Source organism: Phascolarctos cinereus, unplaced genomic scaffold, assembly GCF_003287225.1.
Source record: "Phascolarctos cinereus isolate Bilbo 61053 unplaced genomic scaffold, phaCin_HiC Scaffold_2;HRSCAF=192, whole genome shotgun sequence".
Taxonomy (NCBI): Eukaryota; Metazoa; Chordata; class Mammalia; order Diprotodontia; family Phascolarctidae; genus Phascolarctos; species Phascolarctos cinereus.
Window position 1 is genome coordinate 226,077,504 of NW_027555625.1, and position 144,179 is coordinate 226,221,682.

Genomic DNA, 144,179 nt, shown 5'->3' on the forward strand with positions numbered 1-144,179 from the left:
GCGCTTCAGGGCCAAGAAGTGGAAGAAGAGCTGGGCAGTCTTGTATCCCTCCAGTCCCAACAGCGTGGCCGACTTGAGTTCTTTGAGCACAAAGGGTCAGGCTCTGGAAGCGGATGGGGAGGCTCTCATCGCCTAGATTGCAGAGTGATTCGCTTGTCCGATTGTGTGAGTGTGGCCCCTGTGGCCTTGGACAGGCCCCTAGGACCTGGCACATCAGTCTTCCGACCGGACACTGCTCAGGGCTCCCACCTCCTGGCAGCTGAGGGTCCTGCCAGTGTCGCCTGGGTGCAAATACTCTGCCAGACTGCTTTTCCGAAAGGCTGCTGGTCTCTGGCTCCAGGAGAAAGCTCCTCTGGGCCCTCTTCAATGGATATGCAGGAGAACTCCCTGTGTAGCCTCCATGGGCAAGGTCCGAGTTCTGGATGACCATCCAGAAAACAGAGGCATCTGAGCATTGTAGATTGCAGGGACACTACCTGCTCAGGGTGGAGGCCGATGATCTGAGTCTCCTGGTGCTGGGGAGGGGCAGGGTCAGAAGAAGGAGCTCCTGCTGTCCTGGCCCTCCACTCTTCTCCGTTGATATGGCCAGGGTCAGGCCATGTTCTTCTTCGAGGCTGGATGGAGGTGTCCCTCAGGCCCTGGAACCTTCCCTTTCCAGACCTCACACGGGAATGACATCTCTCAGGCTGTGGAGGTTGCCATCCAGAGGCAAAAGGCTCAAGCTGGTATTATTGCTGGAGCTGGCCCAAGCCTGGATCAGCAGTGCACTGGTTCATCAGAGATGGGGATGGCAAGGGGCTGCCTTCCACGGCCTTGAAGATCCCCACAAGGATGGCCCTGCCCTCTACTCAGAGACCCTGGATGCCCTTCAGTCACTGCCTGACTCCTCCCCAGACCCCCTGTACTCTGATCCTGTGGACAGTTCAGGCGAGACGACAGGACCTGGGGCTGGTGTAGGCTGCCCCCTCTACTGGGGCTTGTTTGAACAGGTGCAGCAAAAGCTTAAAGATACAAAACTGGGAGAAGCCAAGAAGGAGCCCATTTATGATAAGCCTGAAGGCCAGAGCCCAGCCCCACCTCCAGGCCTTTATGACAAGCTCCAGGAGCCCAGGGATGCCTGGTGCCAGCGAGCTTGGGTGCAAGATGAGGGCTATGAGCTCCCCTATAATCCTGCCACAGACGACCATGCTGTGCCCCCTCCAAGGAACCTTAAGCCCATTCCATCCCCCAAACCCTAAATGCTCCCCAGTTCTAACAGCCCCAGCAGCCTCAGACTCCTGGTGTACAGCCAGGTACAGAAGGGTGCTGCTGCCAAGGGCTGGGGCCAGGGTATACCTGAAGAGGATCTCAAACCAGGACTGGGATGAGATCAGAAGGACCAATGTAAAGACCTGGATGGGGCTCGAAAGGCCTAAATGGGTGCGAAGAGGACATCTGTATGAACTGGGGAGATGGGTGATCCCTTGGGAGAGGGGACACCTATTTGGGACTAGGTGGTTTCAGCAAATCAAGGTCCGGGCCTCAGGATTCCAGGGCATTAGGAAAGAACCAGACCTTGTGACCAAGTAACAGGTCTTGGGTCTAAGGGACAAGACCTGCAACAGGTCAGGGTCCAGGGAAAGGAGTCCTATGTTGAGGCCGAACCCTGGCCAGAACAGGGGACTTTGGGCAACCATGCTGTGACTCCTGACTAGTTGTTGGGTGTGTATGGGGGGTGGTCTAGAAGGAGTATGATTTCCCACCCTGAGCTGCTCTATGCCATGGACACTCAAACTCATTAAAATCATTTGGGGTCAAAGAAAAGAAAAAAAAAAGTCCTTGATGGTCCCAGGCTCCAGTTTGACTGTTTCTAGAGATCCAGTCAATCTCAGATTGGTTATGATTCAAGGAAGCCAGGTGTCATACAAGGTTAGTGATCAAATGGCTTCCTTGGACTGTTGTGGAACTGTGTTTGAATAGTTCTCCTAGTCAATAAGTTAACAGGCTTTTATTAAGTGCCTACTATGTGACAGTCACTGTGCTAAGTGCTGGGGATAAAAAGAAAGGAAAAAACAGTGTCTGTTCTCAAGGAGCTGACATTCCGATTCGGGGAGGAGGGGTTTCCCAGGAGGCTCTCAACTGGTCCTGTAAACACTGAGGTTTATTCATTGGTTGACATAGTTGATACTGTGCTTATAAGATACCATTATTAACATTAGTCAGCTGAGTGAAATCCTGACCTATTAAGTACAGAGCAATTGGTGGGCGGTGGAGTGGTTGTGGTAGCCGTGATGGAATAAAATGTCTGGGTGGAATTCCCCCATTGGCCATGGCTAGGAAAGCCGATTCTCAGGAACTCTAGCCTGTGATCTGTACTCAGAAAAGAGAACATGTTGAAAAGGCAGCAGGAGGCCAGGAATTGGAGGTCTAGGAATCTTGCCTCTTAGGCTTATATGTCACAATTTTCCAATCCTGAGGAAGAAGGAAAAGAGGTAAACTCCTCCATCTCGCTACACACCACCTTAAAAGTTCAAGGCAGTAAAAATGAGGTAAAAAAACCCAATCCTCAGCCTTATTTTATATGGGGTAGGGATCCGATAGGGAGTAGATAGATAATTTCAATGGAATAGGGAACTAACTAGAGAGGAAACTCCCTCTGTGGAGGCAGATTGGTACCTTCTCTAGTCTTAGAGCTTTGAGAGGTTAAGTGACTTGCCCATGCTCACACAGCCAGCATTTATCAGAGGTAGAACTCGGCCACAAATCTTTCTGGCTTTAAGGCTGCCTCTCTAGCCACCTGGCCATGCTGCCTTCTTGATTTGCTATACTATCATGGGTGAAGGGCTACTCTTCTGACAAAAGTCTGTCCCCAGTGACTGACTCTTAAGCCCCAGGCATCAGAAATCAATCAGAGAACATCTTTGTGTTCTTTCAACAAGATGTGAAGATGTTTGTCTGCGTCTAGGGGAGTCATTCTTGACATAAATGTCTGTGTCTTCTAGTTTTATCCAGCCAACTCATCAAATTACTTTTACTTCCTTCCTTTCAAGTTTGCTTTAAGTAAAGTCTTTACGTTCTCGTCTCCACGCTTACTCCTGTTTCCCTACGATCACCAGGGCCTTGCTTATGGCCCAAGTTTTCTTCTGTCACAGCTTTGGCCTTTCTCACGGCCTCTGCCAAAGCTGACCATCTTCACATTGAATTTTCCCCCAGCTTCAGTTTTATGGAAACCATATTATTTTGGTTCTTCTCATCCTTCTTGATTACTGCTGACTCCTTGTCTCCTCCCCATAGGTTCATAAGCTTAGAGCTCAAAGGAATCCTAAAGGTCACCGAGCCCAATTCCTTCTTCTTTTTTTTTTAGGCAATTGGGGTGAAGTGACTTGCCCAGGGTCACACAGCTAGTAAGTGTCAAGTGTTTGGTCTGAGGCCGGATTTGAACTCAGGTCCTCCTGACTTCGGGGCCGGTGCTCTATCCACTGTGCCATCTAGCAGCCCCTCTTCATTTTTTGAATGAAGAAACTGAGGTCTAGACACAAAGTAATTTGTACAAGCTCTCACAGGGAGGGGCAGAGGCAGGACATGTACCCATGTTAGATAGAAAGGTGCTGTAGTGGATTATGCTAGACTTGGAGTCAAGAAGACCTGAGTTAAAATCCTGCCTTAGGCACATATTAGCCATGTGACCCTGGAAAAGTCACTTTACTTTTGTCAGCCTTGGTTTCCTCATTTTGTAATAGGGATTTTATTAGGTATAGCACCTACCTCACAGGGTTATTTTGAAGATCAAATAAGCACTTCATAGACCTTAAAGAACTATATATTACTAGCTATTATGATGTCTTCTATTATCAAATTCAGCCTTATCTTTACACTCCCACAATGTGTCCATAATAATAGCTAGTATTTATATAGCACTATACATATGTTATATCCTTTGATTCTTACAACAAGCCTGTGAGGTATGTGCTATTATCATCCTCATCTTACAGATGAAGATGCTAAGGCTGGGAGATGATAAGTGAATTGTCCAGGATCCCACAGCTAATAAGTAAAGGCAGGATTTGAACTCAGATCTTCTCAAGCCCAAGTCCAGTGTTCTATCCACTATGTCATCTAGCTGCCTCTCCTCTCTCCTTTCCACTCTTATTACTCCCTCTCTCCCTTCCTTTTTCCTTCCCTGAATCTTAGGTCTTTTGCTCTGGTTCCAATGGGAAGTTCATCTGCTCACGTGACTTATATTTTCTTGTAATCTTCATGAAATACTTTCTGAGCAACAAGTACATTAAGTGTAATGAATTTCCAGACATGGTTCTTACCCGTGAGGAGGAGAAAAGACATAACATAACAAGAGCAAACAATGTCAGTGCTTTAAAGGATACGTACATACACACATTATCTAACTTGATTCTCACGACAACTCTGTGAGGTAGATATTATTATCCTTATTTTATAGATAAAGAAACTGAGGCTCATAGAAGTTAAGTTACTTGTCCATGGTCATATTGTTAGTAAATCTGAGAAGATTTGAGCTAAGATCTCTCCTGATTCCACAGCCAACATTCTTCCATTATTTCCATGCGCTGGGGGTACTTACTGCACTTTATTTTAAGTAGCTATCTCAGGGCAATGCTATCCACCTTGAGCATCTTCTTGCCATCTGTCCTGCCCCTGCACCCACCCATATTTCTTTCTATGAGTGAGAAAGCCCTTTAAACTTGGTGCCTCCACTTACTCTCTTCTACTCTCTGCAATCAACTTAGCTTCCAACCTTATCACAATTTCTTCAAGATCATATCAACCAATTGCTAATCAAATGTGAGAATCTGCAGAGTATTTTATTGGCTAATTATTTCAGATAAATAATAATAACTGCATGGTAGGTATGATAAATTTTCCTACCATTTTATCTGCAAGGAAATTGAAGCTCAGATTGGTTAAAAGACTTGTCCAAAGTTATATTATTGCTTAGGCTAGTACTCAAACCCAGAATTCTCTTGACTCCAACCATGTAAACACTTTTCCCATCGTACTCTGTTTCCTTTAATATACACAAACAGATAAATTCATTCATTAAACAAACATTTGTTATACATTTATTGTATGCAGAACACTATGCAGGGTATTGGAAAACAATACAAAACTTCCCAAAGCCTAGCTTATAGTGAGACATATTGATGCTTAATAAATGCTTAAGACACAGTCCCTGTCCTCATTGAATTTACAAGTCAGTAAATAAATCAACAAGCATTAATTAAGCATCTAGTATGTGCCAGACAGTGTGCTAGGCTCTAGGGATACAAATACAGTAAATAAAACAATCTCTACTCACAAGAAGCAAGAGTCTAGTTAAAGGGAATAGAAACAAACTCAGATAACTATAATATACAATGTTACTTGGTGTATTAGAGAGTTAGAAAACAAAGTGCTTCGGGAAATCGGAGGAGGAAAGTTACCAATGACTTGGGAGATCTGAGAGGGCTTCATAGAGGAAGGGCCTTAGATTTGGCAGGAAGTCAATAGGTGAAGAAGAGGGAGGAATTCAATTACAAATAATAATACAATATGCTACCTGATGTAAAACTAAAACATTTCAGATTGTCAACTCAAGCAAGGCTAGATTCACTGGGGATTATTTTTCAGTGGGTTAAGCATTATGCCACCTGTATTTCCAGACAGCTTGTGGGTATATGTAGTAGGCAATATGAAACAGTAGAGAGAGATCTCTAGATTTCAGCTCAGAAGACTCAAGTTTGAATGCCAGCTCTCCTGAGCCTTTCATCCCATCCCAACAACCTGTTTTGATATTGGGCTCATTCCCTCTCTAGACCTCATTTGTAAACTGAGGAGGTTGAATTAGATGATCTCTAAGGTACCTTTTAGCTCTAAGTCTGTGATCCTATGATGAGGTCAGTCTGGGAACTGTGGAGCTTGAAGTCACAGTAGTATATCTATGTGGAAATGCCTAGTAGGCAACTGGAGACAACATGTAACCAAGGCTCATGAGAGAGGTCAGGGCTGGAGATGTAATTTGGGGAGTCATCTGCTAGAGATGATAAATGTAGGCACAAAAGTCAATGAGATTTCTAAAGGAGACAGGACAGAGAAGAACAGAGGGTCAAGGACTGAGCCTTGGGGATATACTCACATTTAGGTGTGAGGAAGAAGAGGAGCCAGTAAAAGAGATAAAGGATGGACAGTGTTCAAACGCCATACATAAGTGTGAAATTAGTTCCAGAGCCAGGACAAGAACTTGGGTCCCCTGACTTCAGGACCAGATTTTTTTCCAATGCTGCATAGAGGTAGTGTGGTATAATGGAACAAACATCAGGTTTGGGAGTCAGAACACCTGAATCACAATGCTGGCTGGCTCTATTACTTAATAGCTATTTGAGTTAACCTTTTTAGATCACAGTCCTCTTATCTGTAAATGGAGGGTGGTGGGTGGATTAGATAATTTCTAAGGTCCTTTCCAACTCTAACATTCTGTAATTCTGTGGGGTCAAGGAGAATGAAGATTGAGAAAAGCTAATGTAATCACCTACGTATACTTATCTGTCTACCTGCGTAATGTGTCACACAGCTCCATCTAGCTCTGATCTCTTATTCTTTTTCTAGTTCATTAAAAAAGATTTTCTAAGACACCTTTACTCAAATCTCCCTTTGGCATCAAAAGATACTTCCAGGCCTTCACTCCTTTCCAGATTTCCCATCACTATCTGTCAACAGTATTTCTCTCCTCCGGGTTCTTTCAGGCTTCTGACCTTGGAGTTACTTTTTATTTCTTTTCAATTCATCTGGATTTCATGACCCCTAAGGCTCCTTCCAGCTCTCAATCTATGATTCTTTTACTCCCTAATCCTAGGCCCTCTGGTGAAGATTTAATCTATTACTAGGTCTGTCCATTTCTCTTCAATACTATTTGTCATCTCTGTCCTTTTGGCATTTCTATATTACCTGCAATAAATGAATACTTCGAACCGTATACTTTAAGACCTTTCTCATCATCTGAACTCCCTCCCTCATCTAATTGCCTTCATCTCCTGTTACATGCCAGTCTGTGCTCTCCGAGCCAGCCAAACAATCTGCTTATTGTTCATTGCATACAAGTCTGCCTCTGAACCATCATTAATGTTATTCCTCCTGCCTAGAATACTTTACCCAAACCATGTCCCTTGCCTCATTTAAAACTATATTAAACATTTACCTCTTCCATAAAGTCTCCTCTAACTCTGCATTTTAGTCACTCTGATATTTCCAGTAATGTCCAGTAATGTCTTTGTGTTTAATGTTCACCCGGTTTTTTTTGCTTACATTATGCACATTATATTATATGTTTGTCTATATTCCTGACTTTTTAAAGATGAGGACTATGCTGTCTCCATTTTATTTAACATCATTGTAGTAGGCACTCAAAAATATTAATAACAGAATAATTCACTTTTAGTTAAGTAGGTTGGTAGCTATTTTTCAACTAACTTCTCATTTACTAAAATTTTACATTCAAATCAAAAGTCTTGATTATATATACAGGGGAATTATATATATATATATATATATATGTAGGGAAATAAATTATTAAGGAGAAAGTTATTTATAAATATTTAGCAGTAACAGTAATAAGTGCAGTTATTGTTCAAGAAACCATTGAATTTAATCAGGTAAAGTCAGTAGGAAACCGAGAACCCATGTTGGTCGACAAAAACTATAGAAGAAAGCCTAATGAGCCAAAATTTCAGCTTCTAAGAAGTATTGATTATTTTAGCCACGTAGTCTGAGAAGTGATAACTTTTAAGAAGTAATACTTGGAGAAAGGGAATTCAGGTAGCCCCTGAAGTAGGGTCACACAGGGTTAGGTAAGACAATGGAAATAGTAGGGTACTTCCAAAATATGTACAAGAATCTGAAAAAAAAAACCAATCCAAAACCAAAAACAAGAATCTGTTGAGCCTTTACTTTATCTTTCACAACTATTTACAGAAATCTCCAGGTCCAGAGATTAAGTACCAAGGATATGATGCTAACTACTGGGATGGATACTCTCAAATGTAACCTTAAAGTGGGCTTAGAAATACCTATGCAAGGCCTTGCATTATCCAGTCTCAGGGGAGTCTTGATATTTGAACTGGAAAGGAAGGATTAAATAGTAATGGGCTGTTGCAAATTCCTCTAGCTGGTTATTAAGATCCTTTTTTTCTCCTCTATTCGGTTCTCTTTTGGTCATTTTTCATTAATCATTAGCAACTCCACCAAAGGGGAAGTAAATTAAGGGAGTTAAAAACAAACCAGTTACTTCTGCTTTTTGTTAGCAACTGTAATAAAATTTTGGTGGGAAAAGAGATAGACTCTATTGGCTAAAATTATATTTGGTTGAATTTATGTACTTCAGTTACTCATGCTATCCCTGTTGCCTGCTATCATGGGAAGTTGGTTGTATAATAACTGAGACTTTTTGCCAACCCTAGCCATGATTTATGCTAGTCTATTTCCCACAAATCCTAATCATAATCTTATTGTGAAATTTAACTCAACGGACGAAAACTATTCACTATATCTGATACCGATTTAAGGTTTGGGCATAGAGGAGTAAGACACACCTTGGAAGAGGGGATCAGAATTAAAAATGAATGGAGTACAATAGAGCCAAGCACAGAACGGTACTTTTGAGAAGGAAAAGCAAATTGTTCTCACTCATAGCTGTAGCCTGTACTTTAGTAGTGACAGGGGCACTCAAGTCACAGTGACCCCTTAGCTTTTATATCCCCTTTTGAGGTGTAGAAGAAAATTATTTTGGATGGCCTTATAGTTCCTAAAGGAAAGATAACAAGGGACTTTTAGTATTATAAGAATCAAAGAATTCTCTGGTCAGAAGGTCCATAGGAACCACTGACTATTAGAGACCATTCTGACCCTCCACCTCCGTAGAGATAGATTTACCTTGGAATAGCCGTCACATTCAAAGAGGCTCATCATCAAGTTAGCTGAAAGGTAAAGACTTTTTCAGTCACAGACACTAAGACCATACAGTGAGTTGTAGAGAGATTGAATAATTCTTACCAACTCACTTAACCTGATACATTGTGCTTTATAGTTAAAGCACGTGGTTCTGAGATCACAAGATCAAAAATTTAGAGCTGGAAGGGATCTTAGAGGTCACCTGCCTCAACCTTCTCCTTTTATTGATGAACTGAGAGAAAGAGAAGTGAAATGGCTTGTCCAGCTTCACAGAGCTAGTAAATCTGGGTGCCAGCATGCAGAAGCAAATTATATAGAGTTGAGGTTAGAGGTAAGTTCATTGGCCACTTGTTGGGACTTCAAGTCTTACTAGAAAGTGGTATATCATTCAAGGATTCCAACTCAAAAGTTAGAGGGAGCACATTTGGAGGAAAGCAGATTATAGCATTAAGAATAGAAATAACATTTCCATTGCAAAGTTCTCTGGGGTACCTTACCAGAGAATGGTGTCAATCATCAATAAGCATTTATTTAATGCCTATTATATGTCAGGCACTTCTATAGGCACTCGTGATACAAATAAAAGTAGTTCCTGCCCTCAATGCACCTACTTTGTTAGGATCATAGTATTATTACTGTAAAAACCATGGAGAGCATTTAGTCCAATCGCCTCATTTTGTGTATGATGAAACTGAAGCCCAAGGAGATTTAGTGACTTGTCCAAGGTCATAAAAGCAAGTATCTGAGGCTGGATTGGAAGCTAGGATCTCTGATTCTAAAGCCAGTGCTCTTTCTATTCTACCAGGGAAAACCATATGTAGGTATTTATTTATGCATACATACAAACATATATATATGTGTGTGTGCACATATATGTATATACAGAGATTTAAAAATAGATACAAAATAGATGCATGGTAATTTTAGTAGGGACAGTAGGTACTGGCAGCCTGGGGGATCAGGAAAGGATTCATGTGGGTGGTACAACTCAGTCTTGAAGGAAATTAGATTCTAAGATACTTATTGGCTATGTGACCCTGGGCAAGTTATTTAACCTCTCTTTGCCTCCATCTCTTCATCAGAAAATGGGGATAACAATAGCATCTACCTCCAGGAAGGTTGTGAAGATAAAATGAGATAATAATTGTAAAGTGCTTAGCACAGTGGTTGGCACATAGTAAATGCTATATAAATGTTAGCTATTAAGAAGAGGTTGGGAATGGGAGATGCCCAATGCAAAGACACAGTGAGTGGAAATAGAATGCCCATGTGTGAGCATGGACAGTGTCACTGGAGTCCCAGTTATAGTATGCTATGGGACTCTTCCCTGGACCTATGTGAGGGGTGGGGCAGAGTTAGTGAGAAAGGAGAGGTTCAATTTTCTTTGAACTCCAGTCTAGTCAGTCTCTTTGGGCTCTGCTGACATTTTAGGTGAATCTGGCTTCCAGCTTCAAAAAAGAAGATGGAAGATGCTGACCCCACTTCAAGTGGCTGAAGGAAAAGACTCTGGGAAGAAGTTGACGTGACAGACACTGGCTATCTGCATCATGTCCCTGTCCCTAGTTTGCTACACTAGAGACTTCTGGGAACTTCCCCTTGGGTAAGATCTAGGATTCTCTCTTGGTTGAGTTGAGTCACCTTGTTCCCAATGGGAGAGCACCTTCATTCTGTATTGTCTGATATAATCTTCTACATAAACTTCCTCTGATTTCTGTTTTATTATAAAATTGGATAAATGGGTTTCCTTTCTACTTCCTATATTAATTCATTGTGAAACTGGTATTTGGTGGGGAAGGTGTCAAGCCTTGGATATGAAGCTTGGAGTCCTGCTTCCCCCATTAATGAAACAGCAATCAAAAGTTAGCTTGAACCTGAAAACTACATCCTCTAGGCTAACAATATTTAAGGGAGCAGATAGACAGAATTCTAGCCCAGTACTCCCTCCCTTTGAGGAGAGCAGAATGTTCAGACATCTAGCCCCAACCTTCTATTTCCCTTGTGACAGGAAATAGTCTCCCTTGGAGAAGGGTAGAGGGAGAAGAGGCTAGAAATGTTTATTTTTGCCTTCCTTTGGGCCACACAGTGACACCCCCATATACATGTGGGAGACAGCCCTTGTTACTTGATTCAGAGGGCCAGACTGACTGGGTCTGGAAGTGGGTGAAAGGCAGTAATGTATAAAAAGGGTATGTAAGGGTAGGTTGGGGTCAGACTGTAAAAGGCTTTAACTCTAATGAATTAATATTTGACCCTATAAGTAACAGGGAATACTGGAATATATTGAGAAGAGCCATGACATTGTCAGACTTGTGCTCTTGGGCAGCTTTGTGGAGGATAGATCAAATCATTGGAATAGTCTAAGCAAGAGGAGATAAGGACCTGAGCCTAGGGGTGATGGCTATGAATAGAGAGAAGGGTGAGAAGGCTACTAGGGAGAAACTCTAAGATTTTGCAGCCCAGTTTGGCTTCTTCAGCTCAAGTCTGAGGGAGTTTCAGAAAAGTTATTCCAAGGATAGTTAGAGAAGCTGGAAAATGAAGGGTTCAGTCAGTCATTCAAAAAGCATTTAAGTGCGTACTATGTGCCAGGACCTGTGCTAAGTGTTGGGGAGACAAAAAAGGGCAAAAAATAGTTTCTGCCCTCAAGTATCCCACACTAATGGAGGAGACAACATTCGAATAACTGTTTACGAACAAGATATATACAGGATAAATAGGAGATAACCTACAGAGGGAAGGTACTAGTATTAAAATGGACTGGAAAGATTTCTTGTAGAAGACTGGATTTTACCTGGGACTTGAAAGGGGCAGAAATAAGGAAAGGAATTCTGTGCACGGGGACAGCCAGTGAAAATGTAGAGTCAGAATGAAGTGTCTTGTTCATGAGGATGAAGAAAGAGGCTAGTGTCACTTGATGGGGGGAGGGGGAAGATTAAAGTGTAAGACTAGAAAGGTAGGAGGGAACTGGGTTGTGAAGGGTTTTGACGGCCAAACAGAGGATTTAATATTTGATCCTGGAAGGGATAGGAAGCCACTGGAGTTTATTGAATAGAGGGGTGACAAAGGCTTTTGGAAGACCACTTTGACAGGTGTGCGGAGGATGGATTGCACTGAAGGAGAGACTTAGGGAAGGCAGACCGACCCGGAGGCTCTGCCAACAGTCTAGGGGCTAAGGGCCTGCACCACGGGGGCAAATAAAGACCTAAAGAATGGGAATAATGTGGGGTTGGAGGCTGGGGCTGACCAACGGCAGGGGCCGGCTCTGCGGTCCAGGAAGGCTTGGCCTTGGCCTCGGGGAGGGCGCCCAGCAGCCCTTCTCCCTCCAGCTCCAGGCCCCCAGAAAGGAATGGCTGGGGCCGCCCAGGGGCTTCTCGGCCCGGGGGTCAGCGGGGTTTGGGGGCGGGGAGACTGCCGGATGTGTGGCTGGGCAGGAAGCAGGCAGGGCTGGGCCCCGGCCCTTCCCCTTCCCTTTCCCCGTGGCCAGGCCGAACCGGGCCGGGCAGGCCTCGGGCCCCGCGAGGGAGCAGGCCCACGCCCGCAGGAAGCAGCCGCGACGACGGGAAGCGGCTTCGGGGAGGGGTGCGGGCCGATGGGATGGGCGCGGCGGGGCCAGGCCCCGGGAGGCGTCCCCCGCTGGCAGCCACCGCCCCCAGTCCGGTTCGGAGGGGCCTGACCCTGATCGGCTGACTGGCGGGCCCACGAGGGCGCGTGGGAGCTGGGGGAGGGGCGTCGGCAAGAGGACGGCGCGGACCCGGCGCGAGCAGCTCGAGGGAAGGGGGAAAGAACACTCTGTCCGAGGTCTCCAGAGCCCCCTTCGCTGACTCCCACGCCCCTCCCCTAGTCAGAGAGTCCGGGGGAGGAGGGCGACGACAGGAAGGAAGGGGTTAACCTCAGGCAAGCATCCAGCCTGCCCTTCCCCCCTCCCGGGACCGGGATCGTGTTTCCATGACAACCACACCCAGGTTGCTCCCCCCGCCTCCTCCGGGCGTGTTGCGCGCGGCCGCAGTCGAGCCCGCCTCCCCCACCCTCTCTGGGGAGCTTGACTCTTAACTCTTGGCTCGCCACGCGGAGTTGCCTGGGCTGGAAGGCGTCGGTCTAGCTAAGGGGGGGTCGAGTCGCTCTTCACCAGCCCTCGTTGACCTTGGACTCAAGTCCAGGCAGGGGCCCCTCTTTCAGGGTCAGGACTTAGGGAACAAAGGGGACACCTGGTGGACACGGAGGAAAGCACAGTTCAGGCTCAGGAACTCCCCAGGGAAAGAGGGAGGATGATACTGTGGGAGACAGCCCTGTCACTTCGTTCTCTGAACGCCCATTATGCATCTTGTTCTGCCCAGCCACCTGAGTGTGCTAGGGCCTTAGGGATCTGCCAATCAAGCTGGACCTGGGGGGCAAGGCTAGCTCTATCCACTATCTGCTTCCTCTCTTAGGTATTATATTTTAAAAGGAACATAAACTGTAATGTGGTCCGAGGAGGGGCAACCCAGATGGAATGTCTGGGAATCATCATATGAGGAACTTAGAGGCTTGTGAAGCCTGGATGAAATTAAGGGGAAGCCAAATACTTTAGAAGGATTTTAGGGCTGAAAGACTCATCAGAGGTCTTTTCATCCAATTCTCTGCCTTCAAAGAATAGGTGAATCGACTTGCCCAATGGTACTAAACTAGTGAAGGGAAAAGCCAGTATTTCAAGGGTTCTAAGGTCGAGAAGGGAGTAGAGTTGGTCCGTGCCGTACCAAGATCAGAACCAGAACCAATGGTCCACTGTTAGCAGAGAGCAGATTGAGAAAGAACCTAACCAGAGCTGTCCAACCTCGAAGACTGCCTTGTTGGAAGCAGTTCGCTTCCCATCAATAGAATTGTTCGAGCAGTGTCTCTTTAGCACTTTGAAGTCTGCAAAACCCTTTTTTCACAACCCTGTGATGCATGAGTAGTGCATCTATGATCCCAATTTTACAGGTGAAGAAAATGTGGTTCAGGGTAGAAGCCATTTGTCCAGCAAGCCTGGAAGTAGGGCCTTGACCTAAAAGGCTAGGAATCTTTCCGTGCTAAATGGAACTACCACTTGTCAGGGATGCTGTAGAGAGGAGTTGGGCATTGGATGGGAAGCTAGACTGGATGACCTCTAAGCCCTCTTCTTGAAGTGTGACTTTACCAAAGGAGAAATTATGATAACTGGCAGGGGAGGTTTCAAAAGGTTCTCTATACAAAAGAGCAGTTCATGCAAGGTGCCAGATCTATGCATCTGGCTCCCTCCACCTTTTTCTTAGCTTGAGTATCTCTATCCCTATTCCCTACTCAGTCAACAATCCATCCCTGGTTTGATCAAAACAGATTATTATTATTATTATTACATCATATAATGTGTACAGGCAGGTCTATACATACAACCTAGGACTGAATTGCCTTTTTTAGCTGCCATATCAAGATACATATTTGAATCAGACTTGGAAAAAATAAAATCTTTATGATTAGTCTCCAAGTCCATTAGACTCCAAAGAAATTGGTTGAAGTTTAGATTCGGATAAACTGGATAAATCACTTTACTTTGCTGAGCCCATTTCTTCAACTATAAAACAGCACCATAATATCTATCTTTGATGAGGATAAAAATTTGATGTATGCAAAGTAATTTACAAACCTTAGAGAGCTGCATAAGTACCAGCTCTTCTTCATAGTCCAATACCATTTTTCAGATGAGAAACATAAGGCCCAGAGTGGTAGCTAGCCCAAGGTCAAACGGCAAGTTATCGGATTCCCATCCTAGTGGCCTTTTCATTGAATTTGTCAATTGAAACCCCAAGAGTATTTTAATGTGAACTCGTACAAAAATCAGGGCTTCTCTATTCTGAATTTCCTTTATCCCTACCTAATTTTACCTCATCAGTTTCAGCTAAGCATTTTTGACTGCTGAGATCATTTTGAATCTTGATTCAGTCACCTCTCATATTTTTGATCCCTCTTGCCTTTGTGACATCTGCATTTTCGATAAGCACGTTTATGTCTTTAAGTCACTGATAATATAACAGGACAGGCCCAAGGACTGAGTTCTGGCTACTAGAGACCTTTCAAGCTGACACAGAAATTAACACTCTTTGGTTATGGTGGCTCAACCAGCTTTAAATCCCCTTAACTGTACAATCATCCAGCCAGGGTCTTACCACCTAACGCACATGACTGTCCTATTACAGGAATTCATCTTAATGCTCTGCTTTGATTTGGATCTAGGGTCCACCTCAGTATTGAGGCACACAGATCATTTCAGTGACTTCTTTTCCTGTGTAGAATTCAAGAAACTGTGAGGTTCTGGTCCCCACTCCAGCAGTTAACTGGTGAGTTACCTTGGGCAATTCTCTTTTGTATTCCGTCTCAGCCTGGCTCAAACTAGTGAAGTCAACATTCAACTACCCCTTCAATAACAGAAAATCTGGGTTGACTTTTTTTCCTCCAAAAACTGTTGTGGAATTCTCAAACAAAAAAACCCTTCTAACATAAATGTGAGAATGTTGAAACTCTTATCAGGCTAGGCCTGTGTCACATTAGGTCTTGGCTTTGCCTGTGACTCATCTTGTGACCTTTGGCAAGTCCCTTTGTTCCCTAGAGACCCCCCCCCTTTCCTAAAATGACAAAAATGTTTGCTACTGTCCTCAACTACACTAAGAGCTGGAACTGTAAGAGGCAACCAGAAGTCTTAGAAAACACTAGGAGTGAATGCTACATGGATACCAGCTTACTGATTTCAGATACCTGGGTAAAATAAGAGAAACAAATGGGTATTTTTAATTTTAAAGATCACAAGCCTTTAATTTTAACTCCATATCTTTCCTAATGTGCCACCTCTTCCTTGTACAAGACTTTTTTTCCCCCCTCCACCAGCATTTGTTTCCCAAGGCTTGGTTTCCTTCTATTTTAGATTAAGTGTTGGGACTTTATTATAACTTCTGTCCAGTTCTTGGCGAGTTTCAACTTTGTCTTAGGTCCAGGACACTTCCATTTAGGACATTTGGGATCAGGTAGAGGAGATTACATAAGAGGCAGTTTTAGAGACCCTTTATATAGGAAAACTGGAGTTCAAGTCCCATCAACGACAAACAGGGTAAGGGATCCTGGGCAAGCCAATAACATCTCAGTAAGGTACACTGCAGAACAGTCTATGGAGGAAAACCCCAGGACATCCATCCCCCAGGAAAAAAAAAAAAGAAACCACTTGCCTCTAGTAATTGGCTTTCTCTGTTAATAGGAAAGGGGGGGAATTCAAAACTGAAAGCACAACACAAACTCTAAAATTAAAAGTATTATGGTCTTTGCACAATGCAGGGTCACATCAGTTGAGAACTTAAAAGTCCTGGAGGGGAAGTCCTGTGTGTCTGGTAGAATGCAAGCATGCTAATATCATTCTCTGAGAATTTTAGCATTTGACATCCGTCTTGGACTACTCTTAGGACAACTAAATTACTATCCAGATCTCTATGGTTTGGGGATGATAATGGGTGAGAGACTTTGCATAGCAAACTGGATTCTAGTTCTAGAAAAAAAAAATTAGGATTTTTCCTAGATCCACAAGGCCAATTTGAAAATGGAGGGTAAGAAAAGGAATGCTGAAATAGCCAACAGCATTAGCTGTCTAAGAGAGAAAAGTTGTTGAATTCCTAATTCAAGCTCAGCCCTACCATCCACTGAAATCCAATCAACAAGTATTAGGCAGATACTCTGTGCACAATTTAGGTGTTACTTTTCCACTAGGCCTTTCTCCATGAAATTACTTTTGTATATACATAGATGTGGACATATTATCTTCTTAGTAGAATTTAATTCTCTGAGGGGACAATTGTCTAGCACAGTGCCTTGTGCACAGTAGGTGCTGGAGACATATTTGTTGATTTGAGGCCTACCAACTATGAGGCTACACCAATAGTGGTGGCCAGTTTGCTTAGGGAGAGCCAACCTTTTTTTCCTCCAAAATTCAATGGGTATCAATTTTGAAATTTTCTTCTGTAATTATCTCCCATTTCTTGAAAAATCACTATAAATTCACTAAACAAACATGCAAAAATAGGCTAGGGGTAGAGGAGTATTCTATAGGTAGGGTAATACTCAGGAAAGAACCCTGAGCATCCCACAGCCAGGAGGCAGTAGGGGTCAGATTCCACTGGCACGCTTTTCTGTAAGCCTTCACACTCTGAGCCTAAATGCTTTTATTGCATTTAATACCAGAAATGCCATTCAGCTTGTCTCAGGGCTCCAATTAGAAGAGCAGCAGTCTTAGCCATTACAACAGGAGCAATTGTTGATAATTACTTCCAAGGTACACTGCAGGTATAGTATTCTGTTTTGCTTATGTGCCTGATATCCCTAAAGAATGTAAGCTTTTTGAAGGCAGAGGCCATTTTTAAAAAAATTCCCAGTGACTGGCACATAGTAGGTACATTGTAGATGATTGATGTTATATAAAAGCTTGTTGAATTTAATTAAATTCTGAGAAATAGGGTTCCTACCAAAAGGAAACAAAGATGACTTTAAGGGGAAGTCACAGGAAAAAGGGGCGAGGATTGTTGGCCATCAGGGAAAGGGTTACAATACAGGTGTGGAAATAATGGCAAATCTCACCCTCTTTCCTTTTTCCATGCACACTTCTGGTAGAGCTTCAGATTCTATTTTCTAGGTTTTTAGGACTTGTGATTACAATGGCTGGTCCCATTAACGTAGTCTTGACAGCTCTTTGGACTTTGGGGTGCAATAATAGTCTAAACAAGGCAAACCATCTTACCTCTACCAGGTCCAAACCTATAATCATTATGAAGAGCAGTAAGATGGTGACTGAGTGCACCAGGATATATATGGAAGACACAAATATATATAATATACACACAACCTCTGTGGACAGGGTGTCAGAGGGCCTCAGATCATGTCATCCTGACTCTATTACTTAATATCTACTTTATCTCTTAGTTTCCTTCTCTGTAAAATGAAGTGAGAGAGTTGGATTCTTACCTTTTGGGTATCTATTCCAAGGTTTCTGCCAGCCCTAAATCTATGATTCTATGAAGGAGGGGGAGGGGAGGCACCTGTCGCATAGCACAACATAGGTAAAGCATCTTGTCCAGCTAGAAGCCCTTTAATGCCCAGGTATTGCCTACTCCCTGTCTTCTAGAGATGCGACTCTTTTTTGGGGTGGGGGTGGGGCTAGGCAATGAGGTTAAGTGACTTGCCCAGGGTCACACAGCTGATAAGTTTCAAGTGTCTGAGGCCGAATTTGAACTCAGGGCCTCCTGACTCCAGGGCTGATGCTTTATCCACCGTGCCACCTAGCTGCCCCTCGAGATGGGACTCTTAACCTGCAGTCCATAGGGAAGTTTGTGAACTTAAATGGGTTAAAAATATCTATCTTTATCTGCACTAAGCTGGAACTAAAATTTAGTATTTCCTTTAGTTGTGATTTAAAAAAGAAAAACATTATTCTGAGAGGGGTCTGTAGGCTTCATAAAACCGCCAGAGGGGTCCATAATACAAACAAGGTTAAGAACCCCTATTCTAGAGCAACAATATCAGGCCCCCACTGTGCTGGGGTTACATGGAGTAAAAGTGATTAAGAGCAAATTCTGGCATGGGAAGTGTGGGGGAAATTAGGGAAGAGCAAGATAAAGGGGCCTTAGGAAATAACACATTGTTACTTAGTGTATGGTTGCATAAATAGTCATCCAAATGAGCACTGTCTCATCTCTCAATTCCAATAAAGAGAAGGAAATGAGAACTATATTTATCTCACTGGAAAGCTATCTTCAAGGTGTGTGACATGGATGTATGTACTTAGGAATGATGGGTCTGGAAAGAAAGATATGTAACAATACCTTATTTCCTATTTTAAATTCTTGATTTTTTGGATCAGAGGAGTCAAGCACAGCTTAGAGTAAAATTTTCCCAAGGCTCCTTGTTACATCTTCCCATGATGCACATAGACTTAGGTCAAGTTACCAAAATTCAGAACAAGGATTTCTTTTCCTTGGCACACTGAAGGGAAATCTAGACAGGCCCAAGGATAATTTCTTATTTTATTGGTGAAGCCAAATACAACAAAAAGCTGTTGTTTGTTTTTTAACCAAAATAAATAAATCAGATCTGTCACCGTGAAGAATCAAAGTGATGATGAGGGGCAGTCACCAGTGTCTGCCCCCGCCCCTCCACCCTTCAGCTCCCACCTCCTGCCACCTTTTGCTTTGGCACAAGGAAGGATGTATCAGAAAGTCTCAATCTTGTTTTTTTATAAAAAAGTTAAAGGGGAAAGGGAAAAAGGAAAAAAGAGGCATCGTGAAGGAGAGAGGTGGTGAGAAAACAAGCAGAAAGGCCATGCCGAGGCTTATCTACCACATCAGGGGTCAGAGCAGCACATACCTTATGGGCTACTGAGAATAGAAGGGAAAATTTTCTGGCCTGGAGACCAAGACCATCTCCAATAGAAAAGTCATTATTCACATGATGTACATGCCCTGTGGCTCTGTGCTCCAGACTCCACCCCTAAAGCAAAGCTGTACATATATGGGACAGGGGCAGCAATATGAAGAGCTTGGGTGCCAGAAAGGGACACTGTTTTGCCAATTCTGTGACATGGAGAAGAGTCAGTGCAGAAGAAGGGGCAGAAGCAGTAGAGGCTGAAGCTGTCCCTGGTCACTAAAGCTTGAGGGATTGGGGCATGCAGACCACATGCAATAAGCCCAGGAGGGATGTCACACAGGAAAATAGGGGACAACTATACCAGAGGAAAGACACTGATAGGACCACCTGCTCTGGATTCTGGGACTGCCTCAACCTGGACTTATCCTCTGTCTCCTTAAGCCTGGCAGCCAAAGGAGTCCATCTCCTCGCTATGGCTGCCTACCATCCGAGTACCACTTGGAGAAGAACATGGCAAAATCCAGTTCGTGGGAACAGATCATTTCTTTCTTTTTCGTATGATTACTCTGGGTTTAGCCCCAGAAAAAGCTAAGTAATCCTAGTCCTAGTCCTGAAGTAAAGAGACCTTTTCAGCATATAGGGAATCCAAAGTTCCTCCTCTGCATTGTGGGGATAAAATTTTACCAGGTGAGGGAGTGGAAAAATCTGACATCACTACACAAGGGCTTTTTGTCTGGTACAGTTATGGGTTCTTATAACTGTGATGTCAGCAGTATCCCCTTCCCCTTCTGTTACCTCCCCTCTGCTCCTTCTGCAGAAGGTGCTATTCCACTAAGCTATTCACCTTCACAGAAAGCCAAGACAGTCAAAATTGGGGATTGTTGAACATTTGGTGGGGGTGAGTGAGGCAGAATACTTGATAAAGAAATGATAACTTCAATTTCTAAGAGAACAGCTTTTTTTTTTTGGGAGGCGGGGAGAGGGAGAACACAGGAAGGGAAGAATGCACAGGACAATAAGAACAAGCAGAGATTTGGGGCAGAAGCTGGGTGCCACACTTTAGTCGATCAAGTCTGGAGTTAAGAGGAGAGGCGAGTGGCAGACATGGATATACTGACAGACAGAAGGCAGGGTCCATGTAGCTGTGGCCCACGCCTAGAATAAGCCCTTGAAAGAGTCCAGATTGAAAGCAGTCTCCAGGAGACGCTGCAGCTCCGTCAGGTGTGTCTTCTTGTTGCCTGTGGCTGGTGCAGCAGCAGGGTCACGCCCAGCATACCTGAGATGGAAATGAGAGTCAGTGGCAGTGAATTCCATCTTGTTCTTTCAATAGGACCGACAGGTTCATTTCCATCAAAGATAACAATGTTAACAGCAACTGATGTTGGTACAGCTATTATAAAGTTTGCAAAGCTCTTTATGTATATTATTTCATTTGATCTTCAAAACAACCCTATGAGGTAGGTGCTATTATTACTCTCCCATTTTACAGATGTAGAAATTGAGGATGAGAGGTGAAGTGACTTGCCTAGAATCACACAACTAATGAAAGTCTGAGATAGGATTCAAATTCATACCTTCCTGACTCTAAGACTGGTACTTTCTATTATGTCACCTACCTCCCTGCTACCTAGGCTTTTCTCTGATATTCACTCATCAGAACTAAAAAGGGGTAGGAGGATGGCGAGAGTCCCCTTTAGGATATCAGAGAACACTTTGGGCTGGAGTGCCTTCTGGACATGGGCCATATGGAGCTTTTGGAGGGCACCCGCAAAGGATGGAATGCAGCCCAGGCAGGGCAGTAGGAATAATTACCAGACAGGCTTGGCTCGGTCTATGGTTGTACGAAGTCTTGGCTTCACGTAGTCATAGTAACCTTGATTTTTATGCTCTTCCTGGCACCAGGCCAGCTCTGCATTAGGGTACTTCAGCACTTCCTTCTGCAGGAGGTCGAAGGGGAATGGGGAAAGCTGGGAAGAAAACAACACTACAGCTTCAAACACAGCACAGTCTGAGGGAGGAGACAGGGCCAACCCAGCTAGCCTCCTTACTGCTTCCAAACTCTCAAAAGATGAACCTCTAATGGTAAAGGGTGGAGGTTAGTCCCTACAAGGTCTCCACTCTCATGACAGGGCATTCCTAGGCTAAGAGGCAACTTCTAATCTCATTCTGCCTGCCTTTGGTGGCCGTGATTCCATCTAGTTTGTATCTATTAAGTGGCCACCATGTGCAAGACATTCTTTGAGCCATTAGAAATATGAAGACAAAAAAATGAAAGACTGCCCTCAAGAAGCTTCAATTCCATTAGGGAAAACAAATGACACATCTACAGAGAAATACGAAATGTACACATAGTCAATATAATTATGTGTATGTGCTGGTGATGGAGGGTGGAGAGAGAACCAGTTAGGGGAGCCTTTCTAGGTTGTAATTTGATTCAAACATTTATTAGGCACCTGCTATATGTGTGCAAGGCACTGTCCTAGAGGATGATGATACAAAGATTAAAAAAAGTTCTTGTCTTTAATAAGTTTCCACTCTATTGTAGGAAACAATAAATACATAAGAGAGTTAAAAAAAAGAGAGCATTACAACTAGGAAGAGGTAGGGAAGAGAGTGAAATCAGGTAATTCAATTCAACAATAATTTTTTAAGTGCCTTCTATATGTCAGGCACTTAGTTGCTAGAGATACAAAGAAAAAAGACCCTGCTCTCAGGGGACTTACACTGTACTGGAGAGAAAGGTGGATGTATAGGAAGGACCACTTCACAAGAGCAAATAGACATGGGGATCATGTTCTTGTTACTACAGGATATGCCAACATACACAGGTAGTAGTTGATCTCTTCCTCCCACCTGCTCGATCCTGGTGATAGCCACATCTGCCTCCATCTTTCTGGCTTGTCGCTCTCGGGTAAGATCATAGTACACCTTGCCGGTACAAAAGAGAAGTCTCTTGGTTTTTTCTGGGTTCTGGGATGCAGGGCCACTGTCTGGGATAACACGTAGGAAGTTGCTTCCTGGAACAGAGCCCATATTGGACAGTGTTATCTCTGGAAATTCAGCCAGCAAGAGCTTCGAATCATCAACCAAGAAGCACTGATACCCTCCAATCCTATTAATTACTAATTAGAAAATTCCCCCAGGAAATGCCACACATGAATGAGGTCAGACCCACAGCCTATCTACGTTGCTATTCTGTCTCTGAGGGGCAGCAAGGGAAACACTAAGGGAGGATAGTTGGTATATGTGAAACATCCCAACAAGGACTCTATCATCCAAGAGTTAACTAAATACCTTCCTTGGAGGCTTATTTCCAGTCTTTCAGGGTAATGGATTATATGAGTTCTAATACCAATTAAGTAATGTTTCCTTTTATTTTTCATAAAAAAAGTGTCCTTTTCAAATTTTAAGAGGTCCTACCTAGTTTTAATATCCTGGGCTTGGATGAACACATCCATATTGAGCTTGGTCTATATCCACTGTGATTTTATGCGCATAATTTTTAGTATAACCACAGCAAAAAAGCAAGCTCTTAGGTCCAAGTTGGTGTCTATCATCCCAATATAGCCTCTGCATAAGGGACAAACATTTAAGACAGTGGTGTCAAACTCAAATAGAAATGAGGCCCACTAGTCTGTACATAAGGATCCCTGAAGGCTGCATATTGACTTAATTTTAAAATGTAATGCTATTTGTGTTTAATGTATTTTTATTTATTTTGTTAAACATTTCTCAGTGACATTTTAATCTGTTTTAGGCCACACTGGGCCAGGGCTGTGATCTAAGAAATCAACCAAAACAAATGCAACTTGCATAAGATTTGTATGATATAGAGAAGACTTGATGAAAGGGCAAAGAATTCTTCCTGACACAGAAAAGCTTGAGGGGAATCCCTTGGTAGTGGGGCAGGCCCTCATAGGTGGCTATGTACCCATTAGGAGGGAGAAGTGCGTGGAAAGTGGAAGAATGGGGATTCCCACCCACTTGTAAGTACAGCTAAGATATTTTACAGCGCAGGTTCTGCATGTCAACATTCTAGCAGGAGAAAGGTTCTATGGATCCTCATGCTGATTCTCACAATTGGAAATCTCTACACTGGAGATGTGCATAGAGGGTTGTTCATTTCCTCACAATCATCAATCTCCCCAATTCAAAAGGGACAACTGTCTATGGGTAAGTTGCCTTAGTCAAAAAGACTCACAATGCCAACAGCCCCTCAAGACATGGGACCTGTTTTTTGTTTTCTCCTATTCTGACAACTGTATTCCACATTCTCCATTCACGAACAAGGGGGAAAGATGCCAGTGGATTCACAAAAAAACTGAGACTGGGACATCAGGACTCAGGGTCCACAAGAAATTGCAGGCCCTTACCAAATTCCAGAGTTTCTGAAACGCTTCAGAGGCTTCAGAAACTGAGGAACAAACAGGACTATTACTCAAATGTATTTAAGACACTTGGACTGATTATGCCTACCTCACCATTGGTATTACTCTATTTCCTGAGGTTAACTGTTTATATTTTTCTCTTCTTAACCCAAATAGCCATCTTCCTTCCCTCAATACTCTATCTCCATGCTGGAAAGGACCTTGGAGATCATCTAGTCTTATCTACTCATTTTATAGATAAGGAAACTAAAGTTCAGAGAGTGTGTCAAGGTCACACAGCTAGCTGGCAGAAGACTCCTGACCCACAGTCCACTGTCCTTTTTACCACATCAGACAATCTTTGCTGATGTCCAATTTTCAGAGCCTGGACTACAGACAGCCCAAACTCCTGGGTTGGTTTCTTGTAGTTGTTTTAATCTGGAGCCCATAAATACCTCTGAGGGAGTCACAGAATCTCTGAATTGTAAGGAAGCTCACAGGTTACCTAATCCAACCCACAAGTAAACAAAAATCCCCTTTACAACATACCTGTTATGTGCTCATCCAGCCTTCCCTTGAAGACCCCTAGTGAGGGGTGAAGACCTCTAGTGAGAAGGAACCTACTACCTCTCAAAGTAGTCCATTCCCATTTCACTTCTGGACAGTTCTAGGAAGCTTTCTTTATACCAAGCCTGTGTTTCTGCAGCCTTCACCAGTGCTCCTAGTTCTGCCCTCAGGGAATAGGCAACTGGACCAACAGTCCTCTGGGACTGATGGTCCTTCCAACACTACATGGCAGCTATCACCCCCCAAGTCTTCTCCAAGCTCAAAGCTTCTAGTTCCTCTAACTACTCTAGAATTCCATGAGGAAAGAAGTTAAGCTCACTCTCCTAGAGTTTGAAGACTCTAGTCTCTTCCCTTTTTGAAAATGAACACCTGCTCTTCTTCAGTCCTATGACATGTTTTCTATTCTTTCCATGATTTTTCAGAGATCAAGGACAGTGGCTTTTGTCTCATTCTTTAAGTAATATGGTACATATTTCACCTGAGTCTGTCACCTTGAATTCAGCAAAGGTAACTCATTTCTCTCTTAAAATTACCTCACTTATCTTTGGAAATAACCCTCTAGCCTACTGAGAAGTGACAAGCCACCACACCCTGGCCCTGGAAACCAAACAAATGACCAGTTAACAAACAGGAAGCAAGGGCAGGTGTTCTCTCCTGGCTTAGTCACCAAGGAAGTACCTGGGCCCGCAGAGTCAGGGAGCCTGCCTTATGCACAAGTGGAAGCTTACCCTCCCTGGAGGTAGGAGAAAGAAAGAGGAATCAACTCTTCTAAGAGAGTGCCAGCGAACCTCTTTCCCTAACTTTCTTACCTGGCAGCATGTCATCAAAGTTGGACCTGGCTTCAGGGTGACGCAGCAGTGACTTTGGAGTGAAGACGATCAACTGAAATACAGTGGGAAAAGACTCACAACAGGCTAGATTCAGTGCTGCAGGTGGGAGCTTGGTAAAGTAATGAGGCTGTTGTTTTTTATTGACAGGATCCTGTACATTGCAAATCACCCTAAGTCTTTGCAACAGGTTCTCCACGGAGAAAGAGGAGGCAGAAAAGGGAAGAAAGGAAAATGCAGTTCTGCCTCCCCTTTCTATCTCCCACACTACCTTAGGTCTCTAGGCACTGACTGAGGGAGAGGTAGATCCCAAGCTAGGCAAAGCACATCTTTGTTTCCCTTAGCTGGCCTAATAAATCCATACTGATTGGAGAAGAGGAGCCGTCTGCTTCTCCCACATCACAGTTATATAAGCAGCCACGTCTGGCTCACTCTTCCAAATGCCAGTTTACCAATGGCACCATTCTGCTCCTCAAACAAGACCCTCCTCAAATCAAGCTAGCAGGGACTTGGTTGCTGGCACCCAGATATAACCAGTGACAAAATGCCCTATGGGAAAGTGGACCACTCAACAGCACCCCCATTTATCAAGGTTGGGAGAACAGAATCCCTTTGGATGATTCTTTTATTTTATTGGTGGGAAATTTGGCTGAAGGAAAAAGAGCCTGGTATAAACAAGCTGTAGAGGCTCATTCCTCATTTCTATATCTTCTCTCTACCCAAACAATTCAAATGAAGACCTTGTAGCACCCATGTAGGTGGAAAGCTGATGCCCTGAACTGTGGTGAGAGCTGAGGCAGTCCTGAATTCTCCAAGGCTATACCATTAAAGAAGAGCAAGCTCTGGCAGGTCTTACCAAACTAGAAGGCTTTGAGTATGGCCCTGGTGACTCGTATGTATGTCATCAGAGGACCATCCTAGCCAAATTCAGAGATGCTTAACATCCTGAGGTTGGTCACCAGGTGATGGGGATTTTTTTGGACCATGAATGAAACCGTTTACTAAGGCATGGACAGATTTCAATATGTATCAGTGGAAGGAACACTCACAGTGATGAAATCACAAATACTCCTGGGGAAGACTGTCTTAGAACCCAAGAATTTGTAGAACAGGTGGAAAGAAAACTAGGGGCTCAGACCCCACCTTTGCCCAGTTTCCTATAAGGGATGCTTTTACTCTGAGATAGTCCATGAGGTCAGCACCACCCACCCTGAACTTTTTCTTTTGGGATACAACAGGGTAATCAATTTGGGTCTGTCCCTTGGATCAGAGCCTTCTTCTGGGCACAGTAGGCTCTGTAACTGACCGGCTTCCGGAAGGGCAGCAGGATCTGTCGTCGTAGGACATGGAAGAAGTTAGCAGGAGTGGAACAATTAACAACAATCCAGTTGCAGTCATAGAGTTGACGCACATCAAAGTCATCAAGTTTCTGCAGTAGAGAGAGCACAGTGAACCGTCAGGGTCCAATGAGTCATTAAATCACCCCTTTTGTAGACCCACTGTATTCAAGCAGTGGTCTGGGTCCTTACAAAAGAGGACAGCAATAATGTTCTCACTACTGAGCTGAAGTCTATCCAGGATGGAAGGCATTTAAACACAGCTGAAAACAGCATCATGGGATGTTCAAGGGCTTTCATCGATAATGCTAAACAATTCTGTCATCTTACAGTCAGAAACGCCATCATGGGTGAGGGCCTTGCATTAGCCAGTCCAGATGCTTCTCTAGACTCAAGTTTTAGGTCCAGTCATTAGATTACCTTGGGCTTCCAATTTCTGAGTCCCATTCTGGAATTCTGCTTTGAGCCCAAGTGCACTTCACTGACCTGTTCTGACTGAGGATCAGAGCGCCCTGACCCCTTGCCCTTTAAAAAAGGGCCATCAATGTCTTTTTATTTCTTTAGTACTTAACATTGTGCAATTTTGCTCTTGGTCATAATACTGTTTAGAGTTGCTCTTTGTTTGTTTTACATTTATACAACTTGTCTCAAAACAGATTATAAACTCTCTGAGGACAGGAGCATTCTTCTTTCTGTGATGAAACAGGGTACACAGTATGGACTTAGAATACTAACTACTTATTAACACAGTTTATTGTTGTTCAGTTGTTTCTTCAGTTATGTACAACTCTTCTTGACCCCATTTGGAGTTTTCTTGGCAAAGATACTGGAGTGATTTGCCATTTCCTTGTCTAGCTCCTTTTACAGATAAGGAAACTGAGGCAAACAGGGTTAAGTGACTTGCCCAAGGTCATACAGCTAGCAAGTGTCTGAGCCTGGATTTGAACCCAGTCAGGTTTTCCTGATTCCAGGCCTGGCACTATCCACTGCACCACCTAGCTGTTCCTATTAACCGAGTTAGTGCTTAGTAAATAACTCTTGATTTGCTTCCTTTTCAGGATAAAGTGTCTTGAAGCTCTTGGATACAGTTGTAACATACTCAGGCTATTCATTCAAGAACAGTCCCTAAACCTTTCCTCTAACAGGCATGGTGGAAAGAACACTAGATTTAGTCACAGTAACTGGGTTAAAAATGCAACTCTGACACCTCTTATTTATGTGACCTTGGACAAATCATGGAACCTCTTCAGGTTACAGTGTCCTCCTCTGCAAAATGAGAGGGTTGGATTAGATGACATCCAAGGTCTCTTCCAGTTAAAATATCTCTGGTCCTCAGTTCCTTTAGTATCCTTCTAAAATAAGTTCTTAAAAAGGATAATTGGAGGGAATTGCCATAGAGTGGTAAATATAATCAACAGCTTTCAAATTCAAGTCCCTCTGTCTTTGGCAAGGGTAGGAAGCTACAGGAAGCAGCCCCAGCACTTCTATTTCCTTCCTACTCTGCTGAGGTCTCTCATTTAGGGGAAAACCAGCAGGCAAAGTGGCCACACCTATCTACCCACTCACACTAATTAGGATAATGAGGCAGTCCTGTCAGCCAGCCTCATTTCTAAATGAAAGGAGGGCACAGAAAACAGAATGTCTGCTGCTGTCAATATCAAGGACCACACAAGTAATTACTCAGATGGAAGCTGCCAAAAACAGGCAGATGACCAGAGGAGTCCAAGTGGGAATTTAAGAAGGGTCAGAGGTTTGGGGAGGAATTTTCTTCCCTCAGCTACCCTCCCCTGGACAGCATGGACTGCCTGCACCAGATTGAGTTACCCACTCAGAGAGTCGCAACCAGGCCAGAGGCAACTTAACTTACAGGGAAGACATCTGGGTCATCATTGCACATCTGCAGAAACCTCTCTGGTCTAGCCGACGAATGCTCTGGACCCTGGAACCAAGCAAGAAATCAGTCTGAGGCCACCCCTCTGCCGAAAATCCCACTCTGTTAACAGATGCTTGTCTATACCATCACTATTAACTTGCTTGTCTTGGGTTTGACAAACGCCAAATTCTGTGTTTTGAGCACTGCTGAATTTAATTCTCCCTTCTCTGACCTCCTGACCCCTTCATCCCCTTTCATTTCCACAAACAGGGCACACAGCATTAAGCATTCTTATCTGAGACTGCTGAACCTGGGGCTCTTTTGACTCTTTTCCCCTTAATGAAGGCCTATACTATAGAGCCTCAGGGTCATTCAACCAGGCTTTCATCTTTTCCAAAACCAGAGATTAAAGATAGTGAGCAGTAGTACAGGTTGAGACAGTACTGGGTGCTCCTAGCACTTGGGGCAGACTGGGGCTTGGAAAGTTAGGGGTAGGAATGAGAGTGCTGAGAGGTCTGAATGTCAGATTAGGTGCTGTCAAGGGAGATGTACTTTCCACAGTGACTCAAAACTAGAAAGTGATGATACAAGTATATACGCATGTCATGACATGAACACATGACAAAGCCAGTTTCCTGTTTTGGTTCAGGAAAGGGGAGTGTGGAGAGGAAGAGGGGAGATCAGGTTTAGGGCAAGGCAGAGAAATGGGGTCTTGGGAGCTACAACTAGAGCAGCTTCCTCTCCCATTCCCCGTTTATACCTCCACAGAATGAACCGGGGAAAAGAGAATGGGAAAGTCGCAGGCACATCTTTTTTGTCATGACCATTATAGGAGACAAGAACTGGCTGGTGTCTCTAGGAATCTTTGGGGGTAGGTAGAGGGATCAGGAGCCAAACCTGAAGGTCATGTGTAAGAGCTAAGGTCCAGAGAGTAGACTCTTTCCTAAGCCATGGGCTTAGGCAGGAGTGGATACCACCAGTGGAGAGAGAAATGCTCACCATTCCTTCCATGCCATGGGGTAGGAGCAGGACAATGCCATTCTGTCGAACCCACTTGGCCTGTCCTGGGCAGATGAATTGGTCAATGATGCACTGAGCAGTGTTGTGGAAGTCACCAAACTGAGCCTCCCAAAGGACAAGGGCATTAGGACTTGCCATAGCAAAGCCCAGCTCAAAGCCTGTGTAGTATAAAGGAGGGATGAAGACAGGGAGGACAGATCATTACCCATGACGTGAAGAAGAACAAAGACGTGTGCTCGAGGACATGCTCCTTCAACACAGACATGATGGGTTATGACTCTCCAGAGGCAAGGGCTCAAGGGCACTCACCTAGGACTCCATATTCAGACAGAGAGCTGTTGCAGACTGTATACGGAGCCTGGTTAGGCCAGAGGTGGTTCATGGGAATGCAGATTTTCTTGTCTACATTCTGGTCATGTAGCACATGATGACGATGGCTGGAAGAGAAGAATGGTTATTAATTCCACTTCATCCCCTTCCCCCTCAAATGACCCTGCACTATGGCTAAACAAGCTCCTGAGTGAGAAGCCATGACAGAGGAAGAGAGCTCCCAAGCATCCGTACAAACACAGTGAAGCACTGTTCTTAATAAAAGCTGACCAAAAAAATCAGTGCAACTGCTCTTTTCTCTCTCCTTTTTTTTTCCCAGAGGCAGTCAAGGTCAAGTGACTTGCCCAGGGTCACACGGTAAGTGTCTAAAGCTGGATTTGAACTCAGGTCCTCCTGACACCAGGGCTAGTGCCCCTTTGACCCCTCTTTTTAAACCAAGGACCCCATGATTGAGTGGACAGTAATGATACGCTTGTGAGAAAGGGCTCAGGCTATCTCCAATTCCCATCCTCATTGAGGTGGTAACCACTAGGTTTTACCTGAAGGTTCCCCTTTCAACATCCTGGCCGCTGAGCCGAATGTGGATCCCGTCTTTCAGGAGTGAGCCGAAGGCCATGTACTCAGCAAGGGCCCAGTCCACTGTTCGGTTCTTTACCATTTCTCCACGGGTTTTTAGAATCCGCCTCAAGCCTACAGAGACACTCAAGCTTGAAATCCCATCCCAGGCTTGACCAGTAGTTTCTGTACAGACAGGCTTTCAATTGCGCATTTTAAGGAGTAGGGAACAGATGCCTCTCTCTACTCTTGGCTTGGAAAATGATGAGACTGCTTCATTAGAGAATGGGGCTTAAAGTTGTAGTGATTTGACTTTTTCTCAATACTTACATATGTTATATGTCTACTAGGACAGCTAGGACTTCATCCAGAGTTTTTCTTTCTTTCTTTTTTTTTAAACCTATTCATTATTCAGAACTACAAATCTCAGATCAGAAACTTTCTCTGCATTTTACCCAATGAGGAATGAGCCTCCTACTGATTAAGAAAATGACCACAGGCCACAAGTAGAAGCTGTCACAGAACTCAGGCATCCTACAACTTAATATTTTTTTTGCATTTGAAAACATTTTTAATATCCATTAAAAAAATTTGGGGCTCCAAATTCTCCCCTCCCTTCTTTCCCCCACCTCTTGAGAAGGCAAGCAATATGACATTGATTATACATGTGAAGCCATGCAAAACATATCTCCATATAAGCTATGTAGCAAAAGAAAACATAAAAAACACTGAGAAAAATAAAGAAAGTTAAAAAAGTATGCTTCATTCTGCACTTGAAGTTGATTAGTTCTTTCTCTGGAGGTGGATGGCATGTTTCACCACGGTTCCTTTGGAACTGGATCATTTCTTGTCCTACAATTCTACAGATCAGTAAAGGTATTAGTTACCCCCATGAATGGTGAAATTCTCCACAGGAACAGAGCTGGCTACATTTCCTATGTGTGCTAGAACCTCTTCAGTTAGACCAGTTGAAGGGCAAGACATACTCCTGGGCTGTCCATCCAGAGTAAAAAAACCTGGAAGAGAAAAGATAAGCCAGAAATGAATTATCACCGTGCCTGCTCTTACAAGCCCTATGATGGAACACTGAAGGACAAAGATTATTCTGTTCTTCCCTGAACTGAATGAGGAAATGTGGGACTTGATGAAAGGAGATTCAGAGTAAAAGGATTCAGGACTCAGATTCATCTGAACTCTTTCAAATTTGGGGGTGGCAACTTCTGTTGCCTTCTCCCCTGTATTAGTTACCTATGTACATGTTTTATCTCTATTAGAATATAAGCTCCTGGGAGGCAGAAACTAGAAACTATTTGTCACAGGAACATGAATCTAGAACTGAAAAGGACCTCAAATGCCATTAAGTCCAATCCTCTTGTTTTAGTGATGAGGAAACTAAGACCCAGGGAGAATGTGTGACTTGCTCAGGGTCACACAGATAGCTAAGCATCACAGGCAGGCTTTGAATCCAGGTTCTGATTCCAGAGGCAGGGTTTGAACTAAGCTCCTCTGCATCAAGAGTCAAGTGTTCTTTCCTCTGTATTGGTGACTCTGTAGGGCTATGAGTTATACAATACCACAGCCTCCAAAGTATGAAGGTTGAGGGTCACCTAATGGGCAATGGAGAGGCACAGTGAGCACAAGTAGGTTGCAACATATCACCAATGAAGAGCAGCATAGGAGAAGTAGAATAAAGGATGTATGACCAGAAAGACGAGCCAGAGAGGGAAAGCTAGACATAATTGATAGACAGACACCCTATGGAATATTTATGGGAAAACAGAAAAAATTCACAAAGGAGAAGAAAAAAACGGATATTTATGGTCTGCACTGCTGGAGGGAATACACTCATGGATAAGGTCACAGATCTCTTGAAGTATAATTTCTACTCTACCTTTAATTGTATGTTCATTATGATGTGATTAATCTTTGGAAAGGGGCCATATTGTCCTGATAAAAAAAAGTGTACTTTCTGAGATTCCCATCAGAAGTTTCTCAATCCAGTTTTTCTAACAGGCAGTTGAAATTTTGAATTTTCTTCTTGTTTATCTATTATATTTGTTGAGTTCTGAAACTGGAATGTTGAAATTTTCTATAATTGTTCCCTTCTTCACCATGCTTTTTACTTTTCAGTTAGCTTTTCCTTAAAGTACTTAGTTGTGATTACCATTTAATGCATATATATATTTAATTTTTATGTGTTTAATTATTATCTATGGTACCTTTAAGCATAATGTAGTTTCCCTGTCTGTCTGTCTGTCTCTCTTTTTTTGTTAGGCAATAGGGTTAAGTGACTTGCTCAGGGTCACACAGCTAGTAAGTGTCAAGTGTCTGAGGTCGGATTTGAACTCAGGTCCTCCTGACTCCAGGGCTAGTGCTCTATCCACTGCCCCCCATTTTTCTCTCTTGACAGTAACTATTTTTTTACTATTGAATTGTCCAAAACTATGATTGCAATTACTACTTATGCAGCAAATTTTAGGTTCTATTCTCTAATTCATTCTGCAATTCTTGTTTTAGGTTTAAATTCAGACAAAGCTGGAAGTTTTCCCTCTTTGTATACCCTTCTTTACTGTATTACTATTAAAAAAAATCAGTATAAGATGCCGCATAGCTTGCTTTGTTTGAACCAATCTAATCTTAAGTCTCCACTCTCACAGAGCGATGCCCTCCCCTGTCCCTTCTCAGCCCAGCCCAGATCTCTAGATACAACTTTTATTGGTACAATCCTTTTTTCACACTATCTTTGCTCAGCCCAGAGAAAAGTGTGGTTCAGGAGTCTTCCTGCTCCCCGTCCTCATTTTCTGTTTGAATGGCTTCCATCTCCCACCTGATTCTAAGAAATACTAATTCATTCTCTCCTTGTCCTTCCACTGGAGTCTTAGGACAACAAAAGCTTTAACAAGTGACCTATTACTACTCACCAGGCCAGGGCGAGTCAAGCCAGTGCTTGATGTGTAAGATCTTCTCATCTTTAGATCTGGCAAAAGCCTCCTCGCAGATCTTATCATACTTGGAAATCTCCTCCTAGAAAGTAGTGACACAGCACATCAGGTACAAGGCCAAACACAGTGAGGGCATCACACTCCAGAGGCTGCTCTCTCATGTTTCAAGGGAGGACAACTTCCACTCATGTTCCAAAACTTCTTACCAAGCCAAGAAATTCAATCTGTGCTAGCTCCCAGGCATCCTGGAGTCAAGGTAACAACAGGCCTTCTTTGGCCCTCAACTCAACCCCACTAGAAGACTACTAGGATTTAGAATTTGTTTTCTATTACCTGGCTACCCACGCTACTGAATAGGAAATTTCAGTATCCCTCAAAGGTTCAGTTCCGACCTCTCAGCAATCTGTGTTACACACACACACTTACCCACCCACCAAAAACATATTTCATATATATATATTTCCTTGTTGTTCAGTTGTTTTTAATTGAGCCTGACTCTTCGTGATCCCATTTGGGGTTTTCTTGGCAAAGATACTGGAGTGATTTGCCATTTCCTTGTCTAGCTCCTTTTACAGATGGGGAAACTAAGGCAAACAAGGTTAAGTGACTTGCCCAAGGGTCACACAGCTAGTAAGTGTCTGAGGCTGGGTTTGAACTCAGGAAGAGCTCCTGACTCCAGGCCTGGTGCTCTGTGCACTATGGCACCATCTAGCCGCCCATATATTTTCTTACAAAGTTCTTAAGTCCCAAGTGATTTTTTTAAAAAATCATGTCCCATATATTGAGGACCCCAAAGCTATACCTGCAGTCCTGATCTGACATTCTCTGGCCCTATGTTTTTTGTTCTTTATCCACACATTCTGCTAGTATTTAAAAACTGAATTCACTGTCTTCCTCCAAACACTACCCACTGTCCATCCTTCCTTCCTTCTTCAAAGCTGTTAATGGCATCATTACTCTCCTTATCCCTCAGTTTCCCAGTCTTGGAGTGACTGTCCTCTTTGTTTTTTCTTTTATTCAGTCTCCTGAGATGCTCTATTTGCTATTTAAAGCCTGTCATTATCTATCTTTCCAGACTTCTTTCACGATTCTTTTTAAAAAAAACTTAATATTTTGTTTTTTCCCCAATTACATGTAAAAACAATTTTAATATTCTTTCCCCCCAATTTTGAGTTCTAAATCCTCTCCCTTCTCCCCTCATTGAGAAGGCAAGCAATTTGACATAGGTTATGCATGTGTAGTCACGCAAAATGCATTTTCCTTTAAGTTATTCTGCGAAAGAAAATACAGACAAAAAACCCCAAGAAAAATAAAGAAAGTAAAGAAAAAGTATCTCTGATCTGCATTCAGGCTCTATCAGTTCTTTCTTTGGAGAAGATAGCACCTATTTCACATGATTCTTCACCTCACACTTGACATTTCCAGCCAAATCATCTTACTTGCAGTTTTCCATACATAATATTCCATGCCTCTGCAAAGCGTGACCACTGTGTTTGGAATGTTCTGTCTTTTCAACCCTATTTCTTGAAATCCTAGCCTCCTTCAAGGTTTATTAGCTCAAATGCCTAAGAAATCTTTTGGGATTCCCCCAGTCTTTAGTCTCCTCCTACTCTGAAGTTATTATTACTTTTTTCCCACTGACTTACATGTGTATATGTTGTTTCTCCCATGTAGAATGTAAGTTCCAAGAGGGCCAGGGTTTGTTTCATTTTTATATCTCTAGCACCTGCCATGTAATGCTTGGAATATAGCAGGTATTTTAAAAGTATTTGTTAAATTGAATACTAATAGAGTTGCTTCTCCTTGCTCTACAACATCCCTTTCTCTCCCTCCCACAGCCTTTTCCCTAATCCAGGGCCCAACAGCAATTTACCTCAGATAATGTAACAAAGTGGCCTCTTGATTTCTAGCCTCTCTCCATCTGCAACCATCCCAAATATTATAACAGATCCCACTGTCCTCAAGCACTATTTACTGCCTGCCCCTGCCCAGAAGTTTTTAGCAACTCCCATTTTCTTCTGGAATGACAGTAAAACTCCAAATAATGGGCCTCCTACTGAAGGGAACCCTTATCTAATTGCTCGTGACTCTTTTTTCTTTGCACATGCAACGGTTCCCTTACCTTATCTCCAAACCACATCCCTCCCCCTCTTTCAAAACAATACTTGTCTCACTTCTTTTGTGAAATGATATCTTTCCTTTGAACTCTTACACTGTTTCTTTTTATGTATCTGTTCAATTCAACATTCATTCATAAGTGCCTACTATGTGCCAGGCATCATACTAGGGCAGTGGGAACACAAAGACAAAAAACTGAATTGTTCCTATGCTCAAGGAGCTTACATTCATCTGGGGGCAAATAACATGTGAATAAAAATAAACAGAAGGGATTTTTTTTGGGGGGAGGGGGGATGGGAAGGGAAGGTACAGTACGGAGAAAGGGTCCACTAACAACTAGGAGAAATCTGGAAAGGCCTCTTGTAGGAAGAAGCACTTAAGTTAGGCCTTGAGGAGAGCTAGGGTTTCCAGAGGAAGAGGTCAAGCCAAGAACATTCCTGGCATAGGGGGAAGCCTGTGAAAAGGAATAGGGATGGGAATGTCATGTATGTGGAGTATCAAGTAGGCCAACTGGTCAAAGCCTAGGGTGCTGGAGGCTAGCAAGGTGTTATCAGGCCTTAAAGTCACACTGTGGTTAGATGGTCAAGGGCTATAAAATTCCAAACAGACAGAAAGGTTTACATTTTATCCTCCAGGCAAAAGGGAATCATGGAAAGCTTCTTAAGCAAAGGAGTGACAGTTTAGAATTACATTTTGGCTTGTTTTAAAGGAATTTTGTGTACATTTTCTATCTCCCAACTAGAAGGTAAACTCCTTGAGGACACAGACTGTCTTTAAAAAAAAAATCTCTCTCTTAACACTTACCATAATGCCTAGGTGCCTGATAAGTGGTTGCTGAATGAAGAGATGTCCCATACTAGCATAAGCAATTCAATAAACCACACTGGTAATCCTAGCACTTCAGACACAAGTACAAAGAACTGATACATGCCTCAGCTAAATCTGTCTCCTCTACTGTTATTTCATTTGTGTTTGAGCAGGATCCCCCCACTGATTCGTTCTTCAAGACAAGTACCGTGGCTGCAACCTCCTTTTTTTTGTCCCGTCCAGAATTTAGGCACTTGATAAATGTAGCTGGCTGACTAACTCTGACAGAGTTTGATGGGGTAAATGGGATAGCCGAAGTGACTGCACCTCATATTCAGGCTGATTGACCACTCCCTGTGACACCAGGGTCTCGGCATATTTCTGCAACACAGGTTTCTGTTTTCTGATCTGCTTGTACATGAGGGGCTGAGTGAACATAGGTTCATCCATTTCATTGTGACCATTGCGTCGGTAACATACCTATATAGCAAAGGAAAGAAGTATTAGAAAACTAAATTCTCTAGTTCTGTGTGGGAAATAGTAAAGTCTCAGCAAAAAACACATTGGGCTGGAACTCAGGAGATCCTAGTTTTAGTCCCAATATTACAAAGTAACCTTTCATGTATCATTCAACTTTCTGGTTCATTCCTCTCAATCAGGATGTCTCTGCCTTCTTAATTCTTAGGGATGCTTTGTGAGCTTAAAAAAAAAAGGAAATGCTTTAAAAACATAAGCGTCTTCTTAAAGAGAACAAAAAGAAGAGACAAAAAAACAAGTCAACATTGGAGGGGTTGTAGAAAGATAGGTATACTAATACATTGTTGGTGGAGCTGTGAAATGATATAACCATTATGGAAAGCAACTTGGAATTATGCAAATAAAGTGACTACAATGTCCATGCCCTTTGAACTAGAAACTCCGTTGCTGGGCTTATACAAATTACTAAGAAAAAAGTCCCCATATGCAGTATTCCAAAATATTTATAGCAGCACTTTTTATGTAGCTAAGAATTGGAAACAAAGTAGATGCTATCAACTAGGGAATGGTTAAACAAATTATGATACAAGAATGTAATGGAATATTACTGTACTGTAAGAAATGATGTGTGTGATGAATATAGAGAAGCATGGAGAGATCTATATGAAGTGATGCAGACTGAAGTAAACAGAGGGAAGAAAACAACATAAACAGTAACTACACCAATGTAAATGGAAAGATACCAAAAATCAAAAGTAAATGTAATACAATTATAGAGATCAAGTGAGACTCTAATGAAGACATATGGGAAGGCACCTCCAACACACCCCTTCATGGAGATGGGAGGTCTACAAGTGTTACACATTGCACCTGTTTTTGGACTTGATTTTTTTTCCTCTCTAAAATACCCTTTCTCATATGGGACAGCTTTCAGGGAAGGGGAAAAGAAGGGACACGTGGGATACCATGGTGATGTAAGAAACAGAAAATATCAGTAAAAACTTATTTTAAAAAAGAGAAGGTAACATGCTTAGTAAGAAATAAGTTAATTGAGAGAAAAAGGACAATCTCATAATTAGCAATTTTCTTATCACTTCAATGCTCCTGTCAGCCAGAAATAATAAGATGACTTGGCATTTATCTGTGCTAGAAAAGAGCAGAAAAGAGTCTCTAAACTGGAGGCCAGTGAGCCTGACTGATTCCTGGAAAAATCATAGAACGGTTGAGGTAACCTGAGGATACTTAACTCAAAGAAATGGTGTTTGGGGCAGGGAAGCTGAGATGAACATGACAGTTTTAAGTATATTTGAAGGGCTAACATATGGAAGTTTTACTTGGGTCCAAAAGGCAGAAGCAAGAGCAGTGAATAGAGGTTGCATAAAGACAAATTTAGGCTTAATGTAAAGCAAAATTTCCTAATAACCGTTTGGACTATCAAAGTGGAATGAATGCCTTGGGTGATTTCCCCACATTAGAAGTCTTCAAGGGAAGGCTAGACGACCATGTTAAATATAAGTAAAAGGGATTCTTATTTAGGTTGGACCAGATGATCTTTGAGTCTCTTCTAACTCTGAAATGCAATGACTTTTGAACTGGATGAATATTTACAAGGATTAAATAATGGGGAAAATTCTGAGTTGACAAGACAAGCTAAGATTCTCTCCTTCTTTCCTCTTAAATCCCCACAAAAACCCAAAAGCAATGAGAAGCAAGTTAAGGAGATAAGGCATTAATGCCCATGGCGCTGATATACAGAGTCCCAGAGCATCAACGACTGAATCCCATTGGTTACTTACCAAATCCACAACCACATCCTTATGAAAAGTGCTCCTCCACTCAGCAGCCACATTGCATACATACATAACTGCTTCAGGGTCATCGGCATTCACATGGAAAATTGGTGCATTGACCACCCGGGCCACATCAGTAGGGTATGGAGAAGAACGGGCCATTCGGGGGTCTGTAGTAAAACCAATCTGCATGGAAAACGTCCTGAGTCAATGAGGATTCTCCTGTAATCACTTAAGGCAGCCTCCTACTAGCTCCATCAGTATCATTCATCATCATCACCACCACCACCACAATAATCTAATCCCGAGATTACAAAAGCGTGAACGACGCTAAGAAGACCTACATACATTCGACCTAAAAACTATTTACAGACATAGCAACTACAAGGGGTTACCTCAACCCAAGTAATTTCTTCTTCTTTTTTTTTTTTGGCTAGGCAATGGGGTTAAGTGACTTGCCCAGGGTCACACGGCTAGTGTTATATGTCTGAGGCTGGATTTGAACTCAGGTCCTCCTGAATCCAGGGCCGGTGCTCTATCCACTGTGCCACCTAGCTGCCCCTTCAACCCAAGTAATTTCAAACTAACATTGTGATTGTCTTATAACTAACCCCCACTGTAAAGTCTAGAAACCCTGCTGTTCCCATGGAACTGTTTTTGTTTCTCAAATACTGCATTTTGCAACATCAGTGAATGTCATCAAGCACAGCATGTCTTTCTGTAGCAGAGAGAAAAAGGCCCAGGCTTGCCACAGCTGTCACCTGAGATGCCAGGAGAAGCTATGGAGAAGGGAGGGAGGGAGGGAGATGGAAGGGTAGGAGAGTTTTCTAAATACCGCCTCTGCTCATCCTCATTCTTATGTACATAGACAGATTCTCAGACAACTTTCACCCATGTGGCTAAACAAAGCACAGGGCTTTATAAAATGACATTCCCAGGAACAACACACACACACACACACCCACACACACACACACACACACACACACACACACACCCCAGAAGAGAAGACAGAACAAGGCTCTTCAGGGTCACAAAAGAAAGTCTACTATCTGTAGCAGGAGAACAACAGTCCCAAATCACCTTCTAGCTCTTCCCTTAGGCACAGTAACACATTCACTGTAAAGGAGGTCCATCTGCTCCTGCCACAGTTCTTAAACAATCAACTGGTATCCAAAGGCCATAGAAAAGTTTATTTTGTTTTTATTGAAAGACCAGGATAAATGCCTACCACTTAAAATAGGGAGGTTTTTACAAAAGACTGGGAATTATAAAATATCTAAAGTTGCTTTTTAAACAATTTTCTCTTTCATTATCCTCCTACAGAGATAGTACATACAGTTGGGCAGCAATTGATCAGATCTAAGCACATAGAGAAGAATTGCAGGTACTATCTGTGTACCTCGGGGAAAGTAATTTACCCTCTTTGGGACTGTTTCCTCATCTAAAAGGAGGGAGCTGGTCTAGATGACCTCCAAGTTTCCTTGTAGCTCTAAACCTAGGGTCCTGTGAAATGTCTGTAGAGTTGAATATTCAAATGGCTTGGTGAGCTCCATCATGGTGGGAACTAAAGCCAATGAATGAATATTAAAAATCAAAGGAGTATGGCACAGTAGCAAGACCTGGGTTCAAATACTGTCTCTCACACTTATTAGCTGGGTCACCAAGGGGAAGTCCCTTTACCCTTCCTTAAGCTTCAGGCAAGTCTATAATAATAATAATAGTAATAATAATAATGATGATAGCAGCTAACATTTATATAGTGCTTACTATGTGTCAGGTACTGTGTTAAGTGCTTTGCAATTATTATCTCATTTGGTCCTCACAACAACTTGGGGAGGTGGGTGCTATTAGTATCCCCATTTTACAGTTAACAGAGAGTAAGTGACTTGTCCATGCACACATAGCTAGTAAATGTCTAAGGACAGATTTGCCCTTGGGTCATCCTGACTCCAGGCCTAGTGCTCTATTCATCGAGCCACCTAGTTGCCCCTTGAAGACGATTGCAATCTGCATTAGTAGGAGTTCCCATACTGACAAAACCACAAGTCTTTGATATAATGATATTTCTGACATTTTTAAAAGTAGCTTTTGTATTTATTCTCCTACAGAAGAAGAACTGACAAGGTTGGCCAATCATGGATATAGCACTTCCTGTTTGGTTGTCATTCCGCTAGGACACAAGACACTCCATGGAGCACAATGTTCTTGCTACATCCTGAAAATGGCCAGGATGGGCTACCATGGATAAAAACAATTTAAAAAAGATTTAATTTTATCTGTAAAGCAGATGAGAAACTCTTCAATGAGAGGAAAAGTCAGCTCTGGATGAGAATGCAGCCACCACAAATCAACCAGAAGAGAAGTTCAGGAGCGTAGTCCAACCATTTTGTATTGCCACACCCACTTGTAACAACAGTAGGTGAGGATGTAACACCATTGGGAAGGCAGGACTAGAGCCTCTCTGCTCTCTCATACCTGCTAGATGAGAGATTTAATCACCCAAGACTTTGTTTTTTTACTTAAGAGTATTTTATTTTTTTCTAATTACACGTAAAGATAGTTTTTAATATTCAACTTTATAAGATTTTGAGCTCCAAATTTTTCTCCCTCCCTTCCCTCCCCAAGACAGCAAGCAATCTGATACAGTTTATACATGTACAATCATGTTAAACATATTTTCACGTTAGTCATGTTGATCACCAAAGCCTTTTACAACAGTGAAGGCTGCAACCACCCCAATTCAACCAGGAGAAAAATTCAAATGGAGTAGTCTAGCCATTCTGGATTCTTTACACCCATATTCCATCCTGTCCTGATTTTGTGATGGCTCATGAGGTTCCTTACATCTTCAATGACCCCGCTTCCCCTTATCCACCCCTAGCCTATTGAAATCCTATTCCTGCTCTAAAGACAAACTCAGATACCACTGCTTCCATGAAGCCTTCCTTGACATCCTTGAACAGCTTCCCTGTAGAGGACTCATCCAATATTCCAGATGACTTCCTCAAGGTTTTAACATTACCCGAATACTAGTACAACAGTGAAGGTGTCTCTTGACTTTACTCCTGCCAAATGACCAGCTCACCTCCTCTTCTAATCACTGATGACACCTTTTATGCCACTTCTTGTCTATAAGTCATGGTTGGCAACATGCTGCAGCCTCCTTACGTCTACCATACTTCCCTCCATTGCTTTCAGATCAACTGTAATTTTGATTCTTCTTCTTCTTTTTTTTTTTTTTTGCTTTTAGGCAATTGGGGTTAAGTGACTTGCCCAGTGTCACACAGCTAGTAAGTGTCAAGTGTTTGGTGTAAGGCCGAATTTGAACTCAGGTCCTCCTGACTTCAGAGCCAGTGCTCTATCCACTGCGCCACCTAGCTGCCCCTGTAATTTTGATTCTTAAGAGATTGTGGTATTTCATGATTTACAGCCACATAACATCACTGGTGCTGGTATAAAAAGAATGAGTTTTTGTTGCAGGGAGCAGCTCAGGGTCATTGAAAATGCTTCACCATTTCCCAAATTGTGGCCCACTCTTTTTCTTACACTCAAGAGTCCATTTGCAGTATCTGACTAAGATATATGCACTGATGGACCAGTTCAAAAGCCTATCCATCCAAAAGCATACTGGAGTTTAGACAAGACGTATTCTTCAACCACCTATTTTTCCCTGTGTGTATAGTTAGACTGAACTCAAATGTCTACTGATTTCATTTAGGAGGTTCTGTAACACTCTGAGCTTGATGTTATCAACACAATGTCTTCTGAAAAAAGAATTGCCAGGGAAGACTTCAGCATTATAGGAAAAACTCTCTTCCAATGATTTTTTTGCCAAACATCCTGACAGTACCAAATACTTTTCGTGAGCATGTGTTAGAGTATTAAGCAAATTTATATCCATTGCATCCATCAAAGACTGTGAGTTATCTTAGGTAGGAAGCTAGGTGGCACAATGGATAGAATGCTGGACACAGGATCAGGAAAATCTGAGTTCAAATCTGGTCTCAGACACTACTTAGCTGTATAACCCTGGGCAAGTCACTTAACCTATCTGCCTCCGTTTCCTCTTCTGTAAACTGGGAATAATAATAGCAACAGCCTTCTAGGGTTGTTGTGAGGATAAAATGAAATAATATTTGTGAAATTACATAAATGCTAACTGTTGTTTTCATTATCATATGCCTGGGAGACACCTTAGTGGACAGCCTCTGAGGCCATATTTTGTTCAACTGAACCCAATGCTTCTTTATAATTAACCAAGAAAGAACAGGAGAATCTTGTCTTCTCTGCACCTGAAGCATAATACATCATTTGTGAAAGCCTGCTTGTTCTCATGTTTTCTATCAAGGATGCCTTTGACAGATGTGTAGATTATTTTATAAAGATTTCAGAAAAATGAGAAAGTAGGCATACGAGACTAAACAATGAGTTTTTTAGGTCCTGTTGATAGCCTTTTTTGGGGAGTGAGTGCATGTGTAATTCTTTTACCCCAGTCACTCAGTATTTTCCCCTCTTCAAGCTATCTTGAGAATCCCTCAGTGCCCTCAAAATCATGGCACCTCCAGCAAAGCTTTCCAGATGATTTTCCTGTCTTTGTCTTCTTTGCTGCTATTTTCATTTCCCTATACAATACTTCTCATGCAGTTATCAAGGACTATTTTGTAATAGTTCCCAGTGTTTGCATCATGTCCCCCTCTTAGACGATTAAGGACATAAGCGCAGGAACCCGTCATATCTCATCTATGAATTCTGTCTCTCCGACAGCTCCTAGCATTGGGCACTCTTTGTGTGGTAGGCAGTGTTTTTTGAACTGAAATAAATCTGCAGAAATTTCCTTTACTAATACTGATTATAAGATGATCTTTGATCAGATACTGCAAAATGCCTATGCTAAGGAATATAGCTAATGTTTCAGTAAGGTTTATGAACTTTAAGGGTTAGATAGGAAAAATCCATGTTACCTGATTGTTAACAACCACATGCACAGTGCCGTGTGTCGTATAGGAAGGAAGGTCACTCAAATGGAATGTCTCATACACAATACCCTGCCCGGCAAATGCAGCATCTCCATGTATAAGGATGGACATCACCTAAAAGATATAGGAGAATAGGTAGACAGTGAATTCAGAGACACTAAGAATCCAGATGGAAAATTCTTCCCTCTAGATCCTCAAACTCTACAAGGTAGTGAAGACTGATGTGGAATTTTTTTGGTAGTAAATTTAGAAAGAACCAAATTTGATGGGTGGAAGATCCAGAGAAGTTAACCAAGTTGACAAAAGGCAAGCTGACAAAAGTGTAGTGTAAGGCTAAAGACCTGGGTTTGAATCCTGCCTCTGACACATACTAGCTGGACAATCACATTTAACCTTTTAGTGTCCCAGACTCTAAGACAATAAGTTAAGACAGAGTTGCTGATTTACACTGGCGAAAGGAGTTTTCACGTAGAGAGTTCCTACTACTGATGAAATCATAGATTTGGTCTGTGGGTCTGAACTAAAAACAAGTGTCACACTCAAACGCAAAAAAAGGTTAACCCGGGAAGGTGACCAATGAGTAAAAGTATCAACAGTGACACGCAAAGGCCTTGCTTTTTCACTGACTCCAGAGACTTTGACAGGCTTTGGGACATGATGCCTCAAACTGTATTTACTTTGTAGATGGTTAAAATCAGTATAAAAAGGTCATTAGTGTGAATTTTTACCTTTTAAGTTTTCATTTTTATTTCTTCCCCCCCAGAGATCCTCAGCTCTATTTTTCTAGGCTAGTCATTGACTTTGTTTTCAGCTGTAATCTCACTTCCCAATAACACCTTACTGCTAGATCTCATCATTCCTTGTGACCTCTTCTTGGTTCTCTGGCCATGCTTCAGTGCTCAAACATCAGTAACTCATTTGTCATTACCATGGCTCCCCACACAGTTAAGTGGCTGTAATTGCAGTCTCAGGGACATGATAAACAGGATGAAAAGATGTAATTACATACCACACATGTAAATCTGATGGTAACTGTCCATTCTCAAAGGATTTATTTAGCACTGAGTCTCAAAATTGTGGTCCACTGGGCATGAGCTGTGTCTGTGTTTGCTACATTCTGGCATTTGAGAAATGCCTTCAGATAATAAAAATCCCCAAGGCTGCATAAACACTGAGCCAAATTTGGTCAGGACTCACAAATCCTGTACAAGGTTACGTAATCTTTCATGTGTACTGGGTGCCATTATGTAATAGACATACCCCAGGTTTCAGATTTCTTAACTGTAAAAAACACTGAATTCCCTGGTAGATACAGAGCAGCAGCTACTGGTGCCTTGAGGGGGAAGAGCAGGTAACTCAATTATGGGGGGTGGTGGAAAGAATGGGGAATATAAGAACAGAGCTGCTGGGAAAGAGGACAGTGGCAGAGAGAAGGGAATGGAAGGATGGGAGAACAGCTGCTGTCAACATACATGATTCAAACTCAGACTCTCCAAGGTGGTCTCCTCTAAAGTTTCAGCCTTTTGTTTTCACACAACAGTCATTTCCTGGCATGTTCCCCCAAGCCCACATCCTGGACAGCCCCCTGTGCAGTGGAGGGTGCTGGATGTGGATCCAGGCAGCGTGGCTCAGATCGTGGCTCTGCCTCTCATCATGCCTCTGTGACATTTGGCAGGTCAGCTGACTTTTAAAGTTCTGCCTCCTCTTCTGGAAAGTGAGGAGTTTAGATCAGATGACCCTTGAGGGTCCTTCTAACTCTAAATTTATGAGCTAGGAATAACACCAACAGACAGAGTGATCTCCTGTCTGGGTGAGCATCGTTTTACTCTTGTGTCCTCTACAATTTCATAAAAGAGAAAACCATGGGGTCTCCATCAGCAAAACACAGTATCATTTGACTGGGCCCCAAATCTCCAACCAAAATCAGGAAAATGTAGGTTCCCTGGCAGTGAAGGGTGGGGGAGGGGGAAACAGACTGATGGACAATAGTTTCCTTTTTGTCTTTCTATACCCAGTGCCTGGTACACAGTAGGTACTTAATAAGTGCTTGCTGATTGAAAGTTAAAAACATTTGCTAGGGTTCCAATGGCAGCTTATTTTTGGTTTAGAAAAGATAAACGATTTTAAAGTGCTCATTTTTGTTCATCTTCTATTTTGTGTTGCTCATAATCTCATTATTTTTCAGGGATACAGGAATGGATTGAGGAGAATTTCCTGATTCTAAGAAAGACAAGGCAATCCAATTCACTTTTTCTTCTTTTCAAAGAAAATTTTATATAACATCTTGCCTCCCTGTGCTGCTCAGCCCCAAACACGATGTGCAGAATATCTGTGCCTGTGTTTCTGTGGCTTTCTAGCCTGATACTGCTAAGCACCGAGCCTTGCCATTATAGATAGTAAAATATTTGTTAATAAATGAATCCTAAAAACCTATAATAACTCCCTGTGAACTGTCAGGTAAAGTCTCAGATCCTTAACGTGGCATTTGAGGTTCTTCATAAGCTGAGTCCACCTTCTCAGACTCATCTTATCTCCTGCTTCCTAAGGTGAATCTTCTGTTTTAGGTCGCCTGGCTTCCTTGTTCTGCCCACACATCACCTCTGTTCATGCTCTCTCCAATCTTTCCCCTGAAAAGTCCTTTCGTATCCAACTATTAAAAACCTATTCATTCTTTAAGGCCCAGCACAAACTCACTTTTAAAAAATTCATAACAAGAAAATTTATTCTCTTCTGACACAACAGACCTGAATAACTTTTTATTTCCTTGTCAGACTCCTTTAGCTGCTACTAACTTCTTTTGAGTTTTCTCCTTCCAGTAAAGGTAGTTATTCTTCAGGGGTGTGTGTGTGTAAGGAGAGAAGGGAAAGCAGAGGAAGAAAAAAAGGGAAAGAGAAAAGGAGACAGAGAGAGAGAGAGAGAGAGAGAGAGAGAGAGAGAGAGAGACAAAAGAAGGGGAGATGGAGAGGGTGTACCCATATGAATGAGTCTTCCTCTCTTAGCCTCGCCTTTCCCATCTGTAAAATAGGGATGTCACACCTGTACTATCTACCTTAAGGAGTTGTGATGAAGCTCAAATTAAGTAAAGGGTGTTACACACTTTAAAGTGCTACCTGTTGTTATTCCCTATAGCGATACAAAAGAGGAGAGAAACAACATGTGTTTTTGGAGGGCTGTTACTTTGGGATGAAGCATCTAATCTTGAGATGGTTATTCTCATACGGATTTTGGTTGGGATCTGGGAATTCTTGCAATCCAAAATTTTTCAAGTGTGAAGATATGCTTGACGTGCTTCAAGTCATTTCTAAGGAGAAAAAAACACCACCTAGAGGTTTCGTGTCCTGTGAGACATGGAGGTGATGGCATGCCGAGCCTGACTACGTGGTTCTGTCAATCACATTCACAGCTGTCACCCTCTAAGGAACATTACCTTCTTTCCTTCAGTATCCCCACAATAAAACTGCTCAGCTTTGGTTTTCCCCATAACCACTGGATCAGCAGCCTCCAGGTGAGAAGGGTTTGCCACCAATGACAGTGTGATGTTTCTGTCTGTTACTCGGTTAATCCTCCGGTGATACATGCCCAAGTGATACTTCACATCTCCAGAACCCTAGAAACACCAATACGTCAACATATTTGGCAGAATAAAGTCATATTTTTGTTGCTGGAAAGGTAAAATTGTTTTAGTGTCCAAAAAAGTAGCTGTTCTAAGCCCCTTTTCCCCCCTTTCTTACTCAGTCTCCTATTCCTCTCCAGCAGTGGTGTCAAACTGAAACCGAAATGAGAAACCGAGGCAAAATATTTTGCCAAAGAGCATTCTTTAGTGTGTGGCTAGGCAAGATGAGAATGGAAAACTTCTCCTTGTCACTCTAGAATACAGATCCTCCATGTTGGAGGTGTCAAACTGATGGTTTTGGTGAGTATGGCTGAATTAGATTAAAACAGTTGGGAAATATTTGGGGCAACTAGGTGGCACAGTGGATAGAGCAGTGGGCTTGGGATTAGGAAGATATCTTCCTGAGTTCAAATCTGTCTTGAGACACTTCCTAGCTGTGTGACCTTGGGCAAGTCACTTAACCCCATTTACCTCATTTCCTCATCTGTAAAATGATCTGGAGAAGGAAATGGCAAACCATTTCAGTATCTTTGCCAAGAAAACCCCAAAATGGGGTGACATGAAGAGCTGGGACATGACTGAACATGATGAGAAATGTTTAACGACCACAAAAAATAGCGAAATACAACATAAATATTAATTGGTGGCTTTTTTCAGGGATCTGTTTCTATTTGACTTTGACACCACTGCTCCATGCCAACGCCTAAGGATTTGGCTGCAAGGCTGGCAACCCGCGCTATTGGTATCAAAGGGCAGCATATCAAGGTGCTTAACCTGGTAATCTAGCCCTGCTTATCATTTGGCTACTTTGCCATTGAGGGACAGTCCTTTGCTGTTGTCCTTTTTATTCTCCATTCTCTAACATCACAAAAGGTATCCTGGTCTTCAGGAGCTCATCACTAGTGATAGGTTAATAGATATGACACTAAAGACTGGCCAAACCAGTCCCAAGGGAAAGGTGGGCAGTAGTGTTTCATGACTAAGCCACGTTCACTACCAGCAAACCAGAATACCCATGCACACTTTCCTCTAGGGAAACCTTAGCAAACCAAATAAGCTGATGACCCAGCCTCAGTAGACAGGAGTAACTCCACAAACTAGGCCCCAAGAAACCTCTTCAGCAGTCCTGAGTAGTGAGTGCTACCAAGTTTAGTGGATGCCAAGCTGCAGTGAAAGCAAGACAAGTGACTCACCTCATCAGCCGCCTCCAATTTTGAATCAAATTGACAGAAAATCTGCTCCAGTTCCTTCCTGATCACATTTGCAAGCACATTCAGGCGCCCTCTGCGTCACACACACAAACAAGGTGGGATCAGCAGACCTGCACTAACAGCAGTCCCTGAATCCAGTGACAAAAGTCACTGCATTCAATTTCTAGTCAGCCTGCAGGTCTTTTCATCTTCCTTTGCTCCCACTGAGCAATCATGGCACACAACCACTCCTCTCTTGGTGGCACAGGTATAATGACTATTGGGGGGGCTGACACAGCACCAACTCACTATGTCCTGGAAGCCTAAATTTCTACTTTGTTCAGGGGTGGCTGTGAAGAGACCTGTCTCAGGCTGTGGTTTTCTACTACCCACCCATACAGGTGTTATTCTTCTCCATGTTCTCTTTTTTGTCCTCTCCCAACATGGTTCTTGATGATTTCTGATCATCCCCTATAATGCATGAATGCCCCAAACTCCACTCCAAGGAGATATTAACTACTAATCTCAGTCTTTACGATACAGTGGAATTGAGAGTCAGAGGCCCTGCTGGCTCTGCCACTAGTGACTTTGGGAAAGCTTTGGATCTTTGAACTCCAAAGTCCTAATCCCAGGACTCTAGGAATTGTTCCACACAGAAACATCCTTAATATAAGTCATAACAGGAAGGGCTCTTTCTTCTAACACAAAGTTATGCAAAATTAGTGGTATACGATAATAACCTCCAAATTGAGAGGGCATTTTCCTGCAAGCACAAAAATGGTAGTCCTGTGATGAAAATTAAAATAGAAAAGGACCATTATTTTATGAGGTGCTGGATCATCTAGTACCCAATGGTACTGAGGAACAGGTGATGGACTTGAAAACTAAATGCTACTTAAAACAAATAGATCTTAAGGTATCTGTTAGTTTATTTTAACAATAGTTAATGTTACCAAAAAGAGACTTCCTATCTTCCTATAGATACCATTCACACCCTTTTACTCCCATCACAGGTATCTTTAAGTGGGACAGACATGGCTTATAAAGAGCCCACCTGGTCCAACAGCATCCTTTCTGCTCAGTTTACCTGTGTGGCATTCCCATGATCACATAATCCACTCCATTTTCACTTGATTTGTCAATTATAGTCTTCAGGGCTGGTATTAGCACTTCACAACCTTCCAAGCCAAAACGTTTCTCAGATGACCACTTTCGCTGCAGGAATTCTTCAAACCTGGGAGACAAGGGTCCACGTAAACTTGCAGTTAGCTTCTTAAGAATGGTATAGACCTTGTACCCAGTTACAGCCATGCTGTGTGATGACTAATACTGATAGATTTAACCCTTTTCAGCAATACAAGGATCTAAGACATCTCCAAAGGCCTCATGATGGAAAATGCTATCCATATCCAAAGAAAGAACTATGGAGTTTGATTGCAGATTGAAGCACACTATTTGCTATTTTTTTCTTCTGTTGTGTTTTGTTTCTTTTTTCTGGTGGTTCGTCCTGTTGGTTCTAATTCTTACTTACAACATCATTAATGTGAAAATATGTTTAATAGGAATGTATATGTATAGCCTATATCAGATTATGCACCGTGTTGGGGAGGGAGGTAGAGAAAAATTTAAAACTCAAAAGCTTATGGAAGTGATTGTTGATAAATCAAAATAAATTAATTAAAATTTAAAAAAAAAGAGAGAGAGAATGGTATAGACTAACACATGAGAATTTTCTGATTATCCGGAAATAAGATCCAAACAATTAGAGAATGCCGGAGCTGGATGACTTAAGCACAAGAATAACTCTTCTTTCACACCAATGTTTCTATAATTCTGTTCACTGAGAGCCTGAAATTCTACTTTGTAAGGTAGTAGATGAATGTAGAAACTGGGCAGCTGAGGTGTGGAGGCAGTCTGTCTCAGACTACCTTCCACCCAGGCAAGTGGTATTATCCCTTCTACATCCTTCATTTTGTTTTTCCCCACTATTAACTACTCCAGATTTCTAGCCATTCCTTTTAACTCATGAACACCTCAACTCTACTTCTGTGGGATTTTAACTATTAATCTCTATCTTGCAGCATATTCAAGTCTAAGTTTGAAGGAATACTCCTGTCCTAACAGTAATTTCAAGTAAAGTTATGGATTCTATGTCTTCAATGACTGAAAGTTGGATTGTGAGGCTTTAGAATATGCATTTGTGTGGAAATGTATTTCTTTGAAAGGCTTGCATTCTGGGGACACATGCTATAAAAGGTCTTTGGAGCTTCAGCCTGTAATATTATACCAGACATGTTTACCTGGTTGACCGAACCAGCCTTGCTAGTAAAGTGCGCTTCTCCTCACTTGTGAACTGCATGATGCCTGGAGTCTCAAATTTCCGTCTGATCCACTGGCACTGCTCCAGGTCATTGATAAACATGAATTCCACTCCAATGTGCTGGCAATAAGCCATCTATTTTACAAACACATAAGGAAAGCAAAGTACTTAAAAAGGGGTTTTGGCTGAGGACAAAGTGTCACGACTGTTCAATTGGACAAAAGCATGGTAGTCAACTCTCTAAAATGCATCCTCCTTTCACTGGCATGAAGAGAATGAGTGACCTAAGGGGTAGTACCAAAGATAGGGCCAGCTCCCTTTCCCTAAACTTGGTAATAAAATATTATCTGCTGGGACTCAAATAAATGTTGTGAGATTCAAATGGGCAGTGAAAAGAGGCAACCAGAACCTTTAATTTCCATCCTGTGGCTTACTACTTTCATGCCAAGACCACTTATGTGCAATAGTTAGCATCTTCCAAAAATCTTCCTCATCAGTTACATTTATGGTAGCAAGAACAGATTATGTTAACTTCATGTACTAGGTAATCCTCCAAGGAGGATTTCCATCCCTAGGAAGGTGGCTTCTTTGGCATCATAACGTTAAAGCAAAAAAAAAAAAAAAAACCACTTAGCCACTGAATATGTTGTGCTGGTTAGAAATGGCAAGAGGATCGTTATAGAATATATGTTAGGGATGGAATTGACTTTAAAGATGGTAAAATTCAACCCCTTCATTTTTACAGATGCAGAAACTGATGCCTAGAGGGATGAAGTGACTTGTCTAGTGTCAAGAGTCAGTAAACAGCCAGGGCTAAGATTTAAACCTAGGACCTCTGACTCCATTTCTGTTAGTCCTGGGTTACCTCTCTTCAGGAGAACCTTCATAGTTTCTCTTCTTTAGTTTTCATAGGACTACAGATCTAGGGTTAGAAAATTCCAGAAAGCTCATCTAGTCCAAAACTTTCATTTTATTCATGAGGAATCTAAGGCCTAGGGAAAATGAAGTGACTTGTCCAAGATTTGTCTAAGACAGGAAGTATCACAAGTGAGATTTGAACCCAAGTGCTCTGGCTCCAGAGCCATGCAATGCTCTTTCCACTGTATCATGCTGCCTCCTTGTATAAATAAACACGTAACTACTTAGGTAGGATTCCCTCCTTCCATTATTTCTTCCTCCATAAATTTCCAATAGCTCTGGATTTTAGCTTACTTTACCAACTGGGTTAAATACCTTTAAATTTCCACATCATGGTTTCATAGCTCATATTCTTGCCTCTCATCATTTACCATTCCTCATAACTTTGCTGCAGAATTGAATTACCTTATGGATTTCATTCCTTCTTAAAATGCAGTAAGCTGAATAAAAGGCGTATGTGCAGTTCTTAAGCATACTAATGCATCTAACATTGTTTATACACTGTAATCTAAAAATCTGTGTTCTATATTTCCCTACAAAAAATTTTCAGGATGCATGAAACATGCTGCTTTAGACATAAGGACAGAAAGATCCACACAGACATTTTGGGTACAACAAGGTAGGGTGTAAGGAAAGGGAATGAAGAGGGGAAAAAAAAACAGTAAGAGAGAGTGTAAAGAGATCTCATTTACACGACAGAAGCATAAACACTAGAGAAGGGGAGAGAACATGTGGAAGAGAACTGAAACAATGCTGAAACTTCACCTGGGTGGCACAATGCCTTCTTCAGCATACTTTTGCAGGGCTGTGAGGGGTCTGGGGTATGCCCCTGTCTGTCATCCTTAGGGATTCAAAGCTTATATTAATTGCAGTTTCCCAGAACACATGCTGGACAGTGAAGAGAGAGAAAGCAGTGGTAACAAGCCAATCTCTCCTTCTTTCTCTACTTTCCTATGCTCTAGAGACTTTTTAAAGTCAAAATGAGCATTTTGCTAGTCCTTGATCCATTATGTGTTGAATGAATCCAGTTCAAAAAGCATTTATTAAGCACTTAGTATTTGTAAGGCAATGAGGAAATGAGCTCTTGAAACCAAAGATAATCAAAACTCAAGAGACTTCTTCAACACATAAGTTTTAAGCATCTCAGTACAATTTCTTAGAATCATAGACATTTAGAGTTGGAAGAGACCATAAAAATCATCAAGTCCAACCCTTTGATTTTTCAGATGAAATAACAGGCCTAGAGCATTGAAGGAAGCCATCAAATGCCTCCCATTCATTAGGATCAGAACCCACACCTCACTTGTGGCATAAGAGAACCTTGCCTAAGCATCACAGTCATGATAGAGGAGGGAAGAATGCTTACTGGCCTAATTTTGGGAAGGATATCTCTTAGCCCCCCAAAGTGATTCTACAAGTCCTTGAGCAAGATAACTATTACCTTCATATGAAATCTATGATAATAAGATGATGACACCTAAACTGGGTTTAGAAGGTTACCCCAGGAGCAATGGACATTAATAATACTTTTATAGAATTTATAGCTAATTTGATCTCATAGAGTTTTAGTCTCCTACTGTGCTTGTTCTCTCAAGCCAATCTGAATGACAGATCTCAGGGTACCTACCCACCATAGCTACTGATGATGACAGAAAATGTACCTACCGGCACATGTCTGAGAATAATAGGAGTGATTAGCGATGTACAAGAATCAAAATCACTGCTGACCTGAAGGGAAGGGGAATTCTTGTCAAGTCTTATTAAAAGCTCCCTTCAGTCATCTTAAGAGTTCATTTTTTCCCCAGGCTCATCAACATGAGCTGTAATTTACAGCACAGTGAATTTTTAGTTCTTTGATCTAGCACTTATCATTTGATACTGAGCCCCCCTAAGACTCAAAGGTTTAGCCAAGAAGTAAGTGACTTAGTTTAGATTCTTGACATCCTCCTCTTATGTGTGAGTGTTTCTGTTAGAGACTTACAGGGAGATCTAGAACCAGGTCAAGCCTGAGGTTTCTCTTGCCCTCCTTAGAATTTTGGTGACAAAAATCTGAATTCTATCACTGAATAAGTCAAAGTGCAAAGGGAACTGACAGGTCAAATATTCCTGAAACGATTTGCTACTCTTATCCTTAGTTATGGAAATGGAATAATTTGGGAGAGACCCTGAATTACCCAATTTCTTTCAATTCTTGTTTCAATCCCTGGTCTAAAAAAGGCAGGACATTCTCCAGAGTTGGTTCTTAGCTTTTTAGGTTGATGTAGCAAAACCCAGCAAATCATGTGGCAATACTACCTTTAATTTTTTAAAGTTGTGAGTAGAAGAACACATTACACATACAGAAGATAGTACACAGAAAATTTAGCATTGTAATCAAGTAAAATTTACAATGAAAAATCTGAAACACAGAAAGGCATACACTAAGAGATTTAGAGAGCAGTTAGAAGAGGACCTCCATAACTATAAAAAACAAGCACTTTCTCTCTCTCTCACACACACATACACACACACACCCCTTTAGTCTAGACCTGTGATTTCATTAGTGTTAAGGAATTCCCAATGTAGAAACTTCCTCCATTGATGCATTTTAGCAACCTGTACCTTGGAATGTTGGGAGTTTGCCCATACACTCACACATACACACAGCTACACAGACACAAACTTCTTTAGTCTAGATCTGTGATTCTATTAGTGTTAAGGAATTCCCAATGTCGAAACCTCCTCCACTGATGCATTTTAGCAACATGTACCTTGGAATCTTGGGAGTTTGCCCAGGACACTGAGGTTTGCTCATGGGCCACACAGCGACTATGTGTCAGAGGAAGTACCGGAATCCAGTTCTTCCTGACTCTAAGGTCATTCATTTACTAGGCCATAATGCAGTTCTATGTCTAAGTCACTTAGTCTGGCTGAGCCTCAGTTTCTTCATCCATAAAATGGGGATTATAACAGAATCTACCTCAGAAGGCTGCTGTGAGGATCAAATGAGATGATGTCTATAAAGTTTCTTGCAAATCTTAAAGCAATGTATAAAATGTGAGCTGCTAAATTATTATGTGGATATATCACGTATATATTATTTTAATCAATAGGTAAATAGCTTAGAGTTTATGATTTTATGTTATTTATTTATATATTATTTTGTTCCTCATTTTAAAAATAATTCTTATAAACTTAATGATATTTTTAACAAAAAAAAAAATCTATGATCTTATGATCTCAAACAAGCCCCTACTTGTGTGAAGTGTTTCTACTAGCTTACAGAAGGAAAACAGAACTCTACCTATAGGTTAGGAAGGGCCAAAAGGGGTTTCCATGCTTTTTTTTTTTAAGAGATCCAAGAATAACTCTATGACTTATTGTGCTGCTGACACACATCACATAAGAGGTCTCTTACCTCTAGCCGGCGGATGATCTCTCGGAGTGGTAGGGCAGACTCCTTTCCCCCAATGAAAGTAGTAGTGGGCAAATGGAAGACCTTGTCCAGGTCCGATTCATGCAATCCATAAAACCCTGCAGGATTATTGTAGGTGGGACAAGCCAGAAGAGAGATGTATTTGCAGAATACGGGACAGCCACACAGGAACCAATTATTTATGGAAAGGGGGGAAAGGACTCCCCCCGGGAGAAAAAAATGAGAAAAAAAATCATACCAGACCAAACACATAATTAGGGAACAAATTTGCATGAAAATAAGTAATAAAATTATTCAGAGCCAGGAATGTAAAATTCAGCGGGAAACAAAAACAAGGAACAAAAATTAATGGGCAAGGTTAAGAGAGACAATCTAGTAAAACAATAAATACATGATTTGTGTACAAATGCTCCTAGTAGGGAAGCCATTTGTAACTATTTTAATCCCATATCCACAAACATTTCCAGGTTCCCCAAATCATTTGGGGGGGGTATTATGGGTGTGGAAAGGAAAAGATCACAAATGGCTTTTGAACAAGTTAGCCACAAATGGTTCAAAAATAGTTAGGGGAGAGAGTAAAAAACAAGGGATTAGTAATTCTAGTTAGACAACAAAAAGGGTTATATGAAGAATAAGGAATGAAATAGGAAAACAACCAGAAAGAAACAGGCATTAAAGCTGTGCATCAGAAAATCTGAATAGAAACCATGGGCCCTAAAGAAACTGGAGATAAGTAACAGGAACAATGCAGTGGGGAATACTTTAAAACAAAACTAAAACTAAAACAAACCCCCTAAATTCCTGCTTTCCTTAGCTCATTCTAAAATGTCTCAAATTAGAAAAAACAAAATGAACTTGACTGGCAGATTTTTTTCCCTTCCCAATTAATCAAATATTTATTGAATACTTATTGAGTGTACCACCAGGCACTTTCCTCATGTAAAATTTGGTGTACCACTTACTAGCAAATGTCTTTAAAATAACTCCTTCTCTACACTACTCAACCCCTCAGGATAACTCTCAAAGGAACTGACTGGCAAGATTCAGTAATGAACAAACTGACACTGAGAGTAAATTCGTAGTTCACATCATCACCCTGAAATAAAATTGTGGCTGGTTTTCAAATGGGCCCATCCTCTCAGGTTTGTAGAATAATTTACTTCCTCATCTTAGTGTATTCTCAGTCTCCATGAGATAAAAAGGGGCAAAAGAACACTGTAACTATTGGGTTGGAGAGGTACTTGGAAATTTGTACAATGATTGCATATGATAAGACTATCTTTACTACAAAGGCTATGCTCACATTCCTCAAACAACCGATATTCAGAACTACTCTGCCCTGCTCGTCCACGAAGACAAGTTTTGAGTTACTAGCTAGGAAAATTGGAATCTTGACACTGTACCTCCAACCCCACCCCCTCAAGGACTTGCTTCTTCCAGAGCAGTTCCTCTGTGCTTATTTATTTTTCCCATTTGTTAAGAGACTCATTAGATATTGCATTTATTTAGATCTGACCTTGTCAGAGGGTTTAAAGAAGCCTAGCCTAGCTAGAAATGAAGCATTCTGCCCTAAGACACAGTTTTTCAGCAATATCCAAACCTCAGGGCAAATTCAAAAACACAGAATTCACAATTTACCTTGCCAATAGCAGACAAAGTAGGCTTGGTGAAGGCTGTGGTAGCAAAAACAATGGAGGGCAACAGATACTCTAGGTCACCTATTCTCCTCATCCCCCCCTTTTTTCTGAGGGAATACTGAGGGGAGAAGTAAGGATCCTCTTCATGGAGGCAGTCCAGATAGGTAGGTAGATACGATGCAGGACTCCCCCAGTAAAGCAAAAGAGAAGAGGAATAGGATTAGCAGTGGCCTTTCAGAATACCAGGAGGAGTTTGGTTTCTTCAACTACCCTGGGTTACCACTGTAGGGCTCATACCATTCTTAGGCACATTACCCCAGGCTATCTTCCATTTCAGTGCCTCTTTCTGGGCATGAATTTTTCTTCTTCCTTCTTCAAAGAAATACTAGAGCCAGGGGGGATATATTACAGGTGGGAAGCAGAATGACAGTCTCCAGGTGGTTGGCCTCATTCTGCTCGGCTTGAATCCCCAGGGGAATGAAAGGGAGGGGCTTGCTAAGCTGGAGAAGTAGCGGTGAAAAGGAGTGGGTTTGGGATAAAGTGATGGAGAGGAACATCTGTCAGGGACAGGACTTTGAATAGCAGGCTGTTTTCTCCCACAGCAGCAAAGAGAGAAAAGGCAGGGAGTTGGGGAGTAGAGTTGCAGGAGTGCAGAAAAAATGGTAGCTGAGGCAAAAGCAGTTCCAAGTGGCCTCTAGGCATGCAGGTTCATTTCCATCACACTACTGCCACCTACCTGGCTGCAAACTAAGGAAGCCAGTTAGAATTCCTGGATAGGAAACTTATGCTCACTACTATTAGTGTCTGGAATGAACTGAGTCAGGCTGCTAAGAAAGAATGCTAGGGGCACTGATTCCTCCCAGGCATATACAACAGCTATCATCGCATCAGTATGAAAAGTCATGGCTATGGACACTGAGACCTTCACTGTATTTGCCAAGTAAAGAGAATTTGATTAAGAATTCTGCCTTAAAATACAATAATTTTGGCCCTGACTCTGGAGCATTTGATATGGAAACCTTGATGATATTGCTCAGGTTCAAAAGGAATCATACCTACCAGACTTTGTTGAAATAATTGGGTACCTTTCTCCTAAGAAAATATATATGTGTGTACACATGCACACACATACGTGATTTCCCTGGCCAACAGGGAAAATCTGAGAGGTCAGGAAGAAAACTTAGGGCTCAGAGGAAAGCTGACCTTCCTTATGGCTTCCCCACCTAATGCAGATGGCCAGGGAGCAGGAAAGAAAAGATCTTCCTGCATAGCATGGTGTGCACCACATCAGCAGGGAGCCTGGAACTAGTTATAGCTTAAAACCTGGACATTCAAGAGTCCCCCAATAAGGACAAGGACTTGAAGGCCTTGTCATCTTGGAGTTTAATACAGTAACCTGCTTCTACCAAAGCAGTCTCTCTGTTCTGACCTTGTTAGACTCTAAAAATCCAAACTGATTTCACCAGAAGGCTTTGGTTATAGTCTTTGTGATGACTCTAGCAATGTCAAAAGCTTCCTTTTTTCAATTCAGCAGTTTTACAAAACACAGGGGGTCAACTGAATGATTCTTAACCTCAGGACCTGCATAAACATATCTACAACAACTGCATGCGTTAATGATAAGAACTAGGTTGAAAAGCACTGTGATACAGGTGGACAGGGAGAGCTGGTCTCTGAATCAAACAAACAAAAAGTAATTTGGTTCAAATTCCACCTCTGACATGTAGTCTGTATGAACCTGAGCAAGTCACTCAGACTCTCCTGGCCTCAGGCAACTCTCTGAGCCTATAAATTGCAGACTGTTTTGTTAGGGGGAGTTTTCTTAGTAGGAGTCCCTAGCCTAATGAAATCACAGGTCCTCAATAAAAACAAGAAAAAGAAAAACATCCCAAAACCCTAGATGGCAACTTACAGCTTTGGGAGTGAGTGTGAGCTGGGCTTGGAGACTTGCCTTCCTCAGTTCAAATCCTGCCTCAGACACTTACTAGTTGTGAGCCCCTAGGGAAGTCACCAAACCCTGTCTGCCTCAGTTTCCTTACCTGTAAAATGAGTTGGAGAGGGAAATAGCAAACCACTGCAGTACCTTTGCTAAGAAAACCCCAAATGGGATCATGAAGCATCAAACAACTGAAAAATGACTAAACAACAACATGACAATATGCCATGCTATTCTCATCTCCTTCTCATTTTTATCATGGGCTAGCTATCCGAAAATGAAGAAAACCATCCCATTATCATGTGATCTCTCTTATCTAACCACTAAGTTCCCTCTCTTTCTTAATATGAAATCAAAAAGGTCATAGATTATAGGTTCATTAATTTAGGGCTAAAAGGGACCTTAGAGGCTATTTAATCCAACATTTTACAGGTGGAGAAACTGAGGCTCAAATAGGTTAAATGAATTCCCTGAGGTCACACAGGTAGTAACAGAGGCAGGATTCAAACCTGGGTCATGAAACTCTAAATCAAATGTTCTTTCCACTATAATAAAGTGATAGAACTTTAACCAAAAAGAGTCACAATTTTGCAGCAAATATTTAGAGGGAATAAAAGGTTGTAACTTAAAAAAATCATATGCCATATTGAATTCTTTCACTCAGAAGAGCTTGCTCTCTTTCACTCACACACACACACACACACACACACACACACACACACACACACACACACACTCTCTCTCTCTCTCTCTCTCATTCAGCCTTGTTGGAAGGCAGGTTGTACTATAGGATAAAATTTTAAACTCTAAAGCAAACTGTACCTTTCTCAAGCCCTTTTTGTTAAGAAATAGTCCAGTTCTGGCCCCCCATCCCTCTGGCATTTCCTTTAGAAAGAGAGGGACTGGAAGAGACTCTTCACTCTAATGGTCTGCTCTACTGTTAATGGGTCGTGGGGAAGAAACAGTTTTATTTATTATTGGGGAAATTTTTACTTGTTTTTGACAAAGCTCATTCCTGAGGAGAGCTCATTGTGATCCAAAATAAACTGGCCCAAGGATAATAGTGTGCTTATGGAATTAAAAAACCAAGTATCTATCCCTTGAAAATCTCTTTCGGGAAGAGGACAACCTGAACACAGATGCTGAAGATTCAAGCTTCCCTGAGATCCCTGGGAAAGGTTTTTTAGATGTGTAATTCTCTTGGTTGCCTCTGACTTTTACCTAGGGCTGTGGCTAAATCACAGGACTGGCCTCTGCTTTTTAGTCCTTCAGTCAAATTTTAAACTCTGGTACTTACATAGATCAAATTCTTACTGATGTGATGACCACGATAAAGAATAGATGGGGAATTTACTAGAGATTACCTATATAGGAATTTGGAGAAGGCCAAGGTTCAGGAGGAGACTGACAGGTTTAAGCAGGATGGCAGGTGAAGGCAGGCCAAGATTATCTTAAAAGCCGAGCTAAATTCTATATCCATTGCTCCTTTCCATTCTCTGTAAATGAAGAGAACCTCAGGAACCAAAGTTGTTCAGTCAGGAAGAGATGGATACTGCCCATTCCAATGAACTCTTATTACCAGTTTGGTTGTCCTTCACATTAAGGGCAACACCAAGAAAAGAATCTTTTCCAAACACTGAGGTACCAGAACAACAGAAGTTGGAAGAGTCCCAGGCTGAGAAGGAGCCACAGAACAGAACACAGAGAAAAGAATCCACTAACATGCAGAACTTAACATAACCACTGCTTGGCTCTTGGCTAGTGGCACCAAGAGGCCTAGACACTACGCCAAAGACCAGAAGCTCAAGATGAAGCAATGAGGATGTTTACATGAAGATGGAAAATGCTTTTGCAAAAACACAAAGGATGGGAAAATAAAAAATGAGGTCACATGTGACAGATGAAGGGATGGGAAAAACAAGTTTTTAAGCAATTTGCAAACAAAGCACTTGACCAATGACTGGGAAGCTGTGCCAACTTTCCCCAAACTGTGCATGCCCAGAAAAGTTGAACATTCGATTTGAATAAAGTCCTCAGCTCCAGAAGGGTGAGAGACTTGTTCTTTGCATACCTCCTACAGTTAGCATTCGGAGTCGCTCCTGGAAAACTGCGAGATCTGGGAGATGAGGGGAGAAGGAGGGAGGTGAGTGCAGAGGGAAAAAGACAGTAAGAGTTAGTTAAAAACACTACACCATGAAAGCAGTCAGGGAAAGCACAATTAAAATAACTTTAAACATAATCACACCAAAGGAAAAAGGATTAGTGGTTTGCTCTGTGAAATGGAAGATGACTACTCTGGGAAACAGAGATGGAAAATCCGTTGTAGAACAGCTGGAAATTCGATCGATAAAAATGAGAGGGGGTAAGGGGAGGCAGTTCTCACTGATGCACAGAAGCAATCAGGCAGCCTGGTTTGAGAAACCCTCATCTTTCTACACTTCCAAGCATGTTAAAGCAATTTTCTTAATTAGTCAAATATATCCATCTAGGTTGCTTTGAATAAACATTAGGGAAAATTAAAATACAAAAATTTGGGTTTTTTGATGTACCCTTTCCCCTTCAGGGTCAGTTTAACAGATGATGTAAATCATTCTTTAAATCCTAAGACTCTGAAAGAGAGGAAGATTATTGGCTTCCAAAGAAAGATTACTTGCTCACTGATACTCCTAAAATGGTGCCATGACCAGCATAGACAGAAATTTACTGGCAAGGAATTTTCAAAAATGAAATTAAAAAGAATGTTGTAGCAACAGATGGGTAGCTGCATGTTTCCTCCCCAAGGGGCTTTTGGCTGAGCATTCTATAGTACCTGTATTTTCCTCAATAACTTTTATCTGTCAAGGGAGAAAATTAGAATATTATCTTTAGCTGTACAAAGTATTCCATACTTCAGTTCAAGCTGCCTGGATATCAGAAAGCCTGGTGAGACATGTTAATGATAAGCCAAAGAGAGAAAGAGAAAGAGAAACAGAGAGAAAGAGAAAGAGAGAGAGAGAGAGAGAGAGAGAGAGAGAGAGAGAGAGAGAGAGAGAGAAGAAAAGCTGTGTAGTGCGGTACAAGAAGCTGGAGGCAGCCCGAGATCCACTCTTCAGAGGTCATCAAAGCTCCATCTCCAAGGATGCTAAAAACTGGGCATTTTTGGTTAAAATAGACTGGTAAGGGGCAGCTGAATGCTCTTTTGGATGTCAAAGGTGAGTCTTACAATTTTAGGGAAAGACCTTAGACTATAGAATATGGAATACAGAATATGGCGAGATTCTTCACTACCATCTTAGATTGATTTTAATGGCACTGAGAAAATAAAGGACAATAAAGGTATGCAACTCTGAACCAAATGAAGTCATGAGAAAGTCAGTAGGGGGACCCTAAAGAAATGAAATCAGTGTTCCTGATTTTTATTTGGGCTCTCAAAAGCCCAATATGACTTGGGAAAGAGGCCTAATCTTGCCTCTATTCCATAGAATCTGAAATCCAAAGGCTTCTTAAAGTATCAGTGTCTTACCTAACTTTCATTCTCTCTTTTCTAAGGATGGAGAACCCTGAGATTTCTTTCTATCCAATCCAAAGCATCAGATCTCATGACCATGCCATTACATACATTACAAAATTCCCCTGAGCTTATGCTACATCACTAACACTGCAAAAACCAATGAAGAAAATGAACCCAGAGAACATTGGAAGATACAACTCTAAGTCATTTACAGAAAATACTCGTATTTTCCTGGACTTGAATTCAGCAACATTTTCTTCCTTTAAAAAAAATGCCAAAAGAATACGTCTTTTCTAGATGAGTAGTCATGCGATGCTATGGACTACAATACAGTCTTCAATGACTCAAGGAGGATTCCACTCAAGTTTTTTTTTTGCTAGAAAAAGCAGAAGTCCCTATTGATCAAGTTGGTTCCTGCTCATATGCTTTGTGAGGAAAGAGGACAAAATCAGGAAGCCAAGAAATCGTGGCAAAAGCTTTCAAGGATTCAAGAATGATGAAAGTTTGTTATAGAGAAGTCTGTGCTAAGGCAACAAGTGATAAAGAAATGATTTGGTTTTGTCTGTGCCAGAGGAGAGCAAATTCATGGGAGACTGAGCAATACTGTACATGTCTAAGCAGTGGCCAAATGATAACACTGTCCCTTGTCTTTGCACAGTGACAAGAAGAGAAGGATGCGAGTGCAGGAGATTTTGCAAATGCCTAATCTAGAACAGAGTCTGAAGAAAAATGAACTTGTCTTCCTCTCCTTCCCCCCAGCTCTTATGCTTTAAGTATCTTGCTATACCTCCATTAATTACTAACTAGCTAAGGTTGATTTTCCTCTAGTTCTAATACAGGGTTTTACTTCTCTACATACTCTCCATTTTCTCTACCTCAACCTCTCACCCCAGCATTAGGGTAACTAAGCTCTGTTAATCACCTAGGGAACATACAGAAATCAACTAGTTACGAGGTAATAAGATTTCTAGTTGAAACAGAGGGCTAAGGAAAGTTTCTGGTGCTTTGATGTTGTTTAGTGAAGTAAAAGGGTTCATGTCATAACCCAGAGAAGCTATGGGAGCCAACTCACCTGAGATGGCATGGGAATTAGCTAGATTCAACACTTACAACATAAAGAGGTTACTCTTTCAAATTTTTAACTTTCTAAGAGGCTATTTTCATGGATCTGAACAAATAACAACTTTGCCCCTATCAAGTACTTTTCTACAAAAAAGTTCAAGTACCACATCCAGCACTTTCAACAACAAAATTTTGTGATGAGACCTGTGATTTCATTGGTATGAGGAAATCCCTTTGAAGAATTTTCTTCTACTCCTTCAGATTAGCACCTGCTCCACAGCCATACTTATAGACTAAATTTTAGAGAGTTCTCTGTTGCACTAAGAGGTTAAGGGTCACACAACCATGCCCACAACACTATTTAATTTAATTTTTTTTAATGTGAGGCAATTGGGGTTAAGTCACTTGACCAGAGTCACACAGCTAATAAGTGTTATGTGTCTGAGGCAGCATTTGATTTCAGGTTCTCCTGACTCCAGGGCCAGTGCTCTATCTATCTGGCTACCTAGCTGCACCCCCCACCCTGCCCCATTTTATTTAATTAAGAATGAGTTCTCTCCCAGGCTAATCTGGTTCCTGTTAAACCATATTACCCTACTGGTTCAAAAAGACACCCAAACTTATAACTGCCTTAGCAGAAAATTTTCTACAAACCAAGAGATGATGAGGATGCTCTGCAAAAGAGGTCTTTCCTTGATAAAAAAAAAACTGCATGACCCTCCCAATTTTCTAAACCTGAAAAATGAAGTTTTATGAATTGTAAACAGAGAGAGGGGAAGGAAGGTTTAAAATGGCTAGTGCTATGTAGCTTCTGTTTATAATCAAAGAAATACCTGTAATGAATTTTCAGTTTATCCTTAAAAAACAAAAACAAAAACAAACTATAGAAAGTATAGATCTTCAAAGAAGGGCAATTAGCCAAGCTGGTGAAAACTTGACTCTTCTGGTACCTAATTTCACACATACAGGTGTCAGACTCTTATACTGACAGGAAGAATCTATTGCCTTAAAAAACAAACCAAAAAACCCCAACACAGCTATAGAAGTTTTGGTTTGTACTTTCTTTCTCTTGAGAAGTTATGAACTGAAATTGCAGCAAAGACCCTCGAAGCAGGCTGTTACTCACATCATAACTAAATCAAGACTGAGCTATATCTAATGTGTAAAAATGTCATGAGGAGGAATTAGGCAGAAAAAAATTCTAGTTTACAAGACCCATAGAAACAAGGTTATACACAGTGGTTAGTTTTTCTGGTTTACTTTGGTAAAAAGTCTGGTTTCAATTTAGAATTATAGGAACGAATATATCTTCTTCTCACACTTCCAGCCTTGAAAAGCAGTGGAAATGAATATTTAAGTCAATAGTGGTAGGGCTTGGGGCATGAGATAAGGTGTTGATTGGGCAGGAAGGTACCTTCTGCCTTTGTGAACCCCTATTTATTCCCTTTCAAGGACAAATGTGGAAAAAAATGCAATCTTGTAGCTTGTAAGAAACTATTCTTAGTTTCATGTCTGTCACTAATTGGATGTGTTCTCAACTGTCAATTCCATTCCTGTCTGCTCTGATAGCTTGCCCTCCTATCATCTCTCTTGATATCCAACTTTTCCATATCTACTGGCTTCTTCACTGCTACTTCCTACAAATATTTCCAAATCTGCCCCACACTTAAAAAAAAAATCTCCTCAATCATCTAGATTCAGAAGACCTGAGTTCAAATTAGGTCTCAGACACTTACTAGCTGTGTGACTCTGTGCAAGTAATTTAACCTTTTTCCTCAGTTTCCTCAACTGCAAAATGGGGATAATAACAGCACCTACCTCCCAGGGTTGTCGTGAGGATCAGATGAGATACTATCTTTATAAAGCACTTATTAGCACAGTGTCTAGCACATAGCAGGTACTATATGAATGCTAATCCCCCTTTCCTCTTTAAACTATCATTCCATTCACCTTTCTCTCCCTTTTACTGTCAAAATCCTAGATAAAGCTGGCTATACGCTGCCTCTATTTCCTCTCTGCTTACTGACCCCATTTTCTCCTGGTTTTCTGGGCCTACCTAACCCAGCTGCTTCTTCACATTCCCTTCATCTGAGTGGACCCCAGGGTTCTGTCCTGGGCCTTCTTCTCTTTCTCTCCTCTCTTCTAGTGAACTCATTAGCTCCTGTGAATTCAACTGCCTTCTCTATACAACTGATAAGCAGTTCTAGGTTATCAATGCAGGCCTTAACTCTCCCGAGCTCCAGTTCTGAACCTTCAACCATCTGCCCCAACTGCCGTGTCCCGTAAGCAGCTCAAATTCAACATGTTCCAAACAGAATGTTTTCCCCCAAAGGTGGAACTCTTCTTAACTTCCCTATTTCTGCTGAAGGTACCATCACTCTTCCAGCAACCGTGGAGTCATCGCCAGCTTTTCCCTCTCTTCATCCTCATTTTTAATCAGCTGCCAAGTCTACTTTGACATCTCTTTCACCCTTCTCCTTCTGTCTACTCACAAGGTTACCACCCCAGTTCAGGTCCTTATCACCTCCCAAATGGTCTATGGCACCCTAACTGGTATCCCTACCTTCATTCCATCCTCTCTAAACTGACATTGCCAAAGCCCAGCTTTGACATGTCCCTCCCCATCTTAAGAAGCTCTAATGATTTCCCCCTTGCCTCTAGGACAAAACACAGACTACTGCTAGGCATTTAAAACCACATATAAACTAAACGTAGCCTTGTCTTTCTAGATTTATTACCCATTATTCTCTTTCGCATACCTACATTCAGCCAAGGCCTACTTTTCCTTCAATCTCCCATCTCCATGCTCTTGCACATGTCCACAATATACTTTCCCTTCCTAACCTTGGCCTCACAGAATCCCTAGTTAACCCCAAGGTTCAGCTCAAGCATCACCTTTACTGATCCCCAAGTATTAGGACTTGCTCCCCATTACTTTGCATATATTTTATATTTATTTAATTATACACATTCTCTCTCCCTGACAGACATTCCAATGTAAGTTTCCTGAGAGTAAGGATTGTTTCCATCTTACCTAGCACAGTGCCTGTCACATAGTAGGTGGCTTAGTAAACACATGAATGAATTGGAGTTTCAGTTTCCTTATCTAGAAAATGAGAAGACTGTACTAGGTGACCCTCAGCCATCCCTTTAAGTTCTAAAATTATGATCTGAAGTAAAATTTACTCATATTTTAGAAGCAAAAGCAAATTAAATCTATCCTGAATGTTTCATTAGGAGAATTCAGTTCTAGTCTGGACTGGCACTAACTGGCTATGTATTCTTAATTAAGTACCTTAAAAAATCTCTGGGCCCCTGTTCTTTCATCTGTAAAGCAAAAGGGCTGGCTCTAAAATTCTCTGTTTTATGATTCCTTGTTCTGTATTCACTCTGTATTATGATGCTCTTCAGTTACAGTAATATCTTCAGTGGGACAACAAAGAAATGACCCACAATTCTCCAGCTAAATGAATGTATTAAACATTCCCTGAAGCTCACTACCTACTGCTGCCAGCTTCAGAGTTCCTTATTCCACAGCCTACAATGGCTCCAGAGTCTTTAATTTACCCAAAGATTTGAACTTGGATCACTGGTCTGAAAAACAATTACTCAGCCCATATTCTAAGAAAATAGGCTCTGAATGTGGTCAAATATGCCACCTAACAGAGGTGGCAAGGGTTGTATTAGTTACATCAAGAACTCCTCCATGGATTCTGCATGGGTCACTATTCCCTGTTCTACCCAAGATCCATTGCCTCTTGAGGACTTCCCAAATTTTAAAAAGTATACTCTGCAATGGCCTCATGGGCCTGCAAAATCACCAAAGGTTTAGAGGGAGCAGACTGGGAGTGTTTAGTAGCTTAATGCTAGTTAACCAGGAAACCAACCATCACTTAAGATAATTAGTGGGTGGCAGGGTAGGTTCCAAAGATCCCTGCACTGACAGAATCATTACGTCTTGGATCATGAGGATTCCATCATGGTACAGAAATAGCTACAGGGCTTCTTCAAGCCCTTTATCATCAATGACATGCCTGGGTCTACCACAGACGACAGGAATCAGACCCATTCCAAAGCCGCTAGGCTAAATGGAACAAAGGTGATAAACAAAGGTGTACTGGGAATGTCTATGAGGACACTGGATAAAATGACATTCAGAAAATTTCCTCTAAACTTTTTTTTTTTTGCTATGACTAAGGTACGACTATGACAGAGGTAAAGTGAAAAGGAAAACTTATATCATGCTCAGAGAGTCAAGAAAAAGAAACATAATGACAAACAGATAACGTCAGTCCTAGAAACAAAGATCTCACAAGCTTAGATGCACGAGACATTTCTGGCATTCCACATCTACAATGCACTTGTGTTTGTAAGGTCCACAAATTTCAAAAGGATGAGGTAGAAGATTTTTCTTCTGTATTCCCTCCCCTCCCCAAAATGTCAATTTCCACAGTAGGACTGTGAGTAAACTAATGCCTTTGTTGTAGCTGTAGCTAGATAATCATCAAACTGTTAGCATGCACAATGCTTTTCTTGTGGGGCACCTCAGCCATTTTTGTTAGTGATAATTATGATTGCTCTAGCTCAGGTTAGCATGCCACTTGGGACATTTATGGATTAACCCTTGGAAAGCACCTGTGGTTAAGAGAGTTCAGCAGTTATTATCCTGCACTGAACTAATCAAACGCCAGCCTTCTGATTCGACTGAAATAAAGAGGAAGGGGTAAGGGATGCAGTGAGGATTCACTCAGATGCCTCTGCAGCCTTTTAATTCTAGCAGGATTCCATTTGTGTGGTGCACATGCATGTCTCCCAAATGGCTTGCTGATTCCAGCCTCTCTGTACTCCGTGGGAATGCATTCCAAAGTTTCCTCATTGTGATCACTGACATTTAGGAATTCAAAGACTCAAGCTGCACATTCAACTTGTAATGAAATTGATACCTACTGTAAGTAAGGGATGTGAAAGGCCTCCAGCCCAGTAAGAACTGTGACATGCTTCAGGCTCAAAGGGAACAGGAAGAGAAGGTTCTTGGGCAAAGCCCGAACTCTATCAAAGTCCCTACTTCTGCTATTCATCAAGCTTTTGCTCCAGGCCAAATACGGAACTGCATTTTATGGCCTAGAAAAGGGAAAACTGAAGGCAAAGGAGCTAGTCTTTGAAATACTCAGCTATTACATGTTGAAAATTTCTTCCCCTAGCACAACTAGGCTTTTTTTAGAACAGAAAAATTCATTTTAATTTTAGAGACTATTACTTATCCTCTTCTCCTACAATTAAAAAATTAAGCCACTAATTTATAAGGAGCTTAATGTTAAAGAATAAAACCAATTAAGTTTTTATTTAAACTAAATACATGCCAAAGGCACCAAAATTGGACTGAGGAAGCTCTAAAAGTCTCACCTATAAATTTAGAGTGATCAGTACAAAGGAAACTTAAGACTCTTCCCTACTTATCAGTTAAGCATTCTGGCTCCCATCAGCTGTGAAAGGGAGAGAGGAGCTCAAGCAGTGCGGCACTAACTGCTCTAGGAACCCTCACCAAGTTTGTCTGTGGATGAGATAATATCAGCTGGAACGGAGGAGTCCAGATCAGCATCCAAAATTCCCAGGGGATCCAGCTGTGCTACATGGTGCCCTCGAATCTATGAAATGGGCCAAGAATGGAAAGGAAAGGACACATACAAAAGGACAAGAGAAAAAAAAAGAGGGAAGGGGGTAAAAAAAGTAAAATTACATTAAAATTAGTTTGCAGAGTAATTCTCACCAACGTTTGAAGAAACAGTTACTGGTGCATCATCAAAATTTACACAACTAATGCCGAGGGGATCAAGTTTTGCAATGTGGTGACCCCTGACCTGGAAGCAACAACACAAGTCAGTCAATAAACCAAATTTTTAAAAAGGCATGCATTTCAGATAAACCTTTCTGGAGGAGGACTAAAGCCTTAACTGGGACCTATACCATCAGTAATTTCACACAATAAATATTACCTTTACCCAAGAGGCTCCCAGAATTTGTCAATCAGCAAAAAGAACTACCAAGCACATTTATGTATTTATGGAGATAAGGGGACATAAACTTCCCACTAATAATCAACTATTCCCAAATCAACACTGGGAATCAACATTCCCAAAGGTTCTATCCTTTAAGCCCCAAACTTGGCCTTCTTATCCTGTTGGCCAAGATCAACCAGAAAGCAAACATGTGACATAACTCAGCTGTTTAGCAACTTACCTTGGTTTGGAACAGGAACACTCTACTTTGGCTAGCTAGGCAGAATTAAGGGAGGCTCATAAAAAGCCAATCATTGATTCTTCTCATGGACTGAAGGCTTCCACAGAGGGCACCAATATTCCTTGATGGGACAAGGAAGTCCTTTGGTTTTAAGGCTATTGTGATAATGTGCCCTGAGTTCTTTTTCCATGGCTGTAAAGAGTAGCCTATAGTAAGTACAGCCAGGTGCACTCAGAACTAAGTAAAAATCAAAGCAGGTACAAAACAACTTCTGATCTAGAGTGTAGAATTTGAATGTCTTAAAAAAAATTCTTTCAAAATTTTAAAAGTTCCTTTAGGCCTAGGACATTTCATGTATAATTTCTTACTGGTGATTTGTGAAGGGGGATTGTTGATTCTTCCTGGAAAAGACCAAATTTAAACTCTCCCCAAGGGCACCTGATAATGTGGGCAATAGGCAAGATGTCAAGGCACACCTACCATCTCTTTAACATTTGCATAATGAGAAGAATTTCGGAACGTATATCTATCACTGGCTGAGCCATACAGGTTATATACAATGAGGGTATGGCAAAGACCTGTTCACAGGTTTTTTTCTTTTCTGAGAAGGATAATTGGAAGATCTCAATCCCCAGGGTGTCCTATATTCTACCAGTACCTAAAGAATCTTGGAGTTAGAAGGGACCTCACAATCATAGTTATTAGGCAAGAAGATACTCTAAAACATACTGGACAAATGGTCATCCTATACTGCTTAAAGAGCTGCTGGGAGACAGAACCCACTACTTTCTGAGGCAGCTCTTTACTTGCAATTTTGGACAGTTCTTACTGATGAGAAGTTTTTTCTTATACTAAGCCTAAATCAGACTCTTTTTAACTTCTAGCCATTGCTCCTAACTGTGCCCTGTGAGGTCAAGTAGAAAAAATGTCATTTTCCACATGGCAGTAAATTAAAGGTGTAGTTTCCTACACCTGCACCAACACCTACACCTGCTCAAACTCCCTTATTAATAAGTTACATCAGGAAGGGGTTCCTTAATATTTTTTGTGTCATGAAACCCTTAGGCAATTTAGTGAACTTTACGAACAGACCTGTTCTCAGAATAATTTTTCAAGGAATAAAATAAAAGGCATGATATTACAAAGGAAACCAATTACACTGAAATAGTTACCAAATATTTTATAAACCAAGTTCATGGACTTCAGGTTAAGAAGCTCTGATCTAGAAGAACACGGAGGAGAAAGGGTCAACAGTGTCATAGATTCAGAGCTGGGAGGGACCTTAGCAGTCATTGAGTCTGAGAGCAGTGATGTCATTCAGCTAAGGTCACACAGGTTGTAAGTAGCCCTGTGAGTCCAAATTCAATGCCCTTTCCATTTTTAACAGTCTTTGATTTAAAGGTGATGGCTTTAGACCTTAGCTGTAGAATTTTACTTCAATTAGGCCAAAAGAATATCCTAAGCAAAACCTGTTAGGTATGCTGTAGCCTGAAGAAAAGAAAGGCACACTCCCCACAAAAAATACACAGACTTGGACATATATACAGATGTAGTCAAGTATTTTCCCCTTGCATCTCTGCCACCCAACCTAGTCCTATACTCTCTTTGCTTCTCCTACATGTTTCTCCCCATTTGCCTAGTCTTTCCTGGCTTTCCTTAGGGAGCCTCCCTGTGCCCCATTTATGTTTTCTCTAACCCTTTTACTCCACCCTAGTTTAACATGGCAGCCACCTGGCTATGACTATAGGAGGCAAAGACTGGTCCATGCTCCCCAGGGTCTTAGCAACCTGGCCTTGGCAACAGAAGATGGCTGATAGGTGGCAACAGCCTTTGTGCCGTGTTACAACAGGTCATTCTATCCTTTCTCCTCTTTTCTTTAATGTAAAACCATGTCTTAAGGTAATATTGGGCTCATTCTTCTACATGATCTCATCATTGCCAAATTACGAAAGAAAAAAGGATGGAAAAGGGAGCTATCTGTACATCACATATCAGAGCCAACAAAGGAAGGTCTGCTTCTTGGGCCTGTAGCTATTCTCTAAGGTTCTGTGACAAGCAATTAAAAAAAATCAATGTTAAACTAGAGTACGGGATTATATTACATAAGAACTAGTGGATCCCCCCCGCCCACTACCACCACCAAAAAAGAAAGAAAAAAAAAGGAATATTGATAACCATATTCACTATTTTAAAAGCAGAGAAGGGTCAGTTTAACCACCCTCCTTTTCTGCCTACTATTTGTTGGAGAATCCTAAAGCCACTTACCTGATATGCCCTGATAAGAGACTGAACTGCAAGATGGTCTTCCACAAGCTTATCTACATTCGGCTGGGCATGAACCAAGGACTGGGCTTGGGTCAGGGCTGACAGGGCGCCACTCAGGGGAGGGGGGCTTTGGTAGGCAGTGCCAGGTGGGGCTCCAGCATTGGCATTTCGAAAGAATATGTCCCATGACTAAAAACAAGAAGACAAAGAAAGATTAGGTCAAAGTTTGCACCTGGTAGGGGAAGTTCACATTTATAATTACTTAGACAGAGATAGTCATCACAGGTGGAGCTTTTCTTCTGAGATGTGGGAATGTTTAAGCTGTTCTATTATAGGGTCACAAATTTAGAGCTGGAAGGTACCTTCAAGGCTACCTGGTTCAATCTCCCCCAACCTCTCTATTTTACAGATGAGAAAAACAAGACTCAGGGAGGCTAAGTGACTACTGCCCTGACTCAAAATTCAGCATTTTCTACAATGATAATGTGCCACTCTTCCTAGTTCTTCTCCGAGACCATTCTTAACTGTTTTGTTGCTCTTAATGCCTCTTTTTCTGATCCTTCTCTCCCCTCGGTCTATGTTTAGGTAAGCAGCAGTGTGGTCTAACAGAGCAGTAGACTTGGAATTAGTAAAACCTGGGTCTGAGTCCTTCCTCAAAGGAGATAACACACACACAGCACTTGGCAAACCTTAAATGGCTCTACGTAAACGACAGCTCCTATGATAATAATTACTATACTTAGTTGAGGCACCTAGATAGTACAGTAGAGGGAGTGCTGGGCCTGGAGTCAAGAAGACCCGAATATAACCACAGCCTTAAAACCTCAGACATTTACTCTTGACCAAGTGCCCTTGTCTCGACTTCCTCTTTGGTAAAATAAGGCTAGCAATAACACCTATCTTCAAAGGTCATTGTGAGGATTAAATAATTGTAAAGCACTTAGCACAGTGCCTTGCACCTGGTAAGCACTATATAAGTGTTAGCTATTATTATCTTTATCATTATCATAATATGGTGTGTGTGATTCAGGATTGTTCTTCAGCACTTCTTTGGGAGTTATATTTCATTACCTAGTGTTTTAATCCCAAAATGAATCGGCAGCTGGGTGGTGCAGTACATGGAAAACTAGGCCTGGAGTTAGGAGGCCTAAATTCAAATCTAGCCTAATACTTACTAGTTGTGAGACCCCAAGCAAGTCACATCCTCTCTCTCTGCCTCAGTTTCCTCATCTGTAAAATGGAGATAATAATACTACCTACATCCCAGAATTGTTGTGAGAATGGAGTTTTACACATATACAGACACATACATACATCTGTGTGTATAAGTAAATAAAACAGATAAAGCTTGGTACATAGAATACACTGAAATGCTTATTCCCTTCCCTCCCTCCTCCCAATAGCTGTGTGGCCCCGGGCACCTCTCTAGTTCTCAATTTCCTTATCTGTAAAATAAAAGGGGGTGGTCTCAAGGAGCTATAATTTATGATCCTATGGGTGACTGTCCCCAAAGTTCAATCCTTGGCTCTCTGCTTATAATATCTTGTCTTTTCCTTAAATGTCTAGTGCAATGCTGGGCAGAGTGAAGCTCAACAAATGTCCTTTGAACTCCATAGAGGCTTATGTACCTAAAAAAAGTTGAAGTGTTTTTTTTTCCCAATTAAAAATCCCAGAGTTGAAGGGGCCCCAGAATCTAGTCCAACCTTTACCTAAGGCCTAAAACCCTTCTATAACTAACTACCTTGATAAATATCATTAGAAGTACTAGAATCATTTCTCTAGGAATTTACAAAATTCAAACATGTCTAGAAAATTTTTGAAGACTACTGCATTCTAAGTTTTTCTTTCCTAGTAGTAATTAGCCAATTCCTAGGTATTCTCTATAGTCTGCTCACCCATGACTCACAAATGTGGACCCAAGTCTTTTTTTTGAGTAATTTAAGTAATTTATTTATTTTCAGTTTTCAACATTCACTTCCAAAAGATTTTGAGTTTCAAATTTTCTCCCCACCTCTCTCCTCCACCCACCCCAAGATGGCATGTATTCTTTTTTTTTTAATATAAATTTATTTTTAGCTTTCAATATTCACTTCCACAAGTTTTTGAGTTCCAAATTTCTCCCCCCTCCCCCCCACCCCAAGATGGCATGCATTCTGAATACCCCTTCCCCTGGTCTGCCTTCTCTTCTATCTCTCCCCCCTCCCTTCTCTTATCCCCTTCCCCTTCTATTTTCCTGTAGAGCAGGATAGATTTCTGTACCCCATTTCCTGTATTTCTAATTTGATGGCGTGTATTCTGAATACCCCTTGGACCTAAGTCTTTAGGAGAGTGGTGAAGCCAGCTACCAATAAACAATTCTTCATTACATCATGAGTTTACAGTTGAATGGTACGTTACAATAATTGAACAGTCAATCATAGAATTATGGAGTTATAACTTGAAGGTCATATGGTCCAACTCCTTCATTTAACAGGTGAGGAAACTGAAGCCCAGGGTGGCTAAATGATTACAGAGGGTTACACAGGGAGCTGGCAGGGCCGAGGTTTAAATTCAAGGTTTTCTGGCTCCATATGATGTATTAGAAAAAAAATGATTTTCTTGTGGAAGAGAGGAAATTACCAAGAATGAGATGAAAGAGAATAGAGAAGCCTGTAAGAGTTCAATTTGTATATGAACATGAAGAAGAGAACCAACATTTTAAAACTATATGAAACGGTGAGTCACTGATAGCAAACAGGTCAGACGTGGGCTCTGAAACTTTAAGCTAATCTTTAATTATATTAATCACAGTCCCAAAGGAGGAATTTGATATCTGAAACTAGGAGACATATCTACATAATTCAAAGGTGATGTTGTCCCCAAGGAAAGAACTTTTGAATATTCTTTATAAAAATTAATTAATCTTTTTTTTATTTCATTTTGATTTCCAAATATATCCCTCTATCTTCCCCTATCCAAGGAGCCATCCCTTGTAAAAGAAAATAAAAACAGGAAAAAAACAAGTTCAACAAAACTAACCAACACAATATTGACTTCAGTTATCTCTTGATGTTGGCTCAATAATTGAGTCTCTTTTGTTTTTTGGCCATCTACCTTGAATTAAAAATCAGAGAATTTTTCAGCTGGAAGAAGGCCTAGAAATGTAGCTGCACCTACCTGTCCAGGCCAGTGAGGACACAATTTGCCCAATGAGCTAGCCTCTATAGGACAATGGCTCTTAGCTTACAAATGATTTTCCCCATTGAGAAACCTTATGAAGGATAGCCTAGAAGTTTCTCACACTTTCCATTCTGTGACTCTTCTTTGCACAACTGTAAGATGCATTTGTCCACTGTAAACTGTACTTGTATGGGAAACAGCTAATGGGGCAAGGAAGCATATCTGCTTTGAGCTATATGGGCAGATTTTAATTTAATAATAGCTAACCTTTACATAGTGCTTTAAAGTCTGCAGAGCCCCTTTAGGTATATTATTTCATTTGATCATAATAATAACACCCTGAGAGGGAGGTGCTATTATTGTACCCATCTCACAGATAAATAATCTGAGGATGATGAAAATGCAGTGCTCAGAGCCTTAGATGTCAACAACTTTTGGAAAAGTTCATGTTTATTCTAGAGGCAGTGGCTCTACTAAATTTAAGCACTGCAGTCTTAATGGATAGTGCTGAACCTGGAAGTCAGGAAGACCCGAGTTCAAACACCACATCAAATATTTATTAGCTGCATGACAGGGCAAGTCATAACTTCTCTGAACCTCAGCTTTCTTATCTATAAATAAGATACCAGTAGCTGTAGCACCTATTTCACAGGGCCATTATAGAAGTTCAAAATGAGATCATATACATATAAAGTGCTTTTCCAATCTTAAAGCACTATACAAAATCCAAATAGTAATAAAAAATGGTTATCCATATGGTTGCCAAGAGATATAAACCCCACCCCTTGCAAAAAAAAATGAAAGGGTCTAGATTTTTAATTCTTCATGCCAAACAATATTTCATAAGGAAGTCATATTAGCACCTCCAACTTTAGCCCTGTAAAAACAGACTTCTAAAGGGTTAAGATGAGCGGCTGATCACAGGCCAGGAACACTATGAAACAGGCAAAGGCTTTATCAAACTTTCTGCTTATCCTTGGGTTTCCTCTAAGTCTTCCTATTAGTGCAACGAGACAAATGACCTAAATCCTTCAAGGATATATGGTCTCATTAGTATAGGGAGCCCCTTCCCCTGGTAAAGTTCCCAACATTTCTGTCTTTGTAAACAGTCTTCATGAGCACAGGGGCTGAAAACTTCCTAAAGCTACGTTCAGCCTCAAGTGGCTGAGCTGGTCTGCAGATGACAGTTTCTACGATCATGGTCACACTAGAAGCTTTGGGAGCTTGGTAGATTCTGCTCAAGCTTCTGCCTAGTTGGCACAGCTCCTGAGAACCCAGAACACCTAAGAGCCACAGGAGACATCTGGCTCATTATTGCAGTGAAGGAATGAGACCACTATTAGAGGGAAACAGTGACAGCATTCTTTTATGCTTATGGCATTACAAACACAAGTTATCTACTAGATTTTCTGTAAAAAGTTGTGACTGTGACTGCTGGAGTAATCTTGATTTTTAAGTACAATTAATAATCTTAATTTACTCTATCAGCCCAAAATGTTGGACCTGAATGAACATTTTATTTTCTTGGCTTTACAGACTTTTTAAGCAAAAGGGGCCTTACTTATCATAGCTCCTTTTTTCTGAAATTGCTTATAATTCAGTCTACAAAGTCAATGAAGCAAATGTCAGTGAAGCAAAACCAACTTTCCCATAACTCTGGCCCTGAGATTTTACTGGTGCCTGGAAAGGGAAACTTTCCCTGTCAATGGAGATGAGCCTCTTCTCAGTGACTGAACTGCCCTGGCCACAGAGAATTTAAATGGTTTGCTTAACACAAGCAGCAGGTAGGTCAGAGGTGGGACCTGAGTCTTCCTGACTCTTGAGGCCAGCTTTCTCTAGCCACACCATTATAAAATTAGATATTCTAATGCATTAATTACATGAGTACAAATATATTCTAAAATCAGAACCAATGCATTTACTTGCATAATTCTCTCCTCCACTCAATCTACTTTTATTATAAAATGATACAGCAGAAAAGCACTAAATTTAGAGCCAGAGGGTCTGGCTTTAAAAATCCTGCCTCTCATTTACTATCTCCAGTAAATCACCTTTCTATTGTCCTCTAGTTTTCTCATCTATAAAATGAGAAGCTGCACTAGATCGCCTCTAACTCATCCTTCTCTAAATCTACAATTCTATGCATTCTCAGCAATCTTCATTAACCTTGGTACAGTAATATGGGGGGAATGACTGCCACGTGAGAGAAACAGTCATAGGAAATAGGAGGTCTCATCATCAGCCTCCTGCTCCCCAAATCTTTGTTAATTTCCAAATCCAACCTTCAATGTGAACAGAAACATGTCATTCATTGCCTGAATATACTTTTACAGGATGTATTTTTCTTTTGTAGGGAGAAAGGGAATGTATATGCAATAAGGCTGTCAGAATGGGGTCAGGCTTATGCATGTTAATGTATAATGTATCTAGGACAGGATGGCAAAACCATGATCCACAAGCAACACTTAGTAACTTAAGAAGCTATGTACAAACAAGGCCATGTTGTACAATGGTGAGAGCACTTACTCTGGAAACAAGAAGAACTAGGTTCCAATTTCAAGGCTTTGTGATCATGGGAAAGTCATCCTCTCTGAGCCTCAATTTTATCATCTATATAATAGTCAATAATACCCATAGTACCTAACTAAGGCACAGAGGCTCAATTGGGATCATGCATGTGAAGAGCCTTACAAACTTTAAAGCACTATATTCAAAAAATATGTTTATGGTAATTACTTCTACAAATAGGGGAGATAAAGGAGTTAAGTTTCCTTAAGGTACTAGACTTCTGGGTTGGTTTTGCCCATTTGCTACCCAAGTCTACCCTCACACCTCAGATGTTCTCACAGTCTGTATACACACTTTTGAGGAATCTGCCTTGGATGGCCTGTCAGGGAGGGCAGAAAACCCCTAAAAGAGTCTGAATACTGAGAAGGTCAGAGGAAAAATGAGTACTCTCCAAGGTGCTATTTCATCTGCTGAGATGCGACTTGTATATCGCTCCTCCCCCTTAAATCTCAGGACTACATCTCCAGGTTGCCGTCAAGTCTGCAAGTGGAGATATAAAAGCCCATGCCCTAAAGTCTCACTGGCCACTTGGATGCTCACATAACCTAGCAGTTTGGTGAAGAAGTCAGCAGTGAAGAGAATGGAGTGAATTTTAGGCATGGGGGTAGCCCCTGTAAAGGCAGAGAGAGGCAGCAGATAGAACATCGTGTATGAAGAGTAAAAAGGTCAGTTTAGTCAGACCATAACTGAATGAAGGGGAATAACAAAGGTAAGATGATATATATCCCATGTTACATAAAGAAATGGCAAACCATTCCTACAACCATGAGCAATTCACTAAGGTCTCTTCTTCTATCTTCAGGCAGTACAACCCTAGTGGCAAGAATGATGACTTGGAGGCAGAGGACCTGGTTTAAAATGTCACCTTTGCAGGGGCAGCTAGGTGGCGCAGTGGATAGAGCACCATCCTGAATTCAGAAGGACCTGAGTTCAAATACAGCCTCAGACACATAACACTTACTAGCTGTGACCCTGGGCAAGTCACTTAACCCCATTGCCTAGCCAGACAAACAAACAGACAAAAAAAATGTCACCTTTGCAAGTTAGCCTCTAGGGTGATCTTGAGCAAGTCATTTAAACTATTAGGAACCTCCATTTTTTCATCTGTAAAATACTGGTGGTAGACTACTTAACTTCTAAGGTCTCTTTCCAGCCATAAATCTATGTTCTCACTTTTTCCCAATCTCTCAAAAAATATTTGGCATATGACTACCTGATTAACCAAACATCCCAATCTTTCTTCCTTGTCTTTTTGTCCCTGAAGAACAAACATTCAGAATCATAATGGCACATCTGCTAGCTGGCATCACCATTAGTCAAGAAAAAGGCCTCTGCCTCAGGATGGACAATGCTGTCCACATCCAAAGAAAGAACTATGGAAGTCGAATCGCTCTCACTTATTTTTACCTTCTGGTGAGTTTTGTTTCATCTTTCTGATGGTTCCGCCTATTGGTTTTAATTTTTACTTACAACTTCACTAATGTGAAAATATGTTTAATGGGTATGTAAATGTAAAGCCTATGTCAGATTGTGAGCCATCTTGGGGAGGGTGGGGGGGAGGAAAAGGGAGAAAAATTTTCAACTCAAAAGCATGTGGAAAAAAAAAAAAGAAAAAAAAAAAAAGAAAAAGGCCTCTGTTCCACACCAAACTCGGGCCTTTCCTGCCCTTCACCAAATTCTTAGTGTTGCCCCATCCCATCCCCATTTCTAACTACTATGAATTTGCTTTTCTGTGTATGGGCTGTTTCTCTCCAGTAAAATGGAAGCTTCCTAAAGACAGAATACTCTGCTTTTGCACTCCCAGTATTACTTGCAAAGCAGGTGCTTAACAAACACTACTGAATTAAACTCCCTTGCTCTGACCTCAGACAGCTGTTTGAGGGCAGACATGCATGTAAAGAGTCCAATTTAAGCAAAAGCTTTAACTCACACTGGAAGAATTTATCATGTCTGGGGGCAGCTAGGTGGCGCAGTAGATAGAGCAACAGACCTGAGTTCAAATCCTGCCTCAGACCAAACACTTGACACTTATTAGCTGTGTGACCCTGAAGTCACTTAACCCTAATTGCCCCTCCCCCCAAAAAAAGAATTTATCATGTCTGAAGTGACATCTACTGGGCCAGCTTTGGGACTTGGCAGAATTTGAGTAGACTCAACAGCACAAGGGTCTTGTACTAACACAGTCCAACTGTTGCTAGCAGTTCTGAGAATGATTTTCTGTCAAAGCTCGTTTCTGAGGTTATGTCCTTCATGAAACCTTCCTTGATTTCCTGTTCTACCCCACTCTCCTTCCCCAATTGTTAGTGCTTTCTAACATAAATTTACTTTAGGTTGTATCTTCCTTGGTAAGGTTCCGCAAGAGGAAGAACTGTCATTTCAGTCTCCCATACCTCAGCACCTTAAGTATCACATTTAATATCTGATTACGTGCATCAAAAAGAGGAGCTGCTCCATTAGTATCTGTAAATCAAACAGAGTCCTGTTAACAACAAATTTGGTGCACTATCCTAACCTTATCTTACCCTCACGGGAGTGTGAGAACATAGTTATGCATTTTACGAGGCTCTGAAAGCTATCACCTTCCTTCACACAAGGAAAGGCATTTCCTCATTAATATTATCCTCAAGTTAAAAGGCTGCACCTTTGAGCTTGTAAACCCTAAGCCAGAAGGTAAACTTTTCAGGACTCAGTTTCCTTTTCTGTAAAATGAGAGGGTTGGAATTCATGGCCTCTAAGGCCTTCCAGCTCTATATCTATAATTTTATATATGACCCAGAAGGAGGATTCCAGCTCAAGCTCTCTCCCTGGGCTTCTGTCTAGTCAGCTCTATAAGGAAACTTCTGTCTCAGAGGCTGGGACAAGCACCTTATTTCTTTAAACTCCTAAGGTGGTGCTGTGGGTTTCAGAAAACAACAGATTTATATCCAAGGCAGGAGCAAGCAGCCTCTTGCAGAGAATCCTACCTCCTCCTTAAAGGAAGACAGGCCCAATCCCTGTGATCAGGCTTCTTCTCTCTGACCTTCCTTTGTACTCTGGATGGAACCCCAGGTGCTTTTCAATTGGCTGAGCACAAATGTAATGACGAAAGTTTTGCTCCTGCAGGAGGCTGTCAGAAAAAACTGGTTTATACCAGTATCTTCAGGCTGCTGGGAACCTCCTAGAAGGGAAAGGCAGTTTTACACAGAGCACTGTAGCTTTGCCAAAGACGGATGCTGCCTTTTCCTTTAAATCTGCCCCTCCCCCACACTCCCTTTTCCTTACTCAGTTTATGCAGCTAACCTAAATAAAACCAAAAATGAAAACACAAACACAAAACAAGAAAATCTGGCTTTCATGTTTTATCCTGAGCATCCTGGCTCATTTCACTGCAGGTAAATACCAATGGCACAGGAAAGCCATATTTTCATCCTGACCTGAAATTACATTTTGAAGGTTAGAAACTGAAGGTCCTATGATCATAGAGCTGGAGACCCTGGGGAAAGCTTCTTAACTCTTTCTGTGTCATGAACCTCTTCTGGCAATCTACTAACGCCCAGGGACCCTTTCTCAGAATGTTTTTAATGCATAAAATAAAATGCAAAGGAAACCAATAATATGGAAATAACAATAATATGGAAACATTTTAAAAAACATTTTAAAAACCATTCTTGGATCCAGGTTAAAAAACCCCTACCTTAGAGATTGTCCAGCCTCAACCCTTCATTTTACATTTGGGGAAACTGAGGATCACAGGAGTGAGGTAAGATACAAACAATATTATCTCTAAAGCACGATCCTATAGCAAGAACAGGATTATAGAACTGGGGCTAGAAGGCACCTTAGAGAGTTACAATCCAACTACATCATTTTACAAATGAGGAAACTTAAGGTGAAATGATTTGTCCAAGGTGATATATGTAGCAAGAAGAAGAGTTGGGATTAAATCCAAGACTCCAAAACCAGAATGTTTTAGTCAAAAGTCTTGGGTTAACATCCCAGCTCTGGCACTTACTAGTTGTATTACCATGAGCATGTCACAACTTTTTCTTCATATTCAATATTCTCATCTCCAAAAAACATAAATAAAATAAAACCCAGGTACCCTTATCTACCTAACAATGCTGCTTCAAGAAAAGCATTATACAAACTATGAAATGTTACAAAACCATGAGTCCTTAGGATCAGCCTAATAAAATTCCACTTCTGGCTAATCCAGGCCATCACTTCTCATTTATTCTTCTATCAAGGCGACTGCAGCTGCAGACATTCTCTGAAATGGCCCCACAGTCAAGAGTTCCTTACAAAGAGATGTCCCTTTTGGGTAGGGTCAAATGTCACAGTTAGGCCTCCCAACAATTCAAATTAGTTAAATTCTTCCCATTGTAAGCCTCATGAATGTGATGCCAAGACCAGAGCTTGTTTTCACTTGTTTTCACAAGCTATTTCAAAACTCAAGTAAAACTGAGGTTTTTAAGTATAAACAGTTTCATGGGATAATTTCCAAAACTTTATGTAATCTGATCTTTCCAGTTTTCCAAACTGGCTTTCAGTTAAGAAGTGAATTAAGTGGACTATACAACAGTTTATTAATTAGCTCCCTGCACAACTTAAGAGGGACTCAGAGTATACAGCAGGCTCTAGGGCCCATAGAGCTGACAAAGATCACCAAGAACAGGGAATAGAGCTGAGTGGCCCCAGTCTTCTTCCACAGAAGAGTTCACTTATTTGCTCAATTACTCAATGGATGACAGAGCACGGTTCTGTCACATCAATTGTGAAGTTCAAGGACACTCATATATATATTTGCCCCTACCTCTTACATCAACAGAGTTGAAGAGTCCAAAGGGAACTACATCTTCCTTTGAGATAACCAGGTCATAAAATTCACAACGGACAATAAAGCAGCAGATCTATCTTTTGGTGAAGGACGGTAGAAAATGACCCCACAGCAGCCCCAAACGTTTGTGGAGCAGAATGGATGATATCTCTCATCTTTACTGCAGCTTGTTCCCTTCCACTTACCTCAGCAATCCTGTGCCAAATCTACTCAGCCCACTCCTGCCCTACAAGAGTGCCCTTGTGCAAAGCAGCACTGGCTGACAGTAACTTCCACCCCAATGCTACCACACTAGCCTCTGCTTACAAAGTCATAATTCAATCAGGATTTAGAACAGTTCCTAAAATTTGACCAACAACTTCCTCCAACAAATCCTCCAGGATTTGGAGAAGGGCTAATTACTATTTCCCTCTGTCCCCATCTAGCCTAGAATTAAAATTCTTCCATCAAAGTCCTCTCTCTACCTCAAATATGTATTTGTGCCTCTTCTTACCCCCAAAGATACTGGTAAGAGACAAAAGTGGTATTAAGGATCTCAACTTTTCCTCCTTGGCAAGACAGACTAGTTCAGATATCTATCTGATTTCTCAACTGGATTATGCAAAATTTCCCCCCCCCCCACTACTTGTATTGTTCAATCAATCAACAAACATTAAGTACCTATTGTGCACCAGACTAAGTGTTAGGTGTGGAGGATACAAGGACAAATAGAGTAAAATCAATAAGTCAAAAGAACAGGAAGAAGGATATGAAACCTTACCCTGGACCAGTAAAGAATAGAAGTCACTAAGCTGCTACAGAGAAAAGTTTTAATTTAATTATCAGCCCTATATGCCACACTACTTGCCTAACACTCTAAGCTCCTGGTAATAGGAACTAGGTCTGTGCAGCTCTTGAACACTGCAAGGTATAAGCAGACTTATTCTGACATATTCTTGTATATCTGACAAACTCTGATATTGATGATGATTGTTTTTAAGCCATTCCTCAGGAAACCAGGGCCAACAAATTAATGACAGAAACATGAACAGCAGTTTCTGAAAATCACAGGAATGGCTGATTCACATTAATTCTGTTGAGCTGGAAGGTTATCTCAAGCTGGGAGAAGGCAAAGCTGATTCAAACTGCTAAGAGAATATGGTTCCCTGAGAATGTTCAGTTCCCCTGGGTGGCTCTTTCTACCCAATGGAAGAAAGGCAATGAAGTTTTGAAAGAGGCCTGATTCTGCCACTGCCTATGGCCAGTTTTCCTCCAAGACCAGGAAAAACACCAGAAAAATAAAATCTATCAGATCCACTGGGCTGGAAAGAAGCAATAGAGACTATCTCCTAGCTCCAGATAGGTTTCATACCTGCTACCCCAAAATAGGAGATAGCCCTTCATTTTCTGACTAACCTCCTAAGGGCATATTATATAGCCATCTGCTTCCAAGTGACAGCACTAATCCTTCTCAAATTTGCCAGCCCCTGCCACATAATAGGCCCTTAATAAATGCCTACTGACTCATTACAACATTCCAATCAACAAAAGGACACTTCCTTCAAGTCTCTAAAAGAAGGACATGTTAGTGTTAAATCTTTGTTACAATACTAATTTTGTGGTGGTATAAAAACACTAACAACACGAGAAACCTGCCTTAGGTCACTAGGAAGAAATTCAACATATTTTTAAGTAAAATAAAGTTTATGCTCTTAAGAAGGAAAAAAAAATAAAGTCATCCTTAATTATGATGGCATAGTCTAGTCCATATTTCAAAAGTCCAACAGAAAAAGTACTTGAAAAATAAACTGAAGAGTTACCTCCTCATACTCACAAAAGTGAAAGGTCAGTAAGCACACAGCAGCATAAACTAGATAAAAATAAGCTGCCCCAGCCCCACCTTCTGAAAGGTGCTGACTTCAGAAATAGACATAGCAAACCTCAGGAATTTTGTTTTAGACCAAAGGTAGACCTAATACACTATCCAGTTTTAATTAGGATTATTACAATTGCATAAAGATTAGTGGTCAACACCTACAATGAATTCTTCAAACTGTCCTTTTAACACAAGCCGCAATAAATTAAAGTATAGGGTCCTGTGTATTCCAGCCACTGAGTTCCCCCCCCAACATTCATTTTACCTAGTTTTGTAATTATGGACTTAGCTGAAAAGGAAATCAAGAGATTAATTTAATCTAGCTCTCTCTCCAGGCCTCCACCCCTTTCAGGTGGGTAAGGTAGTCTCTGGTTCTACTCTAGTGGTTCCCCAAGTGTGGTCTGAAGAGTCCTGGGGATCCCTGAGACCCTTTCAGGAAGTCAAAATTATTGTCATAATAATTTTGTTTTTCAGTTGTTTCAGTCATGTTCTCTGAATCTAAGATCCTAGGACAATTATTATTTTTTTTAAGCACTCTCTGAAACACTGATTACTAGAAGAACACTAAATTTCTCAGGGACAAGAATTGTCTTATTTTCTTTTATCTCCAATGCCTAGTAGGCATGTGTTGCACAATTTTTTTTTTTGGGAGGGAACATAAATTAAAGATCTGGAACTATAATTCACTAGTTAGCACATTAGCATAGTGCCTGGAACCTAGGAGGTGATTAATAAATGTCTGTTGAATGACTTTTGGGTAACTCCTAGCATAAAAACTCTCTGAAATTTATGGTCTTTAAGAGTTGCCTAGGGAAATGAGAAGCTGATTGACATGCCTATGGGCACACAGTCTTTCAGAATCTAAGGCTGGCCCTCTATTAGCTATATTTAGGCTGCCTCTCTTCTCTGCATAGAGTAGGTACTTAATCAATGTTTGATGAATTGAATTCATTCCTAACCTCTGGACTTGAGGGTCTACAAAGTATGGTTCAAAAGCCTCAACCTCCCGGTCAAACATAGAGCTGATGGAGAGGTCTATTTTGGTGGAGAAGAGTCAGGTAAGAAAGGCAGTCAGTCACCTTTAAGATGAACTCTTAACCATATAGAATAGCAACGCTCCCCATCAGCAGTAAAACTAAAGATGTATTAGATCTGCCTGGGTAACTAATGCTATTCTTGTTTCCTGGGGAATAAGGTTTGTGGCAAAAGGTTGGTATTTGGCAAAAAGCCTAAGGCAGCTCTTTACCTGAGGTCCATGAACTTGTTTTTTTTTTTAAATAAAAAAAATTTTAAAAAATTAGGCGATGACTAATATTGATAAACTTAACACTTCTCAGCAATACAAGGATCTAAGACATCCCCAGAGGCCTCATGATGGAAAATGCTATCCACATCCAAAGAAAGAACTATGGAAATTGAATTGCTATCATTTTTTTTTTCTCTTCTGTTGAGTTTTGTTTCCTCTTTCTAATGGTTCCTCCTATTGGTTTTAATTTTTACTTACAACTTCACTAATGTGAAAATATATTTAATAGGAATGTAAATGTATAGCCTATATGAGATTGTGCGCCGTCTTGGGGAGGGTGGTGGGGAGGAAGGGGGAGAAAAATTTTAAACTCAAAAGCATATGGAAGTGATTGCTGATAAATCAAAATAAATTAATAAAATTTAAAAAAAATAAAAAGATTATGAACTTTTGGTCTAAAGGTTAAGCTACTGTGCTAACTACTGACACATGTTAATTTCATCTATTCTGTTTTTTAAAATTGGTATTGTCTACTTGTGTTTTTTTTTTAGGGTTGCAAAACTGAACTTGGAACCACAAGACTTACTAGCTGTGTTACTATGGACATGTCAACCTCTATGTGCTGGTTCCTCATCTGCAAAATGGGAATGTTAATTACATTAGGTTACCTACCTCCTAAGGTTGTTGTGAATAAACTGCTTTGTAAACCTGAAAGTGCTGCAATCATAGACATGTGAGTGGTTATTACTGGCCCCAATTTAATGTTAAAAGTCAAGAGCCACCATTCTAGAATTTAAAAAGTACAAAATATAGCTTCTATCTCCTCCATCCTCTAAAGGGAAAGAGAAAAAAAACCACATCAAGAAATTCATATATATTATGTATAATTCAGAATTATTCTTTCAGGATTTCTCTTAGGTGTCAATTTCATTACCTATATTTCAATCCCAAATCAGCAATGAGGTGCAGTGTTTTTGGCTCTCTGCCTCAGTCTCCTCAACTGTAAAATGGGGGTAATAGTAGCACCTACCTCACAGGCTTGTTGTGAGGATCAGATGAGCTCACATCTATAAAGTGCTTGGCACAGAATAGGTTCTTAATAAATGCTTGTCCCCTTCCATTCCTTATTCTTGTCCACTGGCCCTATCCTATGCTGAATTATCTCAATTCCCTTCTATACAATCTATTTTCATACCTTTACATATGCTAAAGAAAACAATTAAATTTTTACCATCTAAAATACAAACTTGAAAAACGATCCAGAAAGATCCAGAGAGTATATAGCATAGTAGTTAGAGGGCTGGACTCAGTCAGGAACACCTATGCCTGTTGACACACCCTTGGCTGGGTGACCTTTAGCAAGTCACCACCTCTCAGGACCCAGGCAACTCCCTAGAGAGAAAATCAGCTGTAGCTCTACACTGGTAGAGGGAGTTTCCTTATATGGATGAATTCACAGTTCCAGACCAAAAAAACCCCAAATCAAGCAAAATACCAGAAAGAAAAAAAATCTTTACTCAGGGTCTGATGATTCAGTTAAAAGGGACAGGACCTCTGGTTCTTTTCCTTCCACTTGTTGTCTTACTTCTCACTATTTAAATGTTTATGAACCCCTTCATAAGAGGATGTTAAAGGGACCCTTCCACCTGTTCTTGGAATTATTCTTTCCCACTTGCTGAAGAACCTTGCTCCCACAATTACTTCCTCCCCCTCTATGGGCATCCTCAATCACTCCTCCATGGACTTCTTTTCTTCTACTTTCAAACATGCTCAGTTCCATTATTTTTAAAACAAAATAAATATATAACTTTATTTGACCCTAACAGCTAACATTTATATAGTACTTTAAAGTTTGTAAAGCATTTTACATTATTATCTCATTTGATATTTGTAACATCTCTGAGAAATAAGTGCTATCATTATCCAGCTCCTATAGATTAGGAAACTGAGGCCCAGAAAGTTTAAGTAATGTGTCCATGGTTACACAGTCAGTATGTCAGAGGTGGGGTTCAAACGCAGGTGTCCTAACTATTCAGCAATCTCTCCACTGTACCACACTTTCTACTACTTTCCCCAACAAAATCCTTAAACAAGTGTTCTATACCCACTGACTCTGCTCCTGTCTCTATTCACCTCTTGATAGGCCACAATCTGGTCTCTCCCTTCCCCTCTCCTCAAAAGTGTTCGACTAGTAACCAGTACCCACCTCCAAGACAAATATAATGGTCTTTACTCAACTGTCCTCTGCATTCTCTGTATCATTAAGCATGCCTCGAAATTCTTACCTCTTCCTTCTCTGACACTGCAACTTCTTAATGATTCTCCAACATTTCTAACTACCCTCCTCTGCCTGTTCTTTTTAATAACTTCCCAAACTGTTGGTGTCCCCTAAGTTGTTTCCTCTGTTCATGACCCTCTGCACTTTTATCTCACTCTCTGAGCCCGTCTACTCTTTTTTTTTTTTAAGTGAGGCAATGTGGGTTAAGTGACTTGCCCAGAGTCACACAGCTAGGAAGTATTATGTGTCTGAGGCCAAATTTGAACTCAGGTCCTCCTGACTCCAGGGCTGGTGCTCTATCCATTGCACCACCTAGCTGCCCCCAGTCCACTCTTAAGACTTCAACCTCTGATGTCCTCTCTGTCCCTAGAGTGGCCTGAATTCTAGACTCATATCTCTAACTGCCTGGAAGATATCTCTAATAAAATGTCTTTTAACCCCAAACTTATGTTCAATATGAAACCCCATAGTCAACCCCAATGCCCCTTAAAGCAAAAAGTCCCCTTTTCTTGCCTTTGAAGGGTCTCTGGGATTCCCTTCTGACCCTATATTCTCAACGCTAGTTTCATATCTCCTCACACTTAGATAATTCAGATTCCTAGCTAGACTTTCTTAACACTAGACTCCTTATTACTCTATTTCATCCTCCATATTTTTGCCTTATTAATCTCTCTTATGCTCTATTTTTGTCATGCTCAAGAGCCCCAAATCAATCTCTTACACTTGACTTTTAAGCCCTCTATAATCAGTCCCAACCCTACTCCCCCCAGCCAATTTTATTTCCCACCAATTCTCAAAATGGGCATTTCATTTCATTCAAGTCTCCTCACTGTCCCCCCAAATATTTCATCATATTTCTCCTCTACATTTTTGCTCATTCTATTGTGCTAGCCATAAATGCTTTCTTTTCAGTGCTTTCTGGCCAAAATTCACATATCATTCAACGTCTAGGACAAGTTGCAGCTCAGTAAGCATTTCCTATGTCCTGTAACATTTACAAGCTTGAAAATACCATATTGTTCCCTATTTCACATCTGTACATTTTTATCTCCTCCATTAGGCTCTAAGCTCAAGAATAAAGGCCATACATTCTTCCCAGTGCTGGTGTCTGATAAATACTTAATCATCAAAGAATTTAACTGTCAGCAGGTCTTACAAGGTGAGGAGGTTGAAATGAGTGGTTAATATGAGGTTCATGGAATTACATTATTGTGGTCTCTTTCCTCAAACATGATGCTACTGAAGCTACTCATTAAGCCTGACCTGTTGTCTATTTCTGTCTCTTCATCTAGCTCTAACACACAAACAGAGACACACACACACTCATGTAACTAATACCTTGCACATTTAGATCAATATGCTTTTATTCCTTATCATGGATCATCAAAAGTTGGTTTTAATTACAAAGATACAAATTTTAAAGAATTTCAGGAAACCGAAAATGTTCTAGTTTTTTCAAAGTATTAAATCAATATATCATGTATGAGAAATATGTCATTCCCCCCCCCACCTATGACACTCCAGTCACCTAGATTGGAAAACATCAAGTCATTAAGTAAAATCTCTTAGATATGTTTTCTAGTCATCATTTTAGTAGCCAATTTATTCCCTATGCTTATATTACTGTACCAGCCTTTTAGTTGGAGACTGATTCCAGTCTCTTTCTTCCAATCCATACTGCATCATTTTCTTCATTTAATTCCCCTCATGAGAAACTTTCTGTAGTTCTCTTATTTCCTACCAAATCAAATTTAAATGCCTCTACTTGTCTTACAAGACTCTCCACAATATGGTTCCATTTTTTCAATTGATTTCCCATAATTTTCCCCACAAGTATATGCTCTAGTCAAATTTCCTAACTGACCCACAAATATGACCCATTCATTCCCAATGCCCTGTCTTCCATTCTCTCCTTCCTCTGATTCCTCTCTACCCATTCAAATTCTGCTCATCTTTGCTCCAGCTTAAACTCCACCTCTTCTCGTGAAGCCTTCTTGGCCTACTCCATCAGTCAGTGCTCTCTCTTCTGTAACTTATAGCCATCCTATAACATACAATCTAGTACTTAATGTTTTATTGTCCCACAGTTTGCTGCTTAACGTGTGTTAGATTTATCTCTTTAACCACACTGGTAAGCTCTTTGAAGGTATTCATTTCCCCAAAGAGTTCTTCCCATGTGCTGAGGACAGGGTAAGTACCTGCACACACATTTTACTGATTAAAAACAGAAATTCTTTAGATTTTTTCCCTTCCCAAAGATGAAGACTGCCAAGGCATAGCTTCAAAAATGTAGTAAGAGTTGGAATTAAGGGAAATCTCAATTAAAGGAACCACATCTCCTATTTTAGAAAAAAACCTCTAATTTAAAACTATTCCTAAGGAATCTCATAAATCACATATTTACTAAAAGGCAATTAAAAGTACTCAGTTAAAGGCCAAAGAAAAGTACCCTTATTTACTATAGGCTTCCAAAATCAAGCACAATACAAACAGGAGATTAAAAAACCCTGCTACTTTGCAAATACCTATTTATTTTTTCTGCTGATGACAAGTCTCTGCACTTTGACACAGGACTAGATTATAATACAAGCCTACAGCAAATCGGATATTTCAAGAATAATAATACTAGTAGCTAGCATTTACAAAGCATCTATTACTTGCCAGTGCTGTGCTAAGCCTATTACAAATATCATCTCATTTGATCCTCACAACTTTGGGAAGTGCGTGCTATTATTATCCCCATTTTACAAATAAGGAAACTGAAGGAAACAGGGATTAAGTGACTTGCCCAGGGTAACACAGCTACTAAGTTATGTGAAGTTGGATTGGAATTTCCTGACTCCAGGCGCGGCTATCTATCTACTGCACCACCTAGCTGCTTTTAAATCATACTCAGAGATAGGTCAGCCTTCCTTTTAACAAACACATCAGTGCAAATCAGCATCTTCTCCCTGTTCTGGGAAACTGGTGCCTTCGATTTCCCATTGGCTGCTTTCCTTGGTTTGGACTCCCCAAATATCAGCCTTCCCCCAGGAGAAGCTGATCACCAGAAATCTCATCATCTTGGAGACTGCTTCAGCTGTGGTACTCAACACTTCCTCAACACCCTCAGTTGCCTCTTCCCACTGATTGGAGGGCAGAGCAAAAAGCTCCTTCTAAAGCCTCCCTTTATGGAGGGCTCTGAATTTCCAGTCAATTGTTCCTCTTCCATGCAAAATGCAAATCAAAACAACTCTGAGGTATTACATCACACCTATCTGATTGGCTAACACGCCAAAAATAGGACAATGATAAATGCTGGAGAAGATGTGGGAAAATTGGAATACTAATGCATTGTTGGTGGAGTTGTGAACTGACCCAACCATTCTGGAGAATAATTTGGAAATATGCTCAACTGGCTATAAAACCGTGCATACCCTTTGATCCAGCAATACCACTACTAGGTCTGTATCTCAAAGAGATCATAAAAAAGGGAAAAGGACCCACATGTACAAAAATATTTATAGCAGCTCTTTTTGTGGTGGCAAAGAATTGAAACTGAAGGAACGCCCATCAACTGGAGAATGGCTGGACAAGTTGTGGTATATGAATGTAATGGAATACTGTTGTTCCATAAATCATGAGCAGATAGATTTCAGAAAAACCTGGAAAGACTTACATGAACTGATGCTGAGTGAAGTCAGGAGAACACTGTACACAGTGACAGCAACATTGTGTGATGAACAGCTTTGATAGACTTAGGTCTTCTCAGCAATGCAATGATCTAAGATAGGCCTTGAGGCCAAGGTTCCCCACACCTGATAATTCCAAAAGACTCATGAAGGAAAACGCTATCCACAGCCAGAGAAAGAACTATGGAATCTGAATGCAGATCAAAGCATACTGTTTTCTCTCTTTCACTCTCTTTTTTTAAATTTTCTCTTGGTTTTCCCCTTTTGTTCTGATTCTTCTTTCACAACATGACTAACGTGGAAATATGTGTAATATAACTGTACACGTATAGCCTATATCAGACTGCAGGCCGTCTTGGGGAGGGGTGAGGAGGAAAATTTTAGAACTAAAAATCCTATAAAAGTGAAGTCTGAAGACTAAAACAAACAAATAAGAAAGATCTTTTAAAAAAAGTAATAAAATAAAAACTCCTTATCCTGGTATAGTTGAGGCCCTCTACAATTTGCCTCTATCTATCCAGGATAATTTCACTGTGGTCCTCCTCTGGTATACAACGTTTCACCAATTCTGGATTATTAGAAATCCTCTCCTCTCCTACCCACCATGTCCTCCTTCATCATTTCCATCTTTCAGAATTCCTCTTGTTTCAGCTCAGGTGTCATCTTTTCCATGAAACCTTAATTCCCTATTTGAAAGCATTCTTCTTTGCCTCTATTTTTCCTAGAGCACTTTATCTGGATCTCTTTCTATTTTGCTCCCATCACACATTATTTTGCATAACCTTTATTTGCCTATTACAGAATAAAATGCTTGAGGGTAAGGACTGTCATTTTTTTAAATCTTCATAGCTCTAATACCTAGCACTTTGCCTTGAAAGAACTTGATAACATCAATGACAGCATTCCCTCCATTATAGTATTGACTGTATTTTTTTTTTTTGGTATCAAGTCATAGAACCAACCCTCTGGAACTGGAAGGGACCACAAATGATCTGGATCAATCCCCTCTTGAGGAACGTGGAAGTACAGTAACCTGCTATGGCTACCTAGGATGATCTAGCCCAGGACTTCTGGTTCCCAAGCCAGGACTGTTCACATTGTACTGAGCTGTTTCCCCTCCACATCATCCAGTGCAACTATTCAGGTGTGATTTTATTTACTGACTCTTAAACACCTTTGGTCTCTGAGACTTTAAGGTGCTACTTCACCAAAGGGTTTCAGTCTCATTGGCCCATAACTCTGTTGCAAAGTGGAAGCAGGGGGAAGCAAAGTAAGGTAAAGAGTGGGACAAAACCTGGACCTGGTGATTAAAATATCCTTTTTTCTTTGAAGAGAAAACAGAAAACTCATTTGACTGTTTAATACCATAGCACTTCTGTCCTTCCTTACAACTCCCCACAAAACTGCAGGGCAAGCCCAAAATAAGAATTCTTAAAAAGAAAAAACCAAACCAAACCAAACCAAACCAGGCAGTTCAATTTTATACCAAGAAGCTTCACTGGGCAGCTTCCATTCCCAGGTTAGTGAAAGCCAGATGGACATGAAGAATATCTACATATTTAAATAGCATCATGTTTACAAACAGAACTATGAACTTATGATGCTCATGAAGAGATGTGCTTTCAAAATAAACATGACACACTGAAAGCTGGGACATAACATTAGTCATACAGTTTCAAAACAAAGCTGTTTGCTTCCTTCAAAAAAAAAAAGTAAAATTCATTTAATAAATCATTCACAACATCTGGCTCTCAATCAAGTGCTCATTTTGGCTCATGGTGGAGGGAAAAAAATCACATCAAGTTTAAATTCCGATTATCTGTTCTACATAGGGTTATTTGCTTGTGCACCCTCATGTGAGCACATATCTTTATTCTTTTTAAACTGAGGACAGGAATGGCTTATCTCTAGATGTGCTTTACACACTGCACCTTAAGTATCTTGAAATTTTATCAATACTCGATGCTGCCAAATATTTGTGTTTGCTGAATACCTGACTCCATTAGCAATGCTGTGCTGTAGCCCTTTCCTTGTTTAATAATTCATATACATCTCCTTCCAGAGCCCAGTTTTGCTTTTCAGAGACATCAAGAACAGCTGTCCTGTTTATTTCCATAAACTGAAGCTCTATGATACACACAATTAAGACTTTTGCTGAACTCTTTTCTCTTTCTTTTTTATTCTTTGTTATAAGGGATGGCTCTCTTAGAAGAGAGAGGAAAGATTACTGGAAAATATAAATGATATAAAAAAGGTATCAATAAAAATGTGAAATGTTTAAAAATGTCAGTTATGGTTCTAAAAATTTTTACATGAATAGAGCATTATTACACTGAAAATTACTCCAAAATCAATGCATGGCTCTTAAGAGGTCATAAGTGTTCTAATTTCATTCCTTCTCCTCCAATGAAAATGTTTACGACCAAGGGAAACTATGCAGACCCTAAAATGGATATTCTCTCAACCTAAAATACCTATATCAAATTTCACAATACAGAAAATCTCAAAATAATCTGCTTCCAAAAAAAAAATTTCCAACTTATTCGTACAAGGTGTTTCTGGGCAGCCAATTTATAGACTGAACAAAACTTCAAATGTGGTGCCATAAAAAAAAAAAGACCTCATCTTACATATAAATCAGAGCACAAGGGTAACATGACAATTTCCTCTCGCTTCAAGGGAGCCTCAAAGCTATAGGCAGTTTTTTGCCTACTACTCTTACTTTAAAATCCTAGCCAAGTTATCATTTAAGACTGTTCTTTATGATCTTCAAATTGCAAAACAGCACATTATGAGCATAAATGTGCTATTTTTGTGAGGCCATTTCTGGCCATTTGAAACATTTAACAGATTCTCAAGCAGACTAGATTATCTTAAGGCACTCTGAATTCTAGACCTTTGAAAAAAGTAGAAACCCTAACAGATCAGATTATATTATCACATTGCTGCTATAAACTATTTCCTAAGCATTCTGGCAGATCCATTTTTAAAGAGCAGGAAAACTTTAATCTGTAGAATATGCCTACTGGCCCACTGTGAAGGTGAGACTAAGGAAGGAAAAGCATCTTCTTTGTAACTTCTAGGTAAAAAGCTGCCTAAGGCTACAAGAGGTTAAGTGACTTGCCAAAAGAGTCATACAAACGATATGTGTCAGAGGCAGAATTTGAATCTAGGTTTTCCTTACCCCAAGGCAGGTTCTCCATCCACTACACAATGCTGCCTCTTTAATTTGCATTATCAAAAATACACACATATAAATACATATTGTAAATTACAAATATTATAAATATATGTAATTGTACTCATTTAATTCCATTATAAAATCAGAAATACTGTTTACTTTCATGATTTTCCCTTTTTATCCTTTCTACAAATTTACATTCACTTAAAACCTAAGAAATGGTCATTAAATCTGAATTTAAAATCCCACCCTTTGGAAGGGAACTTAAAATGTAAGCTTCAGATTTCTATTAGAAGAATGTACACATACTGGAATGCACAAACATTAGATCCTCCCACCAACATGTTAGTGCTTCCTCTTGAAATTATCTTATATTTGTTTTGCACATAGTTATATGTATACATGTTATCTCCCATTAGAATGTAAATTCCATTAAGGGAAGAACTGTTCCATTCATTTTTGTCTTTGTGTATCTAACAGTTGGCACATAATAATTACTTAATAAATACTTATTGATTGATTATAAGATTCTTAAAAACATGAAAATATACATGTTCACAGTATTAGTAAAAAAAAAAAAAGCCCTCCATGAACACTCCATCCCAAGTGCCTTCTTTTTGTCACACTCCACCCCAACAGCAAATGCTGAGTGAGATCCTTGGTGAAGGTAGAAGCACTTTCTTGTATTCTTCGTAGACAAATTTGAATTTTGAAAGGTGAGGTGCTTAGTGCTTCCAAAGCTTTTCAGACTTTTCAGCCAGGCCTCCAGAGAATGCTGTTTTTGTTCATCCAGATGCTGCAGGATCCAAATTTGTTGTCGGATGTACAAGAACTGAATGGTGCGGGCCTTCTATGCTGCCTTCTATTTGGTGACTCCTTCAGATAAATGCACTTACCTGAAACCAATCACTGAATTGCTCAAATCAAAAGATATGATGAAGAAAAGTTGATGCCAGGGAGCTCTTTCTTACCTTATGTACACTTTTGGGGTTTTCCAACCAAGCATAGTACATTTCCTCCACATAATTTGAACTAGTCCCACTCAAAAAAGGCTCAGCAGCCACAGGTGCACCATAGCACCTAATTTGTTGAAACGTCCTAGCTGCTGGCCTGTTCTGTGCAAGTGTCTTAACAGTCTGTGAGGCCGTCAATGGCCTCAATTTAGCAGCACAAGTCCGTAAGTGAAACATTTTTGTCCTGAAGCCTCACACGAGCTCCTGTTGAAAGAGGAATAAACAAAACAATACTTAAGAAGTAAGACAACTGGAGTAAAGGGAAAAATTCATCTTTTTAGACATTACGTTCAACTAACTTGGTCCCTTCAGAGGTCCTACTCTAATCTTCACTCCCAAGTTGTAGAGGTGAGCCTGGGTCCTTGAAGGCTATGCCAAGGGTGCACAATATTAATTGCTAACATTTATATAGTGTTTTATGGTTTGCAAAAAGCTTCACATACATATATTTTCTCATTTGATCCTCATAAACCTGTGAGGATTCTCATTTTACAGATAAAGAAACTGAGGCTGATAGAAGTTAAGTAAGCTGCCCTGGGTCACACAGCTGGTAAATGTCTGAAGCCAGATTTGAACACAGGTCTTCCTGACTTCAAATCCAGTGCTCCATTTACTATATTACTTAACTGTCAAACTCTGATAACTCCTACCCTCACAGAATGAATCTCTTAAGGGCAGAGACCATTTCAATTTTGTCTTTGTATCCCCTGGGTTTGGCACATGGTAGTTATTTAATAAATACTGATTAATGACAGATAAGTATGGGTCTAGTGACACACAGACTATTTGTCTGCTATTCAAGGACCAGCAAAGGTAAGCTCAGAAAAGTCTATCACCAGGCTAGCCACACAAATCTCAAAAACCACCTATTAAACCACAGACAGGGTGTCATCAGGAAATTACACTTCCTTTAAGTACTACTTTGGTTATTCAGGAGAAAAATCATGGTCACCAAAATTGCCTGCATAGATGTGGTGCCAAAAAAGGGAAAACAATCCAAATTTATAGTGCTATTAGGAAATGGCTGAACATAATGTGGTATATAAATATAATGGAATACTTTTGTACATGAAAAAATACAAATATGAAGACTATAAAGGAATATGGAAAGACAAGAGATAGAGAATAATTTGAAATTTATAGCTTTACATATAATCATTTTAAAAATTGTTTCAGTGAATATTTTATAGATACCCAAGGTTGATAAAAAATGACAGAAATAAAACCTTAAACCCAGAATTACCTTCAGTAGCAGTGTATAATCAGCATTTGGCACACTGGACAAGATGAGGAGCAAAATAAGTGATTAAGTCAAATCAAAGTAACACATTTTGAGAGTCTACTGTGTACAATGCACCATACTAATCTTTCAGGGAGATAAAAGATTAAGACAGTTCCTACCCTCAGAGGCTTACAAAATGATTGGGAAAATAAGAGGTCAACTTAAGGGAAATTAAGTAAAAATAAACAACTTAAAAGTTCAAGATGCCATGCAGCAGCATATAATTAATAAATGAATGTAACATAAATAGGATAAGTAGTATGAAACTCACAGAAGGGAGAAGTTGAAATGTTTATTTGTCTTTGTACTCTTTACTAACACTTTACTAAATTTATTTTTTAATTCATTTTAGTAAAAAAAAAGAATTTATGTTTGTATATGTAGATTTCAAATAGATGACAGCCATCACATTTTAAGAAGCAAGCCCCTCACTCATACACAAAAGATCAGCATTGCATATAATTACAAAGGAAGGGGGGAAACTTGGGGCTTGGGTCCCTGGGTGAGGTATATAGGACAGAATAAATTTTAAAAGGCAGAGAAGTTCCAGATGAGGAAAGCTGAGCTTTGGTAGCACCAAAGGTTCTCAAGAGAGTTCACCAAGGGACTTGGCAGATTGGATTATAGCAGCAATTACTTCACTGGTTAGTGTGGGAGAATATTAAAAACCTTTTTAGTTTCTTTAGAATATTTTCCTCTAATGCCTTTTTCAAAATCCTAGAAAAGCCACTGGACCAAAAGGCTTTTCTCAGGGAAATGGAATTAGGATAGTACCAAGCCTTTTAATAAAGAATAACTCGTTTATGTCATTGCCTTCCCCGATGAGGGCATGTGGTTCTCAACCCATCTAAAAGGTCTACCAGAAGTAACTGGTAGGTTAGCACTCACTCTTCTCCATTGGGAAAGGATTAAAGGATCAGTAGAAAGGAGAAAGTCCCTTCATTTGACTCCGGGAGTAAGAAGAGTTGTCCTGGAGGAATGGGATAATGACTTGGTTGCTCAGTTCCAAAATGTTAACCCAGATTGTCAGTCAGTCAATAAACATTTATTAAGCACCCACCATAGGTCAAATATTGTGCCAAGCATTGGGGGATACAAAGAAAACCAGAGTCCATGCCCTCAAGAAGCTGATAATCTAACAGGGCAGAAAACATGCAAACAACTATATACTAACAAGATAAACTGGAAATAATCAATAGAAGACACTAGAATTAAGGATTGGGAAAGGCTTCCTTTTGGGAAGCTGGGATTTGAGTTGGGACTTGAAGGAAGCCAGGAGGCTTAGATAAAGAGAGAGAAAATGCTTGGACAAGACACAGACAGAAGAAAACAGTTACATGACAATGGAAGGAACAAACATCAAGCTTTACCCTTTTACAAGATGTATCATTTTTGCCGGAGACAATCTTAAAAGCCCTTAATGGAAGAGACAGAAATTAAGCTACAATAGCTAGACTTTGTAGAGTGGAAGGGCATTTCAGGTAAGACTAGTGTTGCAAAGGTTCTGAATCATCACAGTAAGTAAAGGGTGGCACTGCAACTGAAGTCTAGAGATCTGCATTTAACTCCAGTGTACAACACTAACTAATTGTAAGATGATATTAAACTACTTACTCTTTTCTGGCCTCAGGGTTCTCATCTATAAAATGAGGATAATATTTATAATTACTTCAACACTCTGTCGTACAGAAAGGACTTTGTAAACTTTCTAAGTGCGATGTAAATTTAAGCTTATTAATAAACATGGTAGTAATAATAATAATTATAATAGCTACCATTCAAGGTTGGCAAATTTGCTTTACAAATATCTTATTTTAAACTTATAATAATCTTACAACAATAGGTGCTATTATTATCCTTATTTTATGAATGAGGAAATTGAGACTCAAAGAGGGTCATGGGGCACCTAGGTGGAGCAGTGGATAGAGCACCAGCTCTGGATTCAGAAGGACTTGAGTTCAAATCTGCCCTGAGACACATAACACTTACTAGCTGCTGTGTGACCCTGGGCAAATCACTTAACCCCATTGCCTAGCCAAAAAAAAAAAAAAGCTAGGCATCATCTTATACACAAATCAGAGCACAAGGCCAACATGACTACTTCCTCATCTCACTTGAACGATATAAAACCCCCTCTTCAAGGGAGACCAATAGTTACAGATAGTTTTCTACCCACTAGTACAAAGCTCTTACTTTAAAATCCTAGCCAAGCTGTCATTTATAAGACTATTCTTTATGATCTTCAAATTGCAAGATAGTACATTAAAAGAACAAAGGTTTAAAATTTCTAGTCATGAAGGAAAGATAGTATCTGTGAGAGCTAATGATACAAAATAATCATGAATTATTAGTATCATGTGAAACTATGTGAAAACTTAGTTATTCATAGAGATACATATGTCACAACTTCATTTACAAGTGCGCAAACAAGGGATAAATCTCAAAACTGAACATTCTTACATAGGTGACCATTAATTTATAAAATGATACTATTAATGAATCATTCATTTCAGGTGCAAATTACAAAGCTACTATGTAATTATAGTGACCAAGCTTGGCACTAGAGAAAATCCCTTCTTTGAAGAGAGGTGGAGGACTGTAAATATGGTACGTAGCAGATACTCTTAGACTTGACTGGTATTGGTTAGTTTTACCGAACTGCCTTTTTTCTGTTTGTTTTTATTCTTTGTTAGAAAAGATGGCTCAGTGAATAGAAAAGGAGGGAGAGAATATAGGAAATGAAGGTGAAATGGAAGCAAAAGATATCAATAAAATAATTTTTTTTAAAGTTACAAAGCTAAGCATTTAATCAAACAGGAACAACTCTGAGTATTTTTCCAAACTTATGTTTTCAACTGATATTTAAAATGCTCTCCAATAAGGAAAGGTTGACTGAAAAGGCAATTTAGTATTACTATCTGTAGGCCTTGAAATATAGATTTGTCTAACAGAATTTTTAAAATATGTGCCTTTAATGCATAATGCCCACAGCTGACTACCTGCAGCCTGTGCAAAGTATATAGGCTCCTTCTAAATACCATGATGTTAATGATATATCAAGGAATGTCCACAAAAGCTATTCAGAATATGAATTCTTAGCAGATGTGCTGTTGAGAAAAACACTAACCCAAAATTTACATCCTCTAGGAACACCAGCTGAGCATATCACCACAGTGCCACCTAACAAATCACTTCACTAAAGTGGAGAGCTTCATTTTCCATTTAGTAGTCATCAATGAGGCTCTCTTCTTGTATGGTTCAACATTTTCATCAAGAAAATGCTTTTTCAAAAATTGCTATTCTTTCTAAAAAATAATTGATTTTTAGTTTTCAACATTCACTTCCACAAGATTTTGAGTTCCAATTTTTCTCCATCTCTCCCCTCCCCCACCCAAGACTACATGCATTCTGCATACCCCTCCCCACAACCTGCCCTCCCTTCTATCCCCTGCCCCCACCCACTTCCCTTTCTATTTTCCTGTAGGGCAGGATAGATTTAAGAAAATCCTTAATACATGATTGGGAACCACAAAAGTTATCCTAGTTCTTGCAAAATTATACAGAACTTTCTATGACGTTAAAATGAAAATACTCCCTCACTTCTTCCCTAAATATCTCACTTGACACCTTTAAAGATGCAAGAAATATAGGCTGAAAGTTGGGATTGGTGAGAATTTCTTAGCCTAAGTTACTAGCATGATGGAGTAAAGCAAGTAGGACCTTGAATCACATGACCTTCCTTAAAGTTCAGCTTTACTACCTGAGCATAAATGCAGGCTAGTTACTTAACTTCACTGGCCCTCGGCTGCCCTACATGCAAAATGAAGGGACTGGACTAGACAACTTCAAAGCGGCCTTTTCTATTCTAAATGTATGATTTTATGATGAAACCCCAAACCTAGTGCACCTCCACCCACATCCTTAATAGGTATAATCCGGCTTCTCTCCATTAATAAATACCTCTATCAGTGGAAACTCACTACTTAAAAAGGCAGTCTAAACCTTTCTCTTCCTGTTCTAGTTACTAAAAAGTACCTTTCTTATTCTGAGCTATTCTTTTGACTCCCTACAAATTCTACTGATTAGCCTTAGTTTTTCCTTTCTTGTGAACTTCCTTTATAAATAGCTGTGATGCTTCTCTATAGTTCTTAGTCTCAGTTCTGTCCTTTGAAGATATAGGGGGTAAGTATACTTCCATTTGCAAATACTTTAAGAGAGCTATCCCCTCCCCTTCACCAAATCTCTAAATTAAACAGCTAAAATTCCTCAAATGGCAAGGTTTTCAGAACTCTCCCCACCTCATCCTAGTTGTCTTGTCTTCTTGGACATAGCCTGTAAATGTCTCATTTTATACAGCTCCAGAATTAGACACAATTCTCCAACCACAGTCTGACTAGTGGAGAGTCTGGATCTAAAGTCTACTTTTATTTCCACCAATCTGGACAAGAGATTCCTAGTGAGAAAGGCAGTGTGACAGAGTGGAAAAAGTACCTGTGGGGGAACCAGGAAGACTCCTACCTCAGATACCTCCTACTTGTGTGATTACAGACAAGCTCAGAATCTTGGTTTCCTCATGTGTAATGGAGTAAGGGTCTTAACATCTCTCTTTCACAATCATGGATTCAGAACCAGAAGGAGCCTCAGTGGCCTTCAAGTCCAGCGTCCTCAGATAAAAGAATTGAGGCCCATTAAGTTTGTGCAAAAGATCACACAGGGAGGGAAACAGGGTTTAGATCACAAAGTCCTCTGACTCCAAAGCCAGCTCTCTGCACTGCCCTATTCTGTGGGTGATTGTGCAGGAGCTTGGCTAAGCTTCATGTGTTGTGTAAATGTGACTCAGTAATTAATATAAAGTAAGTCTCCCATTGCTTGATCTATAAACTTGGGCTGTTTAGCCTGGAGAGAGGAGACATCACCTACTAAAGAGTTGGCCGGCCTCAGAGTCAGAAAGCTCACAGTTCAAGTACTACCTATATGATAAATCCCAGCTGCATGACCCTGAGCAAGTCACTGAAACCTCTCAAGACTCAAAAGCAACTCTCTAAGACTATAAAATTAAGAAAAGCTGCTAATATGCATTGATTCAAGGAGTTTCTTTACCACACCTCTTAAATTACTAGTCTTCTCCAAAAAAAAAAGGGGGGGGCAGCCTAAGAGTATATTAATAGGTCATAATGAATTCATGGTCAATGAAAATCCTGAACTGCTTTCAAACCAGGTTTGCTTCATCTTGTTCTGAAAGAATTTATTAAACTTAAGGTGGAATTTACATTTATATTAGCTGAATTTCATTTTGTTGTTTCTGGCCCATCATTCTAACTTACATGGTCACTGTGGGTGGTTTTTTTTTTCCTGGTATTCAACATTTTATCCATGTTAACTATGAGGCATCTGCAATGACTAGAATGTTTTCAACCAATGCCTTAAGAAAAATGTTGGATACAACAAGGTAGGACAGATTGGCAGCAATGCATTCATCAACAGTCTTAGGATATAGTGATGCAACTAGCTGTCAATCTACCTAATTATACTACTGACCTGGTGACATGTCTCTACTTTGTTCATAGGAATATCATGAAACTTCATCAATTGCCTTGCTGAAATCTTATTTTGCCATAACTTGTATTTCATGAATCCATGCCATAATTGTCCTAGTAATAATCACTTTGTCTTCTAGGAGTTTACAATATAAGAAAAAATGAAGTATCTGTGATCTCAACTAGGGAACTCCCTGCAGTGTACCAGGTTATATGGAAAGTTACTCCACTAACAGTCAAGGTCTTAAGGAGCTGCCTAAAAATCGAGTACAAGTTAGGAGTCATATAGCTAGAAAGTGTTGACAGCAGCATTTGAACTCATATTTTCCTGATTACAGGCCCAATATTCTATTCATGAACTAGTACTGCTACATTGCTTCTAGAAGTATTTTATAGAACATCAGTCATCTATTCTAGTTTACCTCTCTGTAATTTGTGAAATCTACTTTTTCATTTGAAAATTTGAATAAATCTTGTCTGCCTCCAGCATTCATATATCTTTCTTCTACCTCCTTTATTCCAACATTATTTTCATTTTTCTCCAGAATCCTGGGATATCATTATCCTAATGCTTTTACATTTACAGTTTCAAAGTAATTTTCTTTGGTGGAAGATAAACAGAAATAAAACGGGAGCTGAGTAGTTTTGCCTTCTCTCTGTGCCTGTTGAGCCAGGGAGTCAAGTGAAATGTGGCTGGCCTTGAGTTAGTGGGAGACTGAAACAAGCACCAGAGAGTACAGCAGGCCCTGAACCAAGGCAGGAGCTTCTATAGACTGACTCCCTAGTTCTACAACAACATATTGCTATTACAGTCCAGGGAAATTATCAGTGTACTCTCTAAATTATTTAACTCAAGTCTCTTTTGATTCAAGACATCTCCTGCTTTTATATTTTCACACAGGCCAACCTCCATGCCTTCAACGTATGGCTAAGCATGTATCTGAATTTGTAACATTTGAAGTTATAATTTATATAAATTAGGTTATCAGTTCCAGCCCAATGGGAAATGCAGTTGGAAATCAAATAGTGTTACCACTTGGGACCATCTCCCACTTCCTTAATATCTGCCTTAGAAATCCTAATATTCTTTCAAAGTTCAGCTCAGGTGCCACTCCTTTTGAAGCCTTCCCTAATCTCCTCCCCTCTCTGTGTGCTGTTTTCTCCCCATTCAAATTACCTTGTATTTTCTTATCTGTGTAAATGTTATATTCCCTCCCAACCCCATCCCCAACTCTGAGAGCAGGAACAATTTCATTTTTGGCTTTGTAATCCCAGCTCCTTATACAAAGATGTTTAATAAATGTTTTTTGAATTGATTACATTATTATTTGTGTCTCATTGCAACTCTGGGGTAGAGTAGATAGAGGCGGGATCTATAATCTAGAAGCCTTTCGTCTGCCTTAATATAAAATGGGGATGACAAATAATAACACCTACCTGATTGGGTTGTTGTGAGGATCAAATGAGAAAATAATTGGAAAGTGCTAAATACAGTGACTATCACGTAGTAGGTGCTTAATAAATGCTTCTCTTCCCTTCTTTGGTCATACATAGACTAATATACAATTCAGATTTGACCGTCCAAGTCAATAGAAATGGGGGCGTGGGGTGGAGAAATGCCTCTGTTGTAGATTTTGTGTTTGTTATTATAACTTAACAATCCAACTTGGGTCTGGAATCATGAAAAAAAGATTAAGACATTTGGATTTTTTAAAATTCTGCCCCAATTATAAGTCAGATTACAAGAGTTTTTGCAATAATAGAGTCCAAAGCATGTGTATATATACACACACACACACACACACACACACACACACACACACACAGAGGCCACAACAAATACCTCTCATTAAACTAGTTAAGTAATTTCTAGTCCTCCCATAAGGTGTTAACTAGCCAGTTTAACTTAAAAAGCTAAATTCTTTGTAGGAAAAGCCTAACCTACACATTTATAATGCCTGCTGCAGAAGAGACTGATGTCCACTACCCTACTAGTAACACTAAAGTAGATTATCAAAAAAGTGACAGATAAATGGAAAGCAGAAGCCTGATGCACAGGAACCCAGAACTATGCCAATTACACTTCCAAGGGAGATTTCAATATTAATTTACCAAGTTTTAGCTTCTTTGTGGTTACGTTTCTTAGGTTTGAACAGGTAAGGCTTCTACTTGGATAGTCTTGGAGGTATTCTGCACAAGCTCAAAGTTTTCCCAGTTTTTACTACCTGGTTTCATGCTCCCAACTGAGATTCCAACTTCTAACTGTAGTCTGAGGATCTGGGTTCAAATTCCATCTCTAATAGTTGCTATGTGGCCCAGGGTTTCTTAACCTCTCTGAGCCTCAGTTTCCTCATCTGTCACATGATGGGATTGGATTAGATGATGGTCAGAGGTACCCTGTAGCTCCAAAAATCTGTGTGTCCAAGCTCAAACAAGCCCAAATCACAGATCACAGAATTTTAGATCTGGAACATTAGAGATGACCTAAATGCTCCCCCATGCCACCATTTTACAGATGTACACACTGAGACCCCAAAAGATAAAATTACTTTCCCAATGTCAAAATTAATAGCAGAGTCAATTAACTGACTGAGCCAAGTGGCATTTTACTACAGTTCTCTGTCTCTAGTCCTTCACAGAAATCCTGTAGTCTACAAACCTAAACTGACAGGTGATTCCGATATCAACAAAGAATTTTTTAAAGCATGAGCTAATACTTCATCTATTCAAAGAAATTAGTACTTGCCTTTCTAACCACTAAGCCTGAAGAGATAGCTCCTTATGCAATTCATCTTTGAGATGTCTGCATCTTATCTTAAAACACCATATTTCTCCTTCTTATGGCAGTCAAAATATGAAGTTGTTATTATACAAAGATTTTCTAGGTTATCTAATTAACAGGAATACTGTGTGGCTCATGGTATTAGTCTCTCACATTTTGGAAACTATGTTTACCCTAGTGCTGTAACAACAGGCTATCAAATGATTTTTAAGCCATCAAAATTCAAATTACTTTTTATATAATAATAAACCTAAAACCCCCCCCCACAAATCTTCTCTTACCCTCTTTACTACAGTTATACATGAAATTCATGGCATCTTCCAGAGTTGAGAAATGATTTTTATCATGTGATAAAAGACGATGTGGAATGCCTTTTTTTTTAAATTTGGTTAGGCAATGTGGTTAAGTGACTTGCCCAGGGTCACACAGCTAGTAAGTGTTATGTGTCTGAGGCCACATTTGAACTCGGGTCCTCCTGAATCCAGGGCCGGTGCTCTATCCACTGCACCACCTAGCTACCCCCAACAAAAGACAATATGGGAAAAAAAGACTCAGAGAAAGGAGAGGGGGAAGATAAATTGTCAAACAAAATTTTAATATTAAGGGGAAAAATTGGCTTATATTTATACTACATCTAAAAATGGGAAAAAATGTTATGAGAAAACAGATGTTGTTCCTGCTTTCTTAGAGGGGTGTTTACTATACCAAATATATTCCTTTAATTAACTATTGAATTTAACAAAAACCATTAGTCAACAATGATAACGTGGTGTGGTAAAATTTTTATTCTATATTTCCAGGAGTAGTTAGGACTCCCAGAACCACATTGATAGTATAGAACAACAGACTATAGAAGAGGAGGAAGTAGAGAAGGAGAATCTGAAGCCAAATATAAAAAGCAGTAAAAGTTTACGTTATGTATTTTGTCCTTATTTCCCCAGGGATCCTCATGTCTCTAGAGAAAACACAGGTTGAGTGAATCACCAGCTAAATCTTCTGCCATTCAAGATGGCCCACCACAGGAGTCTAAACAGCAGTCCAAAAACTTCCTCTCAGATCTACATTCAACAGAAGAGACATGACAGAGGCTAACACCAAATGGAAAAAGGGGGTGGCGACGAGGGGGAGGGAACCATTCCTTAGGGTACATGAGGATGAAATGCCTAAATTTCATTGGCTATAAGATCCTAAGGAATAGCATGCTTTTTTCAATGCACCAATTTAAATCTGGCATTATACTGAGCCAACGTGCTCAAGAAGCAGTGTCAAAGGCAAACGGAAAAGGATCCCTGCTGTCTGCATACTGACCTAGAAAACCACAAATTATCATTGTCTCTGCCATATTATATTTTTGCTTATTTTGTTAAACATTTTTCAAAGTTTTTTTTTTTGCTTTTAGGCAATTGGGGTTAAGTGACTTGCCCAGGGTCACACAGCTAGTAAGTGTCAAGTATTTGGTCTGAGGCCGGATTTGAACTCAGGTCCTCCTGACTTCAGGGCCAGTGCTCTATCCACTGCACCACCTAGCTGCCCCTTTTTCAAAGATATTTTAATCTAGCTTGGGGTACTTTTGTAGACAGGCTGTGAGTATAACACTTCTGAACTAAAGGACTAAACCAGGCCTAGAGAGAAGGCCAAGAAAGCAGAATCAAGAGTTATTAAAAGAAAAAAAAAAGCATTTACTGTGATTCACCTCGAGAAAGAGACTTCGCTCCTCAATACTCTATGTACTACCTTGGTATGGAAAATATACATCAAAAAATCATCCTGGAGCAGCTAGGTGGTGAGGTAGATAGAGTACCGGCCCTGAAGTCAGGAGGACCTGAGTTCAAATCCGGCCTCAGACTAAACACTTGACACTTACTAGCTGTGTGACCCTGGGCAAGTCACTTAACCCCAATTGCCTTAAAAAAGAAAAAAAAGAAAAAATCATCCTGACTAAGCCTGAGCTCAGGGCTTCAACAAATACCAAACATATACCACATTATAAGATACTGATGCTATAGAAGATAATAAACTGTAGCTTTAAATAAAAGCTACACCAAGTAACATATAATTGAGCAGGACTACATAAATGAAAGATTTCAACAACATACACAAAGCCCTCTGCTGAGATCTGTGGTAGAAGCAAAGAAGTGAGACAGTCTCTGCTCTCCCCCGAGAGGACATATCTGGCAAGCAAGTTGGTCAACTCCAATTCCAACACCAACCTAGCTACCTTTCCAGTCTTACCTCACACTAGTTCCATTGTTACCCAAACTCCAGTAAACAAGACTATTTGCCCTTCCCTGTATAGGTGCCTCAATTTTTTATCTCAATTTTGTTTATGCTTACCTACTTATGCTCTCCTCTTCCATTGCCACCTGTTACCATCCTACCCATCCCTTTATGGCCCAGCCCAAATGCCAACTAATCTAGCCAGAAGGAATCTCTCCCTTCCCTGAAACACTAGAGCTTACAAATCAAATTCTACTTTGTACTTTACTGATGCATACCAACTTTGTTTCTTCCTAGATGCACCTGGCATGTTGGCTTATAGATGTCCACACAAATGTTTGTTGAATTAAAATAAGCCCATACTAACACTTAAAAATGAACAAAAGGCAGTGTGAGTGTGTGTATGTGTGTACGTATATTGCAGTGTTCTGTAGTGGACTGAGAGCTTAGAGAGCTGGCCTCAGAAACAAGACGGCCTGGGTTTAAATGTTACTTCTAACATATTCTGGCTGTGACCCTGGGCAAGTCACTTAATCAGACTCTAAGTTATAGAAAAGATTCTGACTTGCATTGGTGTAGGCAGCTTCCTCTTCTAGGAGGTCCTGATATCAATAAAATACCAATGCAATCACAGGTCTGGTATATAGATTAGATAGATCTTTTGACAAAACCATCAATTTTGTTAATATAGGGAGCTCCCCCCAAAATCCCTCTACCAATGTATATGTGCAACTTATGGCCTATATGCTGGGGGCACAGAGAGATCTTTTCAGGACAACAAAGTGGCAATGATTATATATCAGTATGTGTCTGAGGCAGGACTTGAACCCAGAACTTTCTGACTCCAAGACCAGCTCTCTATCCACTAGACTACATGGTGCACCTTCCCACTGATGTGATAATGTGTGGCATATATAATAAAAGTTCAGTTCAGCACTTTTAGGAAACCTCCTGTTTATAATCTCAAAGATTAGCAGGATTTGAGGCTTTGACAGTTTTCAGTCTGTAATCAAAATGAAAACCAAGTTCAAGGGAATTTTTGTCTTTATGCAAGCGGGGAAATAACAAAGGGTCGAATCTTCCCTGTGGGAACAGGGAAGGCTTCATGGCAGATGTAGGTCTTGAGCTAGGCCCTGAAGAAACGGTAGGAACAGGCTAGGTGAAAAGGAAGTAGGATGATATTTCATGAAGGGAGAAACACTGTGATCAAAAGTATAAAGAGGGTGCAGTGGATAGAGAACCGGTCCTGAAGTCAGGAGGACCTGAGTTCAAATCTGGCCTCAGACCAACCACTTGACATGTACTAGCTATGTGACCCTGGGCAAGTCACTTAACCCCAACTGCCTCGCAAAAAAAAAAAAAAAGTATAAAGAAAGAAATGCCAAGATATGTTCTCAAGGAAGTGAGAAGTATAGCCTGACTATAACAGAAAGTTCATATTGGAGAAGAGTAGGGCAAAAGATAGTTAATCTAGCAGGTCTAGGAGATACATTGTAGAGTCTCAAATGACAAACCAAGATAAAAATCTTAGGAGAATGCACCAAAGGTTCCAGAGCAGAGGATGTAAATGACAAATCTGGCATTTTAGTGTATTTTGATGGCAATGTATTAGACTCAATGGAAGGGGAAGGGACTGCGGACAGGCAGGTTTCCCTTATTACCAATAGTGATACACAACAAAGAGCTTTGGATTTGGATTAAAAAACCTGTGTGGTTTTGGAAAAGAGAGGCTTAAAACCTCTGGGCCTCAAGTTCCTTTTTTATAAAATTAAGGGGTGGTACCGAATGATTTCTTAAGGTTCCTTCTAGCTTCGAATCTTATGATCTATGTATGATCCAGGCAGAGCAGCCAAGAAGCTATTACGATAGTCTACATATAAAGGAAATGAGGCCCAAACTCAAATGGTGACAATGAAAAAATAAAAGAGAGATATAAAAATAATAATCAGGAAAAATTCAACAGGATTTAATAACTTAATGGCTATCAGGGACAAGGGAATGATAATATCAATAGCTCACATTTAAATAGCACTTAAAGATCTGAAAAGCATTTTACAAATATTATCTTCATTTTATCTACACAACGACTCTGGGAGATAAGTGTTATTATTATTATTGTTCCCATTATATGGATGAGGAAACCAAAGTAGAAGTGAAGTGACTTGACCAGGAGCATACACGTAGTAAATGTCCAAAGCTGGATTTGAACTCATGTCCACCTGACCCTAGGTTCAGAGCTCTACCCAGAATACCATATGGCTGCTTCAGAGAAGGAAGAATGAAAATGACTCAGGTTTTGCTCCTAGGTGACTCTAAGAATCATCCCATCTCTAATGAGAATAAAGAAGTAGAGCTGGTATGAGAGAAAAATAAGGAATGCTATTTCACACACATTGAATACTGGTGAAGAGACAATGGCACATCCACATGGAAATGTCTAGTAAGCAGCTTACTGAAGACTAGAAATATAAATCTAGGAGTCATTTGCATTTGTTCATTTATTCAATGACCAACTACTTACTATGTATGGAAATGCTGGAGATGTGGGGATATACAGGACAATTAGACTTGTTCCCTAACCTCAAAATGTTTATAAATTAATAGAAGAGACAATACAATGTAGTATGTGAGAAGTGTCAGGGGCAGGTAGGTGGCACAGTGGATAGAGCACTAGCCCTGGAGTCAGGAGGACATGAGTTCAAATCCGACCTCATGCACATAACACTCACTAGCCATGTGACTCTGGGCAAGTCACTTAACCCCAATTGCCTCACCAAAAAAAAAAGTGTCTTAAGATGCAAAGAGCTTTAGGAATTCAGAAGAGGCCACTATTTCAAATAGGGTTCACTGGGAGATCGTGTGTTACAGAGTTGGGAGTCAAAGAATTGCAAGTTTAATTTCTGCCCCTGTCACTCACTAGCTAGACGTCAGCGGGCTAGTCCAAGGTCACACAGGTCCTAAGTAATAGAACCTGGATTTGAATTCAGTTTCTATGAGTTGAAATCTAGTACTATTTTCCACTACACATCATGCTGGAAAATCATAAAAGTCATCTTGAAAGAAGACACATTAAACTTGGGCCACCAAGAATGGCTAAGATTTCAACAGGCAAGTATTGGGGGGGGGGGGCGCGCCTCCAGGAGAAGAAAATGGAAGTATGTAGAGCAAAGGTCAGTAACCTACACATATACCAAAGATAGCCTACAGGCCAGTCCCTGATAACTCTTATGCACACTCCCATCTCCCCATGAAAACCTGACCATTAATGTCTGCCTTTTTTCTCTCCCCTACTCCCTCCCTCCACATTCAAAGAAAAGATAATCAATGACCTCTCTTCCTGCCTGAACCATCATATTATATATCTTATCCTCTGCACTCTCCCCTCCCTCACTGAGTAGGCCAGCAGAAGCCCAAACATACTCCTTTTGCAAGACTATTGGATCCCTAGCAAAGAGCTAGAAAACACAAGGTGAGATACCGAACCTTTAAGAGTGGGGGAAGGAGTAAAGGAATAAGCAAAAAAGTCAATCAAGCAGTCAATAGCCATTCATTAAGTTCTATTAGGTGCTAGGCACTGTGTTAAGCACTGGTGATACAAAGAAAGGCAAAATACAATCCCTGTCCTTGAGGAGCTCACAGTCTAATGAAGGACACAACTAAATAACTACATATAAACAAGCTATATACAAGATAAAAAGGAAATAATCAACAGAGGGAAGGCACTAGAATTAAGGGGGATTAGGAAAGCCTTCTTACAGGTGGGATTTTAGCAACTTCAAAGAAGTCAGGGAAGCTAGGAGGTGAACTGGAGGAGAGCATTGTAGGCATGGGGAATAGCCAGATAAAATCAGAATTAGTGAGGACAGGGATATAATATCTAGACAAAACTATATCAGCAGAAACAAAAGAAGAAAACAACAGGCAATTGAGCCAAAACAAAAATACCAAATTTAGATCTACCAACAGTGCCTTTTAATACAATTTAAATGCTTAAAAGGTAAGGATTAACAATTAAGAGTAATGACCAAAGATATACCAAATTACCTTCACAAGAATGAATGTAAGTGGAAATGAAGGGGAAAAAGAAATGAGCATGTTTTTAAAATACCTACCTGTCAGGCACTTCACAAATATTATTTTACATGATCCTCACAACCCCTGGAAGTAGGTTCTATTATTATCCTCATTTTACAATTGGGGAAACTGAGCGAGAGGTTAAATGATTTGCCCAGAGTCACACAGTTAGTGTCTGAGGCTGAATTTGAACTCAGTTCTCGAAATATTCTCAGCCTGTTGTCTTCCCTGGCTTCCTTTAAGGTTCAACTAAAATCAGAAAGCTTCTCCCAACTTCTCTTAATTCTAGTGCAGTTGCTTTGTTAACTATTTCCTATTTATCCGGTATATAGTCTATTTGTATATATTTGTTTGTTTGCTGTATTCCTCATTAGATTGTAAGCTCTTCGATGGCTAGGTCTGTCATTTGCCTCTTTGTATCTCTAGGCCTTAGCATAAAGCCTGGCACAAGATAGGCATTTAATAAATGTTTATTGACTGATTTTTTGATTTCTGCCTCCAGGCCTATGTTCTTCTGGCTAGGAAAGCACAAATACAAATAATTTATAAATGTTTGTAACAGAGATTTCTTTTTTCAATGAAGACTGGGATGTGAGAGGAAGAGGAGGTGGATTTTCACTGATTTAAAAATTAATTTAAAAATAAAAAATTAAGCTACAAGGGAAAAGATGGACTTTCAAAATAGAGTACTTCCAAACATTCCTGATGAAAATACTAGAGTTGAACAGAAACTTTGAAATGTATGTAGTAGAGATTTGTGGTTTCACTTATAATTCCCTTTCTCTGTTCCATTTTTTATATGGTAATGTTCATTTTGCAGGGTGTTTCTTAAGTTCAGAATTTTAAAATTTTTAAAAAAATAATGTGACAGTTACCTGATAAATCAAAACAGGTACCTAAAATAAATAGTATCCAAGCAACTGGACAACCAACTGGGTTGACAAAAGGCAAAGGGCATCCTGGGGTATGCAGGGATAACCCCACCAATGGGAAGACAGTCTGTGATCCTGGAGAAGCTAAGGAAGTTCTCTGTAGTTCCCAGCTGATTTGCAGAGATCAAGCAACTTTAAATAGACTCATGTGGCCTAAGACCAAGATACTCACTTTTACTTAAGGCTACTCTGGCTGCTGAGGTCAAAGAAAGCCTAGTCAGTGAACTGGAAAAGTGGCCACAGTTACTGAAGGTACAGATGAGGTCAGCACCAAAGAAGTTCTTTCCTGAGATATCACCTCTTGTGGCCTAGTGCAGTAGATGAAGTTTGTCATCTCTCCCTTTCTCAGTTCTAGATAGGAAGCTGGCAAAAGGCAATGGAGAGAAAGTGGGGTCAGAAAAGATGGAATGGAGTAGCAAACAGATGAGTTTGGCAAAACCGTTCTCCTTTAAAAGAAAAAAAGTTTCATTAATAAGACCCTGAGGCCTTGGTTAGCCTTCCTGTAGATTCTTTAATTGTGACCTTTGACAATTCACTTCACTTCCCTATTACTTATTTTAAATGCTTTATTAAACTTCTGGAAAGTGGGAATTAATGGGACTCACAAGTGAGGAACAGGGAGTTAGGAGAACTGCCAAAGGTCATGGATTAGAGAGTCTAGAAAAGGCCTCCTTCCCTTCCTCCTTTAGGATCAGAGACACTGGGTAGGAAGGGACCTTAGTTACAGGCCATCTGGTCCGCCACCTAACCTTTCAAGAAAATGAGGAAGACCAAAAGACATCCAAAAAAAGGGAAAAGAATCTATTTGTTTGAAAACATTTACAGCAGCTCTTTTTGTGGAAATCAAAGGGATGTCCATCAATTGGAGAATGGCTAAACAAGCTGTGACATACAATTGCAATGGAATATTATTGTGCTGTAAGAAATGAGAAGCAGGATGATTTCAGAAAAACCTGGACTTACAGAACTGATGCACAGTGAAGTGAACAGAACCAGGAGAAAGTTATAGAAAGTAACAGTAACATGTTCCATGAAGAACTATGAATGACTTAGCTATTCTCAGCAATACAATGATTCAAGACAATCCCAAAGGACTAATGATGATGCATACTATCCACCTCCTGAGAAAGAACTGATATTGATTGAATACGGACTGAAGCATGCTATTTTTCACTTTCTTTCATTTTTTTCTTAATGTTTTGCATAATTGCACATGTATAACCTATATCTGCTTACTGTCTCAGGAAGGGGGGAGGGGAAGGAAGGAAGGAGGGATAGATTCTGGAACTCAAAAGTTTAAGTAAAAATGTTAAAAAACTGGGGGGGAAAAGCAAATGTTACCTCCATGGGGAAAAAAAAAGAAAATGAGGAAGTGCGAAATTATTTTTTCCAAGGTCACACATAGGTAGCAGGTAGAAGAGCAGGGATTCAAACCTAGAACCATCCTCTTCTTTCAAAATCAAGTCTTTCCATTTCATCTCAGGCCTTATCTGAAAGGTCATCAGCTGGCCAACCTCATAACATTTTAAGTGTTACTTTGTCACAAAGATATTCTTGCTAGAACACACAGGCTCTATGAAAAGGTGCCACTCAGCTTAGGTCTGTTAAACTTCATACCCTAGTTCAAAAGTACTTTGTAACTACTATTTTTCTCATTCCCAGAGGCTTGGAAAGAGAGGCAGGTATCTTAATATTCTCTTAAGGAAAGAAAATTGAGGAGCAATATGATTAGGGGCAAGGTCGGAGATGGGAGGCCAAGAAATAAAGTCCTCGATGAGTCTGACCTTTCAAGGACCCTGCCCCTTCCTTAGCTTTTAAAGAAAACTAACGAGCTTTTAAAAGAGTAACTGTGTGGTTGTAAAAACCTGACTCCAGTCTCCTCCAGACCTCCCTTAGCTCCGAAATCTAAGGAACCGAGAGTCCAAGCGGAAACGCATATCCAATGACTCGTGCTTTGCCAGACCCAGGCACAAACAAGCCCCGAAAGCGGCTACAACTTCCCAAGCCTGTCCGCCGGCCGCTCTCGGCTGGACAGTCAGGTGGGCGGGACTCCCAGACGGGACGGGGCGGGCCTCCCGGTAGTAGGAAGGGCGAGTTCTATCCCCAAGGCTGCGGCGCATTCGAAAGAGCTGTAGGGCGTGCCCGGGACCGGAGGGGTGGGGGTGGGAGTGGCCCGGACTCGAAGCTTAGAAAAGGAAGGGACAAACGGGACGAAGTGTCCGGACAAGATCACCTCCTCTCCTCGGCCCACGTGACGCTCTCCCCTCGACCTTGTGGGTCACGGGAGAGGAGGCAGCAACTGGTTCCCTCACATCCGCCCGCCGAAGTAACCCCGCCCCCTCATCCCAGGCGACCAATAAGAAGCCTCGCCGCGCCCGCGCGGGACCCGCAGCGCGCGCCGGCAGCCGCCAATCTCCGCCTGCAAATCGCTCCGGCCTTGCCCATTGGCTCTAATGGTAGTCTTTCAGAATTCTCCCATTCCCCACCCGTCCCCCCTCCGCCTCATCCTGGTTCTGACTCTCCTCCCTACCCCGTTCTCTCTTCGCCCCCCTCAATTCCAAACCCCCTCCCCCTCCAGCCTGCAGGCCAAGTCACCCGGGCGGTGGCTGCAAGGACACATTGTCCGTGCTTCTTGCTCGCGGCTGTCCTGCCTCTGTAGTCCATGGGACAAAAGCCCCAGTCATGACCCCAGTCCCAGTCCCTGGCAAACAGTAAGAGTAGAGGAGGTACCTGTCTCCGACTCCGGCTCCACCCGGGAATGAGGTACCGACTCCCCCACTCTCGGCAACACCAGCGCCTTCGCCCCGCCCCCTCCCGCCCCGGCGTGTTACGTCACCACGCAGTCTGTCCCGCCCCCTCCGAGCCCGGAGATGCCGAAGCACCGCCTTTGGGCTTTCAATTTCCCACCTCCTCTCGGTCACCCACTTGCCCCACCCCCGAGTTCTAGACTCCCGGGGCGTGAAACCTGACAGCTGCCTCTCGAGAGGGCCTTCCTTCCCAGGGCTAGCTGTCGCTTGCGAGGCCTAAGGCGGGATGTACACTCTAGGGATGGAGAGGGTTCTGCCCGGGTTGTGACGTCACAGTGTTCAGTGACTCTGCTACGTCTAGGGCCCTTGGAATGTTGTGACAGTGGAAGGGCGCGCGTGCTGGACTCGAGCTCGCAGACCCTGGAACGCAGCAGGGAGCAGGTGGTAGAAAAGATGGGGTGAACTAGGGAGGCAACTGGGACCCCCGCCCTCACGTCGGTTCTCAACTCTTTCCGCACGGGTCATACAGCGCTTAGTCATAGTTCCTAGTGCCCTACCCAGCCCTGCCCTGCCCGATTGGCTTCTACTTAGATGTTGACAGCAAGGGCTGGATGATTGCACGGAACCTCCTTAGGGAGGGAATATATTTCTTAGTCAGTTCAATTCAAGTGTTTATCAGTCTCTTGATTGGATTAGTAAAACATTAATTTTGTCATGAGATAATAGGAATAACTACATATAGGTTATAGAGCAGCTACCTCTTTAACATAGGGATTCTGAATTTTTTTTAATATGGCATATACTATTTCAGTGTAACTGCTTTCCTTTGTAATTCTTTGTATTTTATTTTATGCATTTAAGGTGTCTATAGGCTTCACCATAATGCCAAAGGGATCCATGACACATAAACAAGAAAAACTTTTATAGAAGTGTCCTAGTATAGTGGCTAGACACTGGACTTTATTCAGGAAGTCCTAGATTCAAATTATTCTTGGGGTACTCAATAGTTATATGACCCTAGATCATTTAATTTGTTTGTGCTAGGTTAAAAAAAAACAGGAAAAAAACTTTTTGTTGTTCAGTCATGTCCAACTCTTCCTACCCCCATTTAGGATTTTCATGACAAAGATACTGAAGTGGTTTGCCCTTTCCTTCCCCAGCTCATTTTAAAGATGAGGAAACTAAGGCAAACAGGATTAAGTAACTTCAAGCAGTTAGAAAGTGTCTGAGGTCACATTTGAACTCGGGTCTTCCTGACTTCAAGCCCTGCACTCTAGCAGCTGTGCCTCCTAGCTGCCCTGGGTTAAAAAAAAATAGCCAAGGAAGAATGTCTGACAGGGGAGCATTATGTGTATTTTGAATCATAAGCTACACCCTCTACACAAAGCCTCAATAACTAGTCAGTATTACAGACTATAGTCAATAGTCAATAAACGTTTATTAAGTTCTTGCTATGTGCCAGACACTGTGCTAAGCTCTGGGGATACAAATGCAAAAAAACCCCCAAACAATCCCTGCCCTCAAAGAGCTGTCTACTGAGGAAGACAACACAAAAAAGTTGAAGAGGGTTTGGGAGGGAAAAGAAGTGAAAGAAGCCTGAAATGAGTGCTGCTGGAGAAGTCAAAGAAGCTGGAAATGAATGCAGTCAAAAAAATTCAAGAATCATAAAATTTTAGAGGTGGAAAAGACCTTTAAAGGTCTTTTATTTAACTCTGTTACTTTGTGAATGAGGAACTGAATCTCCGAGGCTTGAAGTAGTAGAAGTAGAGACAGCAGACAGGAAGCTGGTTAAAGGAAATCAAAGAGGATGGGATAGAAAAGAGGGACTAGAGTAGCATATAGGTTAGCTGGACTTTTTTTTAAGACTCAGAAAATCAATAACTTTGCTTTTAAAAAAAAAACTTCATTGCAATACAAATAAACACAGGCTGATAAATGACAGACAGAATTTGATTTCAGATCTCCAGTCTTCAAGACTAGCCCTCTCTTTCCATACCACTGTAACTGGCTCCATCATATATGTTGGCAACTGATTCTTTGTTGCCTTATACTAACTAAAAGAAGCATGTTTCATCAATGAAAAGATCTATGTTCAGGTTAAGATCTGAAATCAAAGGAGATGAGTTCAAATTCCAACTGTACTATTTACTTACTACCTTGTGACCTTGGGGAGGTCAATTAATCTCTCTGGGCCTCAGTTTCATCTGAAAAAATTACTGATTCATTCATTCAACAAGGACATATTACTCAGCTACTATGTGCTAGGTGCAGGAGATAGAAAGAAAAAAAGGAAAGAAAGGGAAAAAAAAAGATTGTCCTCTAGGAGCATACATTCAGCTGGGAGTAAATATCAACCCAAGAAAAACAAAAACAAAAGAGATTAAAAACAATTAGAGTGAATAGGGTAATGGCAACTAATGGAGAGAAGTGTACTGATAAATGTTTAACAACTGGCTCTCCAAAAGGTCATATTAATATTATTAACATTTTCTCCTTAGCTTTAAGTCTAAACAATCAACAGAATAATAAATTAAGGCCTCATTTGTAGAATTTGCTGACTGAAAATTTAACAATTGACTCTTCTGCCAATCTGGCTCCAGGAAAGGGAGTGAGGAATATTTAGATGACCACTGAGGTCCCTTTGCCACTCTTAATATACAATCTTATTTTTTTTCTAATTGTTTCAAATGAATTTGCCTACCAGTAAGTTTCTTAAGGGCCTATGAGACTTGCCCTCATTTTATGTATGTCCCCCACCCCTACATAAAAAAAAGATAAAAACAAAGACATAAGTGCTTTACTGCCTTATGAAAGAATCACTGAGACTGCAGGAGAATGACTACAAGGCATTTAGAGACCATTAAACTAAATACTTATTTTACAAATGAGGAAAGTATCGCCCAGAGACAAGTGATTTGTCTAAAGTCATACAGGTTGTAATTCCCCTGGGGCCAACAGCATAGCACCTTAGTCCCTCCATCAGATTTGCATAAAATAGTCTTGTTGAGTACTACTGGGGTATAACAAGATATTAGATAAGCATCCCCTGAGCCTGAGCAATCACTAAATTTTTGTGCCTCAGGCAGCTCTATAGGACTTAACTAATAAATCATAGATGGATGATTGTCCTACATTGTACCATTTGAAGCCTCAAGATGTGCAAATCTAGAGAACCCACTCTAAATGTTCATATGGATTATTTGTGTCCAACCTGTGGTAGAGTACTCCGAGCTCAAATTGGTCTGTTCAGCCATATTCAACATACTGTAACTTAACTCTTAAAATAGTGATGTCATTTTGGTCCTCTTCAAGAATGAAGGACAACAACTAACCAGCCAACCACTTAAAGTATATAGAATATTAAAAACATTAAAAGAAGGGCAGCTAGGTGGCGCAGTGGATAGAGCACTGGCCCTAAAGTCAGGAAGACTTGAGTTCAAATCTAGCCTCAGACCAAACACTTGACACTTACTAGCTGTGTGAGCCTGGGCAAGTCACTTAACCCCAATTGCCTAAAAGCAAAAAAACCCAAACAAACAACAAAATATTAAAAGAGCAAAAGAATGTTTGCATATTGCTTCATGGTTTTCAAAGGGCTTCCACATTATCTTATTTGATCCTCCATAACCTTTTGAAGTAGGTGGTTGCATCAGTCTATTAAAGTTTGATGACACTATCCATTACTATCCAACTCTCTTTACTCATGTTCTATGTACCAAGAAACTTTTTTTTTAATTGCGCTTTCAATTTGACTTTCTGACTGGAGAGAAGAGGCATTGGCCAGCCATACTTTGGTTCATTCATTAGTTTATTTCTTCAGTGTACATTAATATATGAGCATTTTAGTTTCATCACTCAATCTCTTGAGTTGTTAGCATGTATTAGTCCTGCATAGCTTGGTTAGCCTTTAAGTAAGGAATAAAATGGAGTTTCTATCCCTGCAAATTTGAGGACCAGTCACTGGACCTTTGATATCTCCACCAAAGTGCAGAAAGATAACTCAAGAGGCTATGTCTGAAGGAGCCTATAAACTACACTCTTTCCACCATCTTAACTACAACTCCTACAAAGAATGGGATATTACTTTGGTGTATCATCACCCACTTCTCCCTTTGGTCATTTTCATACCAATTTTACTAATAATTCCACCACAAACTACTGTGATCTTGGACCTAGAGAAGAGACACCTTAAAAGTTTAAAGGAGTTTAAAGTTTAAAGGCATGGTCAGAGTAACAAGCATCTAAATTAATTTAGAGGCATCAGAAGAATTGGGTATGCTGGTGGTGCTGAAAGTAGAGTGTGACTAGAACATCAGTCATTTTCCCCCAAGGCTTCTTCATGATGTTATAGCATAATATATTGGGATGAATATGTTGAACATAAGAAGACAGTGAAACCAGTTCAGTATTGAGTTGTTTGCCAGAAAAATTTTGTTCTGGCCCAGTGCAATAGGATCTTGCAATATTAGGAAAAAGCCTAAAGTGGAAAGTTCCATTTTTAGCATACTAATGAAGAGAAAGATATGTATGTCATTTTTCATTGAGCAAATTGGTAATTATATTTTTATAAAATTCCAAGTTAAAAGAGTAGTATTTTTCAGGTATATCATAAGATGGTTTTAAGAACCAAAACATTTACAAATGATATAGTCACCTAAAATACGATTACAAATTGAAATAAAACTTCGGTTCAGGGTTGGATAAAAATGTTTTTGCTAAACTCTAACATTAGGAATATTTTTCTCACTTTAATAATAGTTTTAATAGTGAATCAACAATAAGGCTGATGGGAGTACTGGTAAATCAATAAATTATCAAGCATTTATTAAGTAGCTATTATGTGCCTGTCATTATGCTATGCACTAAAGGTACTGGAACAAAAATGAAACAATCCTTGCCCTCAGGGTTTACATTCTATTAGGAGAGAAAAAGTGTAAATGTAAAAGTACATATAAGAAATGTTTAATATAAATGCAAGGTTATTTTTGAAGGAAGAAGGTACTAGTAGAAGGAGGGACTAAGAAAAACTCTAGGTTGAAGGGTGGCCTTTGAACTGAGTTTTGGGAAAAACTAGGTGGATATGAAGAGACAATGTATTCCAGTCAGAAGAGGGGTAGGATTGGGGGGAAAGATAATGAGTTTTATTTGGACATGTTGAGTTTGAAATATCTGTAAGACATCCTATTCTAAATGGCTTAATGGCAGTTGGTACTCTCAGGGAGAGACACTATGTGTGTGTGTGTGTGTGTGTGTGTGTGTATGTGTATGTGTGTGTGTGTATATATATGTGTGTGTGTATATATATATACATATATGTGTGTGTGTGTGTGTGTGTGTATATACATATATACACACAATTTTTTTGTTGACATTTTTATAGAGATGATATTTGAACCTATGGATGGGAACTGATGAAATCATGAGAGAGGGGAGGGGAGGTAAGGTGAGGAGAAGCCCAAGTCAGAAATATTGAAGAAAAGGTAGCAGGGTAAGGCAGTTTGGTGAAAAGAATACTAGTATTTGAGTTAGAGAAGCTGGATTTGAATCTTGGCTGTTATTCTTACTACTTGTGGGATCTTGGGCAAGTTGCTGAACAATCAACCCATAAACATTTATAAAGCACTTCCTATGTGCTGGCTTCTAAGAGTTGGATATTGAAAGAAAAATTGAAAACATACCCTTCCCTCAAGGAGCTTACATTCTAAAGGGAGTGGGGGGTAGTGCACTATCTTTACAAAAGTAGACATATATTCTAGATAGATATAAACTATATAAAAGTAGATAAAAGGTAGCCTTAGGGAGGAAGGCAGTAGCAGATGGGGAAAGTGGGAAAGGCCTCCTGCAGAAGACAGCACATAAATTGAGTGTCAATGGAAGTGAGGAATTCTGAGGATCACAGGTGGGAAGGGGAGCATTCAAAGTATGGCAGATAACCAAGGAAAAGGAAAGAGATGGAGTCCCGATTGTAAGGCTGGATTGGCTGGACTCCAGAAAGCACAGACTGCATCTGTTTTCTACCTACCTGTCCAGGTATATGTTGTCTCCCCTGACTAGATTGTAATATCCTTCACATAGTAGGCACTTAATTAATGTTGGTTGATTGATTAATGTGTAAAAGGACTAAAAAGTTAGGAAGCAGCCAGGTGATGAAAAGCTTTAAATGCATAACATAGGAGTTTATATTTGATCTTAAAGATAATAGGGAATCACTGTAGTTGATAGAGAAGGTGGGATGAGATGGTCACACCTGAACTTTAGGAAAATCACTTTGGATAGAGGGGAGAGACTTTAGGGAAGGAGACCAACTAGGAAGTTATTAAAATAGTCTACATATGAGACAACGAAGGCTTGAACTAAGGTGGTAGGTGACCATGTATGTGAAGAAAGAAATGACAAGAAACACCAAGAGTTGATAATTTAACGCATACATAGGGTGAATGGGAGTAAGAACTAGAGAATGACATCTAGGTTATAAACCTGGATGACTGGATAGATGATGGTGGAAAAAATTGAGGCCATTCACTGAGAGCTCTCTCTTCTCACCTATTTCTTACATTACTCAGAAGCCTTCTGCCCTTCCTCCTTTCACCCCTATCTCACTTTAAGAGGGCCATTCTCCTTGCCAAGGCAAACTCTTTATATGCACAAGTGAGCCCATTCCAGTTTGTCCTCTCTAGCAGAGAAGCTTGCCCCCTCCCTCTATGATCCCCACTCTCTTTTATCTTAAATCTCTCCCTGTCTACTGGCTACTTCTCTAGTGTCTACAAATGTGCTCACATTCCCTTTATCCTAAAAAAACAAAAACCAAACTGTCACTTGATCATCCCAGCTAGCTGTCATCCAAGATCTCTCTTTCCCTTTTGTGAAAACTCCTTGAGAAGACCTACAATAGGTGCTTCTACTTCCTTTTATCTCATTCTCTTCTTAATTCTCACATATAGCTTCTGACCTCAAAATTCAACTAAAATTATTCCCTCCGAAGTTACCAATCTCTTAATTGCCAATGTAATGGCCTTTTCTCAGTCCTCATCTTTTTTGACTTCTCTGCAGATTGTAGGGATTAGGGAAGGAACAAGTAAAGAGGGAGGGATTCAGGGATGATAATGCAGTCAATCTACTGGAGAAGACAGGAGGGGATGCTATCAAGAATATGTGTAGAAGGATGCTGAATTGATCATTAATTTATTTTTTAAATTAATTTTTAGTTTTCAGCAATCACTTCCATAAACTTTTGAGTTTTAAATCCCCTCCCTTCCTAAGATGGTGTGCAATCTGATATAGGCTCTACATATACATTCCTATTAAACATATTTTCACATTAGTCATGTTGTAAAGAAGAATTAGAACCAATAGGAGGAACCACAAGAAAGAAGAAACGAAACAAAACAGCACAAGGGAAAAAATGAGCAAATAGTGTGCTTCAATCTGCATTCAAACTCCATGGTTCTTTCTCTGGATGTGGATAGCATTTTCCATCATGAGACTTTTGGAGATGTCTTAGATCCTTGCATTTCTGGGAAGAGCTAAGCCTGTCAAAAGTAATCATCACACATGTGGCTGTTACCGTGTACAACATTCTCCTGGTTCTGCTCACTTTACTCAGCATCAGTCCATACAAGTCTTTCCAGGTTTTTCTGAAGTCAGCCTGTTCATCATTTCTTATAGCACAATAGTATTCTATTACATTCATATACCACAACTTGTTCAGCCATTCCCCAATTGATGGGCATCTCCTCAATTTCCAATTCTTTGCCACCACAGAAAGAGCTGCTATAAATATTTTTGTACGTGGGGGTCTTTTTCCATTTTTGTGATCTCTTTGGGATACAGCCCTAGAAGTGGTATTGCTGGGTTAAAGCAGGGCTAGTGTTCTATCCACTGTACCACCTAGCTGCCCCTCTCAGCTCAACCTAGAGAGAGAGTTCTGGCCCACTGAAGTCTCTAGTGTAGTTAGCTAGGATCAGGGACATGATGGAGACTGTCATCCCTTACCAGGTCTTCCCAGAGTCTTTTCCTTCAGTAACCTGGAGTTAGCATCGTTCATCTTTCCTCTGGAAAGGAAGACTAGCCAAGGACTGAACCTGGAAGGCTCTCATCAGTTCTGCCCAACCTCCCAATCCCTCATATCTCTCACCAAAGTTAGAGTATTCAATTCCACCAATAAGAAAAGAGTCCCATGGCAATGGGCTTTGGGACAGGGGTTACATAGGCAAAGTAGGAGGACAGATCCTCAGATGAGAGCACTGGGAAAGTACAGTGGGAGACCTGAGGAGATAAGAGATAAGGTAAGGTCTGAACCACTGCTGTGGTGTGGAGAATCATTTGGAAAGGGGTAGGATTGGAGATCAGACGACACAGATTCTGTCAGCATTGTTTCCTGATTTCTTCCAGGTCCAATTGACAGCATTTGACTTCTGCTTTTTTATCTTCGAAATGAGGGGGCTGGACTAGCTGGCCTCTGATTTTCTTTCTAGTTCTATGATCCTATGAAATTTAACTGGTAATACAATGTAGCAAGCAGACTTCAGAAAAACCTGATGACCTTAGCAATTTTGTGTGCTGGTAAATGTTTAACAACTGACTCTCCCAAAAAATCAGTATTGCAGGACACACCTTTAAGTTCAATTGGTACTATTAACATTTTAAAAATCATTCTTATGTCTAGATATTCAACAAAATAATAAAGTAAGTGTTTGAGGATTTTGGCTGACACAAAATTTCAATTCTGGTGAGCCTGTTTGAGCTAGCTCTAGGACGGCCCCAGACCTTGGACAAATCACTCACCCATCTGGGCTTTAATTTCCTTCTCTGCAAAGCAGGGAGATTGGACTAAATCGGTGCTTATTATAATTGTTTTAAGTTAAAATAACATCTAATATTTGTGTGGCTATTACTATGCACCAGCAACTGTGCTAAACATCTGAGAATTACGTCCTTTGACCCTTACAACAACCCTGGGAGGTAGGTGCTATTATTTTTATTCCCATTTTACAGAAGAAGGAACTAAGGCAAACAGAGGTTGTCAATTGCCCAGTATCACACAGGTAATAAGTGTCTGAGTTTGGATTTGAACTCATGTCTTCCAGACTCCAGGCCTGCAGTGCTCTATCCACGGCTCCTAGATTTATGTGCCGGGCACATAATAAATTTAACAAATGCTTGTTGATTGACTACAAGTTTCCTCTCTGACAGTCCGCCCGTTGCCGTGGCACCGTTGCTCGGGTCAGGCTGCCCAACCAATTCTAACACTACGTGGTAACTCAATACTCCACTGCGTATCAAGCCAGTAATGAGAACTGCCCACTCTACGTACACGTAAATTTCTTCCCTGCTGTGGAGGGCGGAAGATTCTGCGCAGGCTCAGTCGTTTCTGAGAAGGGCGACTGGGAAGGGTGAGGAGGGCAGAGCAAAAGTGCGCATGTCGTGCTGTCTCCGGCAGTAGCTGTGTGAGGAGTTGCCTTGGAGCGGTCCTGGGCTGGAAGCGCCTGCGCGATGGTTGGTTGCGCAGGCGCGCTGCGCGGCTGGGCCGTCAGCTATGGCAGGTGTTTGGGCCAGGCGGCTGCGGGCTGCGATGTGGCACCGGGCGCTGCTGCTCCTGCTCTGGCTGACTTTGGCTTCAGTGCAGGGGCTTTACTTCCACATCGGAGAGACGGAGAAACGCTGCTTTATCGAGGAAATCCCCGACGAGACCATGGTTATCGGTTAGCAATGGGGTGGGAGGCAGCCCCTCACTTCTTATCCCGGCGCCGGCCCAGACTCTGATCCCGACTCTGACCTCTGACCTTCCGCCTCCAAAAGACACCACCTCTTGGCACTGGCCCCTTCCCCGGACTGGATCGCCTAAATCTCCCCCTACTCCCTGTCTCCAGCCCAGAACTGGGCTAGGTGCAGCCTCCCTTTGGCCCCCAGACTCACCTCCTTGAGGCTGCCCGGGAGTGTTAACTTGTCCCCAGAAGGGGGCCCTTCTCCAGGCTTCCCTCCCACCCCCACCCATCCGGTAGCATTCAGCCCTTGTGGGACAGGTGTTCTGGGGGCCTCGCCGTTGCTAGGTGTGTTGTGATAGAGAACTCATCTGCCCTGCAGGGAATTACCGCACCCAGCTATGGGATAAGCAGACAGAGACCTTCCTGCCTTCTACCCCAGGGCTGGGGATGCATGTGGAAGTGAAGGATCCAGATGGAAAGGTGAGACCCGCTTGCTGGTCCTCTTGTAGGGCGTTTGTATCTCTTGATTCTGTGCCTTTTCAGTCTGTACCCAGTATCTGAAATGCATTTCTTTACCTCAGCCTCTTGGATGCCCTAGCTCCCTTCCAGGCCCAGCTTAAGTGCTCCTTAGAAGCCTCAGTTTAAGTTAGTGGATCTAACCTTTGTTCTGTCAGGGACCTCTTTGGCAGGCTGATGAAGCCTATGCACCTCTTATCAGAACAATGGTTTCAAATACACAAAATATGTAGGATTAAAAGGGAATAAACTATATTGAAATACAGTTATCAGAACATTTTTTAAAAATAAGGTTATAGATCCCCTGTTAAGATTGTTCCCTAGGGGCAGCTAGGTGGCGCAGTGGATAGAGCACCAGCCCTGAAGTCAGGAGGATCTGAGTTCAAATCTGAGCTCAGATCAAACACTTGACACTTACTAGCTGTGTGACTCTGGGCAAGACACTTAACCTCAATGACCTTAAAAAAAAAGATTATTCCCTAGCTTAAGTGCTTTTTACAATTCTCCTTACAGGAGATCTTTATTGATTTCCTCATTTGTTAGTCTCCAAAATTACCTGTACTTTACAATTAGGTGTACCTTATGTTTAATAATATTCCCCCTTCTCAAGAAAAGTTGACCTTTTTGAAGGCAGGGACTATTTTTATTTTGTTTTTTTAGTCCTTAGTATGTTCTGCTGTGCCTGGTACACAATAGGCACTTAAAAAGTGCTTAGTGCATTGTACTGGTCTTTGGTCTAGACCAAGGATAGCTTCCATATAGGGATCTCCCTGTCCTAAACTCAGTGTTGTGTGGCAGAGAGTAGGCATTAACAGCTGGCCTCCTTGGGGTCACTGTTGACCTCAGAATTTTGGGGTTGGTTCTGTTTAGTTTGAAAACATTTGTTGACTATTTGCTATGGAGTTGGGAGGAAGGAGAGATTATATCTTGTTAGAGGTACCAGAAGAGAGAGGCTTCCTGTAAGACATAACATTTGAAATGAGCCATAAAGGATAGCTTGGATTTTTGTAGTTCTACATAGGAAGGGAGACTCAGATGGAAAGTAGACCACGAGTAAGGGCATCAAACAAAGAACAGGACTTTTTCCAAGAAGAACAGATAGTCCAGTTTGGCTGGATTGTAGGAAGAGTAGTGGAACATAAATTCTGAAAGGTAGGTTGGGACCAGGGTGAAGAGGGCCTTAGATATTTGGACTTTATTAGGTCAGTATTGGGGAGCCACTTAAGGGCTTTGAGCCACAGGTGTGAAATGATTAGGCTTATGGGCCTGAATGAGGATGGTAGAGGCTGGTTGGGTTAGGTTTTCATCGTTACTGTTTTGCAGGTGGTGTTATCACGGCAGTATGGTTCAGAAGGCCGATTCACCTTTACCTCTCATACCCCAGGTGACCACCAGATCTGCCTGCACTCCAATTCTACTCGAATGACCATCTTTGCAGGCGGCAAACTAGTAAGGGAATCTGCCCCTTTGAAGAATTACCGTTTTCCCCAGATCTGTTCCCTATTCTGAGTGAAAGGTGGGGGTTGCTTCTATCTCCACATGTGACGTATTGCTAAGGAGAGAGGCATTAAGAATGTTGAGAAACTTCCTATCCAGGAACTAGTGTTCTGTTACGTATGGTAATGGTGTTTTTAATGTACTCAGTAGGACTTTTTGAATGCCTAGGTTAGCAAATCTTTAGAGACAACATATACATTCTCTGAGGCCTTTTCCTCAGAGATCAGAATAGTGTGATCTGCTTGGACTCCTGGTCCTGACCTTGTGTATGTTTGCTTTTTACCTAGAGGGTACATCTGGATATACAGGTTGGTGAGCATACCAACAACTACCCTGAAATTGCTGCCAAGGATAAACTAACAGAACTACAACTCCGTGCCCGCCAGTTGCTTGATCAGGTGGAACAGATCCAAAAGGAACAGAACTACCAGCGGGTAAGGGAGTTGCCTTGTTCTGGGCGGAAGCTGATTGTTTCCTATGCCAGCCAGTACCTGAAAGCTGATGTTTAGTTTCTTCGAAGACTCTGGGAAATTAGTGACATGTTGAGAAGAGACTCTAATAAGAAATAGCATGGCATAGTAGAAGAGCACTAGACTTGTTATCAGAAGATCTGAATTTGAGTTCAGGTTCTTATACTTCCTACCTCTGTGACTGGCAAAAGTCACTTTGGGCCTCAGTGTCCTCATCTGTAAAATGAGGAAAATATTTCCATTACTTATCTTAAGGGGTTTTTGTGAGGAAAGCACTTTTAGACTGTTATATGTGATTATTGTTATTATTGCTGTTGTGGAAAGTCAGGCTTCCAACAAATAGGCAACTCAAAACCTGATAAGAGCAGTAACTCTGTGGGTCCTCTTTGGGCCTGCTTTTGAACCCAAGGGAGCTTGATCTCTTTTCAGATGTTGACATTGTAACTCGAAACCTTTGGAGTTACAGTGTAGGAATATTATAGCAGGAAGTTGAAGTGGGGAGGAGGTGAACCTCTTTGAACCAAAGGCAATAAAAGTTAGTGTAATATGGTGGGAAGAGCACTAAACTAGGATTCTAGAGTTTCTAGTCCAAGTTTCTAGTCCTAACTGACCCTAACTAATGTGTTACCTATGACAAGCCATGTCATCCCTCTGGCCCCACTTTCCCCATTTTACAAAGGAAGGAATTGATCAAGAATCAGGGGTGGGGAACCTGCAGTCTCAAGGACATATGTGGCTTTCATCTTTAAGAAACAAACAGGAAACCTTCAGGATTCTAGTATTCCACATGGCAGGAATAATTGTATTCTTTCCTGGAATAGAATTATAATATAGAGGGATGAACCATGTTGCCTTAATCTTATAAATCACAAGTGTCCATTCCCTGTGGCTTCTTATGTATCTCTCGTGTCTTCTACAGTTTCGAGAGGAACGCTTCCGTATGACCAGTGAGAGCACCAACCAGAGAGTACTGTGGTGGTCCATTGCGCAGACTGTCATCCTCATCCTCACTGGCATCTGGCAGATGCGACACCTCAAAAGTTTCTTTGAGGCCAAAAAGCTGGTGTAAAGTCCTTTCCTGTACAACTCCTTTCCTTTCATCCCACTTACTTGGTACTTTCCCTCTATCACACCCTGGCTACTTGGATTTTGGATGAAAAAAAAATTTGAGATTATATGCTCCTTTAGTTCCGTGGCAGCCACACCAGTTAGGCTGAGGTTAGTAGCCACTGGACTACACAGAAACTACCCCCATATCCCCCAGGGAAGGTCATAGGATACTGGTCAAAGCCAGTACAAAGCTCCTTCTGTACTCTGGGGAAGAGCTTGAGCTAATCAGAACATAGCCTTGATTTCATGGCCTGCCTTTTTCCATGTCCAGTCATCTCTCCTAGCCCATTGATTAAGTAAATAAGCAAAGGCCACTCACCGGCTTCCTTAATTTCTGATTTTCTTTTACTGTGCCTATGTCGTGCGTAACTGAAGTGCCACGAATAGGACACCCTAGCCTCACTGCTGTCCAGTTAGTCCTGGCTTCACTGAGATGATCTGTGACTGTAAATAAGTTGGCAGGTCTTGGATACCAAGGGAATGAGATTTTTCTAATATAACAAATATTTTTTTGATATGTGTATTTTATCCTTCCTATCTGAAATGTCATTGCCTGTGTATAAGAGTGGGTGAAAAGATCAGTGCAGAACTGACAGTCTTTAGTACTGTCTATGTGTACATTTTTTTTATAACTACGGTGGCAGCCCTAAGACTCTTCAGTGAAAGTTCTAGAAGGTAGGGACCCAAGCAGACATTTCACCCTATTGCTAGTAAGGCCTTGCCTGTAAGTCATGCACAGGCCCCTTTGGACACTTTGAGCCCCTTAAGGGGATACGAAGTTAAGGTAGGAAGCTGTGGAGTGAGCAGTTGGAGGCAGTCAGTTTTCTTCCCTTCTTCTCTCTTTCCCCCCACAGAGCTGCTAACTGTTAAATTTTATTTAAGATGCAGTAAATATTTTCTCCATGGGTCCCAGGTTCAGTTATTTGTATGGATTTTCCAGTGAAATAAAACCTGTTCTGGTAACTTGTGATGTTTGAGATGAATAAAAGTTCTTACCAGACCAGAAACCAAGCACAATAATAGAGTATAGGAAACTTGGTATGAAATAACCCCGAGGATGACTTGGAGCTGATCTTAAAAGTCTTGAGACCCTCCCAGTTTGGAACAAACATACCTAAGGTCTCAATTAGAATTAGGACCACATCCAAAAGGCTGGTATTTACCTGGGCAGTCTCCTCAGTCTCAGCCTTTAGGAATCATTCTGGGCAAACCTTACCAAACCTCCTTCATCCTAGAATACTCATTATTTGTCCTATTTCAGATGTTTGAGGCATGGCAGATTTATGGGTTATATGGCTTATGACTTAGTTGTGTTTTAAAGAAGACAAACCGCTAATACTGTTCCTAGATATCATGAGTTCAAAGTGAACTCTCCTTATCCTGGCTTTTTGGAAAGAGGGAGAATTACCAGTTAAATGGTAGACAGGGTTAGACCAGTTTTGCAAGCAGTGAGTTAGAATGTTATGATAAATCTCAGAAAAGCTGGTATATCACCATATCCTGGGTATCCTTTCTTTGCTAATTTTTGATCAAGAGGTGATAGAGTAAGGCATGTACTTAAGAAGAGCCATTTTTTTGTCAGGGGCTTTCTTGAGTGCAGGTACTTCTGGGTACCATAGTAGATGGTTTTGTGAAGTCCTTTGACAAAAAATAGTTACCTTGGTGGCCAAATGTATGGCAGTGATCATCTCAACTTACCTAGGTTAGACATTTCATGCTAGTCCATTACTGTACTGGTACTGATCTTTCTAGCTTAATAGGGTCTTCAGAATCCATGTGGCAGGAGCTTTGAGCAGCCATGGTGACTGCCATGCTACTAAAGTATTAGAATGTAACTTTTTTTTTTTGGTCCAGACAATGGGGTTAAGTGACTTGCCCAGGGTCACGCAGTTAGTAAGTGTTAGGTGTCTGGGGCCACATTTGAACTCAGGTCCTCCGGAATCCAAGGCCCATTCTCTATCTACTGTGCCACCTAGCTGCCCCCTGGAATGTAACTTTTAAGAATAAGCTTGTGAATGTTTACATATATTGTAGAGGGGTTTAGAAGGCTAGCTCATTAGGGAGGAGGGAGAGAGACCTCTGTCCTGATGTGTTTCCATGTAGTTTGCAGGTATGTCATAGGCTTTCAAAGATTGGAAAACAATATCCTACTGAACATTCAGATTATTTTCCCAGGGGCTTGGCCAGCATAGCTGTCCCAAGAACTGCTTCTCCACCTTGATCTTTTTGCTCCTTTAATCCACCTGTGTTGTTCATGAACCTCTAAATCACATTCTTTTCATGGTTTAGCAGCTGCTCTATCCATCTAGTTCAGTTGCTTCTGCTGTGGCTTACACTATGTGCCTTTCACCTTTAGGCTCCCATTGGGCTCCCTGTTCACTGCAGTTATATCTTGCTAACTCTACATTCTGAGCCTGATTTAGGAAGGGTGGCTGGGGCCTAAACTATATTCTTCCCTCTCAGGCAGTTATTTCTACTCACTTAGCTCCTTCACTTCCAAATCCAGCTGCCTTAGGCTGCCCAGCCCAGTCTGCTTTGCCTTGCTTTTCATGGCTGTCAAAAATCAGTGCCACAACCCATCCCCACAGCCTTACAGTTCTGGGACACCAGTGTAATGAGAGATAACGTGAACAGTATTTAGGTTTTAAAAAATGGTTGACACGATCATCTTAGAACTGGCAAGGGATGTGTTTCATTGGCAGGTGGTGATAGGGTGCTGGTGTCAGGAAGACTAGAGTTAAACTCATCCTTAGACACTTAATAGCTGTGTGACCCTGGGCAAATCACTTAACCTCTGATTGCCTCAGTTTCCTCAACTATAAAATGATAATAAAAGCACCTACCTGAAGGATTGTTGTGAAGATCAAATGAGATAATATTTGTAAGGTGCTTGGCACAGTGGCTGGCACACGGTGCTTAATAAATGCTTATTTCCTTCTTTCCTATGGAAGTATCAGACACCTTTGTTTTCTAAAAATTGCAGATAGGGGAAAGTGCATTGCTTGCCCCTCAGGGCATTAGTTGAGTAGAAAAAAAGGTGGAGGGTAACATATATTAGAGTAATAAGGATGAAAATACCTTTCACATCTGTGGATAGGGGATCATGAACAAAATGATGAGTTTTGAAGAGAGAAAATTTAAAAGTTTTTACACAAAACAATATAGTTAAAATTAGAAGGAAAACAACTGGGAGAAAACGTTTGCGTTTCCAAGATATATGGGGAACTGCTTCAAATTTATAAGAAGGAATACCACTCCCCAATTGATAAATGGCCACAGGATATGAACAAGTAGTTTTCAGGGGAAGAAATCCAAGTTATCAATAGCTATGTGAAGAAAATGTTCCAAAACACTCATAACTTAAGTGCAAATTAAAGCAACTCTGAGGTTCCACCTCCCACCCAGCAGATGGGCATAGCAAACAAAAAAAGGAAATGACAAATTTACCAGAGGAGCTGGGGAAATACAGGTATGTCTTCCATTGTTGGTGGAATTGTAAACTGGTCAAGTCATTCTGGAAAGCAGTTTGGAACTGTGCCCCCAAAGCCATCAAACTGCATACCCTTTACCCAGCAGTACTACTTAATAGTACTATACTATTTGGGGTCTGTACCCCAAAGAGATCAATGAAAGAGGAAAAGGACCCCTGTGTAAAAGATGTAACAGTTCTTTTTATGGTGGCAAATAATTGGAAACTGAAGGGGTGCCCATCAATTGGGAAATGACTTAACAAATTGTGGTTTGTGACTAATGCAATAGGTAGTGTGCTGTACGAAATGAAGGGAACAGTTTTAAAGAAACCGGGGAAGACTTTGTATGAAATGGTGCAGAGTGAAGTGAACAGAACCAAGAGAACAATTTTTATATTAACACTGTAGAGACAAATAACATTGAAAGACTTAAGAACTCTAATCAATGCAATGACCAATCACAATTCCATGCTACCCCTCACCTGACAGAAAGGTGATGCACTCAGGGTGCATTTTGAGACGTATTTTTTGTACATGACCAAAGCAGGAATTTGTTTTGCTTGACTATACATATTTGTTACAAGGGTTTTGTTTTTCTTCCTTTATCAATGGGGGTGGGAAGTGGGTAGGGAGAAGAGGTAGGATTTTGTTAATTGAAAAAAAAATTCTTTTTAAAGTGGAGGCTGAGGAGTTGTTGCAAATGGGTGAGGGACTCATGGTATCTGTCCCCAACTTTTGGACTATGGTCAATAGACATTTTAGGAAGGTTAGATAGAAAAGGAAGGGTGGAGGAGCCAAGTAAGAGCAATTGTGTAGGGGTCTGGAGGTCAGTGTAGTAGTGTGAAGGCTCTGCAGTAGGCCTTCATTTCAAATTCTGACTGCCACTTATTACCTCTGAATTCTTGGGCAAGTCATTTAACTTCTTTGGGCCTCAGTTTCTTACCAAACTCTGGAAAATCAGCAATGTATTGGGAACAGTGAGAAACAGCATGGCCCTGTGGGAAAAGCACTAGACTTGGTATCCGATGACCTGGATTTAAGTGTAGGCAATCCTAGCTGCCACAAGATTGGAAAATAGGGGGATGGACTAGATGGCTTCTGAGTTCCCTTTCATCTCTAGATCTGTGATATAATAATAGCTACTATTATATACTGCTTTAAGGTTTTCAAAGTGCTTTACAAATAACTTATTTTATCCTCACAATAATTTTGGGAGGTAGGTGCTATTATTATTTCCAGGGTGGCATAGTGGATAGAGTGCTGGTCTGGAGTTAGACCTGAGTTCAGATCCAGCCTCAGATACATAATAGTTGTGCGACCCTGGGATAGTCAATTAACCACAGTTTGCTTCAGTTTCCTCATCTGTAAAATGGATATAATAATAGCACTTACTTCCCACGGTTGTTGTGAGGATGAAATAATATAGTAATTGTAAAACACTTAGCACAGTGTCTGGCACATAGTAAGCACTATATACAAGTTAGCCACTATTATTTTACAGATAAGGAAACTGAGGCAAACAGCAATTAAGTGACTTACCCTGGGTAACACACCTAGTACGCATCTGAGGCCATATATGAATTGGGGTCTGATATCCCTTTATGAGCTGAGGGGACTTGCACTTTCTCATTGCCAAAAGCCCAGCTCAAATCGTCTTTTCCCAGAGGAAACAGAAGGCGAAGCCAGCCCTCGGAACCAAGGTCGACCAGACCCAGTTGGCAATAGAACCCGGTCGGGCCCCTAGCCAATTGTGTTCTTCCGGGAGTGAGGCCATTATGCTCAATCTGATTGGGCAGTGCTCTAGCTCCGCCTCCCGGCTCTAGCGTCATCCCGGCGAGGGGCAAGGACTTCCTGCCGCGCATGCGTGTTGTTATTTCGCGGAACCATGGCGGCTTCCGAAGTTTTGGGCTTTGAGCACATGGGGCTGGATCCTCGGCTCCTGCAGGTACTGGGGCGCAGGGGGGCGAGTGTAAGGGCAAGATCGGGGGGCAGGCTTTGGTCATCTCTTTACTTGGCTCCTGTAACCCCTCCCCGAAGACGCGGCTCCTTGGACCGCCCCAACTGATGGCACCCGGCCCCGGCGCTGACCCGGCCCGGCCTTCTGTTCCCTCCCCTGCCGGAGCCCTCTTCTTCCCTCCTTTCCCCACCGTTCTCTGCTTCTGTCCTCTCTCAGGCCATCGCAGAGCAAGGCTGGGCTCGGCCCACGCTCATCCAGGAGAAGGCCATTCCACTGGCGCTGGAGGGGAAGGACCTGTTGGCCCGGGCTCGCACCGGTTCGGGAAAGACCGCTGCTTATGCTATCCCCCTGCTGCAGCATCTGCTTCACAGGAAGGCGGTATGACATCCTGGGCCCTTAGGGTGAGGAGGACCGAGGAAAGAAATTCTCCAGTGAGGTGTAGTTAACAGTAACGTCCTCCCCATGCCACCTAAGTCCCATTTCTTACTGCAGGTGTGATCCTGGGCAAGCTACTAAACCCCCACTGTGCCTCCGTTTCCTCATTTGTGAAACGAGGTGGGTGGACTACATAGCTTTTTAGAGCCTTTTCTGTTCCAGATCTCTGATCCTAAAGGCTCTCAGAGAAAGGAGGCGTTGGGGTCTCACTTGATGCCATAGTTGCAAGCCAGCGTGTAGTGGCAAATGTCTGAAAATCCAATACCTGCTTTTAAGTTTAATCTGAATTTCTAATATTTTCTCAGGTTAGAAAATTGATAAAAAACAATTTAAGACCTTATTAGTAGCTTGTGGATTTCAGCGGTATCAGTCCTCAGCAGACCCCTGGTAAACCTCTTTTATGGAGCCCTATGTCAAAGATCCATAGGGACCCTTTTAAAGGCATAAGGTCATGTTCTTCTCTTTTAGATATGGAATAGAATTAAGCTAAGGCTAGGGTAATCATATGACAGTGAAGGGATAGTGTAAGGTTATGTATGATCTATGTTGGTTTGTGAAGGAAAGATCATAATACTTTTTAGATGTCTTTATAAATGTCTTTTAAACGTTGAATAGAATTAAGCCAAGGCTGGGATAACCCAGTCATGTGACAGCGACTGAAGGGAGTCAGGTTCTGTATGACTTATGGTGGTTGTGAAGGAGAGATCAGGTTGCTTTTGGAGAGGACATGTAAGTTTTCATTTTTGTGGGGATTGTGGCCACTGTTGACTGAAGATAGTACAAGGAAGAGATAAAGTGGACAGTATGATTTGGGTTGGCTGGTTAAGGTCCTTAACTTGTGCTGTTACAGACAGGACCAGTAGTAGAACAGGCTGTTCGAGGCCTTGTTCTTGTACCTACCAAGGAGCTGGCACGGCAGGCACAGACCATGATCCGTCAGCTGACAGCGTATTGTGCCCGGGATGTTCGTGTGGTTGATGTGTCGGCTTCAGAGGACTTTGCTTTTCAAAGGTGGGTGAAAGGAATGAAATTAGGAGACAGTCATCTAGAGGTAAAGGATTAAGGATAGTGATGGAGTGCTTGCTTTCTAGTTATATTTCTTTAATTTCCTTTGGTTTTGTATATTTTGCATATTTCTACCCTGATACTAGTTTTTTACATTCCTGTAGGCCCTTGCTAATGGAGAAGCCAGATGTGGTAGTGGGCACACCATCACGAGTGCTAAGTCATCTGCTTCAGGGAAACTTGAACTTGCGTGACTCCTTGGAGCTGCTTGTAATGGATGAGGCTGACTTGCTTTTTTCCTTTGGATTTGAAGAAGAACTTAAGACCCTTCTTTGGTAGGAGGAAGGGATTGTTGCATCTTGGGAGAAAGGGCTTGCGTGGAGAATAGGGATGAGATTTCATTACTGAGTGCCCTGGAGGCTACAGGGTGGATTATAGGGGTGACTGTGGGAACTCTAGCTGTTTGTTGAATGCCCAGGATGGAACCTGACTCTTCTGTGATCTTCTGCAGCCACCTGCCTCGGATATACCAGGCCTTCCTCATGTCAGCTACTTTTAATGAAGATGTACAGGCCCTTAAGGAGCTTGTATTGCATAATCCGGTGAGACATAATGGAGGGAGGATTGGCAAAGACGAGAATTCTCCCAAGTCCCTCACTGCCATCCTAAATGTTTCCTTCAAGGGGAAACGGTTCTCATGTAAAGCCTATGGCAGTGGTTCCCATCTTTTTCCAGCCCGAGGCCTCCTCTCTCACAATAACCAGCAGTCAATACTAGTTCAGCTGTACCCCAACTACCTTGTAAATATAGTTATGTACCATGTTGCTCTCTCTTCTAGCTGTGTGCCTTTAGGCAAGTCAGTAGCCTCTTTGAGATTCAATTTCTTCATATTTGCAATGGTCGTAATACCATGAATGATTTCTACCTCCCAAAGAGATTTCAAGGCTTAAATACTACTTCACTTGGTAATCTCATCAGCTGCATGGATTTAATTACCATTTCTGTGCTGATGATTCTCAAATCTACCTATCCTGCCCCAAATCTCACTGCTGACTTCAAATCTCCAGCTGCCTTTCAGATATCTCAAACTGGTTTTCCAGTAAACATTTTAAGCTTAGTATGTCTAAAATGGAACTCATTTATCTTTTCCCCTAAATCCTTCCCTCCTTTCTGTCTTCTTCATTACCATAGAGTGAAACACCATCCTTTCAGTCCCTCAGGCCTACAATCTAGGAACCATCCTGTATTCTTCGCTGTCTTTCCCTACCCCTGCCAATCCAGTTTGTTCTCGAGGCCCATTATATCACCTCTGCAGCATCTCTGGAATGTGTCCTCTCCTCTCCTTGTTACCACTTTAGTGTTGGTCCTCTTCACTTCACACATAGATTACTGCAGTAGCTTTGCTGGTTGCTCTGTCTTCACAAGTCTGTCTGCTACTCCAATACAGCCTCCATTCAGCCACCAAAGTGATTTTCCTAAAGTACAGATCTGAGCATGTCAACCCCCCATCCTCCACCCCAGTAAACTCCAGTGGCTTCCTGTTATCTCAAGGAGGAAATACAAAATGCTCTGTTTGGCATTCAAAGCTCTTCGTAACCTAGCCTCTCCTACCTTTGAAGTCTTCTTATACCTTACTTCCTGACATATACCCTGCAGTCCAGTGACAGTGGCCTGTTGGCTCTTCCACAAACAAGACATCTCTTGGTTCTGGGCATTTTTTCTGCCTGTCCCCACTGTCTAGAATGCTCTCCCTCCTCAACTCTGTCTACTGATTTCCCTGGCTTCCTTTAAGTCCCAACTAAAATCGCACCTTCTATAGAAAACCTTCCCCAGCCCCTCTTAATTCCAGTGCCTTCCCTTTTTTAAATATTTCCTGTTTATCCTATATGTAGCTTGTTTTTTCTATATTTGTTTGCCTGTTGTCTTCTCCATTAGATTGCAAACTCCTTAAGGGTAGAGATTGTTTTGCCTCTTGGTACAGCCAGTTCTTGCTTAAGGGAAGTGGACTGTTCTGCAGACCTCTCCTTCTCCTGCTCCCCTCTGTGGCTGTGTACCTTGCAGCTTGTGTGGTAGGAGCGGCTAAACTGTATGGAGCAGAGGACCCCTGGCACAGGGCTGCACTCATGCTGCCACTGCTGCACATGTCTGGGGAGTTGCAGTTGCGTAATGCAAATTTACATAAAGTAAGAAGTATCTGTATTCCCAGTGCTTAGCACAGTAACTGTCAAGTATTAGGTACTTAATAAATGTTTATTGATAATTTATGTATGTAAAAATGCTTTGCAAACTTCAAAGTACTCTGCAAATGTCTATCAGCATCATCTTCCCAGTCAAAAACTGGCTAGGGGATGAGGAATTTCAGTGTTCTGTTTGTACATTGAACATAGTTTCTACATGTTGATTGGGACATTTCTGTGTTGGTACTTGTCTCTTCTCTTTCTTACGTGGCTCGTTTGACCCTCACTTTACCTTCTCTCTAGGTAACCCTGAAGTTGCAGGAATCCCAGCTTCCAGGGCCAGATCAGCTGCAGCAGTTTCAAGTGGTCTGTGAGACAGAGGAGGACAAATTCCTGTTACTCTATGCCCTGCTAAAGCTATCTTTGTTGCGGGGCAAGTCCCTGCTCTTCGTTAATACCTTAGAACGTGGTTACCGCCTTCGCCTTTTCTTGGAGCAGTTCAGCATTCCTGCCTGTGTGCTCAATGGAGAGCTCCCTCTGCGTTCCAGGTTTAGAGTCCTTGTGGTTTGGTGTGAGGTGATAGAAAGAATAAGGGAGTGGAGTTATACAGCTGGGACTGTTGAGGAACCAAAATAACAGGGAGAGGCTAAAGCTAAAAGTTTGGGGTTGATGAAGAGCCAACTGCCAGGTACCATAGAACCGACCTGACATCCCGTCTTTGGCTGTAGGTGCCACATTATCTCACAATTCAACCAAGGCTTCTATGACTGTGTCATTGCAACTGATGAAGAAGTGCTGGGGGCCCCTGTTAAGGGCAAGTGTCGGGGCCAAGGATCCAAAGGAGAGAGGTGACATGGAGCTCCCTAAACTTCCTTAGTTCTCTACTTCCACAGTCCTGTCTTTTCTGTCTTTTGGCAGGATGCTAACTAAACTCTAGAATGCATGAAATGGGGGTAAGGGCTAGGTTTTTCTTGTCACTTTTCACAGTATTTCCAGGTGTTACCTTTGCTGTGGATATGTGAATGTTCTTTTGGTCTTTAGCTCTAGGGTAGGGGGGAAGTGATATAAATTAGATTGTCAACTTGAGAAAAAAATGGAAAAGAAAAGGAAAAATTTGAATTAGATTCCAAGGCAGCCGGTTACTAAAGAATGTTACCCACTCTCATTCAAACAGTGGACTAACTTAATGTCTCTTTTTTTTGTTTTTTTTGGTTTGATGTCTCTTCTTAAGGAAAAGGAGCAGTTTGATTTTAACGATTTTCTCCACAGGGCCTCTGATACAGAATCAGGTGTGGCACGTGGCATTGACTTCCACAATGTAACAGCTGTGCTTAATTTTGATCTCCCCCCTTCCCCTGAGGCCTACATTCATCGAGCTGGCAGGTAGGTGTGGTGACAGGCTGTGTGCAGAAGCTCTGAGGTGAAGGGGATTGTGGCTTAAATTCATCTTCTCTTCATAGGACTGCACGTGCCAACAACCCAGGAACAGCCCTTACCTTTGTCCTGCCCACAGAACGTCCCCAGCTAAAAGAAATTGAGGAGGCCCTCGGGGGAGGTAAAGACTGGGGTTTCTTGTAGGGCAGCTTTTGTTTCCCTTGTCCTCAGCTTGAAAGAAATGGAACCATCCCAAGCTGGATTAGAGTAGAGAAGCAAGAATAACCATAATTAAGGAGTTTGGGGTGATGTGATCAGAGAAAGTCCAATGAGAAATTTCGAGTAGAATTACAATGCTGAGAGACAGCCTGGAGAAGAGGAAAGAAGTGTGGAAAAGGGTACTCTGTGTGTGTGTGTGTCAGTCTGTCTGTGTCTGTGTCTATGTATCTGTGTGTCTGTCTCTGCCAGTGCAGTGGGCAACCCTTCTGTAACTTTGGCTTATAGATTTGCTGGTGTCACACACATCCTGGGCACAGAATTTTGTCAACTGATAGATCGTAGTCTGTGCCTGCTGTGGCAGCTCCTTCTTTAGTGGGCACAAGGACAAAGCCTCAAATAGCCTGTTCCTCCACTGATCTTGCCTTAACCAGCCAACCCAAACAAACTTGTCCTTGTACTACCTCCAGTCAGTTAAGTGAGTTGACCAGAGTCACAACCAGTGTGTGTCAGAGAGATGAAGCTTGAACTCAAGTGCTCCTGAATCTGAAGCCAGTTCTCCATATACTATAGCCTGGTGCCTTTCTGCAGGAAGAGTATGCTGAATTTTTTTTCTGGGAAGCCTCAGAAAGGGCTGAGCAGATTTCGAGAAAGCAGTTGGTTTCAGGAAGTGTTGAGCTGCAAGAATGCATTATCTCTTCCTGGTGTTTCATATCTAAGGTGTTGATAAGTGTGTATCAGCACCAGCGTTTGTTGGACATTTACTACATACAGCACGCTGGACTAAGTGTTGGAGTTACAAAGAGGTATAAAACAAGCACCCTTCCCTCAAGGATCTAGTTGGGCAGATGGGAAGCCTGCTATTTAACAAAAGTTAATAGCATTAGTACCTGGTGTATGTGAAAGTACCCAGGTGAATGGATACACATAAGTGCTGCTGGAGTTCAGAAGAGGACTGAGGATTTGGGGGAAAGTAGGTAGCACCAAAAAAAAGGAAAGGTGGGACATTGTCCTCCTTGACTGGGATAAGAGATTAAATGAGGTAGAGCTAAACAATGGAGAAATGCCTCTTCGCTCTCTATTCCTTCCTTCTTTGGGCTGATTTCTGGATGGACTGCTGTACTCCATTAGATGCTAAAGCCTTTCAGCTATTTTAGGACCACACATGTTCTTCTGTCCACAGAGAGTGCACAGTCCATGTTTCTTCCCTACCAGTTTCGGATGGAGGAGATTGAGGGTTTCCGATACCGCTGCCGGGTGAGTTGGGGGCATGCTTTCTGTACCTTTCTGAGATCGGGGGGTGCCAGGCTTAGGTTCAAGGGATAGAATGGGTTTAGTGCCGTGCCAGTTGTCTTAGCCATTTCACTGACCAGTATGGTCCTCCTCCCTGGCTCAGGATGCCATGCGCTCTGTGACAAAACAAGCCATTCGCGAAGCCAGACTGAAGGAGATTAAAGAGGAGCTTCTGCACTCAGAGAAGCTTAAGGTAAGGAAGGATGGGTCACGTTTGAGAGTGGAGAGTCAGGGAAAGGAGGGAGGTCTGGCAGTGTTCTGGTAGTGAGGAGTGGACATCTCTGCTGCAGAGGGGACTTTGGGTGTTGTTTGGGGTTTACTGGGGCCTTATGAGTCAAGGGCATTAGGAGTAATGTGACAGCCCATGGAACATAAGACAGGATTAGACTTTGGTTTGGTTGAATGGTATGTATTTGTTATAAAGGGGAGGGGAGCTGGTTGGTTGATAGGTAGATAGTGATAACCTTCTCCCCCCAAAAAGAACGTGAATAGAACGTTTTTTTAAAATGGAAGAAAACAGTGCAGAAAAAGGACACCCAAATGGAGCAGTTTTGTTGCTGCCTTGGTAAACTTAATATTTATATACTTAAGCTATACATAAGTTCAGTTTCTTATATAACCTACTTTTTTATTCTTTACTTTTTGAAATGCTGTTCACAAAAAAAGAGAAAATAAAAAAAAATAGGCTTCCACAGTAATCCGTCTTCTCTTTCTTCCAGACCTACTTTGAGGACAACCCTAGAGACTTACAGCTCTTGCGACATGACCGGCCCCTGCACCCTGCAGTGGTGAAGCCCCATCTTGGCCATGTTCCTGACTACTTGGGTGAGACTCACTTAGGTTGTAGATATGGCCAGTGCAGAACATGTGCTAATGAAGTGGAGGATAGAGACCTCTGGGGAGGGTGGGGTCCCTGACTGGGAACAGGGCTTTGGATCAGTCAGCTAGCCAACAAGTATTTGTCAAATGCCCTCTCTTCCCAGTTGGAAGATATTTTAAAAAAAGCACAAGACACAGTCTGTGCTCTCAAGATTCATCTAGTTGAGCTAGGGAAGGAGAGCTAACTAACACTTGAGAAACTTTGGGGAATAATTGATACTAACTAGTATTGACTGGAACCACACTAGGATCTTCAGGAAGGGAGAGCTCAATGTAGCTGGAGTAATTAGAGGGAAAGTTCCTGGAGAAGGTAGGAAGTGATGTAGTACAAAGAGTTCTAGATTGGGATTCAGCACCTGAGTTTGAATTCCACCTCTGTTACTAACTCTGGTTCTAGTTCACCTCTCTGGTCCTGGGTTTCCTCTTCTGTAGAGTGAGAAGGTTGGATCCAGTTAGGTCTTTTGTATCTCTGAGTCTGTGATCTGGAGTCCTCCATGTGCTGTCAGATACAGGTGCTACATTACTGTGGTTTGGCAGACCTGTTTTTTTTTTTATTTTAAAGTAAAAGTACTGGAGTGGAGTTGGAAGCAATTATGTTCAAATGTATCAATTAAAACAGTTGTATGTATTGAAAAACAAAGAAGGTAAGACTTGAGTTGGGACTTGGCAGGAAAGTAGGTTTTTCATAAGTGGAAGAGAGTGTTCTAGTCAGGAAAAATGGCAATAGCAAAGGTATACTGAGAAGTAAGACTAGTGTTCAGAGGATAGTGAAAAGGCTAGTTTTGCTTGAGTGGAAGGTTCCCATAGGAGAGTAATATGACATACTGCTTCAAAATTTGTAGGAGCTCGGGACAGCTAGGTAGCTTAGTGGATAGACATCGGCTAGCTATATGATCCTAGGCAAATCACTTAATCCTGATTGCCTTCAAAAAAATAATAAAATGAAAAATAACAGAGGGAAGGCACTGGAATTAAGAGGCATTGGGGGAAGCTTCCTGTAGAAGGTGGGATTGTAGTTGGGACTTAAAGGAAACGGGGGCGGGGAGGCTCAGTAGACCAAGTGGAGGAGGAAGAGCATGCTAGGCGTGGGGGACTCACAAGCTAAATAGGGAGATTGTGAACCAGAGAGAACACCCAGGGCCAAGAGATGATTGTCTTGTTTGTGGAACAAACAGGAGGCCACTGTCACTGGACTGAAAAATACATGGTAGGGAGTAAGGTGTAAAAAGACTGGAAAGGTGGGAAAGGGCAGGTTATGAAGGGCTTTGAAGGCCAAGCAAAGCATTTTGTATTTGATCCTGGAGGCAATAAGGGATGACTTGCTGGGTAGGGAAGGGAGGAAGAATTTATTTGGAAATGAAGGTGGTGTAAAAACACAATGGTGTTATTCAGATTTTTAAAAAATTGTTTAAAGGGAAAAAAAGTGCTTGTTTTTGAATCCGAGGATGTGGGTTCTAAAGCCCAGCTCTAAACTTAGTAGCCATGTGGTCTTGGACAAGTCACTTTATCTCCATGAGCCACAATTTCCTTATCTGTGGCATGAGGATGTTGCACTAGGTGGCCTCTGAGGGCCCTTCCAGCTCTCAAACCTATAAATCTATATCCAGCAAGCAGTGGGAAATTTGATACTTGACTTCATGAGATCAGACCTAACGATAGAGATTTGGGAGTCATTCAGCAAACATTTATTAATCACCTGTTTCCGAGAAAATTAATAAAACAAATGAAAATAAAAACAGTGAACTCAGTTTTGGGACATGTTGCATTTGAGATGCCTACTGGACACCCAATTTTAAATATCCAAACAGGTGAGGGAGGAGCTCAGGAAGAGACCAGAAAGTGCTGCATCTTTAGATTTGAGAGTTGTCTACATAGAAATGATAATTAAATCTATGGGAGCTTATGAGTTTACTCAATGAGAGAGTGTAAAGAGAGAAAAGAAGGGAGCCCATTTGTCCTTTCTGACAAATGAGAAAACTGAGAGAAACTACCATTGATAGATCTCAGAGTAGCATCTAGGACTCTTGCTGGTCTACCCACTCTCATCCCCCAATCCTTTCCCCACCCCCCACAATGAGAAAAAGGAGAATCAAAGATGCAACAGGACCTGCCAGGGGAAGGATATGGCAGTGCTAACTGGTGGTAGGCCTGCTCGCCTCTTTCTTTCTGTGTTCTTTGCCAAGGAAAACGATCTTTGAACTGGGAAGGACAGAACAAAAATTACTAATAGAGACTTGATACTCAAGATAAATAGGGAGATTGTGAGAGTATACCTCAGTTAAGGGGCAGCTAGGTGGCGCAGGGGATAGAGCACCAGCCCTGAAGTCAGGAAAACCTGAGTTCAAATCCTGTCTCAGACCAAACGCTTGACGATTACTAGCTGTGTGACACTAGGCAAGGCACTTAACCCCAATTGCCTTTAAAAAAAAAAAAGAGAGTATACCTCAGTGTCCTTGATGAGTTCTGGTCAGCAGGCCTAGATGAACAATATCCCAGGATACTGAAAGAACTGGCAAATATTATTGCTGAACCACTGTCAGCGACCTTTGAATGACCATGGAGAATGAGAAATGTGCTATAAGGTGGGAGAAAGGCAAATAGTGCACTGATTTTTCAAAATAGGCAAGAAAATGGAATCTGTAAGCTACATAGGGTCAGCAAATTTGACTTAGATTCTTGGCAGAATTCTAGAGCGTAAAATAAAAAGTGAAGTAGATTTGAAAAGATTGGCAGGTTGACATAAAAGAAACTTCCATAAGGAATGAGTTGTTTCAAGAAGTAATGGTTTCCCTTCCCTTTGATACCCAATCACTGAATAAACATTTATTAAGTACCTACTATGTACCAGGTACTGTGTTAAGGGCTGGGGATACAAAGGAAGGCAAAAGACAGTCCCTGCCTTTAAGGAGCTCACAACATATTCAGGCACATAAAGACAGCATGTTAAAAAAGAATCTGACAAGGGGTGGGTGTAGGGTACCTGGCCCAGGAGCGTGGTAAGATCCTGCAGCTGGGTGGAAGGTGATGAAGTAACTGCACTGGGCCCCTTCCTCAAATGCAAGATCTGGGAGGAGCTCTCCCATGTTGTCTACCCTCTCAGGAGGGCTGGGGAGTAGTGAGTTTCAGAGTTCATTTAGTTTTAATAGCCCGTTGGTTGAGTTTGTAAGAAAGTAACTTCCTTAAGAGGGCAGGGATCTCACTTTCCGTATCCCCAGTACCTGGCACACAATAGGAGCTTAATAAATACTTATTTCTAGTGAGATTGAACACCTGGTTCATTGGGTATATATAGAGAGAACTGGCAAAAGCTACATATGGCACTGGGAAAG

The 144,179-nt window shown here is 41.2% G+C and overlaps 3 protein-coding genes and 1 pseudogene across 10 annotated transcripts in view; 3 read left to right on the forward strand and 1 right to left on the reverse strand.

Moving 5' to 3' along the window:
- The window catches only part of LOC110206408 (docking protein 1 pseudogene), a 1,453-nt pseudogene extending 59 nt beyond the window's left edge, over positions 1 to 1,394 (forward strand).
- Positions 1,395 to 18,959: 17,565 nt separating this feature from the next.
- Positions 18,960 to 114,812, reverse strand: OGDH (oxoglutarate dehydrogenase). 5 transcript variants are annotated; one of them, XM_020984047.2, is made up of 25 exons: positions 114,731 to 114,792; positions 112,173 to 112,363; positions 95,135 to 95,380; positions 71,390 to 71,578; positions 68,655 to 68,745; positions 60,407 to 60,451; positions 54,745 to 54,860; positions 50,410 to 50,564; positions 49,197 to 49,343; positions 48,113 to 48,203; positions 46,734 to 46,913; positions 43,292 to 43,420; positions 38,334 to 38,513; positions 36,388 to 36,540; positions 33,115 to 33,217; positions 31,081 to 31,209; positions 30,178 to 30,328; positions 29,618 to 29,745; positions 29,288 to 29,466; positions 28,283 to 28,354; positions 26,385 to 26,507; positions 25,061 to 25,133; positions 22,171 to 22,334; positions 21,130 to 21,284; positions 18,960 to 20,593 (listed from the first exon to the last, which is right to left on the reverse strand). In XM_020984047.2, exons 3-25 carry the CDS (start codon positions 95,351 to 95,353, stop codon positions 20,473 to 20,475), a joined length of 3,093 nt encoding a protein of 1,030 aa, XP_020839706.1. In that variant the 5' UTR covers positions 95,354 to 95,380; positions 112,173 to 112,363; positions 114,731 to 114,792; the 3' UTR covers positions 18,960 to 20,472. The 5 variants fall into 5 exon arrangements, with proteins under 5 accessions (XP_020839706.1, XP_020839710.1, XP_020839705.1 ...); XM_020984051.2 differs by lacking the exons at positions 68,655 to 68,745; positions 112,173 to 112,363 and adding an exon at positions 68,430 to 68,532 and having other exon boundaries at positions 114,731 to 114,812; XM_020984046.2 differs by lacking the exon at positions 112,173 to 112,363 and having other exon boundaries at positions 114,731 to 114,812.
- A 9,435-nt stretch (positions 114,813 to 124,247) lies between these two features.
- On the forward strand, positions 124,248 to 129,007 carry TMED4 (transmembrane p24 trafficking protein 4). 2 transcript variants are annotated; one of them, XM_020984052.2, is made up of 5 exons: positions 124,249 to 124,448; positions 124,831 to 124,931; positions 126,291 to 126,416; positions 126,752 to 126,898; positions 127,854 to 129,007. In XM_020984052.2, the coding sequence occupies exons 1-5, from the start codon at positions 124,283 to 124,285 to the stop codon at positions 128,001 to 128,003; spliced, it is 690 nt and encodes a 229-aa protein (XP_020839711.1). In that variant the 5' UTR covers positions 124,249 to 124,282; the 3' UTR covers positions 128,004 to 129,007. The 2 variants fall into 2 exon arrangements, with proteins under 2 accessions (XP_020839712.1, XP_020839711.1); XM_020984053.2 differs by lacking the exon at positions 126,291 to 126,416 and having other exon boundaries at positions 124,248 to 124,448.
- A 4,343-nt stretch (positions 129,008 to 133,350) lies between these two features.
- DDX56 (DEAD-box helicase 56) overlaps positions 133,351 to 144,179 on the forward strand; it is a 13,315-nt gene continuing 2,486 nt past the window's right edge. For 2 of the 3 annotated variants that reach the window (XM_020984054.1, XM_078149837.1), the window contains exons 1-12: positions 133,351 to 133,459; positions 133,688 to 133,849; positions 134,757 to 134,917; positions 135,076 to 135,246; positions 135,423 to 135,513; positions 137,392 to 137,636; positions 137,817 to 137,936; positions 138,358 to 138,471; positions 138,549 to 138,643; positions 139,862 to 139,935; positions 140,075 to 140,164; positions 140,691 to 140,796. In XM_020984054.1, coding sequence (XP_020839713.1) covers positions 133,400 to 133,459; positions 133,688 to 133,849; positions 134,757 to 134,917; positions 135,076 to 135,246; positions 135,423 to 135,513; positions 137,392 to 137,636; positions 137,817 to 137,936; positions 138,358 to 138,471; positions 138,549 to 138,643; positions 139,862 to 139,935; positions 140,075 to 140,164; positions 140,691 to 140,796 — 1,489 coding nt within the window. In that variant the 5' untranslated portion in view covers positions 133,351 to 133,399. The remainder of the gene's footprint in view (positions 133,460 to 133,687; positions 133,850 to 134,756; positions 134,918 to 135,075; positions 135,247 to 135,422; positions 135,514 to 137,391; positions 137,637 to 137,816; positions 137,937 to 138,357; positions 138,472 to 138,548; positions 138,644 to 139,861; positions 139,936 to 140,074; positions 140,165 to 140,690; positions 140,797 to 144,179) is intronic. The other variant, XM_020984055.1, reaches the window with a different exon arrangement.

What these genes read in the sequence shown, in the direction of transcription:
- TMED4 (XM_020984052.2), top strand. Translation starts at nt 124,283, where the DNA reads ATGGCAGGTGTTTGGGCCAGGCGGCTGCGGGCTGCGATGTGGCACCGG. An exon ending in TGAAGGATCCAGATGGAAAG is followed by an intron (nt 124,932 to 126,290) that starts GTGAGACCCGCT and finishes ACTGTTTTGCAG; the next exon opens with GTGGTGTTATCACGGCAGTA. An exon ending in AGGAACAGAACTACCAGCGG is followed by an intron (nt 126,899 to 127,853) that starts GTAAGGGAGTTG and finishes TGTCTTCTACAG; the next exon opens with TTTCGAGAGGAACGCTTCCG.
- OGDH (XM_020984051.2), bottom strand. Translation starts at nt 95,353, where the DNA reads ATGTTTCACTTACGGACTTGTGCTGCTAAATTGAGGCCATTGACGGCC. An exon ending in CTCATCCACAGACAAACTTG is followed by an intron (nt 60,452 to 68,429) that starts GTGAGGGTTCCT and finishes CTCATCTCCCAG; the next exon opens with ATCTCGCAGTTTTCCAGGAG. An exon ending in CTATCACCAGGATCGAGCAG is followed by an intron (nt 21,285 to 22,170) that starts GTGGGAGGAAGA and finishes TTTTCTTCCCAG; the next exon opens with CTTTCCCCATTCCCCTTCGA.